Raw genomic sequence first — 143065 nt, 5'->3', positions numbered from 1 at the left:
ACTGGCCTCCTTTCACATTGAAAGCAATGCCAGTCCCTGCTGCCAGCAATCCGGCAAGAAGGAACTCTGCCCCTGTCCCACCCCCTCGCGGCTGTCCCCGGGAAAGATCCCTGTATGCTGCCCCTCTCCCGCCTCCACCGCGTGGCTGCAAACCAGCGGTTACAGTTCTGTAAAGGAACGGGCAAGCAGTCCCAACACTAACATTCCCCTACCTAATTCAAAGCAGGTCACCATGAGCGACATCACCCTCATGAGGATCTCAGACAGTGAGAAAGAAAGAATGCTTCGGGAAAGCCTCCAAAGACCAGGGCCGTATGCCGCCCTGCTCTGCAGGGTAATGATCCCTGAGTACTTGATTGTCTCGTGGCGCAGAAACGTGTCATACTACGGAGGACCCAATAAGGCCGCTCTCCCCAGGAACCTGATGCAACAGCTTTCCAATTACCTCCAGGAGAGCTTCCTCGAGATGTCCCAGGAGGATTTCTGCTCTATCCCCGGACATATAGACCGCATTTTACTGTAGCTGCACTGGCAGGGACTAAACAGTAGAGCGGCTTGGGCAGAACAATCATGCTAAACCGGACATTGTTAGATTTTTTTTCAATAGTTGCACTGCCCAGGACTGAAACGTTAAGCGCCTAGGGCAAACTAATCATGAGAAACCCATTGTTGTTATTCTTAATATTCCTGTTCTGTTAAAAATAAATGTTTAGATGTTTAAAACACTTACTGGCTGATCCTTCCCCAGATTCTGTGTCCGTGTTAACGGCTGGGGACGGTTGGTAGGGGATCTCTGTAAGGGTGATGAAGAGATCCTGGCTGTCGGGGAAATCAGCGTGGTAAGCGTTGTCGACTGCCTCGTCCTCCTCATCTCCTTCCTCATCTTCCCCATCCGCTAACATGTCCGAGGAACCGGCCGTGGACAATATCCCATCCTCAGAGTCCACGGTCAGTGGTGGGGTAGTGGTGGCGGCCGCACCTAGGATGGAATGCAGTGCCTCGTAGAAACGGGATGTCTGGGGATGGGATCCGGAGCGTCCATTTGCCTCTTTGGTCTTCTGGTAGCCTTGTCTCAGCTCCTTGATTTTCACGCGGCACTGCGTTGCATCCCGGCTGTATCCTCTCTCTGACATGTCTTTAGAGATCTTCTTGTAGATCTTTGCATTCCATCTTTTGGATCGCAGCTCGGAAAGCACGGCCTCATCGCCCCACACAGCGATCAGATCCAAGACTTCCCGATCAGTCCATGCTGGGGCCCTCTTTCTGTTCTGAGATTGCACGGCCATCACTGCTGGAGAGCTCTGCATCGTTGCCAGTGCTGCTGAGCTCGCCACGATGTCCAGACAGGAAATGAGATTCAAACTGCCCAGACAGGAAAAGGAATTCAAATTTTCCCGGGGCTTTTCCTGTGTGGCTGGTCAGAGCATCCGAGCTCGGACTGCTGTCCAGAGCGTCAACAGAGTGGTGCACTGTGGGATAGCTCCCGGAGCTATTAGCTTCGATTTCCATCCACACCTAGCCTAATTCGACATGGCCATGTCGAATTTAGCGCTACTCCCCTCGTCGGGGAGGATTACAGAAGTCGAATTTAAGAGACCTCTATATCGAACTAAATAGCTTCGCGGTGTGGACGGGTGCAGGGTTAATTCGATGTAACGGCGCTAACTTCGACATAAACGCCTAGTGTAGACCAGGCCTTAGAAAAGGTCTCCAAGGCCATGAAGGACAGAGGCCATAACAGGGATGCACAGCAGTGCCGCGTGAAAATTAAGAAGCTATGGCAAGCCTACCACAAAGCCAGAGAAGCAAATGGAAGGTCCGGGGCAGAGCCACAAACTTGCCGCTTCTACGCGGAGCTGCATGCCATTCTAGGGGGTGCAGCCACCTCTACCCCAACCATGTGCTATGACTCCCTCACTGGAGAAACACACAGGGAAGAGGGTTCGGGGAACGAGGAAGATGAGGATGGAGGTAATGTAGGTAGCTCACAGCAGCAAGGAAGTGGAGAAACCGGTTTCCCCAACAGCCAGGATATGTTTGTCACCCTGAACCTGGAACCAGTAACCCCCGAACTCACCCAAGACCCTGAGGGCACACAGGGGACCTCTGGTGAGTGTACCTTTGTAAATATTACACATGGTTTAAAAGCAAGCGTGTTTAATGATTAATGATTAATTTGCCCTGGGAATCGTGGCCAGTACAACTACTGGAAAAGTCTGTTAACGTGTCTGGGGATGGAGCGGAAATCCTCCAGGGACATCTCTAGAAAGCTCTCCTTCATGTACTCCCAAAGCCTTTGCAAAAGGTTTCTGTGGAGGGCTGCCTTATCCCGTCCGCCATGGTAGGACACTTTACCACGCCAGACCAGTAGCATGTAGTCTGGAATCATTGCATAACAAAGCATTGTAGCGTATGGTCCCGGTGTTTGCTGGCATGCAGACAACATCCATTCCTTATCGCTCTTTGTTATCCTCAGGAGAGTGATATCATTCACGGTCACCTGGTTGAAATGGGGTGATTTTATTAAGGGGACATTCAGAGGTGCCCATTCCTGCTCTGCTGAACAGAAATGTTCCCTGCTGTTAGCCATGCGGTGGGGGGAGGGGTGAAGTGATCATCCCAAAGAATTGGGTGTGGGGGGAAAGGGGGGTTAGTTGGGTTTGTGCTGCATGTTAACCTGGAAACCGCAGCCCCTCCTTTTACATTGCAAACCCATTTTAAATGGCCAACCCAATTCATCCTTGATATGGGAAATGAGGGTGCTGCTGTTTGAAACCATTCCCACATGTTAAGAAGGTTAAAAAAGCCAAAAGACTGTGGCTTACCATGGCTGCCTGCAAGCCGAAATCTGTTGCCTGGCACTGCGTGAGTGATCTCTCACACGAAACCGGCAGGCTCTCACTATAAGAGGAAAAATGCGACCTTGTAACGAAAGAGTGTACCCATTGTTCTCTAAAATGTGTCTTTTTTAACCACCTCTCCCTTCTCCTCCACCAGCTGCAAATGTTTCTCCTTCACAGAGGCTAGTGAACATTAGAAAGAGAAAACGGAGGACGCGGGACGATATGTTCACAGAGCTACAGATGTCCTCCCACACTGAAAGAGCACAGCATAATGCGTGGAGGCAGTCAATGTCAGACATCAGAAAAGCACAATATGAACGAGAGGAGAGGTGGCGGGCTGAATCGCGGGATGAACAGAGCAAGTTGCGGGCTGAAGATGACAGGTGGCGTCAGCTTGCAGACAGAAGGCAAGAGTCGATGCTCCGGCTGCTGGAGCATCAAACTGATATGCTCCAGCGTATGGTTGAGCTGCAGGAAAGGCATCAGGAGCAGAGACTGCCGCTACAGCCCCTGTGTAACCAACAGCCCTCCTCCCCAAGTTCCATAGCCTCCTCACCCAGACGCCCAAGAACGCGGTGGGGGGGCCTCCGGCCACCCAGTCATTCCACCCCAGATGATTGCCAGAACATCAGAAGGCTGGCCTTCAATAAGAGTTAAAGTTTTAAAATGCAGTGTGTCCTTTTCCTTCCCTCCTCCCACACCCATCCCAGGCTACCTTGGCAATTATCCCCCTAGTTGTGTGATGAATTAATAAAGAATGCATGAATGTGAAATAACAATGACTTTATTGCCTCTGCAAGCGGTGCTCGACGGGGGGAGGGAAGGGTGGGGTGGTTGGTTTACAGGGAAGTAGAGTGAACCGGGTGGGAGGGGGCGGAGGGTTTATCAAGGAGAAACAAACAGAAGTTTCATACCGTAGCCTGGCCAGTCACAAAACTCATTTTCAAAGCTTCTCTGATGAGCACCGCTCCCTGCTGTGCTCCTCTAACCACCCTGGTGTCTGGCTACACGTAATCAGCGGCCAGGCGATTTGCCTCAACCTCCCACCCCGCCATAAATGTCTCCCCCTTACTCTCACAGATATTGTGGAGCACACAGCAAGCAGCAATAACAATGGGGATATTCTTTTCGCTGAGGTCTGAGCGAGTCAGTAAGCTGCGCCAGCGCGCATTTAAACATCCAAATGCACATTCCACCACCATTCGGCACTTGCTCAGCCTGTAGTTGAACAGGTCCTGACTCCTGTCCAGGCTGCCTGTGTACGGCTTCATGAGCCATGGCATTAAGGGGTAGGCTGGGTCCCCAAGGATCACGATAAGCATTTCAACATCCCCAATGGTTACTTTCTGGTCCGGGAAGAAAGTCCCTTCCTCCAGCTTTCGAAACAGAGCAGAGTTCCTGAAGACGCAAGCATCATGTACCTTTCCCGGCCATCCCACGTTGATGTTGGTGAAACGTCCCTTGTGATCCACCAGGGCTTGCAGCAGCACTGAAAAGTACCCCTTGCGGTTTATGTACTCGGTGGCTTGGTGCTCCGGTACCAAGATAGGGATATGGGTTCCGTCTATCGCCCCACCACAGTTTGGGAATCCCATTTCAGCAAAACCATCCACTATGGCCTGCACGTTGCCCAGAGTCACTACCCTTGATATCACCAGGAGTTTCATTGCCATGGCAACTTGGATCACAGCAGCCCCCACAGTAGATTTGCTCACTCCACATAGATTCCCGACTGACCGGTAGCTGTCTGGCGTTGCAAGCTTCCACAGGGCTATCGCCACTCGCTTCTCAACTGTGAGGGCTGCTCTCATCTTGGTATTCTGGCGCTTCAGGGCAGGGGAAAGCAAGTCACAAAGTTCCATGAAAGTGCCCTTACGCATGCGAAAGTTTCGCAGCCACTGGGAATCGTCCCACACCTGCAGCACGATGCGGTCCCACCAGTCTGTGCTTGTTTCCCGTGCCCAGAATCGGCGTTCCACGGCATGAACCTGCCCGAGTAACACCATGATTTCCACATTGCTGGGGCCTGTGCCTTGTGAGAGGTCTATGTCCATGTCAATTTCCTCATCACTCTCATCATCGTGCTGCAATCGCCTCCTCGGCTGGTCCGGGTTTCGCTTTGGCATGTCCTAGCTCTGCATATACTCCAGGACAATGCACATGGTGTTCATAGTGCTCATAATTGCCGCGGTGATCTGAGCGGGCTCCATGATCTAAGTGCTAGCTATGGCGCCTGGTCTGAAAAAAGGCGCGAAACTAGTATCTGACGGACCAGGGGAAGGAGGGAGGGAGGGAAGGAGGGAAGGCCGAGTGACAACATGGCGTACAGGTACAGGGAATTAAAATCAAGAAAGGTGGCTGTGCATCAGGGAGAAACACAAACAACTGTCACACAGAATGGTCCCCACCAAAGATTAAACTCAAAACCCTGGGTTTAGCAGGCCATTGATTTCACGGAGGGAGGGGAAGCAAATGAATACAGAACAAATCTATTTTTTACATCTTAAGCTGGCAGCCGACGGTGCAGCATGACTGATAGCCACTGCAGTACAACGACAATGGATATCAATCGTAATATGCCATCTTCTACCAAAAGGCAAGGGGCTGCTGCTGTGTAGCAATGCAGCCCCACATCTGCCAGCCCCACGTCTGCCAGCACCCAGACCGCCCTCGGCCTCTTCTGGGTGCTTAGCAGACAATACTGGGCAACTGGCAGAAAATAGCATACTACGACTGATAGCCATCATCATCAAGACAGTTGCATGTCTGCCCAGCTGCCCATGATTGACAGCCACTGCAGTACGATGACGACGGATACCAGTCGTAATATACCATCTTCTACCAAAAGGCAAGGGGCTGGTGCAATGCAGCCCTACGGCTGCCAGGCCCACGGTTACCAGTCATGCTGCACCGTCTACCGCCAAAAGGCAGTTAGCTGCTACTGCTGTGTAGCAATGCAGTACCACATCTGCCGGCACCCAGATGACATATGGTGACGGTGAGCTGATCTGAGCGGGCTCCATGCTTGCCGTGGTATGTTGTCTGCACAGGTAACCCAGGTAAAAAGGCGCGAATCTATTGTCTGCCAGTGCTCTGATGGAGGGGAAGGGGCCTGACGACATGTACCCAGAACCCCCCGTGACACTGTTCTGCATCATTCAGGCATTGGGATCTCAACCCAGAATTCCAATGGGCGGCAGAGACTGCGGGAACTGTGGGATAGCTACCCATAGTGCAATGTTCTGGAAGTCGACGCTAGCCTCGGTACTGTGGACGCGGTCCGCTGACTAGAGCACTTAGAGCATTTTATGTGGGGACACACACAATCGGCTGTATACAACCAATTTCTATAAAACCGGCTTCTATAAATTCGACCTAATTTCGTAGTGTAGACATACCCTTAGGGTACAAAAACAAAATTTGGGTATAGTAGGTTGGGCCTCATTTCCATAGGTCAGAATCCTATAAAATACCTTATTAGAGAGTACTCAGAAGGCTTTTTAAGTCTTAGGGTCTGCTATGTTCTATACTCTAACCTATCTTTTCATTTATCTATCTAGTCTATCTTCTATCATGCTATCAGCTCAGTTTGTGTAGTATAGTATAACTACTCAACATTCCTAACCATTGGGAAAGCCAGCACCATCGTGTAATCGGGCGTGCCAGGAGTAAGGCTGGTCTTTCACCTCCTATTACCGGATCCTCAAGAAAGGGTGTAAGTATGTTAGGTTAAGGTACTTATAATAAAAATGTTACCACCAGGAGTTTTGAAATTCTTTTACTGTTTTGCAGTTATAAGTTTCATTGCATTCCTTATTTTTATGTTAATGGCAATAAAATTTTTATCAATTTGGTATTATCCTCAGTGTATGCATTCTTTCCAAGCACCCCAAAACTTCTCTCCCAGTACAGAACTCTCTGAGTTCTTGAACTCTGTAGTCTAAATTAAATAAAAACCTATAAATCTTCTGGTTGAATGCAATTAGTGGCGAGCCATAAAACTAACCCATCAAATTCAGGTCAACACAACACAGCTAGTGATATCTTGAGGAATACTAATGGGTCACTACTATCTGTAGACCACATCAAGGAGAATAGTGGAATAGGAATTTATTAAAAATTAGTAACTCTTCCACATAAGCATTTCTTCATGAAGACACTGCCCATTGTCATAAGGTGGAATCCATCCCTGTGCAGAGGCCTGCAACACCGCTTAAGTCCTCGCAAGGACTATTAAGCCTTGTGTGAGATTTGTAGCGAGGGATGACTTTCACCTATAAAATGAATGGCCACGATGAATGAAGTTTAAACAAATTAAAGAAACAGAAGAAATCTACTAAGTTTACATGAAGACTTACTACTTACTACTTCCCAAACTTTTCTCTATGGTAAGGATGATCATTAATTAGCTATGAAAACACTCACATATCCAAGCTCTAATACAAAAAACCACAGACAAATTAGACTTACTTTTAGTCCTTCTTTTCACAGGAAAGCTAAGGTGATCATAAGGAAATAAATGGGCGATGGGAGAGGAACATATCATGAACAAAAGCAAAATAAATAAAATATATTAATTGTTTCCTTACGTAAACTCTCCTGGGATATACAATCACTCACAAAACTGTCGCTCATTTCACCAAAAACCAGTGACATCAGAGGAAGTCAAACTCCATTCAGTACTGCTGCTATTGTTCCAAATACCATAAGAGTTATATCCAGCCCATCTGCATATCGAAACTGATGGGAATCAGTAAAAGAAGTAAATATCAGATTATTTTAATCAGTGGAAACCAGTATGGCTTCCTGGTTGTTTGAATGTTAATAAAATAAACTATTTACAATAAAATGTTAGGAAGTTAATGCTCTGATTCATTTAATATTAGAATAGTATTTTGGATTATATGTCACATCATCATCAATGGAAATATAAAAGAGGTATAGAAAAGTTTAAGTGGCATCTCTCCTATGTTACCCTGTGTGGTGAAATGACTACAGATGGCATTGGGAGTGCTTCATGTGGATGGAGAGCAGCATTTGTAGTTAGTTGTTACAGAGTTAACTACAATTCTAAAGCAGCTGATGGATAAAAAATAAATGCAACAAACCTGGAATAATATGGTTTTGGAAGACATGAAAACTCACATTTCACTGCATGTGTACTAGACTAACATGTAGTTACTATCATTACAAGTGTATTCTTGCTTACAATTGTGATTGGACCAACGATTTCAGATGGTTTGCTTGTTTTCTTCGTTTTCTTTGTGTCTCCTGAAAGATAGAAATTAAACATGGGACATTTCCACTTTCACAAGATTGGCACAAATATGTACATCATTTTACTTCCTAGCTATCTTATGTACTTATATAGCCCCGATTGCCACAGGATCTGAGTGCATCACAGTATTTTAAGAGTACTTACAATCACAACACCCTTGTGCGGTAAGGAAGTACTATAATCCCTGTTTTGTAGATGGGGGATGAAAGACAGGGAGATTAATGACAAAACTCTCAGGATTCCACCATTGACTTCAATACGATCAGGGGTTCACATTAGGTGACTTGCTCATGGTCATACAGGAAGCCTAGAGCAATGCAGGAAACTGAACCTATGTCTCCTGAGTCACAAAGTAGTGCTGTAACCACTAGACCATTTGTGTTGGCTCTAATCCATTTGAACTCGGGCTGTTCTAGCAGACATGGTAATACTATTAAACCATTGTACCTTAATGGGATCTTAAAGTAAAATATAAAAAACAAAACTTGCAAAAGAAAAAAAGTATGTAGTAAGTAGGCAACACAGATTAATGTCATGATCCTGCATGTGGCTGGATCCCTAGATCCCTATGGAGGCGGTGTCAGTATCAGGACCATAGACTTGATGATCCTAAAAGCTCTTATCCACAGCAGAAGTTTTTATTTGTGTGATGTTTGCTGTGTTGGTGTAGCTGAGTTGGTCCCAGGATATGTGAGACACACTGTAGATAGGATAATATCTTTTAGTGACCCAACCTCTGTTGGTGGATAGCTCAATCTTGTCCTTTCCACCAATAGAAGCTGGTCCACTAAAAGAGGATATCTCACCTACCTTGTCTCTCTTTATTCATGTGGAGTAATTCTATTGATTCCAGTGGGAATATTTATGAGACTAGAGGGGAAGGGTGGGGGGGAAGACCCACCTGTAGATCTCCTCACCTAAATTAATTCCAACCACCAGCAATTATGTATGATCTTTGGGAGACACACAGTTTTGTGTTTTGGGGAAGAAGGGATGCAAATCTACGTAAAGAAGGAAATTATACAACTAGGATAGTAAAAACATTACTATTGTTTTATTTCTTTTTTTTTTTGCACAGGTAACATAAGATGTTCGTTTCTTCGCCAAAGCTGGGTTAGTAATATGAAATACAAATGTAACTTGATTTGCTGGGAATCATATTAAAAGACAAGAAATTAAGGCCCAAACTTTAGTAGCTGTTTCTTTTAAAGCAACAGTCCTCCCAGTCTCTCTGGTGGGAGGGAAAGAGAGGGGACAGAAATCCCAGCAAGTCTCTCTCACCCAGAGCAGGTCCTTGTAGAAGGGGAAGAAACAGCTATTGAAGCGGTCAGTGACCAGCATGACTGGAGCAGGGATGGGGGGGGCCCTCCTGGGACACTGGCCTCTGGGACCCCTGGACCCAGCTCCCTGCTTTCCAAAACCTCAAGATGCCATCTCCTCACTCTACTTCCTCCACCCCTTCCACTTCTAGGCCCACTCCAGAAGGAGAGATGGTGGTTTGGGGAAGATACACATATGCTGCATGACAATTCAAAGTGTGGGGGTGTCAAGGCTGTATCCCCACTTTGAACTTTAGGGTACAAATGTAGGGGCCTGCATGAAAACTTCTAAGCTTAACTACCAGCTTAGCTCTGGTCCGCTGCCACCATTTCCCAATTGGATTCCCTCCCTGGGAAGCCTTGAGAAACCTTTCACCAATTCCCTGGTGAATACAGATCCAAACCCCTTGGATCTTAAAACAAGGAGAAATTAACCATCCCCCCTCCTTCCTCCCACCAACTCCGGGTGAATACAGATCCAACCCCCTTGGATCTAAAACAAGGAGAGATTAACCATTCCCTCTCCTTCCTTTCACCAACTCCTGGTGAATACAGATCCAACCCTCTTGGATCTAAAAACAAGGAAAAATCAATCAGGTTCCTAAAAAGAAGGCTTTTAATTAAAGAAAAAGGTAAAAATCATCTCTGTAAAATCAGTAGGGAAATTAACCTTACAGGGTAATCAAACTTAAAGAGCTCAGAGGACTCCCCTCTAGTCTTAGGTTCAAAGTATAGCAAACAAAGATAAACACTCTAGTAAAAGGTACATTTGCAAGTTGAGAAAACAAAGGAAAACTAACACGCCTTGCCTGGCTATTTACTTACAAGTTTGAAATAGGAGAGACTTGTTTAGAAAGATGTGGAGAACCTGGATTGATGTCTGGTCCCTCTCAGTCCCAAGAGCGAACACACTCCCAAACAAAGAACACCAACAAAACCCTTCCCCCTCCCCCAAGATTTGAAAGTATCTTGTCCCCTTATTGGTCCTTTAGGTCAGATGCCAGCCAGGTTACCTGAGCTTCTTAACCCTTTACAGGGAAAAGGATTTTGGAGTCTCTGGCCAGGAGGGATTTTATAGTACTGTACACAGGACAGCTGTTACCCTTCCCTTTATAGTTATGACAGGGGGGGAACCCCATATACACACATGCCTCTCGGAATGCAATGCATGTGTAAAGTGGGATCCTGGCGATGAGGAAATTGGGAATGCAGCATATGCGCAGAGCTGTGCAGCTCTTGATTAGCTAGTCCCAGAGGTCAGTGTGGAGCAAACGTGGCATGTGTAGACTTTATCTCTACATGTATTATACAGAGTATTATAGAATTTTAGCCCCATACATTTTTTGTAGTGACCCTGCCACTTGACCCCCTCCTTAGAAAAAGGCTAGCTGGGCCCCTAGCTGGCAGTGAGAAGGGCATGTCAGGGGTGGGGCTGCAGTCTACAGTGCGGTGGGCCATAGGGCAGCCTGGGGAGACTATTGTAATTTAGACAGACCTTCAGGGCTGAGTTACTCCTGGGGCCTTTCCACCTCACACAGCAGCCTAGAATTGAAAGGGTACAAAAGGTGACTGAATTCTGTGCTGCTTCTCTTAAATTGTTATCATCAGTGACCTTTTATTTTTCAAAGTTTTTTAATTTTTTTAACTACATAGAGGAAAGATGTAAGTTACAGTCAAAAGAACCACCGTTTATGGCCCAGCTTCAACCCAGTGGCTGGCATAGACAGTGACCCTACCAATCTTTGTTAGAAATGATGTAGCGTTCATCCAAAAACTGCAAAGAGGCTACAGGTACCATCACAACCCACAAGTTGGTGGTATTAGTTGGGGATGGTGCAAAGCCATGGGTTGCCACGATGCGCTGATTCAACCTCAATGGGGCTTTTATGCCATTTAAAGCTGACTACCCTCAACAAACCCTACAGAAGCATAGGTGGCGGCAACACCTTCCTTCAGGGTGAACATCCCCTTCGGGACTAGGGAGCTACAGGGGGACAGGGATAGAAACATCTCTCTGAGCCATCTTGTGATACTTGCCCTTTTTAGATGTGCTGCCAGACTGGAGTGCATGCCAAATGCAGAGCAGCATTTTAGATATCTTTTTATACATTGTTAAGAAATCAATAGAAAGCCTGCACAGTTCCTCTGAGATGAGAAATTAGAGAAAATGGCTGTGTAGGGGGAACACTTGGAAAATCATTCCAACAGCAGCAGTCCCCAGGAGCTCAGATTAGCACAAGTTTACTTAAAATAGAAACAAACACTTTTGTAAAGAACAAGAAATTCAACCCATTGCTGGGCACATGACACAAAATGTTGAGAATTAAAGATGAAATCCACTCTGAAGCCAGTGGGCCTGAACCCAGTCTCACTTAAACTGATGTAAATCAGGAGTAATTCCATTGAAGTCAATGGAATTACACCAGTAGAAAACCTTTGTGAGAAGACAATAAGGCTCATTAGCTGGTGTCTATATGTGCGTTACCCTTCTTGACTCGAAAGCTTAGCCAAATTCAGGGTGTTACAAGTTGTTCCAATTAGGAGGGAAAATTGATGGTAGATTCAGATGTTTTCTGAAGCAAGTTTGTTTATTTACAAGGAATGTAATATTTTCCCTGAATACCAGAGGAATCAGACAATAGGAGTTAGTTCTTTGCTTACAGCCCCAAGCCTCTTTAGCCAGCTTCTCCAGACCCAGAAGGCCCTGCTCTTGGCTTCTCCCTGGGTCATACTCTGGACACCTTGTGCTTGTCCAAGCTTTCTCTGTCTCTCCCGGTCTCTGTCTGCTCATCTCTGAGTACATCTACACTTAAAATGCTACAGCAGTACCGCTTCAGCACTGTAGCACTTCAGTGTAGACATCACTACGGGGATGGGAGGAGTTCTCCCGGCACTCAAGTTAATCCACCTCCTCCACGGGAGGCAATAGCTATGTCAATGGAAGAATTCTTCTGTTGACCTAGCACTGGGGGTTAGGTTGGTCTTTCAGGAGTGTAGGTTTTCACCCCCCACCCCCGAGAGACATAGCTATGCTGACGTAAATTTTCAGTGTAGACCAGCCCTCTATCTCCTGCTTCTCTCTCATTAACACACCCCCTTAGCCAAAGGATGCCCAGCCTAGCATTCTGCCTATATAGCTCATATTCCTGAGTGGCATTGGGCGAGCATGAGCCCATCTTTTTGGAGCACTATTGTTTCTTACCCTGAATGAAGGGTGGCTGCTGCACTCATCAATGTAAGGGGCTTTAAGCCAGCTATGACACTTGCTTCACTCTGAAATCTATACTAAGGTTGTTTGAGACACTTTGTCCCACTGAGCTATTGGAAAAAAAAATCAACTCAAACAAGATACAAAGCCAAACTCAGACAAGAGGTGAGACCCAAACACTTACCTGTCATCTACATCCACATTAGTAGAATACTTTGGTGCCCGTCCAGAGATTTCTATGTCAATGTCTTCCATAATTATGTGGATAGGTTATTTATTCTAAAATAAAACGCCGTGCTTTAATATCGTTACTCATCACAAAATTCAATATAGGAAACACTTTGTTTAGGTGACACCAGTGAAAAATCTCAAACATAACAACTTTATATTAAATATATTATTAACTTGTCCATTAAATCTTGTTTAAAATGTATTAAAACCAGGATTAACATGTTGTGACGTTATCTGATTAAAATATGACCATATAGATCATTGCTGAAACCACTGTTATATATTTGCAACAAATCTTGTACAAAATGTGGCATGTAAGATGTCTGTGGAAATGATTTGCTGAATATGATTATGCTATTTGTATGCATGTATCATTTTTGTATTTGAAGTTATGAGTATTGGCTTTATACCTGTATTTCAAATGTTTGCTCCTGGGGTAGCGCCCACAAGGTATTTAGCCTGCACATCTTGAAGGAACTATTCAAGTAGAATGGCCCATTGAAGTACACTTAATTTACAATGGAAGATGCCTATCTACGCTTAATGGACTTTACTTCTGTGACTAGGCGAAATCATGCATGGACATGTGACTCGAAACTCCATCTTGCTACTGTGAATTTCTACACTAAGAACAATGGCACATGGCAGAAGCTATAAGGGGCCTGGAAACACCTCAATTTTGCCTCTTTCCTGCTATGGGCTCAGGGCTGGGGCAGGAGCGTGGGGCTGGGGTTCAGGCTTACTTCAGGCGGCTTCCGGTCAGCAGCACAGGGGGGCTAATCAGGCTGCCTGCCTGTTCTGGCTCTGTGCTGCACCCCGGAAGTGGCCAGCAGGTCTGGTTCGTAGGCGGGGTGGGGGGAGGGGGAAAGAAGCTACGTGCCCCAGGGCAGGTAGGGACAAGCCTGCATTAGTGCCACACGGGGCGGCTCCAGGCACCAGCACAGCAAGCACATGCCTGGGGCGGCAAGCTGTGGGGGGCGGCCTGCCAGTCGCTGTGAGGGCAGCAGTCAGGCAGCCTTCGGCGGCATGCCTGCGGGAGGTCCGTCAGTCCTGCGGCTTTGGCAGCAATTCGGCGACGGGGACCCTGAAGGCGCGGGACCGGCAGATCACTCACAGAAATGCCGCCAAATCCGCGTGATCACGGACCGCCCGCAGGCATGCTGCCAAAGGCCACCTGACTGCCGTGCTTGGGGCAGCAAAAAACATAGAGCTGCCCCTGGTGCCACAGCACCGCTGACTGGACTTTTAACGGCCCCGTTGGTGGTGTTGACCAGAGCAGCCACAGTCCCTTTTTAATCAGGTGTTCCAGTCAAAAACTGGACACCTGGTCACCCTAACCAAGAACTTTGCATTTATTGTATGTATTTGACTCCTTTAACCAATTTTAACTCTCACCTTTCTTTCTTTTTATAAATAAACCTTTAGATTTTCAATACTAAAGGATTGGCATCAGCATGATTTTGGGGTAAGATCTGAGTTGTATATTGACCTGGGTGTGTGGCTGGTCCTTTGGGATCAGAAGAACCATTTATTTGAGGAGACTGGTTTTAAAGAACCACTCATCTCTAAGTTTAGTGTTTTCGGTGGTGATACAAGGACTGGTATGCCTAAGGAAACTGCTTTTATTACTTCTTGTTAGCCAGTGTGGTGAAACAGAAGTTTACTTTTGATGCTGGTTTAGTATATCTCGTTGGAGAATAACCTCCAGTTTTGGGGTGTATCTGCCCCGTTTCTCAGTAGTTTGTCCTCAATTTGATTTTCTCAGTTGTGACCCACAGAGGCATGGTTACATGTGTTTTCTCCAGTATTGCCACTTTGTTTCTAGTTTCCCTATTGAATGAGTTGTCTTGCTCCTTTCGATTAAATAAGCAGCTATGAGAGTCAAAGGAAGCAGAAGACATAATAACTTCAGAAATGTCAAATATTACAGACACAAGTACAGTGCAAGGAGTACACTTGCTCTATGACAGGGGTTCTCAAACTGGGGGGTCGGGACTCCTCAGGGGGTCGTGAGGTTATTATGTGGGTGGGTCGTGAGCTGTCAGCTTCCATCCCAAACCCCGCTTTGCCTCCAGCTTTTATAATGGTGTTAAATACATAAAAAAGTGTTTTTAATTCATAAGGGGGGTCGCACTCAGAGGCTTGCTATGTGAATGGGGTCCCCAGTACAAAAGTTTGAGAATCACTGCTCTATGACATTATTCCAAGTTCACACTGAGAAAGATGACAAATTATGAGGAAAAAGCTTACCTATGAAGAGAGATTGAAAAGATTGGTATTCTTTCCCTTAAAAAGGAGATAAATAAGAGAGGCCATGATAGAAGTATTAGAATAATGAATGGTATAGAGAAGATGGATTAGGAAAACAGAAGTTCTCAATCTCATAATACAAAAACAAAGGCCCATCAATCTGGCACCTATTAGGAGCATAACAATTTACTTCAAAGTTGTTTTAGGGACCATGTCCGGTATAGCTGCCTGTACAGTATGTCAGTTGTGACAATTTGAGACCCATTTCTTTTTATAAAGTCCCATGCAGAGGAAATTAGAAGCATGGTACCAGGTGCCCTGTTTTAGAGATGCCTCTTGCTTTAGTCTTCACTCAGCAAGGAAAAATATTAAACAAGTTATCCAATCCCACATACTTAAAAAAAAATCACAGCATGTTTTATAAACAGAAACAATTCTTTTGCACTGATATGCTAAAAGAATAAGAAATCCCACTCTCAGCTCATATACTGCAGTGGAGCATGTAGCTTCAGAGGGTTTTACTGGGCAGCATCCGAAATAGCTCCAGGGTGTGCAGAAGATGAACAGTGAATAGCAAATGCAACTCATTTCAACAGAAATATTAGTTCAGCTGGAACCAATTTCCTGTCTTTTATCATGGACTGGTTTAAAGTATGATCCTATTTTTTCCTGGTTATTATTTCTCTGCTCTGATACAATACTTCCAAGAATATTATTTTCAGTTAATATTTTACATATATCCTTTTATTTTATTTATTTACTATTTTTCAGTGCATCCATCAAAAACTTAGTATAACAAATGTGAATTACGGAAAAATGGACTCACCATCAAAGCAGGAATAATACACTTTAGGCAAAACCATAAGTAAGCAGATGGGCATGGTGCCGTGCCCTGGTTTAACAAACTCAGGCTCTTTTGGACCAATGGAGAAAGTAAGTTTCAGAGCTGAGCTCATCTTCCTGATGACAGCTCCTGAGCATTCAAACATAGGGCCTCTCAGAGCCTAAGGGTACAGCTACACTGCAAAGACAACCCCGCAGCAGGAAGTCTCGGGGTTCGGGCCATCTGACTCAGGCTCTCACAATGGGGCTACAAATAACAGGGTAGACTTTCCCGCTTGGGCTGGAGCCTGGGCGCTGAAACCCAGTGAAGGGGGCATCTCTCAGAGCCACAGACACCTTCCCCCTCTCACTAGGTTTCAGAGCCCGGGCTCCTGCTGGAGCGGGGAAGTCTACACTGTTATTTGTAGCCCCTTTGCACAATCCTGAATTAATTGAGACTCACTGCCACAGGGTTGTTTTCTGAAGTGTAAATTGACCCTAGTAGCAATAGGAATTCAGTGCTATCTATACAATGCTAGTACAATATGGTGCATGAAATCCCTGCTAAACAATTGGGCTCCTTATTCTCTCCCATCTGAAGGGGCTTTACATGTAGCCAAAAATCTACAAAACGGACATACTAGAAATATTGACAGGTTTCAGAATAGCAGCCGTGTTAGTCTGTATCCGCAAAAAGAAGAACAGGAGTACTTGTGGCACCTTAGAGACTAACAAATTTATTAGAGCATAAGCTTTCGTGGACTACAGCCCACTTCTTCGGATGCATATAGAATGGAACATATATTGAGGACATATGTGTGTATATATATACACACATACAGAGAGCATAAACAGGTGGGAGTTGTTTTACCAACTGGGAGAGGCCAATTAATTAAGAGAAAAAAAACTTTTGAAGTGATAGCCCAGTACAGACAGTTTGATAAGAAGTGTGAGCATACTTACAAGGGGAGATAGATTCAATGTTTGTAATGGCTCAGCCATTCCCAGTCCTTATTCAAACCGGAGTTGATTGTGTCTAGTTTGCATATCAATTCCAGCTCAGCAGTCTCTCGTTGGAGTCTGTTTTTGAAGTTTTTCTGTTGTAATATAGCCACCCGCAGGTCTGTCACTGAATGACCAGACAGGTTAAAGTGTTCTCCCACTGGTTTTTGAGTATTTTGATTCTAGAAATAGAAATAGATGGGGTTCAGAGACAGGTAATGAGATCAGTCAGAGGGGACGTGATAGAGACATACAAAATAATGAATGTTTACCGAAAAGTTAAATCTGATACTCCTGTTTACCTTCTTTCATAAAATGTGAACAGGGGACATTCAATTAAGTTGTAAGGCAGCAAATTTAAAAACTGAAATATTTCATTTCAATTCAACATAATTCATCTGTGGAATTCATTGTTAGTAAACATCACTTTGGCCAAGACCTTAGTCTTGAAAAAAATGATTAGACCTTTATATGGATAGTGAGACCATCAACAGTTACATTCGATGGGATTTTTTTTAAAGTTAGACCACACATAAGTCCCAATCTAATGCCTATTGATATCAGTGGGACTCATTCCATTGACTTCAATGCACATTCGATCAGGCTGAAATTCTCTTATGTCAGGACACAAGCCAGCCTCTGAATGATAAGGTTTAGAAAGAATCTTCCAATATGGGGTTTCTTACATCTTCCTCGAATCTGACACTGGACACTGTCAGAGCCAGGATATTGGATTAGCTGGACCATATTTAGTATGGCAATTCCCATACTCCTAAATCTATTAATATAAACAATGGTGTGTTGTGGTCAACAAGCAAATACTGAATTTGTTTATTTTTTTTTTCATTTAGAGCCCAATCCTGCTCTCATTGACATGAACAAACACAACTCCCACTGACTTGAGGTTTCTAAAAAACTTTCAGTAAAATTGTGCCCTTTCCAAAATAGCCAGCATAAATTGTAGAAACATAGAAATGTAAGGCTGAAAAGGACCATGAGAGTAGCCATAGAAACTTAGGCCCAGATCCTCAAAAAATATTTAGGCTCCTAACTTCCATTGAAATCAGTAGAAGCTGAGTGTTTAAATGCCTTGGAGGATTTGGGCCTTACTGCAGTTGGCAACTTTGGCAGCTTTCCTTGCCTTCAGCTTTCCCCTACTGTGAGGGCACATGTACCGTTTCTTTGAAATTGCAGCAGGAAGCAAGGCAGGAAAGGGCTGGGGAAGGTTCTAATCACAGTGGGAGACAGAACGACTTCAAGGACAGTGTTGTTTGTATTTCTAATATAGTTCCTCGCTCATTGTAAGAAGAAAGTGACTCTTCCTGCAATTCTTAATCATGTTCACATGATGCTGCCCTCACCCATTTGCAGGCCAATCAGAAACAAGGTAGGGGGCAGGTCTTGGAGCTCTGTTTTTGATCCTACTTCCCCTCAGCAACTGAAGTAGCTCCCATGGAATTGTGGACCCTAAACACAGTTGGGGAAGGATTTCTGCCCTTGTGATATTCCATCAGGGATGTTAGCAGACTTGGCAATCTCAGGGCTTCTTTCTGCCAGAACCCAGCTTGCAAATAAGCTTAGATTGTCTCAGAAGACATGAGGTTTGAAGACAGCAAACAGCAGTGAAACTATCACACCCACAGATTCCAACAAGGATTTAAATAGGAATCGGGGGAAAGAAGGAGGAAGTTATTTTCTATTAAGCCATTGGGAAGTCAGCTTCAGACTTGCTGCTACCCACCAATCCCCCAGGCCCTTGGCAATCTGTTATTACTGAAATGCCAAAGCACAGGCAGGATGCAGCTTTATTATGGTGACAATTCAATGCAGTCAGTAAAGTTCCAGAGTAATAAGGCTGGCAAAAGGGAAGAGATGGACAATTTTATTTGTGAATATTTCTCTGAGGAGAAAATAAAACAAAGATTAGGAAGTGGTGATGGATATGACTCAAAGCCTCAAGTCCACTCCCCCAATACTTCAAGCCATTAGCTAGACAATATTATTTTCTTCCTAATGCTTGAGGCAGAAAAGTCATGATTCACGGGTAGCTCTCACAGAGCTTGCTAGAAATTAGCTACCTTTTGGAGTACGTTGGTATTAGAAGCCCCCAGCACTTCATGTAGGCATGAAGGTCAGTGGCACTGAGCTTAGCCAGTGGGATTCACTGAGGCTCAGACAGTTCTCATAGGTATTGAATCATACATTGGCACTTCCCTCAGCCCAGAGCTGGGCAAAGCAGAGTATTGAGACAATCTTTTGGTGTTAATAACATCTCTGCAGATAGATGTGGATGTTTTTTAATAGAAGTTATTCTTTCCTCATAGTTGTTTGACTAACACTTTATGTTAATATATAGGTTGTTCAAAACTGATCCACTTCGACTCTGTCTTCAGCTCTTTGCTATTCGTTATTTGAGATATGTGATTGGTCACTTAAGCCGCATAGTATTGTATCTGGTCTCTGGCCAGATGACAAACTTTACAGCCAGGCACTATTCTGGTTTGAATAGTGAAGACCCTTGTTTGCATGTGCACAAGAACAGTCACCATTGTTACAGATACAAATAATATTTGAAAATTAAAAATAGTAAAAAACCAAAGTGAAGCTTTGTGAAAATGTCTTCCAACCAGCTACACACTAACACTGAGGAATGACTGAACAGCCACTCATTTTCACCAATGTTCACAGAAAAGTGAGCAAAAAGGGATGTGGCTAATTCCTAAAGCTATTAATATTTAGTGAAAGTTCTCAGAAAACATTTACTCCCCATTCTCTAATTGACACTGTGGTTCTTTAACATGCAGCTTAAAGATTTGCTAACCTGCTGCAGATTTTGCCTCTGCATGAGAAAGCGACAGAGAGTGTGAATAATTTACCTTCTTTGGTCATGCTGAGCAATCTCTATCTTCTTCTCGTCCTCCCCCAGAGAAGAGCTGATGACTCAAGGGCAGGATTTTCTTTATTTCCGAGGAATGAGATCACCCTCCTCTTCTAGAGTACTGCATCCAGATGGGGTTCTGCTTCTTAGCCACAGCTGACAAGTGCATTTAGCCTCTCCTCTTCCCTAGGCAGCAGCTAATAGAAGAGGGGGATGTGGTCACATCTAAGGTTCAGTCCCACAGGCAATCTCCCCCCCACCCCATGGAAGAGCACCTCACACAGACATTTCCCGGTAGTCTGTATTGATAGGTTTTCAAAATATTTCTGGTGTGTGATTTCATTTTCTAACTTACATGATTTTCTGTAGTCTTGTTTAAAGAAATACAGTCATGCTGAAAATATATATTAATGGAGGTGATAGGAGATCTGTTTTTTAATAGAAACAGCTAAGATGATTGAAAGTGAAAGTTTTTTAAAAGTCTAATTTACTTTTTTACCATTTATGTCTTCTGCTTACTTTCCCTTCATCCCATATTGGGACAATGAAAGCAAACCAGTAGCTGTTGGTTTCAATTTCTAATCGTTTTAACTTTTTACTTGTTCTCATATAGTTACAGGACGCTGCAATATTTGGATTGTAAACTCTGGAGAGGATTATTATTGCTGAGAACAACCTACTGCCATTCTGCTAAAATTAGACTTTATATATTAAAAAAAGAACCTCAAAAGCCAAGTTCTGGGGCTTAACTTGAGCTGAGATTTCCCTGAAATACTCAGTTACAGATTGGATACTCCATGTGCCTAAAGTTGATCCTATGAATTTGCCAATATGTTAGTTGAAATCCAAACAAACTAGATTGGCCAATTTGGTAAGTGTTCTAGCCAATATTGGAATGGAATCTAGTTAGGTTAACTCCTTTTTTATTGAGTTCAGGGAGTGTTATCTTAATAATTTTAACATTAGGTCAGGTCAACTTTTACCTTGGACAGTAAAGAAATGTCTTAAATCTGGACACTTAGTGCTCTTAACCAATTAACAGTTGATTGATCAATTGATACAACTAATCTTCTAGGCACGTACTGAACACAAAAATAAAGTTTTGCAAGCAATTGTCAGGACTGATGTGCAGCAATTATAACATAACACACTACAAGTCATCAAATGTATTACATTACATGTATGATCGATCCTCAGTTCCTTAGTACATCTAATACATTTGCAATACTTTTCTAAGGAGTAAGGAGAACTGACCTACGGCGGTCCTATCTTAAAGGCTATTGTAAGCGTGTGGTCCCTGCCATTTGAATGGTTTTGTTTGAAAGGGACAAGTTTAGAAAATATCAAAAGCAAATTGCTTAAAGTGATTGTTTTAAGTCTCTTGGGTAAATTTGCCTGGGCTTACAAAGGGGAGCATGCTCCTAGCATTAGTTAAAGTCCAAAATGTGGCTACTTGAGGCCTCACTAAAGAGTGTAGGCTCTGTAAGATATCCTACAGTAAGTGATATTCAAGTACAGAAAGCAATACAATCTCCAAAATGAAATCTCACTCCTTCTTCTTAGTCTTGCAACACTAGAGGAAGGAGAGCTGCTCAGTCTGGTCTGAGCATCTGATTGCTAGAGCCCTGTGAAGTTATTTTTTGTAATTTTTCATTTTATCTGTTGGGAATTTCTTTTCTATTTTGCATTTTCCCTCACAGCTGGAGGTCCTGTTGGGTGCCAGGAGGGTAGGGGTGGGGGTGGGGTGTCAGGGTTTACAGAGCAAGCCCTTCCCATACTCACCCCACAGCTGTGGCTTCTGCAGTTCCTGTCCTGTGAGTCTGGGCCCAGCTCTGGACATTGCAACTCAGTGCATGGAGGTGTAAGGGTGACTGGGCCAAACCTGAGTGATGAGGCCAAGCAGACAGGGTTATAGCAACACCCCGAGTGGTGAGCCAGGTCCCCACCCCACAGGACAGGACCTGCAAGAGCCACAGCTGCAGGGATTTTTGTTTTATGTCCTTTGTTTTATTTGTGTTATGTTGTATTTTTGAACAACATGGGGCTCTAAAATAGCATTTCTGGATTCAACAGCCTACTCATAGATTCTGTCAACTCATCTAGTCCTGTAAGTCTGGATGAGGGGCAAGGCCATCCAAGGGGATCCAGCAAAATTCTGAAGTCTACATGGTGGCCACAAGTTTATATAGCCTGTTTCAGGGCCTGAGGGAAGGCCTCCTCTTATTTTCTATTGGGCTCTGTTCAATTAGTGTTCAGATTTCAGCAATTTTAGCTTTTCTGATGCTTCTGTCAATAGCCAGTAGATGGCATCAGTGTACAAGTTTCTTTGAGGCTTCTCAGAGTTTTTTTTATGGTGGGTTCATTTCAGTATTAGCCCAGACTATTTGGAATTTCCCCCTTTTAAAGCAATTTCTTTTACTATTCCAAAGTTCTGCCACATTTAAGTGCTTTCAGCTTTCTGCATTCTTTTTCCTTCTCGTGCTATATAATTCCTATCCCTTCTAGAGTGCAACCATCACTTACAAAGAAGTCAGAAATCCCTTCTGGTTCCTCTAAATCTAACTGGATGCAATAGAGAAGCTAAAACTCTCTACCTTCCTGAGTGGGATCACTTAGTTGTCTAACACAGATAATGTTTAGTTACATGGTAACACTTTTGTCAGATGTTTGAAAGCCTGCTTTAAAGAAATAAATCTTTCCAGAGAAGTGATCTGAGGGTATGTCTACACTACGGGATTAATCCGAATTTATATAATTCGAATTTGGGAAACAGATTGTATAAAGTCGAATGTATGCGGCCACACTAAGCACATTAATTCGGTGGTGTACGTCCATGTTCCGGGGCTAGCGTCGATTTCTGGAGCGTTGCACTGTGGGTAGCTATCCCATAGCTATCCCATAGTTCCCGCAGTCCCCCCCGCCCATTGGAATTCTGGGTTGAGATCCCAGTGCCTGATGGAACAAAAAACATTGTCACAGGTGGTTCTGGGTACAGCCTCACCCCTCCCTGCCTTCCTGTATGAAAGCAACAGAAGGCAGACAACCATTTCGTGCCTTTTTTCCTTGGTGAACACTGCAGACTCCATACCACGGCAGGCATGGAGCCCGCTCAGCTCAAGACAGTAGTCATGAACATTATAAACACCGCGCACGTTCTCGTGGAGTTTATGCTGAGCCAGGACCAGAAAAACGAGGTGAGGAAGCAGCGGAGGCGGCAGCGCAGCGACAAGCGTGATGAGGACATGGACATGGACATGGACACGGACACAGAATTCTGTCAAACTGCGGGCCCCGGTGCTTTGGAGATCATGTTGTTAATGGGGCAGGTTCTATCCATGGAACACCGATTCTAGGCAAGGGAAACAAGCACAGACTGGTGGGACTGCATAGTGTTGCAGGTGTGGGATGATTCCCAGTGGCTGCGGAACTTTCACATGCATAAGGGCACTTTCATGGAACTTTGTGACTTGCTGTCCCCTGCCCTGAAATGCCAGAATACCAAGATGAGAGCAGCCCTCACAGTTGAGAAGCGAATGGCAATAGCCCTGTGGAAGCTTGCAACGCCAGACAGCTACCAGTCAGTCGGGAATCAATTTGGAGTGGGCAAATCTATAGTGGGGGCTGCTGTGATGCAAGTAGCCAAAGCAATCACTGAGGTGCTGCTACGAAAGGTAGTGACTCTGGGAAATGTGTAGGTCATAGTGGATGGCTTTGCTGCAATGGGATTCCCTAATTGTGGTGGGGAGATACATGGAACCCATATCCCTATCTTGGCACCGGAGCACCAGGGTACCCAGTACATAAACCGCAAGGGGTACTTTTCAATGGTGCTGCAAGCACTTGTGGATCACAAGGGACGTTTCACCAACATCAACGTGGGCTGGCCGGGAAGGGTTCATGACGCTCACGTCTTCAGGAACACTACTCTGTTTAAAGGGCTGCAGCAAGGGACTTACTTTCCAGACCAGAAAATAACCGTTGGGGATGTTGAAATGCCAATAGTTATTCTTGGGGACCCAGCCTACCCCTTAATGCCATGGCTCATGAAGCCATACACAGGCAGCCTGGACAGTAGTCAGGAGCTGTTCAACAACAGGCTGAGCAAGTGCAGAATGGTGGTAGAATGTGCATTTGGCCATTTAAAAAGTCGCTGGCGATCGTTACTGACTTGCTCAGACCTCAGCCAAACCAATCTCCCCATTGTTATTTCTGCTTGCTGTGTGCTCCACAATCTCTGTGAAAGTAAGGGGGAGACCTTTATGGCGGGGTGAGAGGCTGAGGCAAATCACCTGGCTGCTGATTATGCGCAGCCAGACACCAGGGCGATTAGAAGGGCACACCAGAGAAGCTTTGAAAACCAGTTTCATGACTGGCCAGGCTACAGTGTGAAATATCTGTTTGTTTCTCCTTCATGAAAACCCTCCCCCTTTATTGACTCATTCTCTGTAAGGAACCCACCCTCCCCCTTCCCCCAGCTTGCTTTCAAACCAAATAAAGTCACTATCATTTAAAAATCATTTATTCTTTATTAATAGATTATAAAAAGAGGGAGGGAACCCGGGTGGGGTTTGGGAGGAGGATCGGTGGGAAGGAAAAGGCCACTAAAAAAGGGTAAAAAAAATAACAGCCTTTTGCTTGGGCTGTCCACTGGGGTGGAATGGGAAGGTGTACGGAGCCTCCCCCCCCCCCCCCCGCGTTCTTACACGTCTGGGTGAGGAGGCTATGGAACATGGTGAGGGAGAAGGGGGGGTTATACAGGGGCTGTAGCGGCACTCTGTTATCCTGCTGCCGTTCCTGAAGCTCCACCAGACGCCGGAGCATGTCTGTTTGCTCACGCAGCAGCCCCAGCGTTGCATCCTGCCTCCTCTGATCTTCCTGCCGCCACCTCTCATCTCGAGCGTCTCTCCTGTCCTCACGTTGGTCCCTCCTGTCCTCACGTTCACTGGCTTCTTTCCTATACTTTGAAACCGTGTCCTTCCACTCATTCAGATGAGCTCTGTCACTGCGGGTGGATTCCATGATTTCTGCGAACATCTCGTCTCGCGTCTTCTTTTTCCGACGCCTTATCTGTGATAGCCTTCGGGACGGAGGAGGGAGGCTTGAAGAATTTGCAGCTGCTGGAGGGAGGGAAAAAAGGAGAGAATTTTTTAAAAAGATACATTTTGCAGAACAATGCTTATACTCTTTCACGGTGACCAACACTATTCACACTACATAGCACATGTGATTTCTGTGCAAGGTCGCATTTTGCCTCTTAATATTGAGTGCCTGTGGCTTTGCTGCTAGAGATCACAGACGCAGGTCCTGGCAACAGAATTCGGCTTGCATGCGGCCATGGTAAGCCATTGTCTTTTGGCTTCTGCGCCCTCCTTTCCCACATACCAAGCAAAGTCCATTGAGTGCTGCGGTTTTCCTGTTAACATTCAGCAGCAGAAAAGAAACTAACCACGCCCCCCATCCAATTCTCTGGAGGATCTCTTTATCCCTCCCCCCACCGCGTGGCTGGTATCAGGGAAGATCCCTGCAGGAACCAGACTAACACCTCCCACCACATCCAATTCTCTGGAATGATCGCTTTACCCCTCCCCGCATCGTGTGGCTGGTATCAGGGAAGATCCCTGCTAGCCAAACGCGAACAGCTCAGCGCCAATGCCCTCTCCGCCCACTGCTTGGCTAACTGCAGGGAAGGATTTCTTTTCAGCCACAGGCAAACAGCCCACTAGGAATAGCCACCTCTGTCCCCTTAATTAAATTCCCATATTTCAACCAGGTTACCATGAACGATATCACTCTCCTGAAGATAACACAGCGAGATAAAGAACGGATTGTTGCTTGAATGCCAGCAAACACTGGGACCATACGCTCCCAGGCTTTGTCATGCAATGATACCAGATTACGTGCTACTAGCATGGCTTGCCAAAGTGTCCTACCATGGAGGACGGAATAAAGCTGCCCTCCCCAGAAACCTTCTGCAAAGGCTTTTGGAGTACCTCCAGGATAGTTTCATGGAGATGTCCCTGGAGGATTTCCGCTCCATCCCCAGACACGTTAACAGACTTTTCCAGTAGCTGTACTGGCCGCGAATGCATCCCAAGTTCTCAGGGCAAATTAATCATTAAAAAAAGGTTGCTTTTAAACCATGTTTTATATTTAGAAAGGTACACTCACCAGAGGTCCCTTCCATGGCTTCAGGGTCTGGGATAATGCCTTGGGAGGTTGGGAGGCTACTTCAGTCAGGCTGAGAAAAAGATCCTGGCTGTTGGGGAGGATGGTGTGCTGTGTGTTCTCCGCAAGCTCGTCTTCCTCCTCTTCCTCATCTTCCCTGTCCGCAAAATCCTCAGGCATGGATGAGAGTAACCCCTCATCAGAATCCACGGTCAGGGGTGGGGTAGTGGTGACGGCCCCCCCTAGAATTGCATGCAGCTCAGACTAGAAGCGACATGTCTGTGGCTCTGCCCCAGACCTTCCCTTTGCTTCAAAGGTTTTCTGGTACGCTTGTCTGAGCTCCTTAACTTTCACGTGGCACTGTAGTGAGTCCGTATTGTGGCCTCTCTCCATCATGCCCTTGGAGATTTTTTCAAATGTTTTGCTTTTTCGTCTTTTGGAATGTAGTTCTGCTAGCACAGAATAGTCTCCCCATACAGCGATTAGACCCAGTACCTCCTGTATGGTCCATGCTGGAGCTCTTTTTCGATTCTCAGACTGCATGGTTACCTGTGCTGATGAGCTCTGCATGGTCACCTGTGCTCTCCACGCTGGGCAAACAGGAAATGAAATTCAAAAGTTCGCGAGGCTTTTCCTGTCTACCTGGCTAGTGCATCCGAGTTCAGATTGCTATCCAGAGCAGTCACAATGGTGCACTGTGGGATAGCTTCCGGAGGCCAATACCATAGAATTGTGTCCACACTAATCCTAATTAGAACTGGCAATGTCGATGTCAGCGCTTCTCCCCTCATCAGGGAGGAGTACAGAAATCGATTTTAAGAGCCCTTTATGTCGAAGTAAATGGCTTCGTTGTGTGTACAGGTGCAGGGTTAATTTGATTTAACACTGCTAAATTCGACCTAAACTCGTAGTGTAGACCAGGCTTTAGAGTAGGGAAAGCTGAGGATCAGTTGAGAGAGTCTTTGGAATTAGTTCTGCATGGTAGTGTGCCCTTTTTGGGTGGTGCCTCACCACAGTCACTCCTGCTCTAGGACCCACATCTCTCCAAGGACTACAGCATCCTCTTCAGCGACACAGCCCTCCAGCCTTGCCACACACTGGTTCTGGGGAAACTGCAGTCCTCTCTTCAGCCACTTCCCTTAGTGGCAACTGCAGCGAATTGTCTGGCCACTTTACTCGTGGCCCCAGCATCCTCTTTGCCCTTGCCTCAGGGTCTCAGCCTGTAAAATCCAGCAGCCAGCCAGGAGCTGTCTCTCACTCCCCAGGTCTCTGTTTGCAGCACTGCTCTGTCCAGGGTGCTGGCAGTTCTCTCAGCTGTCCAGAGACACAGTCTTTCCTCCCTGGGCTCCCAGCAGAGAACTGCCCTCCTCTGCCCTGCAGCTCCCTTTTTATATGGGCCTTCTTGGCCCTGCTTGGCTTCTCCCTTCAGCCCTTGTCTGATTGGCTGCCTTCTGCACAGCGTTCCTTGAGCTTTATTAACCCCTTAGATCCCAGTGTGGGGCAGGCACCCCACCACAGTGGGTAAGAGAACCAACCTGCCTGTCTGACTCTTGGTCTCAGGACCTAACAGAGTCAGGGAGGAAAGGAAAGGCTGGAAGCAGGCAGCCTCACTTATAGAGCACTTCTTGAATTAAACCCTGTGCTTTCTTGGCTACTCTGCCATGCCTGTAAGGGCAGAGGAGCCGGCAGGGAGATAGTGCAGCAGAGCTCAGAGATGGTTAATCCCCTAGCAGTTAACTGACCCAGGGAGGAGAGGAATCTTGGAGCGGAAGAACGCTGCTCCCCACTGCCCAAAAGCTGGGCAGAAACAGCTCAAATTGCAAAGTACAGGCAGGAGCAACAGAAACTGCCCCAGTCTGGTGCAGTGGAGGCAGAGACTCTGGCAGCAAGCAGGAGCAGAGGAGGTATGGCCAGAGTGTGTGGAGCTGATCAGCCGCCACGAAGCTGCAGAGAGAGGAGAGCAGCCTGGATGCCCAGAATTGTGGGAGACACTGGGCTGCAGAAAGTACTTGATACGAGCCCCTTAACCACTGACCTGTACAGTGTGTGTGTTAGTAGTGAAAGGACTATTTCTACCATTAGGGTTACTATGGCAATGAGTTCCACATACATTGGCATTTAAGTGGCAGGGGCTGGCACAGTGGCAATCATGCAACAGTTAACTTTGCTTGAAATAAGTCTAATTGAAATGGTAACTGTAGTGCCTGTGCCCCGTGGGTGAACATGAAATATGTTACAGGTGTGCGAGACTACAGGGCGAGTAGCTGATAAATTTCTCTAGTGTAAGCAAAGCCTGTCCTCAAATGGAGACTCTTCCTTTTGAAAAAATTTTTCTCTGTCATTGTGTCCCTTTTTTCTCCAGTTGTAGGAGACTGAAGCAAGATACTGCCAGATCTTCGTATGTGTCATTTGAACCCCTTTCTCCTTTAGGACCAGAAAAATTAGTATCTATATGATAGTAACTGGCAATAACAATGCAGCGGCATTCGTGGTTGCAACAATGTTGTAAGCGCTAGTGTAGATGCGTTTGGGCATTTTGATCACAATGCCATGAAAACCTTCTCTGAACAGGTGGTAAAAAAAATTCCCAATCCCAGGCTACAGTAGCAGCTTAGCACTGGTGCAGCAGCACTGTTATTGTAACACATTTACTAAAGTATTGAGTGTAGATACACTAGGGTATTTTGTAGCTGTTTTTCAGCTCCATTGCATCTATTATCCACGGCGCAAGTTCTAATGTAGATCAAGAACAGGCATTTTTCTGTCACAAGGGTAGCTATTTTCCTAGTGTAGACAAGGCTTTGAGAGAGACAAGATGAGGGAGATAATCGCTCTTATTGGACCATTTTCTGGTGGTGAAAGGGACAAGCTTTCGAGGTTACACAGAGATCTTCTTCCTCCTAAAGAAGAGCTCTGTCAAAGCTTGAAAGCTTGTCTCTCTCTCACCAAGAGAAGTTGGTCCAATAAGAGAGATTTTCTCGTCCCCCTTGTGTCTCTAACACTATGTCTCCACAGCAACTAGACACCCTCGGCTGACCCACGCCAGCCAACTCAGGCTTGCAGGACACGGGCTTCGGGGCTGTTTCATTGCTGTGTGCACTGTGCTGAAGCCTGAGCTCTGGGACCTGCCCATCTCACAGGGTCCTAGAGCCCGAGCTCCAGCCCAAGCCCAGAAGTCTACACAGCAATGAAACATCTCCGCAGCCTGAGCCCTGCGATCCTGAGTCAGCTGACATGGGCCAGCTGAGGGTGTCTAGTTGCTGTGTAGACATATCCTAATAGCCTGGGACCAGCAGTGTTACAACAACACGGTGTACAAGATCTTTGAGAGCACTTTCACTTCAAACCCTCCAGCAACGTCAGGTGAATAGACCTTAACGATTCTGCAGAGTATTTTCATGGTTCCCCTAATTGGGAAAAGCCATCCCATTAACATTTAAACAGGCCAGCTGTTGAGTGACAGGAATTTTCCTAACTGCTGGTATGACATAAGACCAAAACGCTCTCCATTAGCTAGACATATTCACAATTATAAACACATAAGTAAAAAAGTCATTGGTACAATATATGTCAATTACAACCAAGAATAACAGATTATTTATTGCCTGTCATGGATTGTGTCACAGAATTTCATAAACTCGCTCAGAATTTAAATTGGACTCATAAAGCTAATCCCTGGAAAATAAAGACACACTGATTTAGCATTTCAGCTGAATTGAATAAACTCTTATTATTTTTTCATTTCCCTAAATTATAGCAAATCTGTTTTTAACAGGGAGAAAGTTTCTAAGGCTCTGAGGGTTGCAAATGGTGATTCCAATGAAATTCTTCCTTATCCCCATAAGGCCATCATGAAGTAGCTTCTTTATGAAGTTATACAATCCTCTGCAGCTTTGAGATTGGGGTGAATAGGAGTTTTATAGATTTTAGAGGAGGTGAAACATTTGGGAAGGAAACGATGCTAAATGTTAAACTCAGCTACCACTGTGGAAATTGTTTGGCTGACAACCTGGTGACAGGTGATCCAAAAGTACGGATATCAAGGGAATGGGGAACTTCAGAACCCTTTCAGATTGTACTACACTAATGCAAATAAGAATACAAGGACATTTAACTCCTTAACACCAGCAGAATTGGCATCTCCTACTATCAGTTTGTCTAAGTATTTATACTATGCTCCTCACCATGGCTGCAGTTTGAATTCACATGTATCAGTGTAAATTTGATTCCTGACCCCAAAGAGTTCATCAAATTTGACAGCAATTTATGCTGAATTTACAGGTGAGTTGAATGGTTAATTATGTTTTGGCTGCTCTCCAAAATCTTGGTGCACTTTTTCTCTCTCAGGACTTCATACATTAGCAATAACCTAGCAGGCTTAGAAAAGCACTAACTAGGGTGACCAGATGTCCCAATTTTATAGGGACAGTCCCGATTTTTGGGTCTTTTTCTATTACCCCTCACCCCCGTCCCGATTTTTCACATTTGCTGTCTGGTCATCCTAGCACTAACGTAACATACGTTGTGACATACATGTTTTATGCCCCCTCCCGCTTCTTCAATGGGTTTGAGATGCCATTAGAGTCAGTGAGTAGATGTGGGCTGATGCTTTTTCCAGAATGCTGGTGACAACCAGCATTGTGGGCCAGGCTCATGGCCACACTGGTGCAAACTGGCCACATTGGGCACGGGAGGAATCCTCTTAAGTAGGGGAACCCTCTGGCCGTGCAGCCTAGACAGCCTGCAAACTGGCCAAGATACTATCTTTGCAGAGTGGCAAAGATGCTGCCCAGTGTAGCAACTGTGGCCAGGCAGAAGCGGGTGGGGTTAAAATGCCATTTTAGCCTACAGGTCCTCTGGCGTGGCTCCTATGTCTTGTACCAGGTTGTTGCCTGTCGGTTCCAGAATTTGGCAGCTGCAAAGGTGGCTCAATACCACATTTGCCTCTTCACTGCTGGCCAGTATCTCGACCAGTTTGCAGGCTGTCTGGGGCTGTCTCTCCAGCTGATCTGGACTGGAAAATGCAAGTGGGTATCCTTCAGTGGTGGTATAAGACTGGGGTAAAAATGTGAGCAGGCTGGTGGGGGGTGATTATGGTGGATTGTGAGAAGCTACCAGAGAATATGGCTGATTATGGGACCCCTCACATGAGTGGGAGTGTTTGGCCATCATTTGTTACCAAAGCTTGCACCACAGAGATCTGGTTAGATTGATGCAGCACAGTCCACATACTTGAACAGGCATTTGACTGTATGGGGTTTCTGTTGGAAATCTGAAGAAGTGAAGAGTTTGTTCTGTTTTCTTGGTCACTGGCTGTTTTATGTCGTCTGGGATTTGCTTTTGTTGTGTTGTGTTTTATTGCTCTGAATTGTGATTATAATGGGAGACTGATATTGGTGTGCTTTATTATATTCACACTGAAAATAAATAAATATTGGTTCTTTTAAGTAGTGGGGGTGTACAATTGTGGAAGACGAAGTGAACCGACCCATATTACCTTCATCGTATTTGCCATTTTCCTGTTAAATTTCCTCTTCGAAATACAAGTGAAGAGGCCAGATGTATACAGTGGGAGGTTTTCCAGATTCATGTTTTAAGAAGTGAGGTGCAGCCACAGAGCCATGTCCTTTCTCCACACAGAAGATCAGCATCATCATTGAACGCACACTCCAAGCATAGACTAAAATACACTAACTAGCAAGAGCTGGTTGTTCTGGCCCTAGCAACTTCTAATCCCACAATATTTTAAAGAATGATCTGATACTTGACACCTCCAGGCCTTTTATTTCAAAATGATTTTTCCAGCAATACAGACTTGATTGAATTTGGCTGGCTAATGCTACAGAAGAATGCACTGATGAACAACGTTGACAACATGTCAAGAATGATGTACGTACAATCATTTTCCTGTACGTCGTATGTAATGCTGACACCTTTCTCTGAGATGGCAAAATGATAGGACCATATGTCTAATGGATGTGGCAGCTCATATGTACTGTCCGTTGACCGAAGCAGAGCCCTTTTCTAAACCTTTAATATCCAATTGTGCATGTCTCCTCAAATGTTTTGCCCAACTCTATTAAAACAAGTTCAAAGTTATCACATTGGAAACAGATTGAGCAGTGAAGCTTTTTGGCCTCTACTCTACATTATCTGTGTTGATGTGACTATGAGATCCCATTAACTAGCTACAGATGTTCTATAGTTCATACATTACGTGGCCTTAAAATAAACTAAGTTTGGCCATCCTCTCTGTGTAATCTTTGAATGATTTTCTACATTCTTTATTATAGGCTTCACCTTTACAGTAAACAGACAACAATTGGTTCCAGTGTAAAAACAAAACCAGATAAAGGGACACATTTGATTCCAGTTTGGATAATGGGGAAATACTGTGAGAACAGCCATTGATTTCTCTATAACCAGAAGTGAAAACTCACTTTCCTGCACACGTCACGGTGGTGCTAGCAGAAACTGACCAGCCCTTCCCAATGTGTCTACAGAGGATCAGTGGCCCATAGTGGGAGTAGCCCTTCCTGGTAGCTGCTGAGAAAAGCTGATTGGGGATGAGGATGAATGGGGAAGAGTATTTTGGCAAGGTTGAGAGCAAAGTTTATATGTTTTTTATATTTTGTTTCCCTCATAGACCTAGAAGCAGGGAAACAAAAGGGGCAAAAGATATTATAATTATTTTTAATTTTTGTCTGTCACAAGTAAGCAGAGGCATCTGAAAGTGTGAAATATTCCAAGCTCCTATAGGGTGTAAATACTAAACAAAAATCAAAGGTGGTTTTGATTTTGTCCTTGGCAAACCAAAAGGTGAGTTTGCCAGAAGCAAACCCAAAACAGGGCTGCCCGAGTCTGTCTGTCTGTCTGTCTCTCTCTAATAAGTAGATGACATAGGTTCCTCAACTGTTGTTTAAGCATGATGGTTGACTATATTAAGGGAAAAACACTCTGATAATAAAATATTATAACAGAGCTGTGTAAACCACTATGACTATACATGGATCGATCAACATTTCTAAAACTCCATTTAAAAAGCTCAAAAAAATGTTTAAATCTAACTTCATATGGTAACCCCCCCCACACACAGTTTTTTGTTAAATAGCTATTTACATGGTTGACATTAATCAGCTCCAAAAGGAGCCATCATGGTCATTGGGTGAATAATAATTATTTTTAAGTCTTTTTGAAATAGCCTTAATGGTTTCAAAAGAACCAGTAAGTTCTGTGAGGGCAATAATACACGTTTTAACAATAATTTATAAACAAACAGTTTGTGATCTATTTTGTCAATACACCTCTACCCTCATATAACGCTGTCCTCGGCAGCCAAAAAAATCTTACTGCATTATAGGTGAAACCGTGTTATATCGAACTTGCTTTGATTCGCTGGAGTGCGCAGCCCCACCCCCCCAGAGCACTGCTTTACCCCATTATATTCGAATTCGTGTTATATCGGGTCACATTATATCGGGGTAGAAGTGTATATATTTCCATGAAAGGCTTGTAATCATTAATATAAAGGCAGATTAAAATTAACCAACACGCTCCAAAGGATTTTACCAATAGGATTAAGTAACACTAAAGCTGTGACACAAGGAAAAAATAAATGTCTTGTCTCTGTTTTTTACTACATGCCTGTGTTTTGAACCTGCAGACATCTCAGGAATGAGGTGCATCCTTAATATTACTTAGCTGTGGGTTGTGTGTGTATTTATATAAATAGATTAGTTTGTAACATTAATGTTAATGAGAAACTTGTGCATTTACAAGTGCATAGTAATGTCCTTCCTTTGCCAGCAGCTCGCTGTGAGTCCCTTGTTCCACTACTTTTCCATTATGAATCACTGCTATGACATCAGCGTTCTGGACGGTCGTCAAGCGGTGAGCAATAATAATGCAGGTTCGACCCTTCCTGGCATCGTCCAAGGCTTTCTGGACAATCTGCAGACAGATGCAGTGAAAAACTTATTAGTTGGAGAATCTTCCCTTTCCTAAGTAACACCTTTGCCTTTATATTTCACATTATCACTTGGGTGTTCCTCACTGGGGTTTAAGAGTCAGTACTTCACATGCATGAAGGAGGCCTCAAACACAGGGGCCTGATATTACAACCTTTATTTGTGTGAATAATTCCACTGAAGTCATTGAGACTACTCTCATGAACACAGGCTAGCAGAACGAGGTCCATAAGGATCTAGTTGGACCAATATAAAACTTAGATTAACATGCAACACAACTAATCTGCAGAGGTGTAATGAACTGTCTGTTATATTGGCTGCTTACCAAATGTGTGTGTTATATTTGACATTGCATCCTGTCTGTATCCAACTACATGCCAAATTTAGAGAAACTAAAACTTGCACATTCATTGATAGTACCAGCAATGCCAGACACTTCTTGTTGTCCATAAAAATCCAAAGTTCAGGATCCTGACATCCGGCTCACAACTGGATGGCGGTTTGCACGGTGGCATTTTTCACTTCTACTGCGTCCCCACCCAAATGAACAGTTTATTCGTCCCTATGGAGTCTCCCCCTCTCCTGGAGATGGGGGATGCGGTGAGGAAGCTCAGCCAGCTGAGCAGCAGGGGACAGCTTAATTACTCTCTCTTCACTGCACAACATCTCCGGACAGGTGGCAGGTGTTGCTGAAGCCTTTTTTCCAAGCCAGCTGCTCCTGCCTGTCCCCTCTAACCCTCTGAACGCAGGTGGATCAAAGGACTGGGAAGCGGACAGAGGCAGGACAACATTAAACTTCTTCATTGTTCCATTCTATCCTGACAGCCAGCAGTTCTACTGGCAGAGTGGATCCCTCTGGGTCTCTGTAGCAACACCTGCTCACCCAGACAGAGCAGGAAATAGTGCAGAAAGAGACCCACTTTGCTGCTAGTGCTGCTGGCTGAAGGGAAGAGGACGGAGCTGGTGACTTGCCTTACAAGGCCTCCTCTAGTAGATCACAGTCTTCTGTTTGAAGACACCTGTCTCAAACTCAAAGTTGTTAATTATTAATGGGATTTTCCAAAGTGCTCAGCACTGGCCTAACTGTGAACCCATTAAAAGTCCCATTGACTTCATAACTGACTTTGAAGGAACTGAGGCAGGCCCAAACTGAGGAGTTCTGAAAATCCCACTTTGTTTCCAGCCCCTAGTGTTGCTGACTACCATCAGCTCCCAATTTAGACACCAGGAGTTGAAGGCACTCTACACCTTGCAAAAGCAGGTCATAGAGAGAGAGTGAGCTAAGGATTGTTTTGTGGAACTTTCAGAATAGTATTGTAGATGAAGTGCCTGTGCTTTTGCAGTGAAGCGTGGGAACCCCGTAATTTTCTGTGTATTACAAATGGTAGAATGTACATTACTAACCTTTTCACTTTCCGTGTCAAGAGCAGATGTGGCTTCATCCAGAAGCAGAACTGCTGGCTTACGAACTAGAGCACGAGCAATTGCAATTCTTTGTTTCTGACCTCCAGAAAGTTGTGCTCCTTTGTCACCCACTCGGGTATTATACTTCTGTATAAGTAAATATTCATTGTGAAGGAAAGTTAGAAACAGAAAGTTATATTTTTAATAGCAGATAATGTACTGTCTTAAGCATTTCCACCGTGAAAGAAAAAAGAATAATGTAATGGTTTTCAATAAAAAATAAAATGTTATAAGATTTTATTAACTGTTTGAATCAAAATGCATATCTACAACTACACGTATTGATAACTGCTCTGTAATGAAAATTCATTTCAGCATTAGAAAAAGACTAACTCCCAAGTGGTGCAACCACTGATGTGTCTAGTCAAAGACACTTGTACTTAAACATATAGCGCTCAAGTGACTTTTATAATTTCCAGGCCCTAGAGACCCACACTCAGGAGGTGATGGTTTATTTCTTACACATCCAAAACATTTTTCTAAGTACATTTTCAAAAACTAGGTGGTAATGAAAAAGAAATACCGGGTAAGTTTTTTTCAACTTTCAATTGTCATTTTCAATTCTATGCAACTCTACAGGAAGCCCGATTTCTTTGCGCTTTTCTAACGTCTTTCTCCACTTTGAGAACTAAGTCCATGGCAAACATGAAGGTTAAGATGTACTTGAAACATTTTACCTTTCAGATAAGACTAAAACTATGAAAAATTTCTGCCAAAAAAGGAAAAAGAATTGGCAAAGTTTATGAGGAAATGAAAATAAAGGTTTAGAATCAAATATCTCTTTTATAGTTGTTATAGAACATCACTGTGGTAGAGGAAAACAAGAAAACTGGAGCTCAGATTTTGCATTTGATTTAGCTAATTATGACTGCGTCTGTGTTAATACATATTGCAAGTTACATTTTTAAACATCAGCTTCTTATTTTCCTCTTTGAGAATTGTATACACAAGAAAATAAGCTTTTTTAAAAAAAAACAAAAAAGCATATTGTTTTGCATTAATGGGAGCTGCTTAGATAAGTCACAGTGAGTATTTACCCCACACTGAGACTGGAAAGACATTTTCATTTACCTCTGGGAGATTTTCTATGAAGGTGTGAATATTTGCTGCTTTAGCTGCCTCTTCAACTTCTTCCTGGCTGACAACCCTACTGTTGTCTCCGTACTGGATATTTTCAGCAATGCTGCAGTCAAACAAAATAGGCTCCTGTGACACAATACCCAATTTGGACCTTAACCATTGCAAATGCAAAGACTTGGTATCGAACCCGTCTGCAAACTAGAAACAGAAAAAGGGAAAAATCATTCCCTGCAGAATGCAATACTCCTCCTCAGGCGTACAATGTAAATGTGAAACACCAATCTGTAAAAAACTCTGACCTGTGTTAGAGTTACAGTAAAAGTAATGTGGTCAGTGAACCACTTCTGATCAAATAATAGATGATCGGCTCTTTCATCCAAAATTGAACTGAACCAAAACTCTGAAAATTCTAAAGAAGCTCAGATAACCTTTTCCTCTCAGAAGTATTTTTTTTTTTTGTGCACGTCTGCTCTGCTAGCTCCATAGTAGATGTGGAATTGCCAATCTATAACGAGATCTGCATACAGAATTTCCATCTTTACTGATGATGGCAGGTACCAGAGATCTCATGAGAAAGTCTGTTCATGAGCTTCTTAGACCTAGACGGTTGAAGAGCTCCAATAAGAATCCACATCTTTGGGCATTTATTCAAACATCTTTTGACTCACCATCTCTAGGCTATTCGTCTTGGATCTCCCATCATCATTAATAGGACTTGCATAAAAGTCCCATCAAGTGATGAATTAGACCTCAAATTGCATCATGTTAACATGACTACAGGACTAGGGACAAGGGTTACATTATGGGAAGTATATTCTTATGCCCCCTCCAATATATTAAGTAAATCAACAAAGAGATGCAATCTAGTGATCTAAAGCCAGGATGGTAGTCAGAAGACCCAAAGTTCTACTCCTGACTCTACCTTAAGCAAGTCCCAAGTCTTCTCTACCTACCCGGACCCATAAAAACACTTACCCACCTCAAAGGGGTGTTGTGCAGATGATTTAATGTTTGTAAAATACTTTGAAGAACTGTTCTATAAGCTCTAAGCATTAACAGCTTCACAAATCTCTTCTTACCACTTGTCCGGCCATAGGGTCATAAAATCTCTCCAGCAGCTGAATGGATGTGCTTTTGCCACAACCACTGCTCCCCACCAAGGCTAGCGTCTGTCCTTTATTAACCTTCACGCTGAGTCCTTGCAAAACTTGAGCTTCTGGTCTTGTAGGGTATACAAAATGGATGTCCCTGAATTCAATGTTGCCATCAAAGTGACTCTAGAAACATTAGAAAACACAAGTGTATGACAGAAGACCTCTCTATCTTGTACTGAAGCATCAAACACAACTCAGTATGGTCATTTAAATGAAGGCATTGACAAGTCAATTAGAAATGGTATGGCATTGTCAAACCCAGAGCATTTCTGTCTGTTTATTATTGCTTAAATATGCAGTGTGATTGGATTGATATCTTCTGTGTACAGGACCTCCTTCTTGAGTGGTATTTTTCTGCATCTCTCTCTCATTTATATCATTCCTTTTCAGCCTGGTTCGCAAGGACTATCATTACTTTAGGTAAGTAAACAACCCTAATACCTCTCTTTTATGTCATCAATACATATAATCCAGACACTATCATTGTGTGAGAAAAACATAGTTCCTGCCCCTGGGAGTTCACTCTCTAAATAGTGTAATTTAAACACATAGTACAGAGGATGAACATAGTACAAGGTGAACATCAGATCTCAGATTAGGTTAAACATTTTTACTTTGGTGGATTAGTCATAGTTTTCAAGGACAACTATGTTTTAAGTGTAGGTTTGAATAAGAAAAGGGTAGCTGATTGGCTCTTTTATGTAGGAAGGGAGCTCTGAGTATAAGAGGTAGCAAGGAAGAAGACTTGAAGACAAGGGTGAGTGAAGGAGATGTTAGGAGAGACTGTGGGAGCCTTCTCTGATGCCTGGGGGATGGGACAGCTCCAGGACCACAATACCAGCACTGCGAGTACAATGGGCTCTTACAGCACCTAGAGAACTGGACTTTTCAAGGTTCAAACTCTTTGGGCCAAATCTTAGCTTCACTGAAGTCAAAGGCAGCTGCTTCACTGGCATCAGGATTTGGCCCAGAGTGGTTTCACTTTCAATTAACGTCTTTATCCGCAAGAAGATATTTCCCCTGGAGCATTAGTAGTCTGGGCATGTGGAGCTGATTCAGAAAAGTAGTCGAGCACTTGTGTGATTTAAAGTTGTGCACATGAGTTACCGGCATGCTTACAGTATGTGCCTGAGTCCTTTTCTGAATCGAGGCCACTATCCAAAAGCTAGAATTCTAAAGCAATTTCAAGTTTCTGAAAGGCTGGTTCTGCTTGTAAAAGCATTTATGGAAAGCACTGAGAGACAATATGAAATGTGTTCAGTTAACAAATACAAAGATGAGTTTCTAACAGTCAACACTGGACTATGAGAGACAATCTGGGTTCTTTCCATCTCACGTATAATCACCAGGAACAAAAGGTTCTGCAGGCCAAGTTACATCCTCATTAATACTTGTGCAACCCCTTTGACTTGAATGAGGTTACTCAAATGTTGTATGCAGTGTTCTTATAGCCGTGTCGGTCCCAGGATATTAGAGAGTCAAGGTGGGTGAAGTAATATCTTTTATTGGACCAACTTCTGTTGGTGAGAGAGACAAGCTTTCGAGTTTTTATACAGAACTGAAGAAGAGCTCTGTGTAAGCTCGACAGCTTGTCTCTCTCACCAACAGAATTTAGTCCAATGAAAGATATTAACTCACCCACCTTGACTCTCTGTTACACAGATGTAGCTGACTGGAACTTAGCAAACCAGTCTGTTGCTGATGCACAAGAAGGAATAGAATCTAACTCACTCTCCCACACAGCTGCATAATTTACAGGAGTAAAAAGCTGTGAAAACATACTTGTATTGCTAAAGAAAGCAGTTATAACTCTGGGCTTCTCTTCACTTCCAGAGAGATCGATACTACTGCAATTAATTTGCAGGTGTCGATAGCAGAGTGCTCTCTGATTGACTCTGGTACTCCACCGGAACGAGAAGAGTAAGGTAAGTCAAAGGGAGAGCATCTTCCGTCCACGCAGCACAGTGAAGACACCGCGGTAAGTCGACCTAAGCTACATCGAATCCAGTTACATTATTCACGTAGCTGGAGTAGCGTAACTTAGGTCGACATATCCCGGTAGTGTAGACAAGGCCTCAGAATACATCCAACGGACAGAACAGGTGAATGAAATGTCATTCTTCCAGTCATTTTTCAGAACAGAACCATGCTTAAAAGTATTCTATTAATTTCTGAAGCAAAAAAGTATTAAATGGCACTGGGCAAATATAAATATTTTTAGTTATTGCTGTTAAATTTTACCCTACCTGTCTGGTCCTGTCTTCTGTGACATTGCAAAAGGCAATTTAACAAGATTAATACAATTAAGGACAATACAGAACCACCAGGTTTGTTAGTTTCAAGAGCTTTCTGAATGGCCTTACCAGTTTTGTACCCTCTTCACTATAGCTGTCAACTAAGGGTTTCCGATCCAAAAGCTGAAAGATTCGTTGGGCAGAAACTTTAGCTTTGCCAAAATCTGGTGCCAAAGAAGTGGACAGCCCAACACTTATAACACCATATAGAACTGAAAAAAAGGCTCTGAAAACCAAACACAAAACATCTTTCAGTTCATCTAAAGAGAGACTTTTTTATTATTGTTCATAAATTACAAATATTGTTTTCCTTTTTTAAAATAAACAGACTTAACACTATCTATAAATCTGAGAATTGGGATATTTTTAGAATTTTATGGCTTAGAAAAATTACATACAAAGGATTAGAAACAGAGGTTTACAGCTACAAATATTTTTATGGGCGACTAATAGTATGTAATTTCTCCACGCAGAAGCATTTCACAAAGCCTGTTGTCTGCAATGAAGTGTCAGCAGTAAAAGTTTCTCCATAGTAAATAAACTGAGCCAGGCTCTATACATGCCAACACAACTGTTTCAAGATTCCTCTCCCAGAAATAACCCTTCTGCCTGAATTGAACTCCTGACCAGATTCTAAACTGTTGGACCTCTTGCACTGTTGCCTCAGTAACTAGACTGATACACAATTACTATGTGTTGAAATCACTGCCTTTGAACTGATGTATACTCACATAAATATATTTTCAAGGTTTGTATAACAATTAGCAATGAGCCATGCCCCGAATCTGAAGATTGCTGCACTGAGAAAGTAGCTTGCACATTTGGCTATTCCATAGATAAGTCCATATAGTGGGGCTTTTGTTAGAGAGTCCCTGATAAAAGAAAAGATTTATGTTAAAGGAAAAAATTGTCATGAAATGCCAAGAGCAGAGACTGGCTGGAAGAAGATCAGACCTTTGGACTGGGGTGGCAAACCCTATACCTCACTCACTCAAATAATAAATAATAATAATTAATAAAGCTGCACACTAGGGGCTCCATGAAGGTGCCTCTGGAGAGAACTTATGGCAAATGAGATCCCTTCATCCCAACTAGCTGTTTGCTGTATTGGACTTTACGATAAAATTACCTTTAATAGTCAAAATATTTTAACACTGGAATGCTGGTTTCTAGAATAAATGTTTATGGATGGCCAAAGCAATCGGACACAAAGCAAATTGATAATTTCCATAAGTCCCTTATGATTTTTGAATGCTTGAATTTTTGGACAATTTGGATAAATGTAGTGGTCATCATAGAACAGTCCATGTCTACAACACAGCATAACTGAAGCACTGCAGATATTGCCTGTTCTGAGTACAGGAGGGAAAAACTAGCAACTCAGACCCCACTGTACAGTGGTGACTTTTAAATGGTGACCAATGTTGTTGTGTGGGATGGTAAAACTGGATCACCTTAATTATGTGCAGACCTTGCTGTGACAAAGAAACTGGTTCTAGTTCTGACAAAATTATTTTTCAACAGAAAACGCAATTTCTGCCTATTTGAAAATTTCCATTGGGAAAAAAGTAACAAAATATTTTATTCTGGGTTGGTTTGACCTGAATTGAAATATTTCTGCTTTGCACCCATAGCCATGTGACTCCGATAATGCATTATGCCACTCATTTCAGAGGGGAGACCACACTGCATCATGGGAGACGTAGTCCAACAAGGGAGCCCGGCCCATAAGAGAGGCAATGTTCCAAAACAGGGAAATGCAGTTTGATGTTGAACTAGATAGAAACAAAAACTTTCAAATCAGTTAAACAAAAGAAAAATTTAATATTTCAATTATTTAGGAATATAAAAATATTTTGTTTGGAGAAAAAAAAGCAAAAATGGAATGATTTGCCATTTCTAAATTGAAATTTTTCTAAAAAAACACCTTTTCTTTCCGTGAAAAAAATTGATATATTTTCACATTTTGTCCCACTTCAGAGCAAAAGAGAGGTTGAAATATTAGAATTGACCACAGGATGGAAATTCAGATTTTCACTTATCTCTAGTGATCATATATTTTTTAAATGTTTCCCAAAATAGTTTCTCTATAAATCATAATATTGTGATACAATGATCTGAGAGGACTAGAGACAAGTGCTAAAGCTGAGAATCCCATTTCTCCAATGAAATATAGATTTTTTTTTCTCATACTGATGGTTTATAGAATATTGAATCATAAAACTGTCATTGGCAGAGGACTATCATTTTCAATACCTGCTTTTACTTAAAACATATTTAAGGGGAAAGAAACAAAATGGATGGTAGATCATTTCATTTAAATAAAATGGAGACTAGGAAAATGTCTGACATATTTGGATATTAGAAATTAGCCCCTGGAGTGATTAGCTTGTGGAGTGTGACTGAAAAGGCCAAAGGGGAAAAAGAAATGCACCTTATTTCAAGACCAGCAAGTCCTTACTTGTAGTAGAAGTCATAATACATGGTGATGTTATGTAGTATAAAGTCTTTGCCACTTGACCTATGAAACTCATTCTGCTGCAGTACTTGTGAAGCAAGTAAACATCCCATATTCATGTTAATAAAAACTTTATACCAGGTCATTACATTCTCTCTCACACACAAAATTACATCACATACAATAGCATCTAAGAACATATTTTAAAGAAACTGAATAAACACATTTTACCCTGCCAAAATCTTTTCAAATAATTTATGTGTTTAATATTTTCAGTCTTCAAATGAATGTAATATGAATAAATCTTGAGTAGTTTTAAATTAAGAAAATATGTATTCGTTGCTTTTAAAAAACAGAATTGTTTGAGAGCAAATCCTACCTGTATGGACCATTCAAACTTGCATTATATCTCTCATAGAATGCATCTTCACTAGTTAATGAAGCCACAGTTCTTATATTTTCAACCGCTTCCGTTGAAATCTAAATCGGGAGACAAGACAGATATGAAGTATTCTCTTATGTTTGAGTCTCCTCCTACCACTACGTAGTTAGCACATCTGTAGCACTTTTCATCTTTCGCTCTCCAAGTGTTTTTCTGTTTAAAAAAGGAGATTAAATATCATTCTCAGGAAAACTGAGGCACAACGATTAAATTATTTACCTAAGGTCACACAGTGGTCTTTCTACTAAGCCAACGTGGCTGCTATGTGATTCCTAAGTACTCCTCCCCCACCTGTCCATTTTGTTGTACAGTAGCATTAGCTGGCACTATAGAAGCCATTAAAAGGTAAGAAGTTGCTCCTTGCTCTGAGTACACACATCCCAGGCAGCAGCTCACTGGAGGGCTGCATGCTACCTTGGTTATGCAGCCTGAGCGGCACATTGAGCTGGGTGAGCCCCACACTCCTACTACCCATCCCCAGTGGGGACTCCTGCTCCTGCTTCTGCCAGGCTTCCCCAGCCATGTGCCAGGCCCACCCAGTCCACCCCTCCTCCAAACCAGGCCCTTCCCCCACACCCTTTGGCCAACATTCCCACAGGGGTGACGTGTATCGTAACTTTTCATTTTCTGGATTTCTGATGTTGAAATTTGCATGATCTTAGCCCCCCCCCCGATCCTGGCTTCATTGGGGGGCAAGGTGAGAGGCTCAGAAACTCCAAGAAGAGCAGGGTCCCTAGATCCCAGCTCACATGGAGGAGCAGGGCTCCCCCAGATGCAGGCACATTCACAGAAGAGGAGAATTCAGGGCTGACGGCCCACCCCCAAATCCTCAAATTCCTCTGCCACCCCTCACATTCCCCATCCTCTCCCCTCACATTTCCCCAATCCCCACCTTCCCCTTATCTGAGCCTCTAACCCTTCTTCCCTCCCCCACCACCCATCCTCATTTATCCCCCTCCTCATGTGCCGGCTTCCTCCTTTCCCCTGGGGTGCTCAAGCCCCCGCTCAGCTCCAGGCCCCATCCCCACTCCACCCAGTCCCCCAAAGCCCCACCCCGATCCCGCCTCTTCCCACCCTGCTTATTCCCACCCAGTTCCTCCCCCTCCCTCGAGCGCATCTCATCCCCAGTGCTTCCCCTTTCCCCCCAGCACCTCCTGCACACCGAGGAACAGCAGATTGTGGTGGGCAGGAAGCGCTGGAAGGGAGGGGGAAAGAGTTGATCAGCGGGGCCACCGGTGGGCGGGAGGCGCTGGGGAGGGGGGAAGGGATGGAACTGGCTGCCAGTAGGTGCTAAGCATCCATCAATTTTTTTCCACCCACAGAGTCGGCACCTGTGCCCCCATCCCTTGCGCTAGACCCCAAACAGCCCCTTCTTCCTACTTACTCTTACACGGCAATCACCCCTTGTAATTAATTTTTTTTTCAAACACAGTTTGAGAGCCTTCTTAATTATCAGCTGTGCTCAGATTCCATTTCTCCAAATTAAAACAAAAGTTTACATTTCATTTTCAAATTTCTGCTCAGGGTGGGCTTACAACTTCAAAGTTGCTAAAATCTGTGAACTTAATTTCCCCCCCCTGGAGGCTGTGGGGAACCCCATACTCAAATGACCCATCTTTGGATCACTCACTCTATCCTACGCTTTCATGACACATAGCAAATTTCAAGACAATCTGTGTAAACACACAGATTTTAGCATACTTAGTAGTCATCCTTTAAACAGGAAGGGCTTCCCCACCTTAGCTAGAGCTAAGTGAAAGTGAACACCCAGCCTGAATTCAGCCAGAATCTAGCTCTGAGTAGGGTGATCAGACAGCAAGTGTGAAAAATCGGGACGGGGTGGGGAGTAATAGGAACCTATATAAGACAAAGCCCCGAATATCAGGACAGTCCCTCTAAAATTGAGACACCTGGTCACCTAGCTCTGAGACATATGAACTGCTCCATTCATGCCAGTGGATTTTTCCATTCCCCCTCCCCAAGCCTGTAGAGTTTCTGACATGCCCATTCTCAGCTCCTCACCCCTCTCTCAGCAGTGTGTTCTTGGGGCATGCTCTGAGCATGCCTGTTCTAAGCTTCCCACTCAAAGCACCCGGATTCCCCTGATCCAAGCTCACATGGGGAGAGGTAGAGAGAGGGGGCCAGACTCCCTTAGAGGGACAAAGCACCCCAGATTCCAATTCATGTGAGGAGGTAGGGAGGGGGGCTTAGATGTCTCCAGAAAGCAATGCCTACTGCAGACCCTGGCTCACATGAGAGGGGGCATGGAAGGCAGATAGATCTCCACGGCTGGGCAAGGCAGCTTCAGAGCCTGGCAAACAGAGGTGGGTCAGATGCAGGGCTCAGACACCCCCAAAGAGGCAAGCCCCCCCCCAATTTCCACCTCACATGCAGAGGGTGGACAGAGAAGCTAAGACTCCCCTAGAGAGCTAGTGGGTCCTCGAGATTCAAGCACACACACAAAAGGGACAGACGGGGAAAATGTGGAGCTGCCCCTATTTCCCCCAGACCCTCTGCAACAAACCCTCATGTCTGCTTCCCAGTATCCATTCCCCAAACCCAACCTCCTCTACCACCTGTTCCCATTTATCTCCCTCCCCATAATCCCCCCTCTTCTCCGTGCAGCCCGAAACCCCTCTCACCCTGTTTCCCTAACTCCTCTATCCCCTAAAATGCTCCTCTCTTGCCAGCAAGCATTTGCACGCCGATATTTTAAAACAAAAATAATTTGATGACATTACACCCCCCTCCAAAATAAAAGCCTGATAGTAACAGATTTTAGCAACGTGCCAGCCAAGCTTTCCCAGGTTTTCAGCAAAGGGGGGCCGTGAACTGTCACTAGCTGGGGGAGTTCAGGAACAAACACTTACTGTGCATCTCTTCAGTCTATCTAGCTGCTTTGACCATATTCTATCTGCAAATCCTTTGGGGTTCGCTTTACATACGTGCTCAGTGTAACTTGTGGAGTGCTTGACCTTTACTCAAGAGCCTACGTGGATGGCCAAACTCTTTTGCTGATAATGTTCTGAATCTTGCTTCCCCCAAAGGGCTAGTGGATGCCATGCATTCTCTGGGGTCACCCTCAAGTGAGTGAGACCCTTGTGCCAGGATCAGACCCGTGGTCTGATCTCTAGATGTGGGCAAAAAACATTTCTAGAACGAACCTTTAGAAAAGCTGATTATTGGACGGGAAACAACATCTCGTGAACCCCTTGGTCAAATGACCCCAAGTTTGGATCACTACAGGTATCTTGCACCCCCATAAGGTTCACCAGTTTATAGTGGTGCACCTCAGGCGATGGCAGGGTAGGGTTAGTGACCTAAACTTGACATCCGTTGAGCCAGACGTTCTGGAGATAGAAGCCCTAAAAACAGCCATTTTTAAAAAAAAGTTTCTAGGTGGTGGGTGTTAAAAAAACCCCAAAATTTAGAGCTAGAACTCTAGATCTAGAATTCATAGGTAGATACTAAGGACTGGAAGATGAATCATAGACCACTGGATGGCTGTGAACTCACCCTTCAATTAACACTACTAAAGATAAGTTAATTACAACACCCACCTAAGACAAAAGGAATTTTGAAATGAGTGGCTGGAGTTTGCTACAATGTGAGAGTCATAGGAGGTAATTTCATTTTGGGAGAAATGCAATCAAAGCATTTGGGTGGAAAATTGGATGTATAAACTTTCTTGGAATGAGGGTTGCCAAACCTCCAGGATTGTCCTGGAGTTTCCCGGAATTAAAGTATCAGAGGAGTAGCCGTGTTAGTCTGTATTCACAAAGCCACCAGACTCCTCGTTGTTTTTCAGGAATTAAAGATTAATCTTTAAAGATTGTGTCATGTGACGAAACCTCCAGGAATAGGTTCAACCAGAATTGGCAACCCTGCTGGGAGGGTGGATTGGGGTAACTAGGAATAGGTGGTAGGGGAGATAAGCGGTTCAGGTGATGGAGGCATGTGACCCCCCAGCTCTGCCAGTGCACCCCTCAGCCATGCACTGCAACCCATGTGCCCCCTTTGCCAATAAACTCAAGCCATCCTGCACCTCAACCTTCCTGCACCCCAACCCCCAGCTTGGTCTTGGCATCCTAACCCCCTGCATCCCACAGCTGTCTTTGCACCCCAACCCCCCATGTACCCCAACTTTCCTGCAGCCCCAGCCCTTCCAGTGTACCCCAACCTTCCTATACCCCACCTCTACCAGTGCACCTGACCCGCTGCACCTCCCAGCTCTGTCAGTGCACCCCAACACTACAGGAAACCTACTGGACGCACATTAATTGGAGAGTTCATGGCCTACCAGAAACCATTACAAGCTCTGACACCGCACTGTTCTTGGAGATGGGGTATATCTTGGAAAGGGGTAAGAGGATTTTTCTCTCAAACATAAAATTGTCGGTGTTTTGGAACACAAACCCTATCTGTGATTTCTCCCACCAGCCTGCTACAAACTCCACCCTCTAGCCATTCTGAAACATGACCAGGAACACTATGCCACTGCAACACAGCTGTCCTTCACCCCACTGCATGTGAGTCAGATTAGAGGAGGGAGGAAGTGACAGTAATAGACAAGTTAGTACACAGGGAGTGAAAACTTCAGGGAGAGGTGGTCCCTGCTTGCAATAGGGAGGCCTCTGTATGGTAGTGGGGACGGGGGAATGCAGTGACTGGGTCAGAGGTATGGCGGGGGAGGTGTGCTGAAGCAGGGCTGGTGAGGCACAGCTGATGAATGTGTGTGTCAGGGGGTGCAGCTGGCTCAGAATGCTAATTGTGGAACACTAGATGTACAACTGCCTATATGGCCACTACCTCCTAACGCCACCAGAGCTTTTCCTGGTCAAAAAAAAAACCTTGGAAATTCCATGGCAAAGAACAATGTTAAATGCAGAATTAAGGTTTCTTGGGGGTATGTCGTACCCCTGCAGAATGCTGTGTGGAACAAAACTCAAACTACTGAAAACCAGGAGATACACAAGTAAGGTTGTCCATGCAGGCTTACCTCTGCCCTCTTTCCGCAGTTCCCAGTTAACACACATAGCTTTGCTCTGCCAACCCTGCAGCTGCCGACATGTACAAGCTCTTCACCTCCTTTTACAGCCCATTCACTGTCACCCACAGGATTCCATCTAACAATATTACAGGACAAGACAAAAAAAAAAAAAAAAGGCTGCCCACCCCATGTTCCATCTGTTCTCTACAGCTGGCAGTAACCAAGGGGAATTGTTTGCATATACTCCAGATGCAATCAGGATGCTACATGTACCTACACTAGACGGTGGAGACAGTAGTTGGGCCTGCTTGGTAAGTGTGTTGGTGATGTGAGGACATGTGGATCACTCTGAGGTGTGTGAGACATCAGAACTTAGGACAGGAGGAACTCTGTGTTTGCCACCCTCTGATGTCTGAAAAAAGGGAGGAGCTAGGTATGTACCTTCAGGATCCTGTGAGCATCAGTACAATGCAGAATTGTGTACCTTATATCATTAGAAGGGCACAGGGGCTATATTAGAAAGGGTATTTTCAGTAGCGAGCTGGCATATGAGCAATCTAAGCATTTATTATCTATGCACACTCCAGGCAAAGTGAGTGTGCTCAGTGGCAGATGGAGCTGAACTGAAGAGCAGAGGAAGTAGTTAGCTCTGCTTGGTAGGTGTGTTAGCGGGATCTATGGATGACTTGGAGATGTGTGACAGAGCTGTGACTGAGATATGAGGAGATCTGTGTGTGTGTGTGTGTGTGTGTGTGTGTGTGGAAAGGCAGGAGGTGCATGTGTACCTTCAGGATGAAGTATGTCTCAGTTCTATGTGGAACTGTGTAGGTTATGTCAGTAACAGGGCACGGGACTTTAATTACAAAGGATATTGCCAGCTGTGAGGTGGAATTTGAAAGGATTCTAATGCTTTCAGGATGGCTAAGTGAAAGTGTAGGTTGAGATGGTATCCTGTATGTAACAGTAGTCCTACACTTTAGCTGGGAGGTGCGAGTCCCAGCTCACATAGATGTACCCACTGTGCATAGCTAGGGTGGCAGGAGCAGTGGCTTGAGCTAGGCGCATGAGTACAAACCCACCCAGATCCCCTGGGCACATACTACTTGTGTTAACAGTATTGGGGAATTACTGAAGGAGGGCAGAGTTAAGGTTGCATGGACAACCTTAACTCTGCAAATCCTGATGTTCAGAAGTTTGAGTTTTGCTCAACTCAAGGTTCTCCAAAGGGAAAACATGCCACCAAGCAACCTTAACTTTGTGTTAACATAATTTTTTTGCCATTGAATTTCAAGGCAATACGAGTAACTGTGTGGATTTTAAAGCAATAAGAAAAGTCATCCTCAACCTAAACTAGAGTGGAGCTAGCATCCCACTATAATAGAGTGTCTCTCTTTATCACTGTTTTATTTAATATATTTTCAGAGAAATTTCTATAGAAGACCATCACTGACAATGTTGTCCTTAGAACGATATAACATTATACCCATTTAGTTTATATTGGAGATCTTACTCTGCCGGCCTCTTCCAAAGCTTTTTGATTTTTTGATGCATGACCAGCCACAGAGCTCAGTTGAATAGCACTTGCAGCAATAAGGAAAGGAATGCAGGCCAGGATAAGCAAAGTTAATCGCCAGTCATATACAAAAGCAATAATGATGGCGGGCAAAAGGGTAGAGGCAGTCTTAGTGAACAAGCCAAGTCGGCTTCCAGTAGCCTATTAAAAGCAAAAGAGTCCAAAGTTAGAGTTAATTCCTGACACACAAAATAGAGATCAAATGTATTAAATCATTGTTCACTCAGGATCAAATATTCAGAGGGAGAAGAATCATAAATGTTGTGCTTTTAAAATGGACAATTGTATATGCAAAAACCCACATGGACAATTACATATGCAAATACCCCTAGCTGTGGGTTAGGTTCAGGAAGCCTGATGAAGATGTGGCCACATGGGCTCAATTCAACAAAAAATATCAGGGCCCTCCTGTGCTGCAACAAGGCACAGAAATCAAGAAGAGCCAACAGCCTCTAATTTGGGGCATTTCAGCTATTGGGTGCCCAGCTTAAGGTATCTAGGGCCTGATTTTCATAGGTGCTGTACATCAGCTGGAGATAATGGAAGCTGCAGGTTCCTTTAATTAGGCACTTTGTTTTCAGCAGTGTTAGCAGCAGGAAATGAGCGTTCACACCAAAGAGCTCTTCTCTCCCTGAGGATCTGCACATCCATGTCATCAAGAAATGTAAAAGTGATAATTGGCACATCGGATCTGTGTAAACTGTGACAATACTCATGGCTCAGCTGAGCAAATAGTGGATTTTCCAGCTGGGGGCCAAACTGGAAAATCGGGGGAAAAATTGATTTGATTAGATCTGAAACAATTTAAAAAAAAACATTTTTTTGTTGAATAACAAATAATAATTTCAAGTTTACCAAAACATTTTGGTTGACTAAAAACTCCGCCCCCTCCTCACCCCCCCACCTCACCCCGCACACACACAATTTTTTTCTATTGATTTGGCCATTTTGTGGTGTTTTTCTCCTCTTTTTTATTTGGTCAAATTTGAAAATGAAATGCCATTTCAAAACAAAAGTAGAAATGGCATATGTTTAAATGGTCAAAATGAAACTTTTAGACTTAAATCAAATCTCCCTTCCTATCTCTTTTGACTATTAGTCAAATTTTACCTGAATTCATGAATAGATTTGGGGCCCCTAAAAATACATATTTCAGCAAAAATACCATTCACTGAAAACATATTGGCCAGTTCTACTCATGCCTGCAGATGAAATGGAAAGTTTTGTGGAAACAATCCATCTTTCAAATATCGTACTGTGGACAAACCAAGAAAACCTTGGGTGGGAAGTATGAGTCTTTCTTTGCTAGCCAGAGGCTTTCCTGCCCTCAAGAGACTTTTGTGTTCAATAAAATTATAAAACCAACCAATGGCAAAATGAATTATTGCCATATACTCTAGGGGCTTATACATAAAGATCACTTTGAGACTTCAGCTAGCACAACATATGGCTACCCACTTACTTAGCAGTAGCCGTGTTGGTTCCAGGCTATTACGGAGACAAGGTAGGTCAGGTAATATCTTTTATTGGACGAACTTCTGTTGGTGAAGAAAACCTAACGAAGAGCTCTGTGTAAACTCGAACGCTTGCCTCTCTCACCAACAGAAGTTGGTCCAATACAAGATATTACCTCACCCACCTTGTCTCTCACTCACTGATATTTCTTTGTTCTCCAGAGCAGGGGTTCTCACCCTTTTTCTTTTTGAGGCCTCCCCAACATGCTATAAAAACATCATGGTCCATCTGAGCCACAATAACTGGTTTTCTGCATATAAAAGCTGCATTATGGGGTAGCAAGCAGGGCAATTACCTGGGGCCCCATGTCACAGGGGCCCCCGCGAAGCTACATTGTTCAGGCTTTGGCTTCATCCCCATGTGGTGGGGCTCAGGGCCCTGGACGTCAGCCCCATGAGGTGGGGCTTTGGCTTTCTGCCCTTGGCCCCAGCGAGTCTAATGCTGGCCCTGCTTGGCAGACCCCCTGAAACCTGCTCGCAGCTGGTTGAGAAACACTGCTCCGGAGAATGCAATGTTTTGATGTTCATTTTGATCTATTAAGTTTTTTTATAGTTTGGATCCCATGCACCACCTTCTTCCTGTTTTACCTTGACAGCTGGGATGATGGACCTTACCCTCAAGAATTAAGTTGCAGTTTTTAAATTTTCAAGTAATTGTACGTTCCATCAAATATTTGATTGATTCCCACTCTGTGCTGGCCAGTAAAGAGGAGATGGGAGGGAGTATGAAATCTAGTGAGTCTGAGGATGTAGTGAGTCCGGGAGTTGAGGAAGGATTTTTTTTTTCCAGACAAGTGAAGTAGAAATTTAATTTTACTTTAAACTATTGAATAAATCAGGAAACTTATTATTCTTTGCTCATGAGTGAATTTATTTTAAAAAGTATGGCTGATTTTTTTCTTCCGATTTTTTTTGATGGGGTCATGTGGTGGGAGAAAAGGGGAGATTGGCAAATTCTGCAGAATTTGCCACTTACCTGCAGGATTTTCAGTGGCTCCTATGCTACCCCACTTCCCAAAGTCACACAGTCCCTCGTGCTTCTGCCATCACTGATACTCTGTATTAATGACAACTCACGTCACCCCATAAAGCCCACATAAACAGGCTTCCTGTGTGAAATGCAGTGGACAGAGCTGGGAAGAAGAAATCTACCCATGTCAACATGAGGCCAGGGCATTGGCTGAAATGCAATTCTCCCACACTACAGCCCCTCCAAGCAACCAAAGTGGGGCTTTAGGGCAACTTGATACACTGAAAACTGCTCCATCATGCAGTTTAAGTGGTGCAGAAGTGCTTACACTGTCCCTTGGACATGACTTATTTTTAAAGTTACTAAGTTGTTTACTTAGCCGCTTACAACAAGGAAATGGAAGGTGTACGAACATCTGCCGAAGCTTTGTTAATCGTCATAATTTGGGACTAGTGAAACTGTTTCCAAGACATTGATAGTGTGCTATTTAAATGTGTCAGCCAGTCGCTAGAGTAGATTTACCAACTCGTTTTCCAAAATAACTCCATCGTGCCTTGCCAACACTGCAATTCATATTTGTAAGCAAAACATACAAAAAAAACAAACATACCCCTTTGACTTGTGAAGCATCTGTAGCTAGTCTGGTTAACAAAACCCCTATGGCATTTTTAGGATCGTCGTACCACCCAATCTCCTGCAAGGGAATAGATGGGTCAGTTATTTTTGCTTTTGCAAATGAAATGTTCTTATCGTAACTCAGACTTGTCAGGGTCATTAGTACAATGTATGAACATTTAAAGCTTGACTAGCATGTGTGTGTGGGGAAGAGAGAGAGCCAACATAAGCACTAAGCTACTCACTCTTCTTTTGTGATGAATAACATTTGTCAGATATACTGAAAACCATCTTACATAAACTTTTCTTACTCTCAGAACATTAAACTGTTAACAATCCAGGTGCTAACAACTGCAAAGATTATAGAATTTAGAGTCAAGTACGTGTCATGCACCATAATGACAGGTTTCAAAGTGGTAGCCGTGTGAGTCTGTATCAGGAAAAAGAACGAGGAGTACTTGTGGCACATGTACTCCTCGTTCTTTTTGCACCATAATGAGAGTGTCTTCCACGCCCATACCAACATCTGATAGGCACAGTGCTCCTCTCCTACACCTTTTATATTACACTGACTTCTGTAGAGCTATTCCTGATCGATATGGGTGCATGTGGGAGGATAATCAGCTTTATTATCCTTAAAGGTAGTGGAAAAGAAGGAGAGGTTTGGATTTTTGTGTAATTTCCCTCTCTTCCCCTATCCCCTTAGAATGCTCCTGGGCATATGCACAACCCCATGATACCAAGTGCTACCAATGGGTGTGCAGGGTGCCTAATCGTTCACCCACAGAGAATCCTCTGCAAGGAACAAATAGAGGTGTGTTCTTTCCCAGGGATCCATCAGCAGGGAGTATCCAAGGAGAATCATGTTGCAATATTATTATTGTAAATCATTCCCGATCCAGCTAGTCATCTTGACTAGAGAAACCACTCTAGTGAGCAAAGATAATGCTTTGAGACCCTATACCTGTTATGATATGGTCCGTTTGCTATGGAGTTTGATGCAAACAGACCTAAACCTATTTATCTAAACATTTATATCATGACCATCAGGGTCAGATAGAGATTTAACTTCTGGTTTTGTTAATCTTTACAAATATATCAATGCACTCAGATACGTGCATGCTTTATACACTCTTCAGTATGGTCGATATTGAAAGAGATGGCATCAAAATTAGACAGCTCTCCTAGCCACACTGAGTTAATTTGTACATGCTTTGGCTTTATTTTGTTTCGTGCATGTGCAGGGCCGGCTCTAACTTTTTTGCCGCCCCAAGCAAAAAAAAAAAAAAAAAAAAGCAGTGCCGCTCCGCTGAAACACCCCCCCTCCGAGCGCTGCCCTGCCCCGCCGAAACAACCCCCTCCCAGCGCTGCCCTGCCCCGCCGAAACACCCCCCTTGAGCGCCACCCTGCCCCGCCGAAACAACCCCCCCCGAGCGCCACCCTGCCCCGCCGAAACAACCCCCCCCGAGCGCTGCCCTGCCCCGCCGAAACAACCCCCTCCCAGCACCGCACCACTGAAACAAGCCTCCCGAGGGCCACCGTGCCCCGCTGAAACAAACAAACAAACAAAAAAACCAAGCGCCGCCCTGTTGAACCAAAAAAACCCCAACAACCCTGAGCACCGCCCCGCCACCCAAAGATTGGCCGCCCCTTACAAGGTGCCGCCCCAACCACGTGCTTGGTCGGCTGGTGCCTGGAGCCGACCCTGCGCATGTGCTCAGAGACTTGCCGCTTGTGCATTGTTAAAGTTTCACTAAAAGGATGGGTTCTCTCGAAGCTGTATTGGAGGGAGGCTCTACACAGGCCGCATGGAACCAGAAACTTTCATGGTGTTATACAAACATCAGCCCACAAAAGCCATCTGGCTCACATAGCAGGAGTGCTGCATATTTGCTGTCTATTGCTCTGACCCAGAAACGTGACCCATACCTGCTGAAGCAATGCCTTGAATGACAAAGATCGCAATCTCTTGGTCAGAACTTCCCCAGACTTTGCAAACGTGAATCCCTGAAAAAGGAGAATGGGAAATAAAACAGTTGAATTGAATGTGCTGGGCTGTGTGGCCATTCAGCCACACAGTTTACAGAACCTACACAGTGTTTTGGGATATGGTTTGACATGTTAATTTCAAGCTGGTGAAAGGTACCACACACATTCCTGGAAACTGAAGTTTCATCGTACTGCCCCACCCACATGCTTCTGCAGCCAGTTGCAGAGGTCAGCAATGGAGTCACCTTTCCTGCTTACTCATTCCTTAGCCTCACTACTGTAGAGGAAAATCTAAAGAGGGCCTTTAAAACTTTGGTCAAGCTAGTTGGCCTTAAGTATTAGCCGAGCTTGTTTCTGTGTGTAAGGGGCATAAGGAGGCAAAGCGGAATGGAAAGTCCCCAGAACAGAACAATGGCTTTCTGTGTATAGGGGGCATGAGAAGGCGAAATGGAAAGTCCCCAAACACAATAAATTTGCAATAGCCAAGTTTATGAAATATATAACCGCAATGAAAGCATTAGAAAAGTCACACCGCAGAAGAACTAGATTGGGAATAACAATAACACAAAAGGCCAAATAAGGGAGATGATTGTTCTTTTTGATTTTTGACCTGTATAAATTTTGCAATGTAGCCCAAATAAGGTAATTAACATGAAAAGTATGTGTAATTTCTTTGTGGTTTTAAGCTTTAAAAGCTTGTGTGTTTCTCAAATCGGGGGGACAGTTCCAATACCAGTCACCCCCTGCACACTTGTAATTAATAAAAGAAGCCTCAGGCTGTGTTCTGATCCAAACACAACGTGTGGTCGTTTTTCCACAACACTACTCACTCTGCTATCTAACAGTGCCGACTGGGCCGGTGGTTTTTGTAATGTACACACCAATGTAGTGGAACTGGGCTGTGCCCAAACGCATTCCCCCTAGGACACAGAACGGTCAGCAGCACCTTTCAGGCATTGAGGCCCTGGGCTGCTTTGTAACTGGCAATCGGGAAGGGTAAGGCTCTGTATTCCATACCAGCCACTTGAGTCATTCAGTGTGGCTTGGCTCTGGAATAGTTTCTCAGAAACACAGTGAATACAAAGTTGCATTATGTCCCCAACATACCTCTCAACGAGATCTGAAAATCTTGACCATAATGTATGTGACCAAATACTCAGCTTTGACTTTTCAATGTAGTGAAGTTTACCTGGATTATGTGTGTTACTAAGCTGATCACTGCCAGTACAAGAAACATTAAAGAAAGCAATGTGGTGTTTTTGCTCCTTTTTTCAGCATCTGTTTCTTGAAAAGCCTATGTAAGAAAAGCACAAAGTGATCACCAGTTACAATAGCTCCGGAAACACTGTACAAACTATTGAACTTCACCTCCTCTCAGCTCTTCCCCGGCACCTGAACTCTACCACCTCTCAGCTTTCTGCTGCTGGCTGGAGGTCACTCCACCTCTCCCGGCTGACCTGCCTCTCATCAGCTGCTCCTTCTCCAGCCCTCCACCAGACCCTCTCCTCATTTGCCTGGGAGCTGCAGTCCCATTAAACCCTGCATCCAAGCTGCCACTTCACCAGCTTTTATCTGCCTTTCACTGAATGCTGTCACTCCGACAGACCATCCACCTCCCTTCCAGCTGACTACCCCTCTTCTCTTGCCTGAAGATAAAAGATTCCCTAAACATCTTGCTCCAACCATTCTCCCTGGCTGCTGCTCCAACTCCCAGCAGCTTCCAACAATCATATACTGGAATCCAAAGGAAGACTCCATTTCTTTCCTGCAATGATTCAGGAATTAAGGGGTTAATTATTCAGACCATCCCATGGATGTCCCTGGTACTTACAACCATGTTGGAATGCAAGGTACCTTGAGGGAGCTTACTGTCTGAAGAGAATGGGTACAATGCAAAGAGCAGGGTCAGGTACAAGGCAGGGAGTCTGCACAACAGTGGAGAGTGGTAAATGAAAACTGTGAGTTTGATAAGGGAAGGTGATTTGCTTCACTGGAAAGGTGAAGTCATTCCAAATACAGGGCTGGAAAATAGGCAAGAAGTCTCAAGTGGGGAGATGAGATCAAGGGCTTGATCAAGTTCCTACTAAAGTCAATGGAAAGACTTGTAGAGTTCAGTGACAGTGGAAGTAGAAGGAGGCTCTAAGGCATCACTAGAGATGGAGGGTCAGGCAGGATTTAAAGTTCTGCATTTGTGCCTGGCTCAAGTTAGTTTACCATACAGTTCTGAACTTACCCCAATGATTTTTCCATATAGAACAGAAAATGCAGGGTGGATGCCACCAGAGAAGGCAGCAGCAATCACGCCAAAGAATATATGCAGCCACTCAGGTTTGTTCAGAGCCAGAATTCTGGAATAAGGCACAGCCGGGAGATTTTCCTCCTACGTAAGAGAGAAAATTCAACTGTTCACTGAAAGTTGTGGAACATGACAATTTCCTCAGCTAGGGGGTAAACCAATAAACTGTCCTAGCAACTGTTCACAGATAATTCGCCCCGGCCTCCAATGTGCACACTGAGTGAGCAAACATATTGAAGATTTGCCGCTCTGTAATTTAAGGTCTTAAAACTGCAATCGCAAGACAAAAAAATCTGCAGGCATAAATTTAACAAAAGGCTAACTGGGGGGTGGATGGGATGGGGTCTATATAGTTCAGTGAAATGTCAAATAGGGTCAGTGACCGTGGATTGCAACTTTAACACATGAATCATTATAACGACTGTGACAGACCCAGACCAGTGGGGTACAGGAGTCTGGTAGAGGGCAAATATACTGGTCACTGGATGAGTAGTTTTCTGATCCCTGAGTGACCAGAGCAGGGGCTGCACTAGAGTAATCAGGAACCTGCTAGAACCAGTTAAGGCAGGCAGGATAATTAGGACACGTGGAGCCAATTAAGAAGAAGCTGCTAGAATCAATTAAGGCAGGCTAATCAGGGCACCTGGGTTTTAAAAGGCGCTCACTTCAGTTTGTGGTGCGAGAGTGAGGAGCTGGGAGCAAGAGGCGCAAGGAGCTGAGAGGGTGTGCTGCTGGAGGACTGAGGAGCACAAGCATTATCAGACGCCAGGAGGAAGGTCCTGTGGTGAGAATAAGGAAGGTGTTTGGAGGAGGCCATGGGGAAGTAGCCCAGGGAGTTGTAGCTGTCATGCAGCTGTTACAGGAGGCACTATAGACAGCTGCAGTCCACAGGGCCCTGGGCTGGAACCCAGAGTAGAGGGCGGGCCCGGGTTCCTCCCAAACCTCCCAATTGACCTGGACTGTGGGTTCTTCCAGAGGGGAAGGTCTCTGGGCTGTTCCCCAACCCACATGGTGAATCTCTGAGGCAAGAAAATCTGCCAATAAGCACAGGACCCACCAAGATAGAGGAGGAACTTTGTCACACTAGTGTGAGAAGTGGGATCTTGGGGTGCACAGCGCAGCGGAAGAAGAAGGGTGATGTAAAAAAAAAAAAAAAGGGAGAGGGTTTATTTTTTTCACCACAATGGATGATGTAGTGCGGGCACTGATACAAGCTATGGAGGCCCAGCAGGAGGCTACCCATATCCAGGCAGCCACCCAACAGGAGACAGTGCGGCTGCAGCAAGAGACTAATCGCCTGTTGATGGACCAGGCTGCTCAAAATCGAGCTATGTTGCGGGAACAGGTAAACCAGGTAAAGTCCCTTACAGAGCTGAATCTCGGCCATGATGGGACGCGGCTCATACAGGCCAGCCATTGGCTGCAGAAAATGACATGGGAGGATGATATAGAGGCATACCTTCTGGCCTTTGAGGGGACAGCCCTATGGGAGGCCTGGCCTCAAGATCAGTGGTCTGGCATCCTTGCCCCATTCCTGTGTGGGGAGGCCCAGAAGGCCTACCATGATCTGCCTGAAGAGGCTGCGGCAGATTACCCCCAGCTGAAAGCAGAGATCCTGGCCAGATCTGGGGTAACGACAGCAGTGCGGGCCCAGCAGTATCATGGTTGGAGGTACCAGGAAGACAAAACCCCGCGGTCCCAATTGTATGACCTCATCCATCTTGCACAAAAGTGGTTGCAAACAGAGTCCCCGAGTCCGGAAAAGATACTAGCAGTTCTGGTCATCGCCCGATACATAAGGGGACTACCACCAGACCTTCGTGCCTGGGTAAGCCAGAACGAACCCTCCACCTATGACGAGGTTGTCACCCTGGTAGAGAGGCGAAGGACAGCGAGGGAGCTGACCCGACCAGTTAAGGAAGAGGCACCCCGGGTTAAACTAGCAGCACCGAGCCCTAAAGTTCGGATGACTGGTCCACCAGGAGGGCCGTGGAAAAAGAGAGAGGCTGAAGGCCCATCAAAGGCCACAAGGAATCGGAGCATTGAGGGAGAAGAGGATCGTGATGTTAGACTACCCAAACCAAGAGACCGGGGAACGCCTAGGGCTCCATACAGATGTTATGCCTGCGGGGAGTGGGGACACATAGCTGCACAGTGTCCCAATGCTGAGGAGCCTATGCAGTGTAACCTGGGGAGCTGGGCAGATCCATGCTCCCTAATCCACCTTGTGGGGGTCTCACTAACCCCACATATGTATACCAGACCAGTGAAACTAAATGGGGTAGGGACCATGGCACTGGTTGATTCGGGGAGTGCTATCACGCTTATCTCAGGGAAGCTCGTGAAGTGTAGTAAGCTGCTACAGGCTAAACGTACGGGGATAACATGTGTCCATGGGACAGTTAGTTACTACCCCACCATCCCAGTAAAACTAGAGATCCAAGGGAACACTACTGAGGTAGCAGCAGGGGTAGTCCCTAAACTCCCATACCCAGTGCTCATAGAGAGGGACTTACCAGGGTTTGGAAACTTACTCCCGGTAGAGGGATTGGAGAAAGATGGGAACCCTAAAATTGGTGAGGCATCCACAGCAGACTGTCAATCCCCAATCTTCTCTAAAATATCCCCAGATTTGTTCTCCACTCCCAGACAGTGTAGAAAGACAAAAAGGGAAAGAAGGGCAGCTAAGGCCTTGGGAACCCGAATACTGACCCAAAGCCAGAGGGTCGCTCTTGTAGGTAGGCGGACCCGCGCAGCTGAAAAGGAGGCCATGCAGGAGGGAGAAGAACCTGAGTCTGACCCCCACCCTAATGCCTCTGAACCAGTAGAGGCAACAGAGACTGGGGCCCTAGATCTTGGGCAGATTAGCCCCAGGAGAGGAAATTTTGGACGGGACCAGGCAGAAAACCCAAGGTATGACAACATTAGGAAGGAGGTGACTGAAATAGATGGGGTCCCCATGGAAGGGAAAACCCAGGGACCAGGACCCTACTTCATAATGAAGAAGGATCTCTTATACCGGGTTGCACCAGTACAGGGGCAGAAGGTACAGCAGATGCTAGTACCTCAAAAACACCAGAACGCTGTATTAAGTCTTGCTCATAGTCATCTTTTTGGGAGGCATTTGGGGGTAGAGAAGACCCTGGCACGAGTTTTATGACGGTTCTTCTGGCCCAGAGTACATGAAGAAGTGCGGAGGTACTGTGCCTCCTGCCTGGAGTGTCAGCTGCACAGTCCCCATCCCCACTTGAGGGCACCTTTACTACCCCTTCCCATCATAGAGGTCCCCTTCGAGCGAATAGCCAGGGACTTAGTAGGACCGCTGGAGAAGACAGCTCGGGGCCACCAATATATACTTGTTGTTTTGGACTATGCTACTCGCTACCCAGAAGCCAACCCCCTGCGGAACACGACCTCTAAAACTATAGTCAAAGAGCTGGTGGGGATCTTTGCCCGAATGGGGCTACCGAAGGAGATATTAACCGACCAAGGAACCCCATTTATGTCAAAGCTAATGAAGGACCTCTGTACGCGGCTCCTTATACATACCCTGAGAACTTCGGTCTACCATCCGCAGACTGACGGGTTGGTAGAAAGGTTTAACCGAACCCTCAAGGCTATGATAAGGAAGGTGGTAAGTCGGGACGGGAAGGATTCGGACACCCTACTACCCTACCTTATGTTCGCTACCCGGGAGGTACCTCTGGCCTCAACTGGGTTTTCCCCCTTCGAGTTATTATACGGACATCATCCCCATGGCATACTAGATATCGCCAAAGAGATCTGGGAAGAGGAACCCAATAAGGGGAGAAATATAACAGAGCACGTAATGCAGATGCGAGACCGGATAGCCCGGGTTACCCCTATTGTATGGGAGCATTTGGAGAAGGCACAGGAGGCCCAGCGAACCTATTACAATCGCCAGGCAAAAGTGCGACAGTTCCAACCAGGGGATCAGGTTATGGTGTTGGTACCCATGGCAGAAAGCAAGCTTCTGGCCCAATGGCAGAGGCCCTATGAGGTGGTTGAACCCCTGGGGGAAGTAACCTACAAGGTGCGGCAGCCAGGACTCAGAAAACAAGAACAGATTTATCACCTTAACCTTCTGAAACCCTGGCATGCACAAGAGGCATGCACAACGGTCCAAAAAGACCTAACCCAGGAAAACAAGCCTTCCAAACAGGTGAGAGTGTCTCCCGATTTAACACCAGACCAGAAGAATGAGGTGTCTGAGATGATCTTCCAGAACCAAGATGTGTACTCAACAAAACCAGGTCGAACAACCGAGACATATCACCACATCGTCACGAACCCTGGGGCCAGAGTAACAATGAGGCCCTATCGGGTGCCAGCAGCAAAAAGGGAGGAAATAAAAGCAGAAGTAAAAAAATTGCTGGAGTTGGGGATCATCGAAGAATCCCACAGTCAGTGGTCCAGCCCAATCGTGCTGATGCCCAAACCTGATGGCACCACAAGATTTTGCAACGACTTCCAGCGAGTAAACGAAGTATCCCAGTTCGACGCGTACCCCATACCTCACATAGATGAGCTAGTGGACCGTCTGGGTAATGCCCGATACTTGACAACCCTAGACTTGACAAAGGGGTACTGGCAGATTCCCCTTGCAGAAGACGCAAAGGAAAAGACTGCATTCTCTACACCAGAGGGTCTTTTTCAATATACTGTCCTCCCTTTTGGACTACATGGGGCCCCAGCTACCTTCCAGTGCCTCATGGACAAGCTATTACGCCCGCATAACAGTTATGCTGCTGCCTACTTGGACGATGTGGTCATTCATACCCCAGACTGGGAAATCCACCTGGAGAAGGTGGAGGCAGTCCTCGATACCTTCAGGTGAGCTGGCCTTACAGCAAACCCTGCCAAGTGCGCTGTAGGGTTTACAGAGGCCAAATATCTTGGCTACATTGTGGGAAAAGGTCTGGTAAAAGCCCAAGTGAACAAGTTAGAGGCCAACCAAAATTGGCCCTGACCAAGTCGCAAGAAACAAGTCCGGGCGTTCCTAGGTGTGGTGGGATATTACCGACGATTTATCCCCCACTTTGCCACAAGGGCAAGCCCCCTGACAGACCTAGTGAAAGCCCGTGGACCTGATCTGGTGAGATGGTCTGACGCAGCAGAGGAAGCATTCACAGACCTACGGACTGCCCTCTGCAGTAACCCCGTACTGATAGCCCCTGATTTCATCAAGGAGTTTATCCTGCAGATGGATGCATCGGAAGTAGGGTTGGGGGCCGTTCTATCACAGATGGTCAGGGAGGAGGAACACCCAATTCTATACCTCAGTCGGAAACTCCTTCCAAGGGAACAAAAATATGCAGTGGTGGAGAGAAAATGCCTCGCTGTAAAATGGGCCATGGAAACATTGCGCTACTACCTGCTCGGGCGCAGATTTGTCCTCATGACCGACCATGCCCCTCTTCAATGGATGCAGCGGAACAAGGAGAAGAACACAAGGGTGACCAGATAGTTCTTATCCCTCCAACCTTTCCAGTTCCGTGTGCAACACAGAGCAGGGAGCCGTCATGGCAATGCCGATGGCTTGTCACGTGTGCACTGTCTGGCGTCCCAAGCTGCCCAACCCCTTGGCGTTGAGCAGGGGGGAGGGATATGTGACAGACCCAGACCAGTGGGGTGCAGGAGTCTGGTAGAGGGCAAATATACTGGTCACTGGATGAGTAGTTTTCTGTTCCCTGAGTGACCAGAGAAGGGGCTGCACTAGAGTAATCAGGAACCTGCTAGAACCAGTTAAGGCAGGCAGGATAATTAGGACACATGGAGCCAATTAAGAAGCTGCTAGAATCAATTAAGGCAGGCTAATCAGGGCACCTGGGCTTTAAAAAGGAGCTCACTTCAATTTGTGGTGCGAGTGTGAGCAGCTGGGAGCAAGAGGCGCAAGGAGCTGAGAGTGAGAGGGTGTGCTGCTGGAGGATGAAGGAGCACAAGCGTTATCAGACACCAGGAGGAAGGTCCTGTGGTGAGAATAAGGAAGGTGTTTGGAGGAGGCCATGGGGAAGTAGCCCAGGGAGTTGTAGCTGTCATGCAGCTGTTACAGGAGGCACTATAGACAGCTGCAGTCCACTGGGCCCTGGGCTGGAACCCGGAGTAGAGGGCGGGCCCGGGTTCCCCCCAAACCTCCCAATTGACCTGGACTGTGGGTTCTTCCAGAGGGGAAGGTCTCTGGGCTGTTCCCCAACCCACATGGTGAATCTCTGAGGCAAGAAAATCCGCCAATAAGCGCAGGACCCGCCAGTATAGAGGAGGAACTTTGTCACACGACCTAGAAGTCTCTCCGTTCTGAGCACAAAAAAATCTGTCTAGCATTTAGCAGTAATACAATTGGCAATTAGTATGTTAGTCTGTTTTGTCTTTTACAGAATACAGACTATGAATCATTACCAAATGCATGGAAAAGGCATATCAAACAGTGATTTAGGCTTCATCTCCCTTGAAAAATACATGGCAGCTCAATTCAGCTTCACTGAACTATTCAAAATGTCCATACATTTGTTGAGGAAGTTGTGGAAAATGAAATGAAAACATAGGAACTGGTACAAATTATTAGATGAGGTTTTGAGCCAGTTGCGATGACCTCGCCTGGTTATCTTTGCCTGTGTTTCAGAGACTGGAAAGCCTGCCCACACTTCAACCATACAAGCATGCTGAACTTTGTGACATAAATAATTTCATGTCTTCCCATCTGATTTCTTCACTTTACTGCAAACAGTATGAATTCTGAAGTCATGTATCTTGCCATCTATTTCCTTTGACAGGGCCCAAATGCAACGGTTATGAATAGATAAAAAGTGTGTTCTGGACTTCTGGGTGATACATTGTAAGAATGCATCCAGTTGCTGCTTATTGTTTGCATCGTGTTCTACCAGTAGATTGTACTATAATAAAAAAGAGCTCCTAAAACAGGGTTTCTTCACTGGTGGGTTGTGACCCAAAATTGGGTCATCTGAATGTGTTTAAGGATCACTGGGTGGGCTGGGCTCAACTACGCCCCCCCGGGCTTTGTGACCTGGTGCACACGGTCGGAACACCATTCTTACAAATTTGGCCTGGTTGACCCCCTCATCAAGGGGGCCGGGCCAAACCTGAGCAGCGCTGCAACCTCTGAGGTTGCAACTCCCGGAGGAGGCAGCCAAGCCCAGCTAGCCCTGCGGGACAGGAGCTAGGGTCTGTCTCAAGAGGTGAGACTGATTTGTTTACATCTTTGTTTTCCCTGAAGATTCCCAATTCAAGTATTCACCCAGGTCAATGCTTCATATGGCAGGATCATAGCAAATGTGACATGGCTTAAGACCTTTTTAAAAAAGAAAATAGAATGACCTTTGTTCCTATTCTTTAGCTATCACTAAACTTTAGGATTAAACTGAATTTTAACATTAACCTCTTTCTCCTTTGTTTTCTTCTTTTCAGATGACTTTTTCTTAGACGAGGTCTTTCTGCTTTTATGTCTTCTGGATCTCTTGGGAATGCTTCCCATCTCAATGATTCCTGGTTCTTCAAAACCACCAAGATCAGTCAGATTCTCCATCCTGAGATCATCTAGATCCTCTTCCTCATAGTCTTCATCTTCTGTCTCTTCATCACTTTCTGACATTTCATTTCGAGTGTTTCCACCATGACCCTAGTGACAAGCAAAGAACAGTGATACACAGTCACAAGACAGTTTGCAGCAAGGGGAAGGAACAGTATACTTGGTATGGAAACAAACAAAAATAACAACACTTTGGTTACATGGTCACTTTCACATTGTAATTTGTATAGGCCAAATTCTCTGCCCGTATAAGTTGGTGCAATTGCAACTTACTCCAGCAGAGAATTTGGCTCTGTATATCCCCCACCCCATCTATATAGTTCTGTGATGATGTCATCCACCTCTTTTGCTCAGTTATGTTTTTGACTCATTACATTAGGTAAATGTGAAGCACTGCTACCGATGAAAAACAACCACTTCCAACTCATAAACAAGATTGACTGATCAACTTTCACTCAACTAGAAAACATGCAGAAACTGCAAAGCGAAAATGGCCCAGCCATTTGAGTGCAGAACCTGCATGTGTCAGCAACAGTATCAGTGAGATCATAGGCGCCGACACTGTGGGTGCTCTGTGGCTCAAGCAGACACCAAAAAAAAAAAGGGGTGTTCAGCACTCGCAGGGCTGGATAATCTTTTGTGGGCCCCAGCACCTGGACTGTGGCCCCACCCCAATGTCCCTCCCACGATTGGCCTCTTCCTCCCCAAGGCCCCACCCGCATTCGACCCAGAGGCCCCGCTCTTGCTCAGCCTCTTCCTCCTGAGGCTCGCCTGTGCTCTGCCCAGAGGTCCCACCCGTGCTCAGCCTCCCTGCCACCCCCGAGGCCCTGTCCACAGGTCGAGGGGGAGGGGGACGGAGGAGCACCCACCAGCAAATACAAAAATCAGCACCTGTGAGTGAGTTATACAGATAATTTTCTGGAGTAGAGAAATGGCCAATAAATCTGAAGCATTTAGTCAGGAGTGCTCTATCACATCTCATTACCTGCTGCATCACAAGAGAATAGTAGACACCCTTCTGTGTCATGAGTTCATTGTGTGTTCCCTGTTCAACAACAACACCGTTGTGAAATCCAGCAATAATGTCAGCTGTCTGGATTGTGGAGAGCCGGTGAGCTATCACAATGGTGGTACATCCAGCCCTAACCTTACAGGGGGGGAAAAAATGAGAGATTTTCTTTAAAATGTGGTGAAAACCCCCCAGAAAATCCCTATCTAACGGAACAGCGATAGTGTGGAAAATACAAGTGTAAAAGCCCTGCTGGCCCTTTATAGCTGATCATTATTTCCATGCATGCTGTCTGATTTAACAACCAAAGGACACTTCTGATTACAAAATCCACGTTTATAATAATGACAGGGAAACATGGATTAATTGTATAGGCTGAGCAGGTACCAATGCCTATAGCTAAGGTTGCCTGACGCTTCCATTTGTAAGACCTGTTGTCAGATGCTTATAACTTTGCCAAGATTTAATTCTTTGGGCTGAAACTTTCCATGCTGGTATCTGCCTCAGACTGGTTTGTTTGTTTATTTTGATTTGTTTTTATTAAATTTCAGCAAAAATGGTTCAATGATTTCTCAGAATGAGGTTAGAGAAAAATAATGTTGTTTTGCCTATTTTAAAAAATTCTTATAACTGTTTAATTGAGAAGCTTTATCAACTAAATGCTTGAGAGCAGGGACTTGAAATTTGGAGGAGATGGGCATGTCTCACTGTTACCAGGGACGTGCCTTTTACCATTCCCATGAAAATCTGCCCAAATGTGGCCGAGTTATGAGGCTCTGAAAATTTCAATTTGCATGTGCTCAGTAGAGACTTATTAGAGTTCAGCAGTTAAATTCCCCAAAGAAACAGCCTGAGCTCGCTGCATTGTATGACAGGAGTGCACATGCACCATCCCCACAGAGTGACTAAACATGTTCCAGCCCAGGATTGTGGGGGCTGAGCAGGACTTTGCCTGCAATTTCTCCTTGCCATAGTCAGGGGGAGTTGTGGCCCCAGGCACAGGAAACAAGAGTAGGGAGAGCAGAATGAACAGTGATTATGGAAGGAATCAAAGTTATGCAGTAAAGGATGATCTTGTCTGCAGGAAACCTGCCTTATTTGTTGCAGAAGTTGTAAGATGTGTAGTAAATGAGGCAGGAGATTGCAGGAAAAGAAAGGATGGTCTCATTATTGCTGTAGCAGCTGAATACTGCCCAGGGCTGGCTCCAGGGTTTTGGCCGCCCCAAGCAGCCAAAAAAAAAAAAAAAAAGCCGTGATCACGATCTGCAGCGGCACTTCGGCAGGAGGTCCTTCGCTCCGAGTGGGAGTGAGGTACCGTCCACCGAATTCCCGCAGAATTGGTGGACCTGCCGCCCCTCTCTGAGGTGGCCGCCCCAAGCACCTGCTTGCCAAGCTGGTGCCTGGAGCTGGCCCTGTTACTGTCCTAGAGAATTGGATTCTAACCCTGTATCTGTGCTGAGCATTCACGGCTGCAACTGAAGTCAATGGGAGATGTGCTTTTAACGTACATAGCGCAGTATAATGCAAAATTCTCTGAAATACTGAGTCCTGGGCATCACGGATCATGCACCCCAAAGTAGTATGCACTTTCAACATTAACATATCCATGTCTCATTTCCCCTTCTGTAATATGGGAGTAATACTACCACCTTACCTGTCGGGGGTGTTGTGAAGATAAATTCATTAGTGTTCATGAAGCACTCCGATACTAGAGTGATGAGAGGTATAGAAAAGCCCATGAGGAAGTTAATAATTTTGCTTTCAGAGCAGGGTTTGAATGGCATGGGGGCATACATTGAATGCGGAGGATAAAAAGAAATATTGACTAGCACTGAATGTTGAATAGCACCATCCTGTGCACTAAATGAAGCAGGGGCGTGGAAAAAATAGTATGTGATCATGTAACTGAAGACTGTCCCCTAATGCAGACACACAAGGGGACCAAATTAATGTTGACCAGGCAACTTTAATTCTGTCATTCCCTACATTTTCAGTGCTTGACTTTGGAACCTTAATGTTCTTTTCATGTAGTGTGTGTGTGTAATTCAGTATAAATCATATTATCTATGCAGAATATAAGGGCTCAGCAACCAAATACTACCCTCAATTACACCGTGCGCTACCGCTGATATTAGAGTTGCCAACTCTGACTGAAGCTATTCCAGGAGATTTTTTTTTCCCCAACATGACAATGTCATTTTCTAAAAATATCCTATTAAAATCTCCTGGATTGCTTTCAATGGTCACTGGGAGATCGATGCGATTCTGGGAGACTCCAAGCCAATCCTGGAGGGTTGGCAACCCTAACTGATATCGTGTGGTCAGATGGGTACAAGTGAAGGCAGAATTTAGGCCCACAGACTTAACATTTATTGCAGATAAATGCTGTGGGCCATATAGTGTCCTTGAGCCACGCATAGAACTTATGCTATTCTGTGTTTATTATTACTGAGTACTAATGGGAGGCTGGCTTTTTCATACAGCTTATTTTTTATGATACACCACTGGTTATATACAAATACACGTCAGAAACTTAAAGCAGTGCTGCAGCCCAGTCCTGTAGGCCTCACTCAGGCGAAGCTCCAGATTCTGTCGCCGACTCACCGTGTGTCCACTTAACCTGTCCGTGCCTCAGTTTCCTCATTTGCAAAATGGAGAGAATGATCCCTAAGTCCCAGCAGTGTTATGAAGATTATTAAAACACCTGTTTAGTGACTGGAGAAGATACAATGCTGGATAAGCACAATGTGAGACAGGATGTAGTGGAGGCCAGCATTAAAGAAGACGACTTCTGTCTACATGCAAATATCCTGGCAATCAGGAATGATGCTAACAGAAACAGAGCCTGTGATTGCTTTAGGGTTGCCACCTGTTGGGGTTTTATCCGGACAGTCTGGTTTTTGGCTTCTGTGTCCTGGTGCCATTTATGGTTTCCAGATGCCCAGTTTTTGGCGACCTGGCAACCCTCTCGCACCTGAACAAAAAGCTCAGTTACTGCAGGCTGGGGAGAAGTGCCGGGTCATTAACGCGCACCAGCCTCTGCTCAGCCGGGCCACCTCCTACCTGCAGGCAAGCTCTTTGAGATGGTCCAGCGAGCAATGGTGGGGCGTGGGGAGAGGAGCGACTGATGGAGGCAGGGCCTCAGGGGAAGAGGTGAAAGTGGGGAGGGGCCTCAGGGGTGGCAACCCGAGATTGCTTAATGGAGTTTTGATTAAATATTACAGGGTCATATCATGACACCAGAATTTGAGTATGCATCCCTATTGATTTCAATGCCCTCCTTGAAACCAGCGGAGAGCTGTGCTTAAAAACGGATGGCATGCTATAGCCTTTAATGTCAAGCTTGGCATATGGTTGTTGTGCTTCTTAATACTGATTGATAACTCTAGCAATAGGATTCCTACCTTATCAAGAGCTGCTTGCACAATAGATTCACTCTCATTGTCCAGAGCAGACGTGGCTTCATCCAGCAGCAGAATCCTGGGATTCCTTGCCAGGGCACGGGCAATAGCAATTCGCTGTTTCTGCCCTCCGCTCAGCTGAGCTCCCCTTTCCCCCACCATGGTGTTAAATTTCTGAGAAAACCAGAGGAGCATAGAGATTGCAGAAGGGGTCAGTTGAAATCCTTTTACACCCCCACTCCCATTTTATTGTTACTATCACAAACAGAAATTCCCCCTTTTAAAAGTTTTATGATGGATGCTCCAATAAACACTTTAAGAATAATTACTTCTAAAAGAACTGTCTTGGCCAATTACATTCAGTATTTTTTCCCCTTGAGGCAGAGGACAGTTTAAAATTCCTAACCATCGGTTTACATTTTTGGCTCTGTCTCACCTTCTAGTTGGACAGGCATTAGTATGTGGTGTGATGGTTTTCTATTAGTTTAAAGAATGTACTCTAAAATTAGATTTTTCAATTATTATAAAATAGAAGCAATTGAAGCGAAAAAAAACAGACAAACTAGAACTGGCTGAAGGAATCCAGCCTTGATTGGCTAACAATACTAACCAGTGACTACTCACGACACATCAAAGCAATTTTGTTTGCCAATCTCAACCCAGTTTAAAAAACAAATACAAAAGATGGGAATATTGGAAGTGGGAACAGATAGATAATACCTAGCAGAAGAAAACAGAATAAAAACAATCTGGTAAATTGAAAAAATCTCACATTGTCCATAGAAATTCCTTATCCACCCTATTAAAAAATGTTGACACATGACATACAGCTAGTATTGTAAATTAAGAACATTGTGGGCCAATTTGTCAACTGGAATAAATTCCAAAACATCAGTGAAAAGCTAGTGAAGCACCATCTATTTGCACTAGCAGAGAATTTGGGCCACAGAAATTCAGTAGAACCGAGAGAGAGAGAGATAAACCGAAGAATTTGTCATAATTATAAGGTGCTCAAAAGTACATCAACTCACATCAGGCAGTCTGGATATAAAATCAAAAGCATTGGCTTCTTTAGCTGCTTTCTCAATTTCAGAATCAGTAATACCCTCTCTGCCACAGCGAATGTTCTCAGCTATTGTTGTAGCAAACAAAATAGGCTCCTGGCTTACAAGGCCAATACGTTCTCTTAGCCACTTTATATTAAGTGTCCGAATATCTCGTCCATCTAAGGTAATCTGAGTGGAAAGGCATAAATGAAGAGTTTGAGGAAATGTATTATGTTTAAAATAATTAGTTCTTATAATGGTAGAATAATAATGATATAATAATTGACTTAAGTATTTGTTTAGCAGCTTCTCACATGGAATAAAGCAATAACATTTAAACAAAATGACCAGGAAAAATTAAAAATATATCTTCACAATCACCTCAGACTAGAAGAATGGAAGGAGTAGGATAAACAAAAAGAATATCCCCAAATATTTAAATCCAAATTTTGACTTCCCTTAATATCAGTAAAGTCCTATCTAGGTTTTTACAATATTCTCATCATCATGGCATACAAGTAATGAAAAATCGGTTTCAGAATTTCGTTGGATGCTATGTATCTTTTGTTCTTTCAAGAATCCAATTTTTTGTAATGTCATTTTAAAGTATAGGTGTAATCTAGTCAGGAAACTAATCTTCATCCTAGTAACCAGGAATATCGACAGTTCACCCAAACTAACCTCTCCTTGGACTGGATCATAGAATCTCTGTAGCAGCTGAATAGCAGTACTTTTGCCACAGCCACTGGAGCCAACCAGAGCGATGGTCTTCCCCGATTGAACTTTCAGGTTCAGGCCCTTGAGAATCTGGAAATATAATCTTTATATGTTAGTCCAGTAAGTATAGAGCTACTTAAATAAATGGTTTGTTTAGGAAAAGGTCCATTAAGATGCTTAGCATCATGATCAAGCCAATAATGAGAGGTCTGGTCTAACAGTGTACTGAACTCCCAGGCCTGCTTTTAGTCCTTTGTTCCAATCCTGGTTGGAAAGCACTTTGAAGATGACAAGAAAAAGTTTTTATTACTAATAACAATCTTGCTTTGTTCTATTCTTATTCTATAAAGACTGCCCTAAGAAAAAAACCTTTGGCTCTGAAAACAAAGTGGGTGTTTTAATATCCCCAATGGAAGGAAGAGTCAGGGTTTGACGATCTCTAGAATTTACTAGGGAGTGATTAGTTATGGAGTAATGACACTTTTGTTGCTATGTTCACATTTAGGAACATTTTACATCAGTCCGTTTATCCCATCTTATAAATGTCTAATATTATTAGTGGCCAAAATATTTGTCTCCTATGGGAACTCTTATGTATATTTATATTTAGGCTGATTTATGACTACACTTTTTTTTTGCAATAAAAGATCAAAACAACAGTAATATTGTTCTCGGCTCCTTATACTATACCAGAAGAATTCCAGTTTTCCAGTAAGCTAATAGCAGATAAGCTTTGGTGTTTGCTTGACCAAGCAAGAGCATCATTCGCCACCCCTTTAACATCATGACAGGTTTCAGAGTAGCAGCCGTGTTAGTCTGTATCCGCAAAAAGAACTCCTGTTCCCTTTAACATCATTTCTCATCACGACCATCCCATCTCTAACCTCCCTTTTTAGGTAAGGCAGGAAAGGGTATGTCAAGATAACACTGACAATAACTAGAATCTTCAGCTCTCTGTGACTCAGTTCATTCCAAATCTAGATACTAAATGGAGATTGCCTTGATCTTGTATGTTGATCATCTTTGGCTGGTGATTGATGAGAACCAGGTATCCAGAACGATTCTTTTAGCTTTGCCAGCTACCTCTGATACCATTGATAATGACCCACTGCTGACACAGGGTGAAATCTGGAAGGGATGGATGGAATCATTCTTGAATGGCTCATTCCAGCCACAGGCCCAAAGTGTGGCTCATCTGGCCCAGGATTTCTCTTGTGTAGGGTGATGTGGGATTCTGTCTTGTCACCCTCCTGCTCAATCTGTATGCAAGATCATTAGGGGAAGACAGTGAGACAGTACAGACTACATTGTCTTCAATATTCAGATAACATAGTCTAGGTCTCTGTTTCATCAGACCCAGCTGGGAGAAGTAGACTGGCTTAGCCAGCAAGTTACAGGGTGGGTTAGATGCAGGCAAGTCAGCTGTGACTCACCTCAGAGATGAGTGAGTTTATGCTTGTAGGTTGGAGGAACCCATCAGAAGAAATGGCAGCGCTAACAGCAGCACACTCAACTGAGATTGTAACCTGTTGGATCCAGAGCTGCTTTTGCACGCAGGAAGCAGTAGTGGCGAATAGCATTTTGTTTGTCTTTTACACTTGGCCAGAAGGTTCTGAACTTTCAATTCTAGTACAGATGTCAATCCAGAAAGAAGTATTGGGATTACTGCAAAGTACCATACATGGGACTCTACAACAAGATGACTCGCCTCACAAACTTCAGCTGGTGGAGAGTATGGCAGTCTGTTTCTTAGAGGGCATTTTCTGTAGGGAGAATCTTACCTCCATGCTCTGTGATCTGCACTGGCTTCCATTTCATTGTCAGGAGTGATATAGAATAATGGCTTTAACCAAGAGGCCTTAAAATAGGTTGAGTCCTGGCTATCTCTAAGATTACCTCTCCCCACATGGGATATCACAGCAGCTGAGGTCTTCTGAAGCACTGACACAAACAGCTTTCTGGGTTTAACCACATAAGGGCTGGTGGTGAGGCATTCTTGGTGAGGAGCTTGAAAGAAGAATTTGCTTCTGATTCAATTCACCAGAGGCGAAATTTACTCACCTTCAGGTTATGCTGTAAGCCCCATTTGTTCTCCCTTGCTTTCTCCAGCAGGTGAAAATGAAGAAAAGGTGGATGATGGTGGTGAAGACAAAAATTTAGTTTTGGAAGGACATTCATCCTGCATTGTTGTTGTATTTTTATAACTGTTATAATAACAACATTTAGCTTTTACATTTAGCTCTTACATAGTACATTTCATCCATATATCTCAAAGGACTTTAAAGAGGAGGTCAGTATTACTATCCCCATTTTACAGATGGGAAAACTGAGGAAGAAGAGGTGAAGTGACTTGCCAAGTGTTACTTTGCAGGCCAGTGGTAGAGCTGAAAATAGAATCCTGGTCTCCTGAATCCTCACCCAATGTTCTTTCAACTAGACCACACTGTGGTGCATAAATACCCAGAGTACAGGATGGACACTTTAAAAAAACTGAATTAAAATAAACACATTAAGTTGATAAAATATCAGTTTTCTTTTTAGTCACACAGATCATGGCAGCAGCTTTTCCCTGCAAAGATGAATTTAATAAGATCACTTACTTTAACATCAGGTCTAGATGGGTAACTGAAATGGATGTTTTTGAATTCAATCTCTCCTTTGAGCTTGTCAGGTCTGTATCCTTCCTTGGCACTGCTATCTAGAAGACGGTGCTGAAGAGAGATTTTGAAAAGGTATTACACATTTCTGTGATTTTACAGTTGTGGCTTTAGATGGATAAGTTCTTTAGAACGGTAAAAGAAACACTGCAACACTACATAGCAGTTTAACTGATCAGTGGTTGCTGAATTTCACCCCAGAGGATTCTGCATATCAGTGAAATGCAATCCTTGTGTATACCTTGCAAAGCATTTTGGGATAGGGGACAAGGAAAGAACAGGAGTAACTAGAATAATAAATCAACTATACCTTAAAACATCCATCTCCCAACATTTACAATGGGCCCAAATCCCTTAGCTCCCTCCCAGCATCTGCCTAGGCAGAATGTGGGTTGAGAATCAGTTCTTGGAGGAATGATGCAGCTTGTAATTGTTGGTAGGCTTAAAATGCATGAGCAAAATAAACAAACTGGGGATTTATTACAAAGTCTTCACCCCTAAAAAGATACCATCATCCTGAGGCTTCCTGCTCTGAAGTCCAATGGAAAATTAGCCGAGCGCTAAATAGCCTGGCCTGAATTGCTCCTCCACTTGCTGATATCTGTTGGACTGACACTTTTCAATGACCCAGTAAGCACCAGCAGAGTTCAAATCTTCTCTTTGAGTAGGAATGGGAAATTTAATGGGGACCTCCTAGGCTCTCTATGCTCCACTCCAAGACCAGCAAAACCAAAAATAAAACCAAACCCTTTGTCTCGGAGTTTTGGTTTCCGATTGGTTCTGGTAGTAGCTTCCAGCTTGTTCTATCTCCATCCAAGACTCTAGGCAATATGGGAAACAGAGTCCTGAGCCTCTGTAGCCATTGTTGCTGTAGTCCAGGGCGAGTCCCCTAAAGACTTGCTTAGTGTAATAGGTCAGGAACAACCAACTCCAGAGGTGGTTACACAGAGTTTGATCACCCTTAATTTAGTTTCTCTAGGCAAAATTCCACCTTTTGTTATATCCACACAACCTCACTGAAACCAATAGGCATTTATGGCCATAACAGAGGACAAAACGCAGCCCTTTGTTCTAACCTAATATGAACCTGAGACTGCAGCTATATAACAGACTGCTGTACAAAATTCTAAGAATTAGTTACTGAAAGTGTGGCATCCCTCTTCCCCAGCAACAGTATTACCATAGCTTTCAACAGCACTGTTAATCTCCAAATCAAAAGCAGTTGAACTGAAATCATGTCTACTCCATATACTTGTGTTTTAAAGAGCAATGTCATTTCACTGAGCTCTTCACCACTTCCTCTAAAAAATAAATAAAACAGGAAAGAGGGCCCCAATCTGTAAAATTGAATTATAGATCTGAATTTCCCCCAAGTTTGCAATAAACACATTTAGGACTTTGGTTAAGGCTCATTAATATGAATAGAAATGTCTTCTTATTTTTGTTTTCAGTGGTATGAGTCTATGGAGTTCATAGACTTTTTGAATTTTTTGAGAAATAAATCAGAAATTTCAGACTGCTAGAAAAGCGACTTTAAGTACCTTATTGATAACCTTGTACACTTCATAGGCAGCACCTCGAGCATTAGCAACACTTTCCAAGTATGGGTAGCCCTGGCCGAGAAAGAATGTGCCACGGAGCAAAGAGAATAATACCTACAGGGAACAAAAACAGGAGCTATAGTACAGTAGTTCCAGACCTGCAGTTTCCTTAGTGCTAAATGTGACGGTAATCCTGGTAGTTCTGTAAGAGCTTTTCCAGAAAAAATATAAAAAAAGAAAATCAAAACTAAGATTTCAAGCTGCATTTTTCCAGCTCCCCCAGTTTTTATTCTTTCACTGGATTTGACACAGGAAGTGGTGAATGTAGCTATTGGGTGCAGCCACAGGCCTTTTAACAGTTGGATCAGCTTTTTTTGTTGCTGCTGCTTTCACTAACTCCCATTAAGAGAATAAATAGTGAAATTAGACATCTCCATCTCTTTGCAATATTAAAAACCTCAGTGTCCTCAAAGAGAGTTAATCCAGTTTCCTGAGGCCCCAATCCTTCAAAGCGCACACTTAGCATTATACACTGTAACTAGTTCCATTGAAGTCAAGTTCTCATCAGAAGTCAATGGGGCTACTCACAGTGCATAAAGCACGTACCTAAGTCTTTGCAGGATCAGGGCCTTATTCCTTTCCAAAGGAAAAATAATCTAAACGTATTGGTAAAGTACAATAATCCCTTGCAGGGATTTAAAAAAAAGAAAGATGGTCACATGGCTGTGACACTGGCAGACCAGGTGCCAGCTCATGCCAAAGCCCCAGACCTCCCTGAATGCTTACAGATCGCATAGCTGGAAGCCAGGTCAATTCACTTGTGTATTAGTATAGAGCAAAGTGATTGTTAAATGTATAGGAATATATCTGGTGTTTAAACTTCATGAAAACTAATGGGATGTTAATGCATTGTTTTAAGTACTGCATTGTTTTCACTTATCTGGATCCCGTTATAATACTGTAGCAAATATTCACATAGTGTATGCCCCTGTTGGTAAATAACCCATCAAATGAGAAAGAAGTCTTGTGGAATGCAAATGAAGAACTTTAACAGAAAAGTGTTAATTTCAAAGCAAGTGGTCATTGTGTGTGATGATCGAAGGTCAAAGACTCCAAATGTATTTCTCACTCTCTGCCATCAAAGGAAAAGCCCACAGGGGTATTGACCCTGTCAGTTTGTTTTCTGTGGGAAGAAAACTATGAGTATGGATTCAGGGAAAAATCCTTCATCTCCGCGCTCTTTGGATACTAACAGGGCAGAATGAATGAACATGGAGATTGAGATTCCCTTAGTTATTCTGGGTACCCAGGAGATACTTTTGGGAAACCGGCAGATCACTACATCTCTGCTACTATTTGGAATTACAGGCTGAATCAACTGTACATATATTTTATCTGCTTTAAACTCTCAATAACTCTTATTACCTTTTCTTAGCTAATAAACCTTTAGTTAGTTTACTATAGAATTGTCTACCAGCATTTTCTTTGGTATAAAATCTAGGATACCAATTGATCTGGGGTAAGTGATTACTCTCTGGGACTGGAAGCAACCTGAATGTGGTGTGATTTTTGGTGTAAATGACCCTTTATCATGAAGTCAAGTTTGTCTGGGTGGCAAGATATACTAGAGAGTCTGTCTGTGACTCCATGGTAAGACTGGTATAGTGATCCCGGAATTCACATTTGTTACTGGCTTGGTAAAATCTAATTATAGAACACACCACCAGTTTGGGGTGTCTGCCCTGTTTTCTGACAGCCTGCCCTGAGATAGGCATTCATGGTCGTGAACCACTCCAGACAGCATGACAGTGACCAAATGAGATATTTGTTTAGGAATTTTGAGGTCTTAAATATGTAGATTCAACATCTCTGTTGATTTATATTAAACATATTTTAACATTTAGTCTGATGGGTACTTTGTGCCTGAGTAGAAATTATAGATCTTTTTACGCGGTACTTAAACAACAAAGCATTTTCTCTAATTTATAGACCATTTTTAAAAAGTTTGCCTCAGCTAATCAGACTATACTGTGCTGTACTTACAATTAACACACATCCGAGGTCATAATTCTCTTTCTCCTCCACTGTGAGTTTGGTTCCGTACCAAAATGCAAGAGCATAGGCTCCAAATAAAATAAACTCTGTGAAACCCATAGATGTGTAGGTGGTAATGGATTTTTTGACTCCAACTTTCCTAGCATTCTCTAGGTTAACATCATATCTGAAAACAGATGATAAAATGTTAAATTTGGTATTTACCCAGATGACATTCATTTCTCTAGCTTCCTTTCATGCTTCTAGGGTTTTCTGCCATAAAAATAAATTATCTAGATTCTTAGATCATGTGAATCAACACAGCTTCATTGATTTTACATCAACAGAGGATCTGGCCCAATAATTGTCAACAGTAGGTCTGCCTTCTGGTGTTATTTCATTGAACGTAGCTGCTCTGAGTGAATTATCAGGCACACAGATAAATATGATATGTTAGGGAACACTCAACACGGCTTTTGTAAATGGAAATTGTGCCTCACCGATCTATTAAAATTCTTTGAGAGTTTCAGCAAGCGTGTGGACAAGGGTGATCCAGTTGATATAGCGTACTTGGACTTTCAGAAAGCCTTTGACAAGGTCCCACACCAAAGGCTCTTAAGCAAAGACATGGGCCGACCAAAAGTGGGAAGGCCCATAATGATGTGCAATTAATTTCTTCCACATAAACCGCTCAGATATCATTGGTGCTGTTCAGATTAGATCAAGAAGAGGATTATTTGCAAAGCACTAAGCACGCACAAACTTTAAGTATGTGGGTAGCTCCCTTGAAGTCAATGACATAGGAAAGTGATAGGCAATCCTACCTAAGGTCATGATCCAGTAAAGCATGAGCTTAACTGTAAACACTTTAATCAATGATTTCAGTGAGAGTATGCATGTGCTTAAAGTATTTGCAAAAGTGCTTTGTTGGACTGGAGCCTTAGAGAAGACTCTATTTTCTATAGCTTCAGCTCCAAATTCAACTTCAGGTAAGTGTCAGAGGGAAATTGGGCCTTACAATGCCCCTCCATAATGTAGGTCAATTGAGTGATTGCAAATGTTCATGAGTGACAGAAAACATCTCCTTCCATATGTTCATATTTATCTTCATCTGAACTTCTCAACTATCTGGGGGATAAACTGACAGATCATCTTTGATTTTTTTTAAATAACCACATCACTTTCCCAAATATTATATACAATCAATAATTAGTTAAAAAAACCTCACTTTGCTAATGCCTTCATCTGTCCATTGAAAGTAACAACTGTTCTGAAAGCAGTCAAAATTTCTTCCGCCACAGCTCCTGCTCTAGCATAAGCAGTCAGCTCTTTTGTAGTGAATGATGCCAGGAACTGGAAAATTCAGAGGGTGGGGAAAAGGGAAAAGTATTTTATGGAAATCTGTTTAAGTGGTGTAAATTATGTACTGATACAAAGGGTGATCAAACAGTTAGGGAAAGAGCCTAGAATTTAGGAGACCTGGGTTCAAGTCCCCACTCCAACAAAGTTTTCCTGGGCAACTTCGGGTAAAGTAACTTCTCTCCATGTTTCATTTCTCCATGTGTAAAATGGGAATCCCTGATCTTGCATGGTGTTGTGAGGCTAAATACAATGAAGATTGTGAGGCACTCAGAAACTATAGTAATGGAGCCCATGTAAATAACTTAGCTATCTTAATTATAGGTCACAATCCTGTTCTTCCTCCACCATTTTCAGTGCTTGGGTGGGGGACAGGAGGAGAGAAAACAAAATACACCCAATGAATAGAAACACTTGGTAAATTTTTCTGTGCATTACAAGCAATAGCTATTAATGTGGTCACAGTTGATGACTGCTGATCATCCTCTTCCCATGTGGTGAGTGGTGGTGGTGACTGGAAGCAGTCCAGGCCTCCATGGCATGCCAATGCCTGCCTGCTGATGCTCAGTGTAGACAGAGCTCTGCAAATTTTGGGGCAGGAGCCAGTGGAGTAGGAGAAGGGCTGCTCTCCATGCTCTCCAAACTTTGGGGTCATGTTGCTTTGGGGTTCACTCCCTCTCAATCTGATTTTAGAGATAGAATTCTTATTTGTTTTTCCCCAGCACTTACGATTGATCCAACTGCTGCTGCTGCAGCAAGGAGAGGGCTAACTGACAAAATCACCAAAGTCAGTTTCCACCCGTAGACGAATCCTATAACAATCCCTGTCAGAAACGTAGCAAAGAATTGTACAAATATACAGAACTTGTCTCCGATGCCTTCCTGGATGGTGTTAATGTCACTGTTAATTAAAAAAGAGATTTGTTAACTTTGATGAATGCCTCCTCCTCACACATTTTTCTGTTTTGCTGGAGAGAAGCTTGTCAGAAGTTTAACTGTTCAAATCATTGGGTAGTAAGAATTTTGGACATGGGTACTGAACAGCAGTAATGGCTCTTTGTGGGGCTAGGAACTAGCAGATCACAACTCATTTTCTGTGATGTAACCTCTAGATAGACTTCTGCCATTGCTACCCCTGCTCCTTCACACGTGACCCAATTCATTTATGCAATATCCAAAAGGAATAATCCATACAAAAACAAAAATTCACCCCCAAAACCTTTACATTACATTTTCCTACAACTTCCCCTATGTATTCTATCTTCAATTTTGTTATTAGATTTTAAGTTCTTTTAGGCAAGGAATATCTCCATTTTGCGTCCAATACAGTGACAAGCACTGTGTTAGTAAATTATTATTTGGAAAACCACTGTGCGTCACACTAATTTTCTCTTGCTATTTACATACGTGGGAGCTAGGATTGGTGAAATTCAAGCCTCTCTCATTCCCTTCAGGATTCACATCTTCCAAAAACTGGGCATATCCCTCCCTGCAAAAATTAAATCTGGAGAAACTCTTCATACCCTGATCAGACCTTCCTCTGAATCCCTGCACAAGAGACCTGATCCAAAGATTCCTAATGATTTTAATTGGTTTGGGATCAGGTTCAAAATGATAACATAGTGGCCATAACTATGAGTGCAGTTTCATTTCATACAGTGTCAGGGGTTTCAGTGTTTGTAAACTAGCTGGAGACAGAAGAGCTGTTTATCTACAGTAGTTTGCAAAACAGCTCATAGACACTACAAAGCTAATGTCAGAGGAGTAAGATATTGCATTTCAAAGCATAGGCCCTCGCAATGGAAATGTCACTGAAATTCTGAAAATGAAGTGAAAAATGATAACGAATTCCTCCCTCAGACAGCAGTAATATTTTGGGTCTTAGTTAAAAACGTTTCCTGGAAATTCCCTGTAGCTAATTCTATAAAGGTAAACATCAGTCTTCTTTTTGGCTCAAGTTCCTGATGCATAGATAAATAGAGCCTTCTCACTCCGTCAGTTGGGTGTTCAACGTTCCATTCTGGCTGGTATCAAACCAAGCCATCTCCTGGTGAAGTATTGCGAAAAAAAACTTTTGTCGGATTCTTGCTGTCTGTCTTGCAGCTGAGGTCAAAAATGTCCCGACTTGGATGGTGCTCAGTATCACTACAGCAAAGCCAATACCCGCATAGTAGTAGGCAAACCTGTAGTAAAACAGTAAAAGTCCATAAGGTCAATTGCATCTTGCAAGAGAAGTTAGACACATCAGGTCACATTCAACCCTGCTGAAGCCAATGAGATGTAATTGAGGGCCAAATTTGGCTTACAGTCTAATGGACAAAAAAAAATATAGAAACTACAATGTACTATTCTTATGAAAATAATTGCAGAGGTTCTTACCTGCTCATTTCAGCTTCTATATCCAAACCTGGAATTGCTGGACAAGTAGAGTTACTATTCATCACAGCTGAAAGATTAACTGTAACATAGAAAAATATTCAGTTTTATTAGAACAGGCATAAAAAAAAGCATGGTGGTTTTAGGCCATAATCTTATGGGTGTTTTGTATGACATTACACTCCCTGCAACCGCTCTGTAGATTTATAATTTTCATGGTGGCCATCATCCTTCCAGTGGAGGATCAAACAGGGCCAACTTCTGAGTCAGCTCAGAGGGTTACTGTAGAGTGATGTCATGGATTTAGCTCACTATGTCAATGGGCACTGGTCATATCATAGCTTCATCTGATCTGACCTTCGGATTCCAACAAAGGGCAATATCTGATTTTTCAGAAGTTGATAACTCCCCCTTCTACCTGACACAAGGCAAAATTCATCCAGGCCGACACCATAACTCTGACTTTTATGCACCACTGAGGTTCCACCCAAGCCTCAAAACTGGGCCCAACTGTGGTCCAAGTGGTGGTTCAGCCTTTTGCTGACTGTCCGCAAAAAGGAAAATTTCACTAATAATGCACCAAACCAATAGTGCAAAACTGTTCAGACCTGGGAGAAATAGGAGACCCCTTCCAGGTGTCAGCACATATATTTTAGGGTAAGTTATGATTGCCTTTATCATAAGCTTAGCTCATATAGAGGCAAAATAGTATTAATGGTTCTATTTTGTTGTTTTAAAAATCCAATCACAGAACTTGATTTGGTGACCTCCTGGGACAGTGAATTCCATGGATTAACTAAAAGCTATAGAAAGTAGTAAATCATTTTATAGTTACCAAATGTACTACTCTGTAATTTATCAAGTGTCTAGTTTGCTACTGTACTATACAGCAGGGTAAAAAGGAAGGACTCCTCAGAATTCACCATGGCTTTTAACACCACAGCAGCACTCCATCCTGAAACTCTGCCAATCCAATAAATAAGAGACCCTAACGAATATTTTCAGAAGTTGAATAAACTTTATTTACCTGAAGACATATTTACTGCTTGGCCAATCGTCACAAATCTGTTTGTCATCTCTCCAGTGACAACGATAATAAGTGGCAGCCCTGTTCCATTTGCAACAGCTGCAATCAAGCCTATTATCATCAAAATGATATCCAGCCAATCGGCATACCCAAACTACATGAATATCAAGAAAAAGGTATTAATTGAAGGTTGACAAATTCACATAATTGTGACAATACCCTCCTAAGACACATAGAATAGGATTTGTTTTTACATAGCACCATTTGCCATTTGGGTATCCCAAAACACTTTATGAAGCAATGAATTAGATACTGTGAAGGCAAACACAGCATTTGGGATACATTTTGAAAAAGCTTACACACAGTTTTAGGCCGTTTTTTATTGAGGGACTTAGGACATGTTGGCAGGATGAATCCCCTAATCTGCAGAAAAAAGAATATATCTTACATTTTTCACAAAGTGATAACATCACCTGTGCAACTCACTGCCTCCCTGTGTACATTCTACTACATCCCATATTTACTCAGTGCATTTAAAATGTAAACAAGAACAGGTAGTTGACAAACATTTGGCTGCTGCCTACCAATAGAAACGGGTATGTAGCAGTTATCACATTTAAGGAAAACACAGCACTTGTTTCCCTGGATAATTCATGAGATATTATAAAATTATCTCCAGTTGAGAGAGCCAGGGCAAGGCCCTACTTACCGCACATGCTTCACTTCAGTCCTTAATATGGGTGAATTTCACTCCGTCATGATGCTAGTGCTGAAACATCGTCAAGCACTGGCACTTAGCTGTGCCATATTTTTAAAGAGGGAAGCCTGAGATCAACGCACAAAAATGGCTGTGCGGCAATACTAAGTTTTGCACAGACCTCTTTCTTCTCTTTCGAAATGCAGTATTGTGGTTGCACATTAGTCTGTTACCATAACGTACAACAGGCAAAGAAAAGGAACAATGAGAAATAAAATCAAACCAATAAAATATGCACTAACCAATTTCAAAATGCCAACCATCTTTTCCTTTGACTTCTCATTTTTCTTTCTAAATAGATTAATACAAAATTAATCCAGGCCCTTTCTTGAAAGGCAGGGCAAGAAATTTAACAGCATATTAAGATCAAGGAAACACTACTTTTTCTTGTTCTTTTTTAACTCGTCATTTTGCTCAGGTTTTTCATCATGTTGGAAAGTAGGATTGCCATAGCCATTCCTTGCAGATCCTGTGGAGGGGAAAGTAGGTTTTGCTTTCACAAATAGTAAGGTCTTTTAAGTCAGCTTCTTATGAAGCACACTAAATCCCTTTCTGAATTATCGGAGCACCAAAACAGTTGATTTTTTTAAAGCAGGAAAACCACGTTTTTCTCATGCGCTTGAAACAACTCAATCACTTTCAATTTTTTCCTCCCCAAAAATCACATCCAAGCTGAGAACAAACATCATTTTCAGCCCAAAAAACTAATTTTAAGGGAAGTCATTAAAGACTAACTTGGGTCTCAGTCTTGCAAAAACTGAGGGTATCCCTAAGTGTATGTCTACACTAGAAGTCCTACAGTGGCACAGCTGCAGCTATGCTCTCTGTAGCATATACACTTATACAATGATGGAAGGGATTAGTGAATCCACCTGCTCGGTTGATGGAAGAGTTCTTCTGACAACCTAATGGTGTCTACATTGGGGCTTAGGTTGGCTTATCTGTGTCTCACAAGGGCATGAATTTTTCACACCTCTGAGAAATGTAGCTAGGAGGACCTAACTTTTAGGTGTAGACCAGGCCTTTATCTTTGCAGGATTGGGGCCTTAGAGTGGAACAGGCATACTTGGTATTTCAGTAGTACCTAAAGGCCTCAACCCTACTGTGCTATGGCTATACAAAAAGAAGCAAAAAACGAGGATCTCCACTCAAAAGAGTTTATAATCAAGGAATAAGATGAGAAATAACAAGTGGATGAAAGAAACAGACAGAGGAATCACAACGGAATAGTGAGGTGACTGTGAACTATAGGATAAAAGATGGTCACAAGACACCAACTGTCTGTCCTATCTCAACCTGAACTATAACTACTGTGTTTTCCATCACTAGTTTTTAGAACACCTTTGTAGAGACTTACAGGACACTATTATGTTTGCTTTGATTATATAACAATTCAAATTCAGTTAACTAGTTTCTGACTCACATACTGGAGCATGTATCAGGGAGTAGGCATGTTCGTCTGTATTCACAAAAACAACAAGGAGCCCGGTGGCACCTTAAAGACGAGCAGATTTATTTGGGCATAAGCTTTCGTTGGTAAAAAACCTCATTTCTTCAGATGCATAGTGGAGCATTTTCACGCTTAGGCCCCATTGCTGATGCATGTAAATAACTTTAGGCATGTGAGCGGCCACATTGAAACTCCATGGGACTACTCATGTGCATAAATGCTCACCGGATGGGAGCCTTAGTTATTTTTAAGCTAGAGTGCCTCACTAGACACACCAGGGTCACTTAAGTTGGTAGAAAGGCCACACAGAGCTACGCCCAGCCAGTGCTGTGACTAAGTTAAAAGAGAATACATGTATTCAGTGCTAGCTAAGAATATTTTCCGAATGCTGTTTCCTCCACAGAGATCCCCAAGAAGGGTCCGGGTAAAGACACCACAGAAGAAAGCTTAATAGCCAGAGTAGCATTATTTGTGGAGGACGATGGGAGGGCTGATCTGTTTTTCCATTGAAATCCCTCATGGCTACCAGACAAGATTCAAAATGTGGCTTAGTTTCGTGGCAATGGAGTACATCCTTCCAACAGCTAGCCTAACATTCAAAAGAAGAAACAACGAACCGAAAAACTTACTAAGATCAAGTGGTTCCTTTTCTCTGTAATTTATGAAATCATCCTTCATTCTGTTATTCTGTTGTATGGTTATTAGACTTGCAGAAGTAAATCACTTTAGGTAAAATCTGCATACACAAGAAAACAGCACAACCTTTCAGAGACAATAGCCATTCAAAGAGTTCACATTAAGATATGTTTCTGTTTCTTTATTAATTGTTTGTTTCCTTTCAACAACTTTTCCTAGGGAATAAAAAATATTTATCATTACATACTACTTTTACATCAGGGTAAATTACTTTTCTAAAGAACCATGTTCATTTTTAAAAATTAGGACAATAATGCGGCCTGCTTCCTGGGGGTACTCAGGGCTGTGGCCACCTACCCTTAGCACGAGAAAGCCTTGTCTGTGCCTGATGGGGGTCAGCTCCCCAACTCCAGTGGCCACAGGCAATACAATCACTCCCCTCTAGGCCTAGGCAGGCCCTGCTGTCTCTTTATAGGTTAGCGATAGGCACATTCCAAACCCCTGAGCTTCAGGTATTGTTGCTCTCTGTTCATGCGAGAAGGACCAGGGAAGTGAGAGGGTGAAGGAATAAGCCTCCTAACATCTTGGTGCCGTTGACTCGGATGCATCGCATCGGATAGTTGTGGAAGCAGAGAAAGAGCTGACAGGAAGGGGCTGCAATGCATGACAGTTCGTTAGCAAGAGTTAGGCTAACTGTAACCCTAATAATGTGAGATTGTAGAAGCGAAGAATGTGTGAGGCGAGTGGGAAAGAACTGTGTGAGAAGTTGCTGCGACCTTGTGTAGATAATATGGAATGTAGACTAAGAGTCTACATTAGTGAGCAAAACAAGATATCAGAATGACTTATGTATAAACAAAATGCAGCTGTTGCTTATTATTGTCTGTAACAAAAGGTATAAATGCTTGCTGTAATTGTTTACCTGTTGAGAGACCTGCTTAGCTCTCTCCCTCTGTGCAGTTGTGAGAGTTAATAAAGCATCTGACTTGCTGTACCCAAACAAATAGTGAGAACTCTGTTTTTCTCCGACATAGGTGAGTAGCAGCCTGTAAGTCCCCCTCCCCAACAGTCCACGCAGCTGCTTGGAGGGGATATAGCGAACTCTCGTGATGGTAATTAAATTATATCAGGGGGTCAGGTAGAGTGGCTACTACCACCACGATGCTTCTGTCCCCAGAAGCTTTTACAGCTATTCTGAGGGAAAATGGGCCCTTTTCCCACAGAAATGGTTTATAAGGGACAGCTGCAGGCAGCAGGCGGAGGAATAATCTGATCAAAATTATTTGACTATTGGGTAATGTAATCAAAATCACTAAAGGAATGTCAGGGGTTTCTATTGGAACTGAACTTGACTGCCACTGGCTGTCTCTGGTTGTACAAGATGGAAGTGTAATCGGGGTACAGTTGTGTAAAAAAATAGTCACAGTGCAAGGGATGTTAGGCAAAAGATAATTTTGTGTGTGTGCATAGGAAAAGGAAAAGGGGAGCAATGATGGCAACACTGAGCCTTGGGGTGGCTCTGGGGGGATCAGACTGTCACTTTGGGGGTGCATAAAAACTCTGTGGGCACGGGGGAGGCAGTTACACGTTGTGTAAAATTAATATGGCTAATATAATGTTATGGAGGTTAAACTATTTCCCAGGACATGTGCAGTGTATATTGGAAAAGCGGTAAAAGAAATGCAAACAAAACATGGTACTTAATTAAAATCCTATTAGGGCTCCAAAAGGAGCCACAAGAGATTGTGCTTTATTTTTCAGATCTCTTTATGTTTTGGAGCAGGAGATGAAAGTGAAAAGTAATCAGAATTCTGGTGGAAGTGAAATGTGTTCCTTTTAAGACACTCTCTGAGCTGCTGATAGCTTTGCCAAGCCAAGAAAGCCTCTGTGTGGATGCAAATTACTTAGCTGATGGGGGAAGGAGGAAACTGCCCATAAGTAGCAGCACAAAGAACCTGAAAATAATGAATACATCTGGTCAGCAAACAAGCTACTAGAAGACTCAGATTATGGCCCTCCAGAATAAAGAGGTGAAAAAACAAGTCAAGCCTGAAAATAAGGGGGACAAGTTAACCCTAAGGGGTGTGTGTGTGTGTGTGTGTGTGTGTGTGTGTGTGTGTGTGTGTGTGTGTGTGTGTGTACAGAGCAGAAATCTGAAGCTGTCTCTCAGCTATTACCTGAGAATAAACGTAAAGCTTGGTACAGCGGAGAAACTATTGCAAACCTGCTCTGTTGTACAAGAGGGGAAACTGAGGCACATCACCTCATAAATTTCATAAATGACCAGTGAGTGGGATAATTCACTAGCCTGACTATAGAACAAAATAAGGACAGCCTGGAGGTAATTCTTCTGTTTTTCCTGCAATTAGCAAGGAAATTTGTAAAAGGAATTGGTATTATTATTAAGCAATAATCTGTCCCCACCAGAGGGGGTGGAAATTATTTCTTTTATTTTTCAGACACTCTACAAGCATGCTGGCGCCAGCAGAAGAATAACCTAAAATACCATGGATCTATGTTTTGTGTTGTTTGTCTGTGGTGTTTGTCTTGTTTCTAGCATGACGTGGGTGGGGGATGGCTTCAAAAGGCTGACCTGGAGGGGAGATGTGTATGGGAATGCAAAATGTTCAACTAGGAGGCCAGCACCTGTGTAATAACTACCATGGTGCCTGGAAATAGAACAGCAACTAAGGTGGGCCCCACAAGCCCTATGGGAATAATGAGAAGGGGAGGAGCTCACTGGGAATCAGTGGAGGGGTGTGTAAAATGGTGTAAATCCAAAGAAGATGTTTGGATCTGCCCCTCTCCTATGACTATGGAGGAGCAGAATCAATGGCCTATGGCAAGGGGTGGACAATTGGGCGTATTGTGTATAAGGTGTTTTGCTGAAAATGTACATATTACTAGGGGCACAATTATACCAGCCCCTAACCAAACTACACACATCTACATGCTGCTATCTGGACTTTGGAGCACAAATGGATCTGTAAATCTTATTGCTGTGAATAATCAAACCAGGGCACACTGCCTGATTCCATACCAAGTGGTTAAGTTGGTTTGGACAATAACCCATTTCTCTGTGGACGTTCAATGGACTTATGATGTGGACAAAAGCATGCAAAACCTGCAGGGGCAGCTTGTTGCAGCTTGTTGCAACTGCCATCAACTGGACACATTAAGATCTTAACCCTGTCAAAGGAGGAGAGGCAGTGTTTTGGTGGTGGCTCGGATATTGGACCATACTGCAGTGGTCAGGACTCGGTGTTGCTGTGGATTGTGGATTGTTAACTGTACTTTTGTTACGTTGCATATGGAGATAATCTATAAGTAATGCAATGAGCCCTCCCCACCCCGCAATGGGCAAGACAACCCGGACCCGACCTTCTCGGGCCCACTCTAATGGGAAGTCTGGAACACTAATTGGAATAGGTGTGGTATGCCCGTACGAGAGAAGGTGCAGGGCACTGTACTACACAAGGAGCAGTGGCACAAATGGAATATCGACACCTTGATGTCTAGCCCTATCAGGAAATGTGTCGCCATATGTCCTATGCTTTTCCAGGGATACCTGGGCAGAAGGATCCCAAAAGAAAAAAGTAAAAAAAAAAAAAAAAGGGGGTGGAGTTTTAGGATATAGATATTCAAGCCTGTCTGTAAAGGCCTATACTTTAAGAATTTACGTGTATTCTTATCTAGGGTTACCGTATTTCAGCAAGCAAAAAAGAGGACGGGAGGAGCCCCGCCCTAGCCCCGCCCCTGTCTTGCCCTAGCCCCGCCCCTGCCCCTTCCACTCCCTCCCACTTCCTGCCCCCCTCAGAACTCTCAACCCTCCCCCCGCTCCTTGTCCCCTGACTTCCCCCTCCTGGGACCCCTGCCCCTAACTGCCTCCCAGGACTCCACCCCCTACCTAAGCCTCCCTGCCTCTTGTCCCCTGACTGCCCCCTCCTGAGACCCTCCCCCCATCCTAACTGGCCCCCTAGGACCCTACCCCCTACCTGTACCCTGACTGCCCCAACCCTTATCCACACCCCCACCCCCAGACAGACCCCTGGACTCCCACGCCCCATCCAACCACTCCCACCCCCCTGATAGCCCCCCCCCCAGAACTCCAACCCATCTAAACCCCTCTGTTCCCTGTCCCCTGACTGCTCTGATCCCTCTCCCCACCCCTGCCACCTGACAGCCCCCCACAGAACTCCCAAACACCCCCCCACCCCCCCTCCTAGGACCCCTGCTCCTAACTGCCCTCCAGAATCCCACCCCCTATTTATGTACAGGCGTGACTACCTGCCCTTTCCTGGTTACTATACGCGGCCAGTCCGCATCCACATCCAGTAGTTAAAAAAAAAATAAAGTAATAATTTAAATTGGAATTTCATCCATTAATAAGTATTTATTATATAGTTAAAACCATTCTATTGAAGGACAGATATTAAATAACACTAAATATGTTAATGTTCAAAACAATATTAAAAATTTGAAAATTTAGAGCATGGAAACCAAAATAGCTAAATTTTAGTTTTGGCAAGATACACGGAATGGAAACTCCGGGATCTTTACCTGTCACTGAATATAGCCATCATACCAATAGTGGAATATAAAACAAGTCTACATATACTCTCCTTAAAATTTTTACTTCTGTCCATTCCCAATAATTGTAACAAATCATTATTACCTTCACTCCACTTGCCACGCGCCCCAAGCACAAAACCAAAGAAGTGGATATTTTTACCTCCCGTTAAGTTTTTAATTTCTTCCTCTAACTCAAGATAATAAGCCACCTTCTCACTGTGGGCTTGTTCCAAACTTCCGGCATTATCCTCCCATCGCACTGTAACATCAACCACCACTGCTGTATCTCCTTTTATAAATATAATATCCGGCTTTCTTAACTCACCCTTACTATTTCTCAAATGGGGCTCTATCATTGCCTTCCACCCTAATTTACCAACCTTATCAACAACTGCAGACACTACTCTATTATGCCTTTTTATCCTAGCATTCTTAGTCTTATAACATTGTCCTGAGATATGGGGAACAGTCTCCCGCACTTTACCGCACCATCTACAAAGAGCATTCACACCTCCTCTTCCTCTTGCTAATGTCTCCCTAGTAGGATAAATATTTGCCCTAAGCTGCAATGCTGCGATATACGCTGACGATTTAACTTTACTAGAGTTTCTAAAAATCGAATTACTAATTAAATCATTTTTAAAATATTTTATCCCTATTCCCTGACATCTCAGTTCCGACCATCTTAAAAATTCCTCTTCCCTCCATTTCTTGGGATGAGATGTTACTGCACTAAATGACAATATTTTATCCACAAGATTTTCTCCTGCATATAGATAAGATAGGTCCATCCAATCATCTCTCGAGACAATATGTCTCCTCCATTTACAAATTAACATATTTGGGATTTGCACACTAAACTTAGTGAGAGCTAAACCACCATCCCTATCTCTAGAATAAAATATCCCATCTGTGGTACACTGAGGTAAATGTAAAATCTCTTTAACTATTTTTCTAACTAACACATCAAGATCGTCTAAAAGATTAAAAGGGGGTTCTATTAAAAGAAGATTATAAAATAGCTTCGGTAAGATGTATGTCTGTAAAATTAATATTTTTTGGGCCGGTTTTAATGGGGCCTTAATTAAATTCTCACTCCAATCTTTCAATTTTTCTTTAAGTACCGGTCCCCCTACACCTATCCAGGGATCTATTCTAGCCCCTAAATATTTTTCAAAATCCCCTGGTTGAACATATTCAATCTTCTCTGACCCTATCTGCCAATTATCCTTAGGATTAACTACATAGGTTTTATGTTTAGTTAAAATATGAAAGCCTTTCGTTTTCTTCACATTAACAGAGAGATTAGTATTTTTACAAAACTCCTCTAAGATACCCAAATTTTTGATCATTCCTTTATATGAGCTACTTAAAATTGCCACATCATCGGCAAAAGCCAATGACGTGACACTATTACCCTTAACATAAAAACCACTTCCTTCTACTTCTAATCTAGTTAAAAGGGGATCCATAGCAATATTAAACAAAATTGGGGACAACGGGTCACCCTGCTTGACCCCCCTCCTAATTAAAATAGACTCAGTAGCTTCATCACCCACCCATACCCTAGTTGTGCAATTATCATAAAGGTCCCTAATAATATCTATACAATGTTCATCTATACCAAATCTTCTCAACCCGGCTATTATATGTCCGTGTCCCACAGAATCAAATGCTTTAGCCAGATCTACGAACACTATTGCAATTTCATTCCCATTTCGTTTAGCCCCTTTAATCAAATTATCTAATATAGCAATATTTTCCTCACACCCAGGGGCGGATATAAACCCTTTTTGTCTACTACATATCTTAACTGTTTCCACCAGTCTTTTTGCTAATATTTTGGTATAGATTCTAATCCAAACTGACCCAATTGTCAATGGTCTCCAAGATGTTAACTTCTTCATTTCCTCCTCATCTTGTGTCTTTGGTATTAAAATCGTTCTATTTTTCTTAAATTCATCTGGTACCTGTCTATTTAGAAACCATATATTAAAATTTTTTGTAATTATTAAGGAGTCTAAATTAAAAATATCCCACAAATTGCTCACTTTTACTTTATCTGGGCCAGGAGCACTATCTTTTCTTATTTCTCTTAAAGCTATTCTAATCTCATCCACAGAGATCGGACTCATTAATATATCATTATCCGCATTCTCTGTGGATGATGGCCACCCTATCATATTACCATGTCCATTTGTTCCCAAAATATTTACATAGTATTCCTCAATTTCTTTCATAGGGATAGCACACATAACCTTATCTGGCTCTCCCATTATAATGCGAGTCAATCTTCTTCTATCCTTATCAAATAATTGTTGATAGAACTTATACTTAGCTTTCTTTGTAGCATATCTCCTAATTGCATTAAATTGCTTCCTTCTCCCCTCCTTTCTCATCTTCCCTTTTCCTTTATTCCTCAACTCTATTTGACTTTCATTTCTAGGGTCCTTTCCCTCTACTAATGAATAACATAATTTTTCCAACATTGCCCATCCGAGAGCTTTTGTTAAATCCTCCTTTAATAATCCTTCAATTTCCCCTAAACTATTTATTATTTCTCTTCCCTCCCTACTTTGTTTTCCCCGTTTACATATTTTCTCCACTAAATCCACTTCTGGATGTCCTTTTAGTGGGAAAATCCTCTCTTGGGGGCGGAATTTCTAATATATTTACTCTAATGTCCTCTACCTCAGTCACTTCCTCCCTATCTCCTGTTACCACTAACTTCTTCTTTGCTAATTCTCGTCTTTTATCTGATATTTGTTTATTCGTTTTGGTCCTCATCTCGCTCTCAATACATTTATTTATATTCCTTTTCCCAATATATTTCCTTTCCAACTGTATAAGCTGCGCAACCTCATCTTTGGTCCATATACGAGATCTAGTCGATCCCTCTTTGATCTTACTTTTAGCAGCCATATCTTCTTTTCTTTGCTCATTCCTCACAGCAGGGTGTCTATGTCTACAGTGTTGGCTCAATCCAGATCTAGTATGAAAACCAAGCCCACAGACCGAGCACGTATGGCTCTTCATTGGGGTATCCGCCTTCTTGGGTATGCACTTGGGGTAGTGGCAAGCTATATTATGATATTGAGAAGATTTTCCACATTTACTACATACAACTCGTATGGCTTTACTTTTATGAACCACATTAATGTGTTTGGCCCATTTACCAAATGTTGGTAATATCTGGGGACATATTGGACAATTAAAACTATCAACGGGATACTCTAAATAAAAAACCCCATCCTTCCACGAACTACTTTCTAATATATTTATATTACTACCAGTACTGTTAAGACCCTTATACGATCCCTATTAAAATCAGTACTTGGTCTAAAACTATTTAATAAACTAGACCCATTAACTAAATGAGCATTAAGATATCCCGATTCCCTAACATATGGATCATCAAATGTACTTAAATACTTAAAATCTGGATTAAAACTGTCCATAGTTAAATCATTAAAAGTGTCCCTTGTAAAAACCATCGGTAAGATAGATAAAATCTCCTCACCATGATCATCACAAACATTCTCCTCTACCTCCTCTCCATACTCCACTGGGAGGACTTGATTCTCACTCTCATTCTCATGAGACTTCATTATAGTCCACACCATTTTATCCATTGGTCCAGCGACCCTGATCACACCCCTAATATATTTAACACTGTCAGCCGGGGCATCAAAGCCAACAGCGGGGGCGTTATTAACCCGGTCCAGCGCCAATCCGGTATAAAAATATAAATTACTTTTTTCCATAGCTAAAAGATTTACCCTTCTCAGGGGGAAACTAACCCTTTCCAGGGGGAAACTTACCCTTTCCAGGGGGGCATCCATGTGGCACCATATGGGGCTGCCCAACCCCGTCCCACACCCCACTGAATGTGGGATGTGGGTTAGTCCTCCGCAATCCGCCTGGCTATCCAAGCCAGTTACCGACTCTCACCACGAGGAGGTAGCGGTTGGACTTGCAATCCAGAGGCTTTCCTCAAAGAGGGATCCCAAACAGCATAATGTCGAGCTCTAACGGGCGTGTGAGAAAAGGCTCAGATCTTGGTAGGGGTTGCCCCTATTGACCGGGCTCACGCCCACCCCCACCTCACCGATAACCCATTCTCTCACTACCCTCAGGCAATGTTTCCGTCCAAGCCCGACAGCTGAGAGGGTCCAGAGACGCATGAGAGCCATTAAGCCTCCCTGTTCCTTGTCCCCTAACTGCCCCCTCCTAAGATCCTCCCACCCTAACTGCCCCCCCAGGACCCTACCCCCTACCTGTACCCTGACTGCCCAAAACCTTATCCACACTCCCCCCCAAAAAGCCCCCCCCAAACTCCCGACCCCCCCCCATCTTTTGACTGCCGCCTCCAGAACCTCCCTGCCCCTTCTCCAACCCCCTGGGCCCCTTACCCTGCCGCTCGTTCCGGCACGCTGGGCAGCAGGGGAGGAGGAGCGGGGGAGGAGCTCCAGACTGCCGGAGGCCGATCTGTGAATGCAGGGAGGGAAGGAGGGAGGGAGGGAGGGAGTGATCTCTGCTGCAGGGGAAGCGGAGGAGGGGCTCTCTCTGGCTGTCGGAGCCCCATGTAAGTGGCACGATCCAGCTGGCTGCCCTATTAGCCACGCGTGCTCTGCATGGGGGGTGGGGGGGAAAGTCCGGACATTTACAAATTCCCCCCGGACGCTATTTTTAGCTCAAAAAAGCCGGACATGTCCGGGGGAATCCGGACGAATGGTAACCCTATTCTTATCACTTAACTAGTTATAGAGGTATAAAAGAAAGAATCAAAATCACTGTCTGTCTGTGTAAGGGCCTTCTCGTACTGTGACAGTCTGAGGCTCTGTTCTTAGGCTAAGTAGGCCTTTGGCTAAGCAGCAGAGGCAGCCATACGCTGAGAAGTGAACGGTCACATCTTCACATTCCAAAATAGTCACATGGAAAGAAGGTGCTATTGGGCTGTTAGGAATACAATCCTGTCCTGCTATTCCTATCACCTCCAGAGAAAGGGAAGAGCCTAGAAGATGTAAAAGGAAACTTAGTTTGATAGCATCCTGTCTGGCAAGAACTCACTTATCAATAGCTGGGATGTGAAATCCTCATTTCTGTATTGTTCTATCACTGTAGTCTCCACTTTCCCTATTGTTTGTCTGTATAATCTCTGTCTGATTCTGTGATTGTTTCTGTCTGTTGTATAATTAATTTTGTTGTGTGTAAACCAATTAAGGTGTTGGGATATAATTGGTTAAATAACCATGTTACAATGTGTTAGGATTGGTTAGTTAAATTTCAGTAAAATAATTGGTTAAGGTATAGCTAAGCAGAACTCAAGTTTTACTATATAGTCTGCAGTCAATCAGGAAGTGGGGGGGGGGATGGGAACAGGGACTGGGGGTGGGGGAACTGGAATCACGTTTTGCTAAGGGGGGGGGGAAATGGGAACAGGGAATGGAAACAGGGAGACAGGCAAGGCTCTGTGGTGTCAGACCTGGGAAGGGGGACACTGAGGAAGGAAACTGGAATCATGCTTGCTGGAAGTTCACGCCAATAAACATTGAATTGTTTGTGCCTTTGGACTTCGGGTATTGTTGCTATCTGTTCATACGAGAAGGACCAGGGAAGTGAGAGGGTGAAGGAATAAGCCTCCTAACAAAGGGGAAAGGAGGTCTGGTGCTGTCTGAACTTACAAGACAGCATGCCCCCAAAACCCACTCTCTCTCTGCCCCCACATACATACAACACACTCCCTGTCACACTCCACCCCCACCCCCATTTGAAAAGCATGTTGCAGTCACTTGCATGCTGGGATAGCTGCCCATAATGCATCACTCCCAATGCTGCTGCAAGTGCCGCAAATGTGGCCATGCCAGTGCGCTTGAAGTGGTCAGTGTGGACAAACTGTAGTGCTTTCCCTACTGCGCTCTCCGAAGGCTGGTTTAACTGAAAGTGCTCTACATCTGCAAGTGTAGCCATGTCCTAATACAGGATACCCCCTCCGGTTCCATTTCTGGCTGAATGGTCAGGAGACTGATTCAGACAAGCAGGTCCTGCCTAGGGATCACTGGATATGGATTAACCACCCACTCCCTTCTGACAGTGCTGACAGTCTTTAAAGCTTGGAACCCATGGGTTCTAAAATCCCAGGTTTGGTGTGGGCTGGCTGCAGGACAGGCAGGCTGGAAGCAGTGAATGGCAGAAGAGACAGGCTATCTCCTCTGGTTGCTGGCAGGCGGTGACAGGAGTATTGTCTGCTCCTAGGCCTTTTCTGCAGGCTGGGGTTACAAGTTAGGCCAGTTGCTGGGCCTGGAAATGCTGTGGTGGCAGACTGCAGGCAGACCTGCTCTCCCCTCTGCTTCCCAATTGGTCTCTCCCACATGGAGGGAAAGCCGAGCTATTCATAGCCTTCCTCCTCCTTTCCCAGGGCTCCCAGGACTCCAGGGGTGATTTAAAGGGCCAGGGGCTCCCAGTCGCCCCCCGCTACCACCCCAGACCCTTTAAATCTCCGCCTGAGCCATGCTGCTGGAGCCCCGGGGGTAACGGCGGTGGCCCAGGGCTCCAGCAGTGATTTAAAGGGCCCGAGGCTCCAGGCCGCAGCGGAGCCCTGGGCCCTTTACATCACCGACAGAGCCCCGGCGTCTCCTGGCTGCTGCTGCCCTGGGGCTCGGGGCTCTGGCAGAGATTTAAACGGCCCGGGGCTCCGCTGCGGTAGCGGCAGCAGATGTAGTGTATTAAAGTGCTCTCCGTAGTAATGTGCTACTTATTGTGTACTGAGTCCAGAGAAGAGAAAAAAAAAAAGTAAGGTCTAGAAAACATGACCTATGAGGGAAGTAGCATCTTTTTACAAAAGCTGTTTCTTACAATTTGTACTATAAATAACTGCTACAGATAGCACATTTCTACAGGTAGCAGTTTCACATATACTATAGTGCAAGAAACTGCTACCTGTAGGCATTTGCTACACCAGGCAGCAGTTTACGACAGTAACACATTCCTACCCTGAGCAGCTTAATACACTACACCTGTCTGGTCCCGACAGGATCGGACCCTCTTACTTTCACCCACCCCCATTCCCCCGCAGTGGTCACGATCCCTTTGCTTTCAGTCCCAGCGGCCAGGGCTCCCTTGGTGCGTGTCCCTCCGAGCTGCCATTGGCCATGGAGCGCGCAGCCCCCAGAGACGCGGCCCCGGTCCTGCCGGGGAAGGTGCCCCGCTGCCCGCGTGCGGCGGCCGGGGAGCGCCGCTGAGCCCCCGTGGGAGGAGAGCGAGGAGCGCGGAGCGGCTGGGCGGGGGCTTTGCTCGGACACGCCGCTGGCGCCAGAGCGGCTGGAGCTTCCCCATCGCTCAGCCCTGGGCCGACCCCAGGCGGCTCCTGCCCGGGGCGGGGGGGTGTGACTGTGGAGGCAGCTCGGTAAAGCCTGTCTCGGGGGATGGGAGAGATTCCGCAGCAGGAGACTGGCCCCGTCCCAGCGGTTCTGAGCCTCACCTGCCCGCTGCTCCCAGAGCGGCTGTGACTGCGGAGTGCCCACACCTGCCTTCACTCCCTAACCAAGGCAGAGTCCCCGGTGTGGTGTGTCCCAGACGCTGCTCTTCCGAAACCTCAGTGCCCGCGTTACTCTGCCCCTTATAAACAGCAGGCTGCTTCCCGCCGCCCAGTTTTCAGCTACCTTGTTTCCCTTCCTCCACGTACCGCAGGATCAGGTTTCAAGGTAATGCTCTGGGGCCCCCTTTCCACATCTCCTATCAGTGATTCCTTCCCCACAGTTACCCCCCCGTCCAAAAGAAGAAAACCATTTCTGGTGAAAGGTTTCAGAGTAGCAGCCGTGTTAGTCTGTATCCGCAAAAAGAAGAACAGGAGGACTTGTGGCACCTTAGAGACTAACAAATTTATTAGAGCATAAGCTTTCGTGGACTATAGCCCACTTCTTCGGATGCATATAGAATGGAACATATATTGAGGAGATATATATACACACATACAGAGAGCATAAACAGGTGGGAGTTGTCTTACCACCTCTGAGAGGCCAATTAATTAAGAGAAAAAAACTTTTGAAGTGATAATCAAGCTAGCCCAGCACAGACAGACAGTTAGATAACAAGTGTGAGAATACTTACAAGGGGAGATAGATTTCAATGTTTGTAATGGCCCAACCATTCCCAGTCCTTATTTAAACCGGAGTTGATTGTGTCTAGTTTGCATATCAATTCTAGCTCAGCAGTTTCTCGTTGGAGTCTGTTTTTGAAGTTTTTCTGTTGTAATATAGCCACCCGCAGGTCTGTCACTGAATGACCAGACAGGTTAAAGTGTTCTCCCACTGGTTTTTGAGTATTTTGATTCCTGATGTCAGATTTGTGTCCATTAATTCTTTTGCGTAGAGACTGTCCGGTTTGGCCAATGTACATGGCAGAGGGGCATTGCTGGCACATGATGGCATATATCACATTGGTAGATGTGCAGGTGAACGAGCCCCTGATGGTATGGCTGATGTGATTAGGTCCTATGATGATGTCACTGGAATAGATATGTGGACAGAGTTGACATCGGGGTTTGTTACAAGGATAGGTTCCTGGGTTAGTGGTTTTGTTCAGTGATGTGTGGTTGCTGGTGAGTATTTGCTTTAGGTTGGGGGGTTGTCTGTAAGCGAGTACCCAGAAGTCACCTCCTACAAGACAGGCCCAACAAAGAAAATAACAGAACACCACTAGCTGTCACCTTCAGCCCCCAACTAAAACCTCTCCAGCGCATCATCAGAGATCTACAACCTATCCTGAAAGATGATCCTTTACTCTCACAGATCTTGGGAGACAGACCTGTCCTCGCTTACAGACAACCCCCCAACCTAAAGCAAATACTCACCAGCAACCACACATCACTGAACAAAACCACTAACCCAGGAACCTATCCTTGTAACAAACCCCGATGTCAACTCTGTCCACATATCTATTCCAGTGACATCATCATAGGACCTAATCACATCAGCCATACCATCAGGGGCTCGTTCACCTGCACATCTACCAATGTGATATATGCCATCATGTGCCAGCAATGCCCCTCTGCCATGTACATTGGCCAAACCGGACAGTCTCTACGCAAAAGAATTAATGGACACAAATCTGACATCAGGAATCAAAATACTCAAAAACCAGTGGGAGAACACTTTAACCTGTCTGGTCATTCAGTGACAGACCTGCGGGTGGCTATATTACAACAGAAAAACTTCAAAAACAGACTCCAACGAGAAACTGCTGAGCTAGAATTGATATGCAAACTAGACACAATCAACTCCGGTTTAAATAAGGACTGGGAATGGTTGGGCCATTACAAACATTGAAATCTATCTCCCCTTGTAAGTATTCTCACACTTGTTATCTAACTGTCTGTCTGTGCTGGGCTAGCTTGATTATCACTTCAAAAGTTTTTTTCTCTTAATTAATTGGCCTCTCAGAGGTGGTAAGACAACTCCCACCTGTTTATGCTCTCTGTATGTGTGTATATATATCTCCTCAATATATGTTCCATTCTATATGCATCCGAAGAAGTGGGCTATAGTCCACGAAAGCTTATGCTCTAATAAATTTGTTAGTCTCTAAGGTGCCACAAGTCCTCCTGTTCTTATTTCTGGTGAAGACATGCCGCTGCGTGGACCAGAAATGGGTAAAAGGACTAAAGCCTCCAATTGTGGTTCTTTCCTGCTTAAATGAGTTTAAATGTCTCCTAAAAAGTTCAGAGAGTTGATTCAGAAAAAACACCCCAAAACTCAGATTCTGCAGCACACTTGTAGGGACGTCTATCAGTTACTATGGGAAAACTTATGCAGACTTTACAGTACCCTGTGGCTCCCCACCCCTTTCCACTGTGCAAAAACAAAATCCCATAATTATCTTCCCATCCATCTGGGTGCTGATATCATCCTCATCATGCTGGAATCTGAGTGCCCAAGGTTTTTGGAAAGTCAGGGAAACCAGTGGTAGTTTTGCCTGATTAAGGTGTTCAGGCCTGGGCCCTGAGTGATGATTCCTCTTTTCATGCCCCCCCTCCCCCCCCCCCCCAAGGTTCAGGGTAAAATGATATAATTCCCTTTGAAAGAAAAGGCAACGTTTCCCATCACTTTCTTCACCACACCATCACCACCTTTTACTTTACAGCTGGACTTTCATATTGCTCAAAACCCTGCACCGCAAGTCTGTTTATTTCTAGGGCCCCATGCTCTCATTTCAGTGGGAACAGGAACAACTCCTGCATCCACACTAGGAGCGTTTTGCCGGTGTAGTATACTGGTATAGCTTTACTGGCAAAGACTTTTCAAGAGTAGACCTGGCCATAGGTTTAGTTGTGCTCATGGTTGAACTCAGATACCATAGCAATGAATGCCATATAAGAATATAAGCAGAATTAAATAGGAAAGTCTTGACCAGAAGTTTGAAGATGCTAAGCACCCACAACTCTTATTTGAAATCTCGAGGAGCTGGGTGCTTGGCACATCAGAAAATCAGGCCATTTTACTATTACAGTAGAAACTTGATTTTATGACCACCAATCTGACAAACAACCAGGTTGCAAGCAATAAAATTAGAGACAGCTTTATTTAGGACATGCAATTGTAAGGGAAGAACATAGCTGAAAGAGAGCATTTTTATTTTACTTTTTTAAAGTACAAGCAATATTACACAAGCATTTATATATTTTAGTGGCATGTATTAATTAAAAACATTTGTAGTTTGTTTATGTTATGTTTTGCTTATTTTTGTATTTTTTATTTTTGTTTTTAAATATTGCTATTTTAAGGCTGGGTTACATTGACTATTTTGCTGTTTTTATTTGCTTTTGATGAGAGCTTTGCTTTTATAGGTTCTGTGATATTAGGCTAAGACTTAGCTTTGTGCTTTATTTTGATACTTAAATGGCCACTTAAACTTTTTTTTTTCTTTTACACTCCCCCTTTTGTGCTTTTTTTTAGCATAACTAACATTTTTAAATTTTTAATTGCATTAAGCTTTGTATTTTTGTTTTTAGCTTAGGAGGATTAGAATTAGCCTTATAAGCTTTAACTGTAGGGTTACCATATTTTGAGCCTCCAAAAGGAGGACACTCCACGGGGCCCCGGCCCCGCCCCCAGCCCTGGCCCCTCCCCAACTCCGCCCCCTCCCCTGCTTCCCGCGAACATTTGATTCGCGGGAAGCCTGAAGCAGGTAAGGGGGGTGTGGGGGGAGGAGGCGCGGCCCAGTCTGGCCCCCCCGGCGTCTCCAGTCTCGGTCGGCTCGGGCCCTGGGGTGCCGGCCCCGGCCCCCAGCCAAGCACCTCCAGCCCGCCCAGCACTGCCGGTCCCCGGGCCCCCGGCCCGCCCAGCACTGCCGGTCCCCGGCCCAGCCCCCGGCCCGCCCAGCAATGCCCGTCCCCGGCCCGGCCCCCGGGCCCCCGGCCGAGCACCCCCGTCCCGCTCAGCACCCGCCGGCCCGGCCCCCGGCATCACACCGCCGGCCCGGTTCCCAGCACCGCACCGCCGGCCCAGTCCCCGGCCCGGCACCGCCGGCCCGGCCCCGCCGGCCCCCGGCCCCTGGCTTGGCATCGCCGGCCGCCGGCCCCACATGTCCCGATTTTCCCGGACATGTCCGGCTTTTTGGGATTTCCCCCTGGACGGGGATTTGGAGCCCAAAAAGCCGGACATGTCCGGGAAAATCCAGACGTATGGTAACCCTATTTAACTGGATATAACTATAATGCGTGATTAGTATGAACATGAAAGGCATTTTTGTTATTACATTTATTACAACAACAAGAACATATTTTGGACTAAATAAAAGCAATTCAAGCATTAATGTTATATTGTAATAATATGCTGGGGTTGTTTTACTGCCTTAGTTATATAGCACATTGCAATATAATTAGTACATAAAGTAGACACTTTATAGGTTGTATGAAAAGCTTGTTTTTCAATTTAATATATATTTTGAAGCATATGGATTTGACCCTGTAAGTTAGAAATTTTTTGAACCTTTGGTAGGAGTAAGCGCAAATTTTGAAATTGGTTAGGCATTAAAGTGGCTCAATTAAAAGAATTTGATACCTATGGGTTGATTGTAGGGCTTGTTTGCAGGCCAATAAATAATGTGATTTCTTGTGGTTATGGTTAAATTAAAATGCATATTTAGCAAAGAGGTTTTTAATATTATTTTTCTTAACAGCTTTTGGGTTATTAAACTAAGGGCAGAAATAACATGTAATTTACCAACTGTAGCTTGCACTTGGGTTCGCTGTCCTTTAGTAATAAGACCAGTGGCTTTTTTTAGTTGCTTTAATATTTTATTATGTCGTCGGCCCTTAAGAATATTTCAAATTGCTGCTGCACTATTTGCACCATTTTATACGTGGTTAGCTAAGCCTTTTTTTTTTTTTTAGAGGAGACCTGGGCTTTTTGCTGTGCTAGCCAAATAGCAGCCCCTTTGAGCAATTTTGATACATGAAAGTGATTTGAAAGCAGGATGGGGCAGGGTAAAATTAACAGTTTTTAATGTGGCATTAATTATCGTTATTTGATATTTTAGTATATTTTCTGGGGGGTAGCATAATATAATATTTATTGTTTAAATATGTTTAGGTACTTTTGAGAGGTATTAACATTAATAGCATAGGAAGGGGTATATTGTAATATGGTACAGTTAAATTATTAGTTACTGGGATTATTTTAGTACAAGTAAAAATTTTAGTAGCAGAACATACTCTCTGAGTATGAGTTTGATTATTTATTAATTGGGTAACCAAAACAATAAGGACTTTTTTTTGATATACTATAGACTTTTGATTTGGCCATTGTATTAACCCCATTATAAAACTTTAATTTAAAATTTTTGAAGCTTATTTGTAGTGATGTTATATATTTTTATTTTTATTAGTTTTTTTTATTTAATTGTTTGCTTACATGGGATATTTTGAACTTTAAACATTTTTTTAAACAATATTTAAATAAATTATAAAGTGTGAAGGCTTTGGCCATTGGGTTTTATTAGATATATGGCATTGTCTATATTTATATGTTTTACAGGGGTAATTGTGTAATGGAGAAGATGGTGGGGGCAGTGGCAACAAGATGCCTTTGGTATTTGTTATTTAAAATTTAATTAGGGAGAGCAATACATGCTGAAGGTACTTATTTAAAAACACAGGTTGCAGCCTATAGAATAAACCCCAAAATGTAATTAATACCACATTCCCAAGCATGGGTTTTAAAAATTTTTTTTTTTGCAAGTGTATATTTTTTTGTTTTTTTATTAGGGTTAGTTAATAATATTTTTTGTAGTTAGGAATTTTTGGACTTTGGCAATTTTAGCGGAGCAATTTTTTTTTTTTTTTTGAAGCAATTGTGGCTTAGCATTATAAAGGGGAGAGGTCACCAGCACATTAACCTGTAGTGCTTTGGTTTTTGTAGCAAATACTGAATTCAGGTTAGCTTTGTCAGTGGACAAGGGAGAGGTTACTAGCACATTACCTTGTTTTTTTCTTTTGCTGTTTAGAAGGAATAAAAGAAATACTAGAAGGAGAAACAGGCTGATTAATAGTAGGAGTGGAATTATTTTGAGGCAGAGGGTTTTTTTTGCAGCGAGAAGCATGGGTCCAGGCAGTTAGTTTTTGGCACTTTATAGCAGTGTTGGTAGTTAGCAGGACTTGGTAAGGGCCTTTTTAGCATGGAGCCAAAGCAGTTTCTTGTTGGTGGACCTTTACATAGATGCAATTTTTTTGGTTTTAAGGAGTGGCAGGGCTGCTAGGGTTTTTGGGTAGCGCTTTTTTTATTTGTGAGAAAAGAAACCTAACACGTTTTATTAATGCTTGGCAGTGTTTTGCAGATTTTACAGCTGCTTGGGCATATTTAAGTCCCTTTTTTTTTGGTTGTTAGCCAAGCTTTAGCTGTGAGCAGCGTCTTTGAACAGGGCCAGCGTTTTATTTTTGGACTGAGCTTGCTAGCTATGTTTTTTTTTTAGTTTGTTTTGTTTTTGGGGTTTTTTGGGGGGGAAGCTTGTTTTTTTTGGGGGGGAGGGGAGCTTTTTTAATTTATAAAGGAAATTTTTACCGAGATCCATCGGCTTTTTTTTTTTTAACCTTTTTTTTTTAATCTGAGGGTGTCACCACAACCCCTTTGTCCGGACTGAACACACCCTTGTGTTCTTTTTTGAGGGCGTTACTACAACCCCTCAACTCAATAGGTCTGACCTAAGCCACACATTGGTTTACCCTGGGGCACCAACACATTTCCCAGCCCTGCGTACGCATATTACTGACCTTATATGGGGCAACCAATTCCCCAACACTGTTCTGCGTCTGATCTTGTTGCATAAGCAAAAGGTCGCATGGCGTGAGCCCAAAGGGACAGACGGCCCCAGAGTCAGTCCTCCTCCGACACACCAGCAGAGATTTCAAAAGGTCTCTTACCTCTGGCTTGGAGCCTGGGGTTCGAAGGGGAACGGTCCATAGTAGCAGTCACTGCCTCAGCCGGATGTAGCCATCTGAGTCAGACAGCACCAAATATTGTGGAAGAAACAAACTTTACTTTTAGGTTGGAAGCAACAAAATTAGAGACAGCTTTATTTAGGACATGCAATTGCAAGGGAAGAACACAGCTGACAGAGAGCATCTTTGCCTTAGTTTTTTTAAAGGACAAGCAATATTACACAAGCATTTATACATTTTAGTGGCATGCATTAATTTAAAACATTTGCAGTTTGTTTATGTTATGTTTTGCTTTTTTTAATTTTTGTTTTTAATTATTACTATTTTAAGGCTGGGTCACACTGACTATTTTGCTGTTTTTATTTGCTTTTGATGTGAGCCCTGCTTTTACAGGATCCACAATATTAGGCTGAGACTTAGTTTAACAGATGCTTTGTTTTTGATACTTAAATGGCAACTTAAACCTTTTTTTTTTTTTTTTTTTTTTTTGCTTTTACACTGTCATGATCCACAACACTATAGTTTACAATAGTGTCTCCGCAGTATTTTGGGCCATTACTGTAGAATACTGTAGACTGTTTTTTTTTAGGAGTATAAAACATGAACCAGAAGGGATGCTCAGGACTGTAAAGCCAGCTCCCCTAAGCAACCACATCATACAATCCCACTCATAAATTTGACCAGCTCGCTCTTAAAATTAAGTTGCTTGTCCCAGCAACTCCTATTGTGAGGCTGTTCAAGAACTTCACTGTATTTGATTGCCCTTCTGAGAGGCAGCTGCTAATGGGAAGAGCCTAATCACTACAGTGCAGCATCAGTCAAGTTGAGTTAACTAGCATCAGCTCTATCTGGCTAGACTGGAGGGTGATATGTGCTTAAAGGAAATACTGGTTACAGCTGGAATATACCCACTATAGCATTCATAACAAACAAGCTACACTTTGTTTTCCTGAAGTGATTGAGTTGAAAATACCCCAATGTGTGGCAACTTTCAGATTAATATATCTGCATGTGGCAATGGCAAAATAATAGATACCGTTTTCAGCTTAACACCCCCACCCCTGATATAGTAGGCAAATAACAGGAAGATAGAATTCCTTTCTTGGGTGCCTCTCACATAGGGTGACCAGATGACAGAAGTATCGGGACGCGGGGGGGCGGGGGGACGGAGAGAAAAAAAAAACCCACAAGCGGGCAGCGGAGCAAAACAAAAACAAAAACAAAAAAACTGCCGGAGCACAGGAAAAACTGAGAACCCACCGGCAGCTCCACCCCCCCGCCCCCCACCAGCTTGCCTCTGCTCCGTCTCCACCTCCCCCCTTGGGGAGGGAGGGGGGCAGCACGCAGAGCCCCTCCCCCCCACCAGAGGGACCTGCCAGGGGGCCAGGTGAGTCCCAGGCAGTGCTAGCCTTACCTGGAGCGGCTCCCAGGGAGCATCCAGCAGGCAGGTCCTGTCCCTCTGGCTCCTAAGGTCGCTCGGGTCGGGTCGGGGACAAGGGCGGGGGGCTCGCTGCCGGCGCCTACAAGCCCCCCCGCCCCTGCAGCACACAGTAAAGACCTCCTCTGTGCATGCCTGGGGAGTGGGGCTGCAGCACTCTGCAGGCTCCTGCCGGCCGGCGGGCAGGCAGGCGCTGGGAGTTCATCTGAGCTGCCTCAGGGCCCAGGAAGAAGAGGTGAGCGGCACCGGCAGTGCTGGCTTGCATCCTCCACCAGACGGTCCCCCGATATCGAGACAAAGTGCGTCCCGACCAATGTAAGGTCGGGACGCAGGACAAGTCCCCTAAAATCGGGACTGTCCCGATAAAATCGGGACGTCTGGTCACCCTACTCTCACAGCAGTACCCAGACTTGGTTGATGTTGGACAACTGTTACAGAGTTAAGAGTTTGGTGGCTAAATTCTACCTTCAGTTACAACCATGCAACCCGTGTGGGGTTAGAGTTGTGTAACTGAGGGCAGAATTTAGCCCATTGTACCAATTCTAGTTGATAGTGTAAGCTACTACATTTTAAATAGAGACATAATTAGTACTCCATCACCACCACAACCAACAAAAAATCCTTCTGCTCCAATATTTGTTAAAAATCAGGAGCTGGGGTGGAAAATGATGGCACAACACTCTGAAGTTTCCTAGGTCACCCCCACAATCCCAGCATTCCCCACTGTCACACGCACCTTCCCTAGTTCTAGGGCATTATTGTGAAACATAAAACACAACATTTATTATGACATTTACAGTTTGAAGGTAGCACCTCAAGGCCCCAACCAGAGAACATATCCTCATTGCACTAAATACTGTGCACAGATATAATTAAAGATGGTCCTTTCCAAACAGCTTATCATCACAAGCTTTTAATCAAAAATTTTGATCAATACATACTGATAGGCATGTAGACCTGGATACATGACTGATTTTTCACTGATAATTTTTTATATATACTTTATTAATTTTCTGGCAATTTAGATTAAAGATGGATACTGTAGCTAAGGCAATTCTGCCTGCCGTTAATTTACTTTAAAAAACTGTTTCCCAGTTATTGGCCATCTCCTCAGGTTTGTGCTATATAAGCAGCAATGGTAGGGGTCCATGGCGTATTGCAGGGCCTAAACTTCAGTCTGGGAACAGCTCTGGGTTGATGTCCCAGTAATGGTATAATATTCTTCCCCTCTTAGCCCAACCCCTGCCTCCGTCACTTGTGTTAAACCAGTTCACTCAGGCTCTGTACACATGAGGATGATCTCGCCCATTAATTCCTTCTTCACCTTGATCACTTACAGGTATTTGGCTAATTCAGAGACTTTCAGGAGTTCCTAGTTCACATTTGCTTTAGTTCACATTGAAGTTCACATCTGCATAAGGAAGAAAAACAAAGAAATGACATTCTAATTGCCTCCTGAAAAGTTTGTACATCTGCTGTAGGCCCTAGGAGAAATTTAGTTAAGTGCAAAGAATCTGGCAGATCTCTCAGATCACCTCATACTCAAAAGGGGCAGGATGTAGTTTTGTGGCCTTTTTACGTCAATGTAGTTTATCTGTTACTATAAAAGGGGAGAAGAGGAAACACCCAGTGTATGGTGAGAAAATAAGGTCTTTACCTGAATGTACAGCATGCCTGAAATGGAGCAATAGGTAGGTGCAGCACCATACACTGGGGAGATCATATGTTTTATATTACATCTAAAGACAACCTGCCAAATTCACACAGGGTCTGTGCCAGTTTTGCTGGCATCAGTCTTGGCATGGACTCCTGTGGGTGAAAGTGGGGAGGTTGCAGCAATAGAAAACAGCACTTGTAAAGGTGCCAAAAAAGAGAGTTCCTATTGGGCAGAGTGTGTGACCACCAGCGCTGGCTGTGATGAACATCCCTTCTGCAGCCTCCACCATCATGACTCCAGTGGAACTTCTGGCAAACTTAAAGTTGCCCTTTGGTAGCATAAGTTATAACCCTGGAGTGGGTGAGACATGGTCCCCAGAGTGACTCCCTCCTGGGGCAACAGCAAGGCTGAATTTGGACCCACATCAAGAAGTAAGCAGAAAGTTAACTCTTCAGCAGTATTAGAACAGGTTAGCTGATCATTTTGGTATGACAAGTGTGCATTGCCAAAAGAAGCACACACCTAGGCCTTTGTTTTTTGCCACTTTAACTGTGTGAGCATAGTTAAAGCAGCAAAAGCGCCCTAGTACTGACATAGTTATAGTGTTCATATGCCAGTATAGCTCATTCTGATTTGGGGAACCAAAATAAGCTATGCCAGGATTAAATGCCTTATAGTGGTACAAGTGCAATGCTTTTTCCTTACATACTTGAAAAATGTCTTTCAAGTTATCTTTTGATTTTGGCTATATAAGGTACGTATATGGTCCCCAATAGTGTAATAATTGATCACCTCAGCAACATCTTTAATGTATTTATCCCCACAATATTTTTGTGAGGTAAAGAAAGACTATTACCCTCATTTTACAAATGGGGAATTGAGACAGACTAAAGATCCAGGAAGCCTTTGACAGAGCAGGGAATTGAATGTGGGTTTCTCATATTCTAAACCAGCACACTAACCAGTAGTCTACCCTTCCTCTCTAGCCATATTGTCTCAAGTTATTGCTTCAAACAATGTCTTCCCAAGTGACTGAGGCTCCTCTGAAACTTGTATGGACCATCTCTCAGCACGACTCTGGTAGACAGAAGGGGAACCCCCCCCCCCCCATGTTTGACTGCATAATGAAATGTGAAGAAAATATTTGACATCTGTGCATAAAACTGTATTATTGACCAAATCCCTTAGTCTGTATTCTGTGCCATCGTCTACCTTATGGTGGCTACTTTTGCATCAGGTGCAGGAAACACAGTGGATTTCAGCTCATTAAGTATCCTGCCCCACATTCCATCACAGGTGTGGCAAGTGGCAACTGCTTTTCTTTAATTTACTCCTTTCATTTACATCATCGTGAAGTCTTCAGGGCAGGATCTTTCTTTTTATCTGAAGAAAGAGCCAATCGAGCATATTGTTGGTGATATCCAAATAATAAATAGGAATTGTGACTGTCTGCATCACTCAAGAAAGATATTAAGACAGCTAGTGCAGGCTGGTTATTGCTTGACTGAGATTTCGCCACTCTCCAGGATCTTACATTTGGAGGGGAGTTGAATGACATATGTATATGCTCTCAGGAATCAGAGCTTCAAGTTGGGTGACCAGATGTCCTGATATTATTGGGGCTTTGTCTTATATAGGCAACTATGACCAGGATCCTAGTGGGGAGCCAGCTGTGTTCACTCAATTAGGGATGGGCAGAGAATGGGGCAAAGAATGGGGCAGACAACCTCCCAAAAGCTGGTGGATATTCCAATACTTAGATCAGGGATGGGCAAACTTTTTGGCCCGAGGGCCGCATCTGGGTATGGAAATTGTATGGCGGGCCATGAACACTCACGAAATTAACAATTCAGAGATATTCAAATAAACTTTATTTAATAAAGATAAATTTTAGTGGAAATAAATATAAAACCTTACTTATTATTATAAATATACCATCTTAACAACGTATTACAATAATTAAACGAAACTTAACCCCTTTCCACGCCCTCTTTGATTAATGTGAACAATGCAGCTGGTCACCCTTTTTTACAATGGCATCAAAGTCCGGAGTCATTGTCGTTGTGGAAATCCACAATACTGAGCTGAGATGCTGATCAGTTAACTGGGATCTTTAGCGAGATTTGTTGTAATTCAGCAGGGAAAATGTTTGTTCACACACATAGATGGAACCAAACAAAATTGGATTTTCTGTGCCACCTTGCCGATATTTGGGAACTTTGTTTCACTCAAGGAGACATAAAACTCATCCAGTTTTTCTGAATTGTACTTTTCATTCAAGGTGGAATTGCACTGGAGATCAATGAGCTCCAGTTGTAATTCTTGTGGGGCTCTCTTGTAGTCAAATGACAGTGGGCATCATAGGCATCAATTTTCCCCAGCACCGGTGGGGGCTCATGCCCCCGGCCACGCCCTGACTCCACCCTTTCCCCACCCTGCCCCGCCCCATTTCAACCCCTTTCCCAAAGACTCTGCCCCAACTCCGCCCACTCTCTGCCCCTATTGGACCCACCCTGGCCCCGCCTCTTCCTCGACTGCGCCACGTTCCCCCACCTCCCCACTCCCTCCCAGCCGCGCAAAACAGCTGTTTCACGGTGCAAGCGCTGGGAGCTAGGGGGAAAATCGGGCCCGTGGCACGCTCAGGGGAGGAGGTGGAGATGGAGGTGAGCTGGGCGGGGAGCTGCTGGTGGGTGCTGAGCACCCACCAATTTTTCCCCGTGGGTGCTCCAGCCCTGGAGCACCCACGGAGTTGGCACCTATGCTGGGCATGACACCAGCTCCAGAGTCTTCTCTATCTTCTCAAAGTCAGAGAATCAACGAGAAAATTCTCCATCAAGTCACTCAAATTTTTGCTGTACTTTTCTCTCTGCTCTGGTGACACTTCCAAGTATTTCAGTGTTGGAAAGTGAGCGAACACTTTGTCCTTAATTTGTTTTGAAAACAAGACTAACTTGGCTTTGAAAGCTGTCACACTGGAATACAGTTTGTGTACAAACACATACTTTCCTTGCAGGTTTACATTAAGTTCATTTAAATGTGCCAAGATATCCACACCAAAAGTAAGGTCACACACCCAGTTTGAATTCTTTGAATTCAGGGAAATCATTTTCTTTCCCCTGCATCTCCAGAACAGTGCGAATTTCATCTCTGAGCTCCCACACTCTCTGCAATACCTTTCCTAGGCTGAGCCAGTGGACATTTGAATGATAAAAGTAAGCCTTGGTGTTCGATGTCAGTGTCTTCAAGAAGGGAAATGAATTGCCAATGATTAAGTCCCCTCGGTCTTATGTAGTTCACTATTTTCACTACTGTGCAAACAATATGATCAATGTTCAGGACATTTTTGCAGAGGGCCTCCTGATGTATAATACAATGCAGAAACATCACCTCTTTATCAGGGTCGTCTTCTTTTACTCTGTCCTGAATTCTTTTTGACTCTGTCCTACGTTTTTCCCTGTTAAATTTGGTGACCCATCTGTGGTTACGTTTGCAGTTTACTCCAGGGGAGCTTCAGATGTTCAAGGCACCCAGACACCCTATCGTATAAATCCGATCCCTTAGTTCTGCCTTTCATTGATAAAAATTCCTCTGTGATTTCAAATTTGTCGTCAATTCCCCTGACAAAAATCAGTAACTGTGCTGTGTCTTTAATGTAAGTACTGTCATCGAGAGCTAATGAAAACAATGTAAAGTCCTGTGCTTTCTTGTTCAACTCAGAAGCCAAATGTTCATCAATACTTCTATACGGCGAGTAACAGTTCTTTGTGACAAACTAATGTTCTCAAATTTGTTTTGGTATTCTGGGCACAGCATGCCAGAAACATCAACCATGCAGTCTTTCAAAAACTCCCCTTCAGCAAAGGGCTTATTTTGTTTAGCTATTTTAAACGCCAGAATGTAACTTGTCTTTGTGGTGGCTTCCTGAATTGCAGCTTGTCGCACATAAATATTTTGCTAAGTTTTTAAGTTTGTGGCAAGTTTCTCAGCTTTTCCTGCCCTTTCCTCAGTTGTTAAATTGTTGCCATAATGAGGATGTTTAGTTGAAAAATGGCGATTAACTCACACGTACATAAGAAAACCAAAGGAAATGTAAAAATAAGTTTGCTAACTTGTTAATCCTTATGGTTACTTACTGGCTGTGTTATTCTCTTTGAAGGACAAATGCCTTAGTACTGAAGACAGTTGCAATGATTTCATGCCCAAAATGCATTTTCATCCTTGGGCTGCAGTTTTTATAATAGCTCATCCTCACTTCAGAGTCCATAGAACTCAATTCTGATTCAGATCCTGAAGCCTTAATGGGCAGATGGATGTAGTAGAAGAGGAAGAGAGATCTATCTGATTAGTACATAGCAAGAGGTACTATGGGTATCAAGATATTAAGAACTCCCTGCTCAGGTGATAGCCTATCTGCATTTTCCATAAGCATCCTGGGCCAGTACCAAGGCTGAACAACTGACAGTTGCGGGCACTGTATTTTCCATTACCCTCCTCCTGGTAAGTCAAAAACTGTGTGTGTCGTTGGCAATTTATTTTACTCTGGCAATGCTTTGGTGACAAAGTTGGTCACAGAAGTTTAGCTAATTTCTTAATAAGTGCTTCACAGACAGTATCTCAAAGTTTGTTATCAGTGTTTGTGTTTGGTTAGGATTCCTATTGTACCACATTGAATAAAAAGTTTGCCTTTGATTTTTGATCAGTCACAGACAGGAAATAAAATTGACTTAGTTGCTCAGCAGGGGAAACAAGTGAGGGTCTCTTCATTCACCCAGCATTTCCATGTCACAGAGTCCCCTAATTAAAACAATGTAGCCAACTGTATTTTTATTGTGTATATTCATAATGTGATAAGAGAGTTAATAAAGTATTATTTGCTTCTAAAGTTTAAATTGCCAGTTAATATTTCAGTATAAGGAAACATTCAGTGCATTCAAATTAAAGTACCACATATGCCAGAAGGATGTGTTGTCATGGTAAAAGATAGTGTGGTTAGGCTTAGGCAAATGGCAGGTTCTGGTGGGATGAGGAGATTGACTGAAGGTGAGATGTTGGATAGAGAATGGTGTCTCATAGACTCCTAGACTTTAAGGCCAGAAGGGACCATCATGTTCATCTAGTCTGACCTCCTGCATATTACAGGTCACAGAACCTCACCCACACACTCCTGTAATAGACCCAGAACCTCTGGCTGAGTTACTGAAATCCTCAAATCATCATTTAAAGATTTCAAGTTACAGAGAATCCACCAATCCTCCTAACCCCGCAGCTCCAGCCGGGCCAGACTAGGTCAAAGCAGCAGGGTCGTGAGTTGCTGGAGGCACTGTTGCTATTGCTCTCGGTGCTGGGCCCCCAGCTCTGGGAGTGACTGCTGCTGCTGCGCACCCTGGCATGGGGAATCAGCGGGACGATGGGAGACGTGAGCACGGGTCTGTGATCAGGACTGAACGACAAACACAGTTACAGAGCTCAGCCCCTGGTCAGGGCAGGTCAGCAAAGAGTCTCTGGCTCAGGCCTGCACTCAGACTGCTCAGCAAAACTGTCGGCCCAGGGGCTCGAGGACAGCAACAGTGGGGTTCGTTGCCCAGAGTGCTTCGCGCCAATAAACATACCGGGGTGGAGAAACAATCAAAGTTTATTTGAGATCTCAAAGTGGTGCAAGGAGACAGGCAAGTCTCAAATCAAGCACACCAGCAAATACAGTTTCTCTCTTCTTTATACATTTTACAACTATGCACCCCCTCTCTCCCCCTCCCTACTACTCCCCCTCTACTCCCCCTTCCCTCTCTACCGAAGGCATGTTTATACATTTAAGCAATTAAATCATTTTAGGGCTATAAATCTAGCTTGTTAGTAACTTCTCCCTAAACTGTTATTTGGTTCTGTTTACCCTTAGTTTATTACCCCTTCCCCAGCTAGAAACATGCAAACCTCATCATTATTGTTTGATACCTGGTATGAACAAGGTCGTAATTGCTAACTGGCTATTTACACATTCCAATTCCTGTCCTTGGTTGTTGAGGTCGATTAGAGTTAAACATGGAAGGACAGAGTTTAAACATGGAAGAACTGTTGCTCAGGCAGGCCTAGTAACCCCAACAGGGGTTCAGGCCCATCCACTTTGTCCCAGTGTTACACGCCAATGGCCCCCTCCCTCAGGGTGGCAGCCATTACAGAGGGTAAAGGGGGAAAAGGTTGTATGTACGGCACCCCCCCCCCCCAGGCTACAAGGAAAGCACCCCGTGGGGTAATCACAAAAAAAAAGGGACCAGGAGGGATGGGGGTAGTTAAGGAGCCTACCCTCCATGCTAAATTGGTAGCGAAACAAAGCCTGTGTCCATAAAAAGGGGCAGGCAACAAATTAAAAAAAAAAAACAGTTAAAAACCTTAAAAGCATAGTGGCAAAAGTAAAAAACGTAATAAGTGCAAACATAAAAAATTTAAATCCCTAAAATAGTACTTAAAATGGTAAAATCTAAGTAAATTAAGGTGTCATTTTGTAAAAAAAGCAAGTAATTAAAAAAAAAGTAAAAAGTTAACTCTGCAAAGGATAAAAAAAAATCAATTAAACGTTGTAACAGTGTTAAAAAAACACCCTTGGTTTGTTTGCAGCTATTCTGAAGGAAAATGGGCCCTTTTCCAAAAAAAAGTCTGTAAACAATCCAGGTTAAAAAAAAAAAAAAAAAGACTCTTCAATTAAAATCATTTAACTATAAACAAGTTAGTTAATTTGCTAAAAAAACAAAACAAAAAAAACACTCCTGGTGTTTTTTAGGTTTCAAATAAACTGGTGTTGTTTTAAATAATACCACTAAAATCCATTTAAATCTTCCATTCAAAGTTGCAAAACCAAAAAACACTTTTGCCAAACACAGGTAACTAGTGTTGTTTAATTTTGGCATTTAGCATTTAACCCTTAAGGTAATTTAATGCTTTACAAAATTTAAAATGTTTTTAAATAAAAACCAAAGTCGTGGCTGCATCAGGGCAGTCAAAGCCAAAAAAAATAAAATAAAAATTTAAATTTGTTTTTTAAAATAAAATAGCAAAAACAAAGCTGTAATAAAATAATAATAATAATAAAAAAAAAAACATGCCCCACACTGAGCCTTCAGATGGCTCTGTGTAATCAAACTGTCACTTTGCCAAGAAAAAAGCCCCAATAGGTTGTGTTTTCCTTTTTAAATCACTGTATGTTTTAAAAGCAAAAGTTAAAAGTAATCAAAACTCGGATAAAAGTTAATTGTGTCCCTTGTAAAACAGAGTCTTTAAGCTGCTAATGGCTTTAAATCCAAATGCAAGCTAAAAAGCATCTATGTTAATGCCACATACTATAACCTAATAAAGGTAAAAGCCATTAAAATCTGGCCTGGTAATTCCTCTGTTTTGCCTGCAATCAGTCAGGGTATTTGTAAAAAAATAATAATAATAAAAAAAAATAAGCAATAATCTGCCACCCCCCAGGGGGTAAAAACATGTTCTTTTTGTCCTTCAAAAAAAAAACAAAAAAAAGCTAATACCAGCTAAAAAGCAACCCAAAAAATACCATAAATCTACTGTCACAATAAAAATTGTGTTTCGCGTTCTGTGTTTTGTCTTGGTTATTTGTTTTGTTGCTAGCACTGTTGTGTACCAAATGCTGCAAAAAACCCTCCTAAGGCAGCAAACAACATATTAAAAAAAGTAAAGCAAAAATTATACATACTGTAAACCTAAAGATAATTAAAAATAAATTAAGCTTTCTGTCCCAGCTACAGAACAGCCTAATACAAAAATAAATAAAAATAAAAAAAACATACTGCTATAGCTATAAAATGTACTAAAATGCAAATACTTGCTTTGTCCACCTTGAAACACACAAAATGTTTTGGGTAATATAAAAAAACCCTAAGGTTTTAAAACACTTGCTAAAGCAAAACAAAAGATCACTGTTTAATACATATCAATATATATACATGCAATATGTTTCTAGCATAGTAAGGCCAGACCTTTTAATTAAAAAAAATGTTAAAATCGCACACCTACAGGGTCTAAAAGCAAAAATATAAAAAGTTAGCCCACTCCCCATATTGCACATGGAATCCTTCTGGCTACCCTGGACCTCAAGCCAGTGGGCTAAAAAAAAAGCAATTAAACACCAAAGGTTGTACCAAGTAAACTCCTCAAAAGTGGGTGTGCTTGTCCTTGCCTGTTGCTCCAAAGCCCTGTAGTAAAAACTTTTTATTAAAATTCTGTATATAAAGTAAATTAAATAATAAAACCAAAGTACTGTATAATGAGCAATGGGTATGTGTTAGTTCCTGGGAAGAAGTATTTTGGGAGAATAAAAGTGTTAGCAAATATAATGTAAGTATTGTGTTTACCAATAATCACATTTACTGTTTGCCACAACCAAAAAGGCTCAGTTTTGCTCAGTTAAAAAAAAAGCTATTGAAAACCTGTGAAGCCGTAAAAACGGCTTTAAATAAGATAAAGGGCAAGCATACAAAAATTGTCAGTAAAAACGCCTACAAATAGCAAATTAAAAACAAGGTAATGTGACAAAAGCTGGGGAAGGCGACTCACACTCTAAACGCCAAGTGGGTGGGTCCGTACTCCATTGTACATCGCATCTCTCCTATAGTGTACCAGCTTCAGCTACCAGGTACATTAAAGTGGGCACATGCCAATCAGCTCAAAACATATGTTTCTCCTTAAATTTCTGGTCATGGCATCATGGGCCTCGGTTGTGGTCCAGCCACCTGCAGGACCATCCGGGTTTCTAGCTATTCATAAAATTATCTAAATAATTATAATTAAAAAAAAAACCCTCCAAAGGCTCTCACTGGCTCAAGCTGCTAATGGAGCCCAAGCCACAGTGTGGCGCAAGGCTAAAAAAAAAAAAAAAGCCTTAAAAACAGTGAATAGTCCAAATAAACACAGCAGGGCCACAGCAAAAAACCTGGTGAGTGGCCCCAAGCCTCTCTTAAATCCATTAAAACAAACCCTGTTCCTCCTGTGGCAGCCTAAAGTAAAAGTAAAATAAAAAGCCCTTTGGCAAGGAATAGCAATTACTAATCTTGGGGTGTAATATTGTTGTTGTAACCTCCTAAACCAGACAAACAACATCAATAACAAAAGTCAAAAAGGGCTGTAACAAAACAACTAATAATTTAAAACGTTTTCATCCGTGCCTCAGTTTCCCCAATAGGCACATTTGTGTTGTTCTTTTTTCTTTCCCTCTTGCTTTGTTAACAGAACAAAGCAGTAATAGTAAAAGCCCCAAAACAACCTAAACAAAAGTGGGAAAACCGCTCTTGCTGCTTCAGGCCTGCAAAATCATTCATTGCAATGCAATGCATATATAAAGGCAAATTTTACCAGTCACCCAACATTTGCCTTTGGAGCACTTCCAAGTCCCAACCTTCCTCCCCAATTGTACCAGCGGAAGGGGGGGCACTCTCCAACTTGCCCTCCTTACCCAAATGTGGTCCCCCCCTGAAAAGGCAGACCCTAGTGGGCTCCTTGTAAAACAGGGCCAATGCTGCAGCTAGTATTTAAAATATTCAGCAAGCGGCCATAAAAACCAAATGGTTAAAATATTTTTTTAAAAAGCCATGGGGCTGGTCACAAGTGCAAACCTTACTCGTCTTAAAGTGGCTACAGCCGCCCTAAAACATACTGTCGAATTGGCCCTCCACATGCAAAATACCTTACAAAAACTAATTAAAATCATAATTAAGGCTAAAAATCAATGAGCATAAATTCGGTATGCTCCCAGCTCCAGCAATATTTAACCCAATAAGTCCATAGCATCCAAAAAAATGTGCTCCATGAAGTTGGCCCAGGGAAATCCATGCCCACACAAAAATTCCCACAAAACAATGGCCTTTTCGCCACTTCTAAAGGCTCACTAAGTAAAAGTGCACAGGCATAGCTTGTTCCTTCACAGCTTTTGGCCCCATAAAAAAAGTATGGGCCCCTGCCATAAAAATCTTCTAAAAAGGCTGCCTTTAAAACTGGGTGGTGCATTTCAACGTGTAAAAGGTGGCTTCCTCCAATGACATGGCTAAGCGGTTTGTGCTGACTACATCTTCAATCAGCACATATAAATTGCAGGTGGCAACACTTGGCAGCTGTGGCCTATAAAGCCCCCTCAAATAATGTATAAAAAAAAGGCAGTGCCAGGCCGCTTTTATAAGGTGGGTCAACACCACTGTTAAAAAGGAAAGGCATTAAAATACGCCCCCACTGCAGCACATGTGTTTACCAATACCTCTGCGGGTGTTTAGAAAACCACCAACCCCAAAGTGCCTTTCAATGTGCTGTTAAAATCACAAACACAAAATTTTTCAGTGCATTGGCCCGTCGTTATGCAACAAACTGTTAATGTTTCTAACTATGTTGTGTTTGATTTTTAATAAATAACACCCAATGTGTTTCTGCTGTTGGCGCACGTCCAAAAGCAGCTTTCAGTATTCCAAACAAATGCCTCTGCCTTCACCGTGTTACAACACACGTTTAAGCAAAAAAAGCTGTGTTTGCCACCGCCATTCAAGTGGGGCATCTATGCCAACAAAAAGATATGTTACGCTATGTTACTAATAAAGCCAAAAGTCATTATTGACTGGTGTTTGCAATTGTTGCTGTCCTAACAATTTGGTGCATGCTGTATTGCTCTTTAGGTAAAAAACCATCAGTAACCCTTGCCACCTTAGCGGGGGGAGGATGGGGAAGGGTAAAAACCTAAGTGGTGACCCCTCCCAACAAAATGTTGATTCGGGGTCAAGGGGGGGAATGTCACACCCCAATGGCCCCCTCCCTCAGGGAGTCCCCAGTGAAGACAGATCAGCATTGTATGTGGCTAATGCTGTAGCAAGCATCGCTAAGCATTTTGGGGAAGGTCAAAGGTGTGTGAGTCGGGAGTGGAAGTTTTCTCAGAAGGTACAAAAGGCTGAGATGGGAGGGAGAAAGAAGAGAGCAGACAACGAATCAATTCAACACTCTAGCTAGCTGAATCCGAAGATAAGAACTGGCTCCAGCCAGACAAGGACACAGCTCACAGCCAAGGCTTGGCTGCGAGTCAAGAAAGACGGGGGCTTGAACAGTTTCCAAGCAGCTGTGAGAAAGAAGAATCCTACTGCCCAGACCTGCAAATCGGCAAGGCCAACTAAAGAAAATAACCAGCAAAGTGTAAAAACACAGACAAGACGACAAGAGGGGGGCACCAAACTGGGCATCCTTGGAGCTGGGGCATTTTGGGAAAGTTAAAGAGACCACCAAAAGCCGGTTTGGACTGCCACGAAGAGCACCAGAAACAGAGGTCGCGAAATGGAACACCCCCAAAGGAGCCCAGGAATTAAAACCCTCCTGAGAGCTGGAGCAATTAGGAGAACACAGCGGATTCTTGGATGACCTGGACCCAGGACAGCACTCCCCATCCACCCCTCACCCCACCTTCTTCTGACGTTACACCTAGACTTGGCCAGGCTGGGTAGTGCGTGTGTGAGTATAAAAGTGGGTTCGGGCTTGAGGCTCTAATGCTTTCTTTCTTCCCCTGAGTGATGTGGAAGCATTCCCAGCACTCTCTGTTGTAATTTTATTTTTTTATCAATAAAGCTTTAAAATCTAGACACTTGATGTGTTTCGTCTTCTCCTACCCAAATGATCCTGCGGCGTCAGCCTGATCACCTGACGCTCCAGGCAGATTGGTAACGAAAATCTGTCACACCATCCCAGGGCCCTAGCAGTGCCAGAGCGGTCTGCCACTGGGTCAGCGGGGATCCTGACCGCACCACACTGACTCACTTGCTGACAGTGTTGCAGTCAGACAGCGGTCGGCTACCTCTGGGCCACTTCTTAACTCTCCCTCAGGGCGTACCTGGCTCTATAAAGGGTTGTCCTGGTTGTCGGGGAAGAGGGCCTCTGTCAGGGCTTGCAGGTCCTCCATGTTCGGGTTTCTAAATGGCCCGGCCAGTCCTCAGGACTCCTCAGGGTCTGTAGCAGCCTCCCAGCTTGGGAGCTTGCAGGAAGCATCTGGTGCCTCCGGCAGCTGAACCCCAACTGAGTTTTCCGGCCTGACTTTTGTACTTCCTGTCCCGCCCACTGACTTCTGGCAGGAAGGTTGAGTGTGGCGTAGCTCAGCCCACCAGGGTTCAGTGAGAGGCCCCTTCCCCTCCAGGTTTGTGGGTGGCCAATCTGCCACACTACAGTCAGTCAGTTGAAAGTGATATGTTTTTGTTTTTGTTTTAGGATATAAATGGTGCAAGACTTCCACTTCAGAATTTTTTTTGTAAATCTAATAATTGTATTTGCACTGCCAAGGACCTCCTGGAGAGACTGAATAATTTTTGAAAAATTAAGAACCTCAGCAAAAAGGAATAGATCTTCACATTTTGAACAGTGCTTCAGAAGAACTGCAAAATTAAAGCCGAAATGTATCTAGTTCCTTGGAATTAGTAGCAAGCAATACTCCTGCTTCTGAAGAAATGAGATCATCTGAAAGCAAATGGAAGGAGTTATGTGAGGAAGCTGAACACATAGCCAAGGAACCTGAAATTGCCTTTTCCCCTCAGGCAGTAGCAAAAGTTGACCTCAGCACTGCAAACCAGCAAGGCCACAAAGAACAAACAAAATATACTCCAAGCTGGCACAGCTCTTTGTTTCTTGCACACAGGATCAGTCGTTTGCATATGATGTTCTGAAGAGCAGTCAACAATATATAAAAACTAATTTCTACTATCCTGTGCTGGATGAATTCTTGCTGAGCTTGGCAGATGATTCACCTTTAACTCTAGTTAGTTGTCTGATTTTTTTACATTTTATCCTTCAAAAATATCCAAGAGTTTATAGAGGCCTAAATGGCTCCTGGGCCCTTGCTCAAAGTTGGGCTCCCCCCGCCCCCACTGAAATCTGAAATGTCTCCCCTACAGCAGATTGCCACTTCAGTAAAGATTGCTTAGAATGGAGTTAATAATGCTGACACTGCCACGGTCTGTAAAGCTGTATTCTAGTCTAAAATCCGGAATATTGATAAAATACATGTTCTGAAAAAGAACTAATTTGACAACAGTTAACCACATATGAACAAAAAGACTATACTTCCACTACAGTCAATTCAATTTTTAATCTTTTCGGAATAAAAATCAGTTTTATTCCAGAATATTGCTGCACTTCCAAAATGGAGTAACTATTCCAGAATAAGGTGATTTTTATTCTGGAATGCAGTGTTCACGCAGGGAACTGTTTCAGAATAGCTATCGCAGAACAGCTTCTTCCCATCAATTACTCCACGCTGACAAACAAGCCCTAAGGCAAACTGAGTAAGGGTTGCACAACCAGGTGCTTAATGATCATCCTTGAAGTAATAACACATGATGCACTTGCACTTCCCTCTATGGTGTATGTTTCATATAATATCAATATTTTTATTGTAAATGATGGTGAATGAGCCCATTGACTGTGGTATTTAAAAAAGAAATAGAAGTGGGTAGAGAGCTTAGAAGTCATTCTTGAACGTTTGGCTTTTTCTTTGAATGAATCAGCCCCAAAATAATACAGTGTGTTGAAAGTCCAAAGTAGAAAGAATAAGAGGAGCATTCACAAAATCTCATTGAAAAATGGCTCAGGACTGAATTATTCTTAGTTATTTTGGATTCTACCTTACACCCAATAAGAGACCAATTGGGACCAAAATACTTATGTCCTTCATTGTTACATATCCAGGTCCATTTCTACTGCAGTGCCCCAGAATTCAACATTCAGAGGCATCACAGCTACCCGTACTTCTAAGGCTGCGAAAGAATGGAGCTAAGGTAAGATGAAGATTTTTAAAAATATTTTTTTAAAACCTATTATTTGCATCTGGATATTGTTCTTCATATGTCAAAACATGTTTTAAAAATCTGACACTGGTGTACAGCAGAGAGTAGCAGCTCTAAAAGTGTGGTGACTGTGTATTTGGTGAATGTTATACATTACAATTTGCAAGGTGAATTTACATTCGGAGAAGTCACTTGGGGTAATATCTACACTAGGAAATTAGGTTGAATTTTTAGAAATCGATCTTTAGAAAGCGATTTTATACAGTCGATCGTGTATGTCCCCACTAAGCGCAGTAGGTCGGCGGAGTGCGTCCCCAACCGTGGCTAGCATTGACTTACAGAGTGATGCACTGTGGGTAGCTATCCCACAGTCCCCGCAGTCTCCGCTGCCCATTGGAATTCTGGGTTAAGCTCCCAATGCCTGATGGGGCAAAAACATTGTTGCGAGTGGTTTGGGGTACATGTCGTCAGTCGCCCCTCCCTCCATGAAAGCAATGGCAGACAATTGTTTCGCGCCTTTTTTCCATGCAGATGACATACCACGGCAAGCATCGAGCCTGCTCAGCTCACCGTCACTGCTGCTGTTGTGTCCTGGGTGCTGCTGGCTGCAGATGGTGCAGTAGGTCTGCAAACCATCGTCATCCACCGCTTCCACTGCAACTCTACTCTCCTGGTGCCATGAATCCACCTTGCACATCCTCTCGTCGTTCAGTATAAATATTTATTCTCGTGACATCCGTCGTCATCCATCACTTCTGCTGCAACTATGCTCTCCTGCAGATGCCATACCACGGCAAGCATGGAGCCTGCTCAGCTCACCGCTGCTGTTGTGAGCATTGTAAACACCTCGCACATTATCCTGCAGTATGTGCAGAATCTGCAAAAGCAGGAGAGGAGGTGACGACAGCACAATCACGATAGTGATGAGGACAGGGACACAGACTTCTCTCAAAGCATGGTCCCTAGCAATCTGGACATCATGGTGGTAATGGGGCAGGTTCATGCCGTGGAATGTCGATTCTGGGCCTGGGAAACAAGCAGACTGGTGAGACTGCATAGCGTTGCAGGTCTGGGATGATTCCCAGTGGTTGTGAAACTTTCGCATGCCTAAGGGCACTTTCATGGAACTTTGTGACTTGCTTTCCCCTGCCCTGAAGCACAAGAATACCAAGATGAGATCAGCCCTCACAGTTGAGAAGTGAGTGGCAATAGCCCTCTGGAAGCTTGCAATGCCAGACAGCTACCGGTCAGTCAGGAATCAATTTGGAGTGGGTAAATCTACTCTGCTGGCTGCTGTGATCCAAGTAGCCAATGCAATCACTGAGCTGTTGCTATCAAGGGTAGTGACTCTGGGAAATGTGCAGGTCATAGTGGATGGCTTTGCTGCAATGGGATTCCCTCACTGTGGTGGGGCAATAGACGGAATGCATATCCCTATCTTGAGACTGGACCACCTTGGCAGCCAGTACATAAAACCGCAAGGGGTACTTTTCAATGGTGCTGCAAGCACTGGTGGATCACAAGGGATGTTTCACCAACATCAACGTAGGATGGCCGGGAAAGGTACATGACGCTCGTATCTTCAGGAACTCTGGTCTCTTTGAACAGCTGTAGGAAGGACTTACTTCCCAGACCAGAAAATAACTGCTGGGGATATTGAAATGCCTATAGTTATCCTAGGAGACCCAGCCTACCCCTTAATGCCATGGCTTATGAAGCGATACACAGGCACCCTGGACAGTAGTAAGGAGCTGTTCAACTGTAGGCTGAGCAAGTGCAGAATAGTGGTAGAATGTGCATTTGGACATTTAAAAGCACGCTGGCACAGTTTACTGACTCAGTTAGACCTCAACAAAACCAATATTCCAATTGTTATTGCTGCTTGATGAGTGCTCCACATTATCTATGAGAGTAAGGGGGAGATGTTTATGGCAGGGTGGGAGGTTGAGGCAAATTGCCTGGCCACTGAATACACACAGCTAGACACCAGGGTGATTAGAAGAGCACAGCAGGGTGAAATGCGCATCAGAGAAACTTTGAAAACCAGTTTCATCACTGGCCAGGCTACGATGTGACAGTTCTGTTTGTTGCTTCTTCATGAAAACCCACCCCCTTGGTTCACTATACTTCCCTGTAAAACAACCGCCCTCCCCTTCCCACTTCGATCACCGTTTGCAGAGGCAATAAAGTCATTATTGTTTAAAAATCATGCATTCTTTATTACTTCATCATGCAAATAGGGAGATAACTGCCAAGGTAGCCTGGGAGGGGTGGGGAAGGAAGGAAGCACCGGGTGGGGTGGTGGATGAGGGGAGAAGGGATGGACAAGGCCACACTGCACTTCAAAACTTATTGAATGCCAGCCTTCTGTTGCTTGGGCAGTCCCCTGGGGTGGAGTGGTTGGGTGCCCAGAGCCCCGCCCCGCGTTCTTGGACGTCTGGGTTTGGAGGCTATGGAACTTGGGGAGGAGGGTGGGCGTTTACACAGGGACTGCAGCGGCGGTCTGTGCTCCTGCTGCCTTTCCTGCAGCTCCACCAGACACCAGAACATATCCATTTGATCCCCCAGTAGCCTCAGCATTGCATCCTGCAACCTCCCATCGCGCTGCCGCCACCTCTCATCTTGTTCCTGCCACCTCTCATCTCGCTCGTCCCTTCCTGTCCTCGCATTCATTTTCTGTTTTCCTGGACTCTGACATTGTTTGCCTCCACACATTCTGCTGAGCTCTTTCAGTGCGGGAGGACTGCATGAGCTCAGAGAACATTTCATCCTGAGTGCATTTTTTTGCCTTCTTATCTGCGCTAGCCTCTGGGACGGAGATGATAGGGGAAGCGTTGAAACATTTGCAGCTGCGGGAGGAAAAAAAGGGAGAGTAATATTTAAAAAGACACATTTTAGAGAACAATGGGTAGATTCTTTCACGGTGAACCAAACTGTTAACATTACATAGCACATGTGCTTTTGGTACAAGGTCACATTTTGCCTCTTATATTGAGGGCCTGCTGGTTTGGTGTGAGAGATCACACACACAGGGCCGGGCAACAGAATTCGGCTTGCAGGCAGCCATGGTAAGCCACAGTCTTTTGACTTCTTCAACTCCCTAGAAATGCATACAGCTCATCATAGAAGCTGCATGTCTTGGGCTCTGACCCGGAGCAGTCGTTTGTCTCTTTGTTTTTTTTGGTAGGCTTGTCTGAGCTCCTTAATTTTCACGTGGCACTGCTGCGGGTCCCTGTTGTAGCCTCTGTACATCATGCCCTTGGAGATTTTTTCAAATATTTTGGCATTTTGTCTTTTGGAACGGAGTTCTGATAGTATGGATTCGTCTCCACAAATAGCAATCAGATCCAGTACCTCCTGTTCGGTCCATGCTGGAGCTCTTTTGCAATTCTGGGACTGCATGGTCACCTGTGCTGATGAGCTCGCCACGCTGGCCAAACAGGAAATGAAATTTAAAAGTTCCCGGGGCTTTTGCTGTGTATCTGGCTAGTGCATCTGAATTGAAAGTGCTGTCCAGAGCGGTCACAATGGAGCACTCTGGGATAGCTCCCGGAGGCCAATACCGTCGAATTGCGTCCACACTACCCCAAATTTGATCCGGCGATGTCGATTTCAGCGCTAATCCCCTTGTCAGGGAGGGGTACAGAAATTGATTTTAAGCACCCATTAAGTTGACAAAAATGGCTTCGTCGTGTGGACGGGTGCAGGGTTAAATCGATCTAACACTGCGAAATTTGACCTAAACTCATAGTGTAGACCAGGGCTTGCTTTATTCAGTCAGTGCTCCCACGCATTCAAAGAGATTATTAAAAATTCCCAAACCTGTTAAACATTTGTTAATTTTATTGTTTTGTTGGTTTGTTATAAACTTAATTTTAAGAACAAGGAATTTAACTATAACAGGTCCGACTCAGCTCCCATTGAAATCTATGTTCAAACTCCGTTGCTGAAAGATCAGTCATAGAATCATAGAATATCAGGGTTGGAAGGGACCTCAAGAGGTCATCTAGTCCAACCCCCTGCTCAAAGCAGGACTAATTCTCAGCTAAATCATCCCAGCCAGGGCTTTGTCAAGCCTGACCTTAAAAACCTCTAAGGAAGGAGATTCCACCACCTCCCTAGGTAACCCATTCCAGTGCTTCACCACCCTCCTAGTGAAAAAGTTTTTCCTAATATCCAACCCAAACATCCCCCACTGCAATTTGAGACCATTGCGCCTTGTTCTGTCCTTTAGGCTTGGCCTATAAAGCCACTTATGTCGACCTAACTAGGTTAGTGTCTACACTACAGCCTTGCTGCTGATGATGTAAGTTCCCTACTACACCAACACAATAACTCCACCTCCGGGAGAGGCATAGGTATTATGTTGTTGTAGTTAGGGCAAGGCAGTGTTTGTGTAGACACTGCTCCTTATGTCAACTGTTGGCTGTCAGTCTTGTCCATAGTCCAGAGGAGCTATGAAATTGACAAGAAAGTCAGCTCCTGGCTCCCCAGCTGGGCTGCCGCCCAGGCTCCCCACTGGAGACCTGCTGCCCCCTGAGGTCCTGGCTGCCAGTTCCCCGCTGGGAGCATGGTAAGCAAACTCTGGGTGTGGATCTCCCTGCCAGAGGTGAGAAGCCCGGGCTCTCAGCCCCCCACAATGCCCCTCTTCAGTAGGTGGAAGCACTCCTGGTGAGGACATGCACCTTTGACAGAAGGAAGGTAGTGTGGACATCAGCCAACACAGTAATTACTGCAGTGGCTGTAAGTCAACGTAACATAGGTATGCTTATGATTGTAATGTAGACAGGCCTTTAGTTTCCTGGGTAAAGCTTAACTTATCCTGCTATGACCATTTATTGCTGGAGTCTACAAACAACAGATGTTTAATGTATTGTGCCTATGATGCCCCGTAATAACTAACCACAAAAGGATGTAGGTGGAGAAGAGAGAGCCTTAACTCTGAATTTCCCTGAATTTTTTGTTGGTTTGGATCACAGTGTTAAAGGGAATCACCAGTGTTTTTCTATCAAATCCCATATAGATATTTAGAAAGAAAGCCATAAAAATAAAAAATAACGTTCAAAATTGTTCTCTGCTTCAACATTAATTTCAATGGGAAAATCACTCTACTTTGAACATTGTTTTCAGGTAAGTTTCAAAATGTATTAAAAAGTGGTGGGTTTTTTTGGTTGGTAAATTATTTTTTCTTTATATTTGAAATGACACTTCCTTTTCATAGCGAATGATTCAAAAATATTTTAACCAGGTGTAATCCAATATGCACCATAATCCACAAATTCATTCAATAATAATTAGAATTTATTTTTTAACTGCAAAACTTACCCCAAAAATTGCAATATATTTGTTATAAAAGTAGCTTCCTAGCATGAAATATTTAAACCCCTTAATACAGATTTGAATAGAACACGGTCTTACAGACTACATGGTGATATAACATTAATATCAACCAGACATGTGTCCATACATTCAACTAAACTAAACTGAGTCCTCCCTACAGAAACCAGGACTGATCATGTGAGAGACAAGTCAAATTTGAACAATGTTAATATTTAATATGTCTTTAGTATTCTATAAATACATTAGGAGTAAGAGGAACACAAAGGAAAGTGTAGATCCACTGCTTAGCATGGAAGGAGAGTTAATAAGAGATGACATCAAGAAGCCTTGAGGAGTTTAATGCCTGTTTTGCTGCAGTCTTCACTAAAAAGGATAACTGTGACCAGAGGCTTAACACAATTAATAGTAATAGCCGGGTGAAGGAAGACAAGCCAGAATAGTGAAAAAACAGATTAAAGAATATTTAGAGAGGTTAGATGTATTCAAGTCAGCAGGGCCTGATGAAATTCACCCTAGGATATACTTAAGGGACTAATTGAAGCAATCGAGGAATCTTGAGCGATGTCTTCAAGAACTCATGGACGATGGGTGAGTTCCCAGAGGGCTGGAGAGGGCAAACCTAGTACCTATCTCTAAAAGGGGAATAAGGAGGACCTGGAGAATTACAGATCAGTGACCTTAACTTTGATATCTAGAAAGATACTGAAACAAAGTATTTAACAATCACTTTGTAAGCACCTGGAAGATAATAGGGTGATAAGTAATAGTCTGCATGGATTTGCTAAGAGAACAATCATATCAGGCCAACCTAATTTTCTTTTTTGACAAGATTACTGGCCTACTGAACAGGGATGAAGCAATAAATATAATTTATCTTGATTATAATAAGGATTTTGACACTGTCCCATATGACAGTCTCATAAGCAAACTAGGGAAATGTGGGCTATATGACATTACTATATGGCAGGTGCAGAATTGATTGAAAAACCAAACTCAACAAGTAATTATCAATTGTTCACAGTCAAACGGAGAGGATTTATCTGTACTGGGGTCAGTACAATTCAACATTTTAGATAACTACATGGATAATGGAATGGAGAATATGCTTGTAACATTTGTGAATGACGCCAAGCTGAGAAGGGTTGCAAGCATTTTGAAGGACAAGATAAGAATTCAAAACGTCCTTGACAAATTTGAGAACAGGTCTGAAATCAACAAGATGAAATTCAATAAAGACAAGTGGAAAGTCACTTATGAAGGAATAATCAAATACACAACTCCACAATGTAAAGGTAGCCATTCTACGGAAAAGGATCTAAGAGTTATAGTGGATCACAAATTGAATATGAGCCAACAATGTCTTGCAGTTAGGAAAAAGGCTGTCATAACTATAAAGGGAAGGGTAACAGCTGTCCTGTGTACAGTACTATAAAATCCCTCCTGGCCAGAGACTCCAAAATCCTTTTCCCTGTAAAGGGTTAAGAAGCTCAGGTAACCTGGCTGGTATCTGACCTAAAGGACCAATAAGGGGACAAGATACTTTCAAATCTTGAGGGGGGAAGGCTTTTTGTTTGTGTTCTTTGTTTGAGAGCATTCGTTCTCGGGACTGAGAGGGACCAGACATCAATCCAGGTTCTCCACATCTTTCTAAACAAGTCTCTCCTATTTCAAACTTGTAAGTAAATAGCCAGGCAAGGCGTGTTAGTTTTCCTTTGTTTTCTCAACTTGTAAATGTACCTTTTACTAGAGTGTTTATCTTTGTTTGCTGTACTTTGAACCTGAGACTAGAGGGGAGTCCTCTGAGCTCTTTAAGTTTGATTACCCTGTAAGGTTAATTTCCATACTGATTTTACAGAGATGATTTTTACTTTTTTTTCTTTAATTAAAAGCCTTCTTTTTAAGAACCTGATTGATTTTTCCTTGTTTTAAGATCCAAGGGGTTTGGATCTTGATTCACCAGGAGTTGGTGGGAGGAAGGAGGGGGGATGGTTAATTTCTCCTTGTTTTAGATCCCAGGGGAGTTGGAACTGTATTCACCAGGGAACTGGTGAAGGTTTTTCAAGGCTTCCCAGGGAGGGAATGCATTGAAATGGTGGCAGCGGACTAGAGCTAAGCTGGTACTTAAGCTTAGAAGTTTTCAAGCAGGCCCCTACATTTGTACCCTAAAGTTCAAAGTGGGGATACAGCCTTGACAAAGGCTAACCCCATTCTAGGGTGCATTAGCAAGAGTGTCATATGTAAGACATACTTCCACTCTACGTAACTTTGGTGAGGCCTCAGCTGGAGTACAGTGTCCAGGCATGAATGCTACACTGTACGAAATATGTGCACAAATCAGAGAGAGTTTTGTTGCCAGAGGAGGGCAACAAAAATAATAAAAGGTTTAGGAAGTTTTTTTAGAAAACTGAGGTGGGACCTGGTAACAGTTTTCAGAAGTATTAAAAACTGTTATAAAGAGGATGGTGATCAGTTGTTCTCCATGTCCACTGAAGGTAGGACAAGAAGTAACGGGTTTAATTTGCAGCAAGGGAGATTTAGGTTAGATATTAGGACAAACTTTCTAACTATAAGGATAGTTAAGTATTGAAGTAGTTACCAAGGGAGGTTGTCGAATCCCTGCCATTGGAGGTTTTTAAGAACAGGTTGGATTAACACCTGTCAGGGATGGTCTAGGTATACTTGGCCATGTCTTTGCACAGGAGATCAGCCTAGATGACCTCCCAAAGTCCTTTCCAGCCCTACATTTCTATGATCCTATATGACACAAATCTGACAATGGGAAAATGTAGACAGGAAGTTTTTGTGGTACTCCTTTTTTTTTTTTTTTTTGCTCTGCCAACAGCTCCCCCCCCTCTTTTTTTTTCTCCGCCGTCAGCAGTCCGCATTTTTTTATTTTTATTTTTTTGCTCCGCCAGTGACCCTCCCCCCACGCCATGTGTCCTGATATTTTCTTCCTCTCATCTGGTCACCCTATATGAAACTTTACGTGTGCCATTTGCTACTGTAGCCTCTACGCTTCAATTTACATCTACTGGAGCTTGACTCTGAATCTTTAAAGTAATATTGGTCTGCCTTCAGAAAATAATTTGTTAAGAGAGATTAAATGGTAGAGAGAGAAATGGTCTGTTTGTGTTTGCTGTGTCCACATTTGCCCACTGGAAGATCGCTGTATGGCTTTCAGGAACTCCGAAGTCAAACAGAATTTATTTTAATTTGAAAGACTAATTATTTAAAAAATAATACAATGATGAGAGGGTAAAAAAGCAAAACTGTACACTGTATAGAGGGGTATATTTCTATACCTCAGTAAAAATAATGCTATACCCCAGAAGACTCTTTCAACTCATCTCCATTGATTTCCAATTGAGGACCAATAGCTCCAGGGATTTGGAGATATCAATAGACCTGTTCAAATCTTAGGAGACAACTGGAAGCAGTAGTTGGTGATCAGCTGCACAGGCGCCAACTTTCTTTGGTGCTGGAGGGTGCTTGCGCCCCCGGTCCCTCCCCCAGCCCTGCCCTGACTCCTCCCCCTCCCTGCCCTTATTGGAACCCTCCCCAAATCCCTGCTCCAGCCCCGCCTCTTCCCTGAGCGCGCCGCGTTGCTCCTCTTCCCCCCGCGCGGCAAGTGTTGGGAGGGAGGTGGGAGAAGCAGGCTGCGGCGGCGAACTCAGGGGAGGAGGCGGAGCAGAGGCGGAGGTGAGTTGGTGGGGGGGGCACGGATCAGGGAGATGCTGGTGGGTACAAAGCACCCACCAAGTTTTCCCTGTGGGTGCTCCAGCCCCGGAGCACCCATGGAGTCGGCGCCTATGATTGGCTGAGACTATGGATGGTTTAGTGACTAGGAACTCTACCTGGAACTTAGAAGATCTGGCTTCAAGTCCCTGCTCTGTTACAGACTTCCTGTGTGATCTTGGGCAAGGCACTTCGCCTCTCTGTGTCGCAGGTCCCCATTTATAAAATGCAGATAATAACACTTCCCTACCTCACAGAGGTTGTGACGCTAAGCACTGCTGTATTTACACACTGATGTAATAATCTTTGAACAAAGTATGTCTTGTGAGATATCATTTGAAAACTAATTAATCCTGATCATTAACATTCTTGTGTGGGGTATGTATGCAATGTGTATTAAGAGTTATGAATATATGCTGGAATTATGATTAAAGTGTGTGTAAACCAGGTATGTCAGGGGAGTTTACAGCAAGACAGCAGAGGGAGGAGATGGCAGTAAACAGAACAATTTGCATTTCAGCAAACACAATGGAGGGAAGAAAGAGCATGTACCTCCAGTTGCCTTACTCACAACTTGAACAAACTTCACTTTGGGGAGTAACCTTCAGAAGAATCCATTTTAAAGGTTTACTGGTGTATAAACATAGGCGGTTGAACCTCAAGTAATAAGCAATTGAATCAATGGCTTGTATACAATATTACTGTATTATAAGAGTGTAGAGACTAAGGTCTTTTCTGAAAGCTAATGACACACTAGTGATAATATCATTATGAAATGTATGTATTACCATGATCTGAGATCATATGGATACTTAATGATATTATGTTTTAAATTCTGGAGGCAAACAGTTTCCCTCCCATACAGGAGAGGACGCAACTATTTACCTCGTTATCTCCACACTGATTTATACCTGCCTCTGGAGATTTCCATTACTTGCATCTGAAGAAGTGAGGTTCTTACCCACGAAAGCTTATGCTCCCAATACTTCTGTTAGTCTCAAAGGTGCCACAGGACCCTCTGTTGCTTTTTACAGATTCAGACTAACATGGCTACCACTCTGATACTTAACTATTTACCTGTATCCTGTATAAATTAAGCATGCTGGAATCAAAACAATGGAAACTCCAGTTACATACAGGGGGCTGGGAAGCCCATAGGAAGCAAAGAACAACATGAGGTCATCCTGCCTCTTGAAACAAAGTCATTGAACTTTGGAAGATATGAGCATAGACAGAAGCCATCTTTGGCATCCATCACTAGACACCAAGGGAACTGAGCTCTTGCAAGCTAAGAAAGAAGGGGAAACTGAAACACACAAGTTAGTGGCTCGCCAAGGAAGTCAGTGGCAGAAAATGAAATTGAACGCAGATCTCCTGTTTATCAGTCCTGCAGTCACAAGGCTATCTGTCCTTCCTGCCATGCAGATGAGTAAGAATTTGGTATATTATGCCTGGAATAGACAGTGAGAGATTGGGGTGTGAGGCTCTTCCCATTATAAGGTCCTGCCCTGTACATGTTCCTATTAAAGTCAATGGCAATTTGAGGTATGCAGGGAATGCATATTTGGGATGATAAAGATGCACAGTTTGACCACTGTATGATATGAGCTTTGCTATTAAATCTCGCAAGATCTCTGGGCAGTGTTACACTTCCCAAAAAAAGTTACAGTTAAAATTCAGATGTTGAAACTGTTCATAACACAGGCACAGTGGAACGGAACTGAAAGGAGGCAACACATCATGTTTTCCACCCAATCAAATGCCATGTATAGACTCCAGTAGTTCAATGACCTACTAGACTGAGATGGAGACGATTGGAGCTGCTAAGATAAGAGAAACTTCCTTATTGTTCTTAGCGTTTGGATTTTGTGAGCATTACACAACATAGCAGTAGTCCCTTCCTCACCTTCACTCAGCTATTTTTTTTAAATGTTTCCCTAACATTGACTTTATATGACATGCAGCACAGTTTTACAGTGTCCTTTTGGTGTGTCAGATACACTGTCCTCGGCTTTTTCAAAACTACCTTATCTTACCAACCACTTCCAGAAATCAAAAGCACTATCTGAATTTCTCTCAAATGTTTCCTTGAATATTTATAGATTCTTGTTAAATACTTTCAGCAGGTAAAAAACCTATACCTATAGGTAACGCAGGAGGACAGAGATTGCATGGGGAAGTGGCTGGCCTCTGTACTCAGAATAAACATCCACAGAACAGAGGTTTGGCTTTATGAATAAGATATAATAGTGCAGAAGGTGATATAGCAAACCAGGAGCACAAGATCATTAACACCTAGTGAATAAGGTAGAGGTTAATCCTCATTGCTGAGTAAAGTAACAAAGTTGGAGAATCTGTACATTCTATTACATCTTTTGTGTGTGGACATGTACTAATAGAAAGTATAACATGAGCCCTCTTTACACCATCTTGAACTTCTTTTTATTGCTTAGTTTACAAATCAGGATATTTCTCTTCCCCACTGGCAGCATCCTAACGTTTTTACTAACTGATGTAATTTCATCCAAGCAATTTCTATAATTTCATGGTAAGGGCATTGAAATAATATTCCATGCCAACACCATGTGCCAGGCATTTTAGAAATTAGCCTGAGAAACTGATCTGGGCAATTTCCAGTGGAGGAATGTGGAAACCTTAAGGGGTGAGGGAATCAAGATTTTTTATTTCAAATTTTGGAAAATGGTCGGATTTCTTAAACAAAAACCCTCCAAAATAACCTGAATTCTGGCTTTTCCACCTAATCAAAACCAGAATCTATTTTTTAAGCAAAACATGAACAATTCTAGACATGCAAAATTTATTTCAGACTGTAAAATCATTTGGCATGGAAACTGGAACATTTGTAACCTCTCAGATTTCCCTGTTAAAATATCTATTTGGTGGAAGTTTTGTGAAAAAAAAATTAAGTTACTGTCTCACAAAATGACCTAGAACAAAACAATATGAAATTTTACACAAGAACCCTCGTATCTTTTTTTAGTATCTAGTTGCTAGAAGGACAAGGTTTACTCTTTTTAAATCTGCTTTATCAAAGTCTGTTTCTATTCCTCTCCCTGAAGCACTGATGCCCAGAAATGCTGGATCCAGGATACCTTCACTGAACCTTTGTCTCCCACCTCTTTTAATTTGCTGTTTCCTATTGTCACTCCAGTCTATCTGCCAAAGTATCCATCTGCTTTGGAAGTACAGCACTTGGAATTTTTTCCCATTGATGTGATATTTCGGTGAGACTTTTCCAAGTGACATTAAGTTCCTTTCCCAAAATGTCTAAGGGCAGGTCTTTAGTTCCCGCTGGATCGGCGGATCTATTGGGGGTCGATTTATTGCATCTAAATTGTATTTCCCTAGTTTGTTTATGAGAAGGTCAAAATCCTTACTAAAGTCAAGATAAACCACATCTACTGCTTACCCCCTATCCACAAGGCTTGTTACCCTGTCAAAGAAATCTATTCGGTTGGTTTGACACAATTTGTCCTTGACAAATCCATGCTGACTGGTACATATCACCCTTTATCTTCTAGGTGTTTACAAATTGATTGCTTAATTATTTGCTCTATTATCTTTCTGAAGTTAAGTGGACTGGTCTGTAATTCCCTGGGCTGTCCTTATTTCTTTTTTTATAGATTGGCACTATATTTGCCCTTTTCCAGTCCTCCAGAATCTCTCTCGTCTTCCATAACTTTTCAAAGATAATCGCGAATGTCTCTGATATCACCTCAGTCAGCTCCTTGAGTATTCTAGGGTGAATTTCATCAGGGCCTTGTGACTTGAAGACATCTAACTTGTCTCAGTAATTTTTAATTTGTTCTTTCTCTATTCTAGCTTCTGATCCTACCTTATTTTCACTGGCATTCACTATGTTAGATGTCCCATCATTACTAACCTTTTGGTGAAAACTGAAACAAAAAGAGTCATTTAACACTTCTGCCATTTTCACATTTTCCCCTCCTCACTATCCTATCCTTGGTCTTCCTCTTGCTTCTAATATGTAATAATGTATAGTAATATATCCTTTTCAATTTTAGGTGACTCAGGAATGTGAAAATAATTAACTATTGGCCTTCTACCCCATGCAATCAATTTTAGATTCCTACAGCATGGATTAATGAAGGGCCAATTCTCAACAAGGTATTGCCCATGTTAGGTCCATTATTATTGGTAGGGGACATTCTTGGAGCAAAGGGAGCTATACAGCTGATACACTCATTGCTTAAGTGCTGTCATCTGAATTTTGTGACTATGCTTCAACTTTCACCTGGAGTGAGAAGAGACATTATGATTAATTTAGGAATGTGAGAGAGTTTTCTCAGTTATAATCTTACCATAAAAGGAAACCAAACTAAACTCCATCTTTAAAATGTATGCAGATTCTGCAAAACCTTTGTATTCAACTCCTATTGTACTCAATGGTAATTCCTTATGCAGAAGATTTGCAGGATAGGGTCTATAAAAGGGTATTTCTTATTTGTTTTATCATGTAGAGAATATTTAAATACTGACAGCATGTACCATTTGGGGCTTTTGAAGACACAGAGGTGCACAATGAGTCTGCTTGATGTTAAAAGAAAACTCACAATGAACACTAGACCTGTTTATGAACATGACTAGAAAAAGTAGCAAAATGCAGGTAGAGAGAGAATCATGTTCCCAACTGATTTTAGATACAGAACAGGCCCCACTTCAGATCTACCATCAGAGCATCCACACAGGGCCGTCCTTAGGCATACACAAAATACGCAGCTGCATAGGGCACCTGAAAATTTGGGGCACCACTGGGTCTGAGTGTCCACCCCTCCCCCCCGCACCCCTCCAGCTTTCCTATCCCTATTCTGACCCTTCCTGCAGGCTCCCACAGCTGGCTGCTGCAGCCTGGTCACTCTTACTCTGGAGGGATCTAGTAAGTTAAAAGTGAAAAAGCCTCCAGCCTGCCAGACCTATTAGCACAACATTGAAACATTCAAGGTGTATTGAAGCCATTTAACAGGCATTTGCCAACCACCAGGTATACACTGCAGGTTCTGAATTTACTGAGGAAAACAGTTGTGCATTACTGTGATATTTACTCATAACATACCAGTCTACAGGACCTTAGTTTAAAATTTGATTTAAAAATATTTCATTGGTGAGTTGGTGAAAATTATAAAATCACATCTCTAAAAAATCCTTGCATAGATTTTTAGATGCACAGTCATCTTTAGCCTTAAATGTTTGGATCTTCAGACATACAGTTTTTTTAAATAAATCCTTCAAAAGACAACCCTTATCTAAAATACAACTTTTAATTTTAATTACTATATTAAAAAATACTTGCTTCCAAAGTCCTCTCTGTCCATCCCTTTTTCCCTTCACTTCCGTCCCCCCCTCCCCAGTTGAAGAGAGCCCTTAAAGGAACAACACCCCTTTCCTTCCAAATAGCTGGACAAAGAGTTTCGCTTTCTTTACTTCTGACTATCTGATGAACTAGTTTTAAGAGAACGCTCCAGCAAAATCAGTACCTTAGTAAGATATAAAATCCTTTGTTATGCCTAAAATCTTTGGAAACATACTTTTTAAAGTTGGTGAAATTTCATAAACATGTCTGTTGTTAGGGAGATCACACAGAGTAAATTAGTGTTCCCTTTTTCTAAAAGCAATGAACAATGTTATGAACACACTGTCGGGGACTCGAACCCAGACGGCACGGTTCGTTGTCTGACCGCAGAGAGACAGGCAACACCAGCAAGGTCCAAACACAAGCTCTTTATTGAAGAGTGCACACAACAATAGAGAGCGGCCCGTCTCCAGAGAGAACCAGCCACGATTACAATAATTAGTGAGATTATATAGACAGTTCCGTCGCATCATAGTTAAAGCAACCCAATCCCCCCCTTTACTAGTTAAAAGCTTCTAATATTCATGCATATCTATGTTCTTTGACAGTACATACAGTTCATGATGCCTCAGCAGCTTCTTATCAGCTTTTTCGTCATGCACCAGAAACTAGGAGAAAGGAGGGAGTTAAGAACAGAAACAGGGAGTGGAGACTGCAAGTCTCCATATGTCTAAACAAACCGTTTCTAGTACATTTGGTACAAGAATACGCACCCCCCTTTATCTCATTCTTTGAAGCCCAAGCAAGCTTGTCCTCATGTTTCACAGAGAGACAGGAATGGCCCAGCAACTACAGTTAGCCTAACTTTGGCTAAGCTGGCCAAACAACCTGTTCTATACTCCATTTTCCTTGGACCTAACAACACTAAACTTCTGTGACTGATTCATTTAAAACAATGTCTTTGTTTCAGGGAGTTGGATATATAATGATCTGGAATGATTACTTTATGAAGGCTTAAGACTACATTTAAAATATAAAATCAGCTTAGAAATACTGATTAAGAAAATGTAATGCAGAGAAGGGCTGCGTCATCTATTCCATGATATTTAATGTTGTATTCAGGAAGACAACTGACTCGCCCTTACTACAAAGTTTTTGCAAATAAATGTCTGACAAACTTCAGGGCATATCAAAAAACCTGTGACTGACATTTTTTTATTCCCAAGTTTAGTGCTTTTAATTAGGTACCTTCTGCACGTCCATTCTGTGTGAGGGAGAGGGTACAGCGGTCTCTGCGGGGAACTGTGACTCCCCGCCACCGTGAGGTGGGCTGCGCTTCTCGCTATCCTTTGGTGCCTCGTCCACCCCTGCACAGGGCTATGAGCCCGGGCTGCTGTCAGGCATAGGGGCATCGGTTTAATAATACTGCGTAGGGCCCCATAAATCCTAAGGACGGCCCTGCATCCACAACACACAAAAATGAGAGGGAAGAAATCTCAGCGCTTGTCTACATGGCACCACAGTCTGGTCTATGGGAGTGTAAATTGTAGAGAACGCTAAAGTGTTCCCCATATTGTGACAGATTTATGTTACCAATCTGTCTGAGGCGTCAGGTGATTAGGCTGAGGCCATAGGATTGTAAGGGGAGGAGATGAAGGAGCACACCAAGTGACTAATTTTAAAGCTTTATTAATTAAATAACAGCCGTGAGTGCTGGGTTTTTCCCACGTCACTCAAAGGAAGGAAGAAAGCGTTAGTGCCCAAGCTCTCACCCGCTTTCATACTCACACAGGCACAACCCAAGGCTCTCCAAGCCTGGGTGTAACGTAAGAAGAAGAGGGGGAAGGGTGGACGAGAGTTCTGTCCTGTGCACAGGCCGTCCAGGGTCCACTATTGATCTCCGACTTGCTTCAGCTCTTGGGAGGGTTTTTAAGCCCTGGGTTTTTCTGGGGGCATTTTCGTCCAGGGATCCTCGTCTCTCGTGCTTTCTGTGCCAGCCGAACCGGCCTTCTGTGGCTCCCTCAGGTTCCCCAAAACACACTGGCTTCAGGTTTACAAGACTTGTTTTTTAACTCACTGGCCTTCACAATTTTTCTTGTTTTACAGGGCTCTTTGTTTCAGTTCTCCTTTCCCACAGGCTTTTGGCTGTTTGGCAGCAGGGAGCTTGTTTGTATGCATTGGTCTTGAGTAGCAGTTTCGCTCCTTATCTTCGAGCATAGCTGAATCATCGAGTTAACCCATTCCTTTCTCCCTTCCTCGCCCTTTGGCCTCTTGCAACCTGCAAAGGAATCTTTCACTCCACACTCACACCTCCAACCCTTCCCAAAATCCTTTCCAATGCATATAAAAGCATTAGCAATATACAATCCTGGTGCTTACCCAGAGGACCCCGTGGGGGGGAGAATTTTATTGTGACATTCCCCCCCTTGAACCCAAATCAACATTCTGTTTTGAGGGGTCACCACTTAGGTTTCCACCCCTCTTCGACACCATAGCCAGTGTTACCGTTGGCCATCTACACAAGCAGGAATATAACCCAAACAAAATTATTAGGGCAGCAACAATTGCATACAGAAGCCAGTAATGGCTTCTGGCTTTATTAGTAACATAGCATAACACATTGCCTTGTTGACATAGATGCCCCATCCAAATGGCAGTGGCAAAGGCAGCTTTCTCCACATTGAAGGTGTGCGGCAACACTATAAAGGAGGAGGCATTTGTCTGGAATACGGCGAGTTGCTCCCGCACATGCATCAGTGGGAGAAAATCTTTCATGGGTGTAATCCATGAAAAATTAAACACAAGATAGTTAGAAATATTGCGGGCCAATGTACCAAAAAATTTTGCACCTGAGAGAGTAACAGCAAATCAAGGGGCACCCTGGGGGTAGGTGGTATAGGCCATAGCTGCCAGGTGTTGCCCTTTGCAATTCATATGTGCTGATAGTCAGAATATGTCATCAGCATATACCGCTTAGCCATGTCATTGGCGGGATGTGTGTGTGGATGAGTGGGTGATATACGTGATATACGAACATTTGCAACTCCAGGGGTTAGCTTGAACCCTACACCATCCAGGGACCAACACTGCAACCACATCCCGATGCCAGCTGTTAATACTGAACTTTTTTGTGACATTGAAAACCTCCCCACGTACCCGCCCATCGGTGGTTTACTTGAGCCATAGCTTTTAGATTTTTTTTTTTTTTAGTGGAACCACTAAGCGCTGGCAGTATGGATAGAGATAAATTTTTTTAAAGGTAGGGGCCATTGTTTCCAGGTGGAAACAAACTTTTTGGGAGCGGGGCTTAAAGGGAGATGGGACTCAATATTGTTTCGGGCGGTGCTGTTTTGCATGGAATGGAGTTTTTTGGGGTTAACTCTGTCTGGGACCCAACTGGGGAGGGAGACACAGGGCCAGGGGAGCTGGGGCTCTCAGCAGGGGGCCGCCTCTGGGAAAACGCCCAGGTAATACGCGGTGCCACACTTCCAGGATGATGCTCCACAACTGCCCCCTTACCAATGGACAATAGACCATTTTTTTTTATACCATGGCCAATTTTGGATATTGGTCAAATTAACAAAGGAGGACAAAATCATCAGAAACCCAAGGAATTTCATAAAAATATGCCACCATCTATACATTGTATTACCAAATGAAGGATTTTGCAGGCTTGAAGCAGCAGGAGCAGTTTTACCACTTTTGTTTGGTTTGTTCCTGGGCTTTCGCTATTACTGCCTGTTCTGTTAACAAAGCAAAAGGGAAAGAAAAGGGACAATGTAAATGCACCTATTGGGGAAACTGAGACACATACAAAAACTTTTTAAGTCATTAGTTGTCCTGTTACAGCCCACCCTGGCTTCCGTTATAGATGTTGTTTGCCTGATTTAGGAGGTTACAATAATGATATTGCATTTAGGGATTAATACTTGCTGTTGCCCATCAAAAGGCCTTTTATTTCGCTTCAGGTCACCACATGAGGAACAGAGTCTGCCCCTTGGGGGTCCATGGGAGGTCCGGGGCCACCCACCAGGTATTTTGCTGTGGCCCTACTGTGTTTATTTGGACTATGCATTGCCTTTATGGCTCCTCCCCTCCACCCTTACACCACACTGTGGCTTTGGCCCCATCAGTTGATTGAACCAGGGAGAGCTTTTGGAGGTACTTTTCCTCCTCATAATTATAATTATCCAGATAATCCCATGATCAGATGGAGACCCAGATAGTCCAGGCAGATGGCAGGTCCACAACTGAGGCCCATGACACCATGACTGAAAACCTAGGGAGAAGCATATGTTTTGAGCTGATTGGCATGTACCCATTTTAGTTGACCTGGGGTAGCTGAAGTTGGTACACTACCGGGATAATGCGATTTACAATGGAGTATGGCCCCACCCACTTGGCGTTCAGCATGTGGGCTGCCTTTTTTAGCTTTTGCAACATTACTTTGTTTTTAATTTGCCATTTTTAGATGTTTTTAACAACAATTTTTTTACACTTGGCCTTTTTTTAATTTAAAGCTGCCTTTACGGCTTTGTGGATTTTACATAGCTTTTTTTTATTAACTGGGCAAAGCTGAGACTTTTTTAGTTGTGGCAAAGAGTAAATGTGATTATTGGTAAACACAGAATTTACATTACATTTACATTTGTTTACTAGTGGGTTGCTAACACTTTTATTTTTTTTTAAATACTTTTTTTTAGGAATTAACACATACACATTGCCCATTATACAGTACTTTGGTTTTATTATTTAATTTACTTTATATACAGGATTTTAGTAAAATGTTTTTACTATGGGGCTTTGGAGCAACAGGCAAGGACAAGCACACCCACTTTGGAGGAGTTTACTTGGTACAACCTGTGGTGTTCAATAGCTTCCCTCCCTCCCTAGCCCACTGGCTCGAGGTTTAGGGTAGCCAGAAGGATTTTATGTGCCATATAAGGAGTGGGCTAACTTTTTATAGTTTTGCTTTTAGAGCTTGTTGGTGTGCATTTTTAATAAAAAAAAAATAATTAAAAGGTTTGGCCTTACTATCCTAGAAACATAGTGCATTTATTTGTATTGATAAGTATTAAACAGTGATTTTTTTTTTTGCTTTAGCAAGTGTATTTAAATCTTAGCATTTTTTGATATTACCCAAAACATTTTGTGTTTTAAGGTGGACAAAGCAAGTATTTGCATTTTAGTACATTTTATAGCTATAACAGTATTTTTTTAATTTTTATTTGTTTTTTTATTAGGCTGTTTTGTAGCTGGGACAGAGAGCTTAATTTATTTTTAATTACCTTTAGGTATACAGTCTTTATAGTTTTTGCTTTAAAACCAATTTCCCCTAATATGATGTTCACTACTTGAGGATTTTTTTTTGCAGTATTTTTTTTTAATACACAATAGTGCTAGCAACAAGACAAACACCACAAGATAAAACACAAAACACAATTTTTATTGTGACCATAGATTTATGGTATTTGGGGTTGCTTTATAGCTGGTATTAGCTTTTTTTGATTTTTTTGAATGACAAAAAGAACATGTTTTTACCCCTTTGATGATGGCAGATTATTTCTTAAAATATTTTCTTTTCTTATAAATACCCTTGCTGATTGCAGGCAAAACAGAGGAATTACCCCCATATTTTTTATGTTTGTTTTATAGGCAGGCCAGGTTTTAATGGTTTTTACCTTTATTAGTTACATAATTTGCATTAACCCAGATGCTTTTTGCCTTGCTTTTGGATTCAAAGCCATTAGCAGCTTAGAGACTTTGTTTTAAAAGGGATACAATTAACTTTTACCAGAGTTTTGATTACTTTTTACTTTTGGTTTTAAAACATACAAAAATTTGAAAAAGAAAACACAACCTATTGTGGCTTTCTTTGGAGCCCTAATAGGATTTTAATTACGTAGCATGGTATGTTTGCAATTTTTTTTAACCCCTTCTACAATATACACTTCACATGTTCTGGGGAAAATGCACATTTTTTTACACTGCTTTGTTTTTATATAGATGTATATAGATTACATTATATATATATATATATATATATATATATATATATATATATATATATATATATTTGGGGCAGTTACGTTTTAATAGAACCCCCTTATACTTTTTTAGCAAATTTGACTAAATTGTTCATTGTTAAATGATTTTAGTTGGATAGCTTTTTTGCCTGGATTATTTACAGATTTTTTTTTTTTGTGTGTGTGTCTGGAAAAAGGGCCCATTTTTCTTCAGAATGGCTGCAAAGAAACCAAGAATTTTTTTATAACACTTTTAAAAACATATTTTTACAAAGTTTAACTGCTTAATCTATTTTAGCCTTTGCAGATTTCACTTTTTACCTTTTTTATAATTACTTGCTTATTTTTTAAAATTATACCTTACCTAACTTAGAAGTTACCATTTGAAGTACTATTTTAGGGATTTGAATTTTCCATGTCTGCACTTACTCCTTTTATTACTCTTGCCACTATGCCCTCAGGGCTTCCAACCTGTTTTTTTTTTTTTTTTTTTTTTAATTATTTGTTGCCTGCCTGCTTGTTTGGGGCCATTTTGTTGTTGTTGAACTGTCCCTTTTCATGGGCACATTGGGTTGCTGCCTCGTTAGTAACTTGCACTTTTAGCAGGGCTGCCCGGGGGGGAGGGAGGGGATAGGGGGAGGAAGTGGAACAATTTGCCCCAGGCCCTGGGCCCCGCAGAGGCCCCCACGAGAATATAAGAACAGGAGTACTTGTGGCACCTTAGAGACTAACAAATTTATTAGAGCATAAGCTAATAAATTTGTTAGTCTCTAAGGTGCCACAAGTACTCCTGTTCTTTTTGCGGATACAGACTAACACGGCTGCTACTCTGAAACACGAGAATATAGTATTCTATAGTATTTCAACTTTTTTTATGAAAGGGGCCCCTGAAATTGCTTTGCCACAGGCCCCCTGAATCCTCTGGGCAGCCCTGACTTTTAGTGGCTTAATTTTTACTAGCTGCCGGGTACACACTTCTGCCCTTTTCTCCAACTTTTTTTTTTTTTGACAACATTTGGTACCACATAGCCACTGCTGTTTATATCAATCCCATTGTTGCCCCTGAGTTTTTACCCTTCTGCATTTCATACTTGGCATACTGGTTTAACAAATTTTGCCAAGTATGCACGCCTTTTTGAAGCTTTGCCATGGAACCCCAGGGATTGTATCCCACCTCGGTGAGATTCTTACCCCCCCCCTTTGAAAGAGACAACAAAATCCCGTCCCTTCTTGTCGCCCCTTCCATGGCATGGGCATCAAGTCCACCAGCCTCCCATGACACCAGCGGGCCATGCAGCGGGACTCCCATGTCCGCGCTCCCTAATGCCTGTCCATCCAGCCTTCAACCCATTGTTGATGCCATCCCCCATGACTGCGGAACTTTCGAGCCCGCAGTTGTACCCTTCTGTTTCCTGAACATGTTGTCAGAATTCATTAGTACAACTTTTAAGGTTTTTTTAAGTACTTGACATTTTACATGGCCCACTCCGGCACTGGGGCTTACAATGTTAACCCAGCCTGTGCCAGAGGGAGAAATGCTAAACCTTCCCCTGTATTACTCGGCCTACTACCACCAAGGGTCCGTACACCAAATACAAAACCCATCTCAGGCAGAGCGAGAAACCCTAAATTCTTCTTTTATGTTTAGTTATGCTACGGCTGAGGGTGTATGCACCGAGGATTTTTGTTTTCGCTTGGAGTGGGGATTTTTAAGGGTTTTTTTTTTATTTCCCGGCACTTTTACAACTGGGGTATACCAACCTGCAACTATTTCCCCCACCGCCTGGAATGGATGAGGGTGGAGAGAGGAATGCTAAACCACTTTTTGTTTTTTAGCCCTGCAACGACTGAGGGTTGGGCATACCTTTAATTATAAAATCCTTAACATGAAATACCAACAGTGCCGGGCAGAGCAAACATGAAATACCAAGGGCAGAACAGTTGGTGCGCTCAATATTTCATTGTATGAAAAGACCTCCAATCCACTTTCTAAAGCATAGGAGGTCTAATATTGTTATCAGAGAAGTGATGCCGGTTGGAAATTTTTATTGTCTCTTTATCATACCAGCAAACCAACAAAAGGTTAAACTTTGTATAGTGTATGAAAGGTTATTTACTTTAAGATTACACATGTTTTTAATGCTCTGTAGTTTGTTTGCTTAGCCTTTCCTCTTTTCTGTCAAACTATATGCTATCAACACAGGAGGAGGAGAATCATCAATCAGTTTTAGAAATATATAGAAATACTGTTATAAAACTTCCTGAAGTAGGTCATCGAGCATGAGATTATGGCTGAGTTATGTCAGGTCAGTTGTGAATAATCTGAACACTTTCCATGACTATCCTTAATGTAAAT

At 43.4% G+C, this 143065-nt stretch overlaps 2 protein-coding genes and 1 long non-coding RNA gene across 5 annotated transcripts in view; all 3 read right to left on the bottom strand.

The window, feature by feature from the left end:
- LOC135981329 (myb/SANT-like DNA-binding domain-containing protein 2) overlaps positions 1-1677 on the bottom strand; it is a 2494-nt gene extending 817 nt beyond the window's left edge. The window contains exon 1 of the mRNA XM_065583325.1: positions 731-1677. Coding sequence (XP_065439397.1) covers positions 731-1307 — 577 coding nt within the window. The 5' untranslated portion in view covers positions 1308-1677. The remainder of the gene's footprint in view (positions 1-730) is intronic.
- Positions 1678-5916: 4239 nt separating this feature from the next.
- On the bottom strand, positions 5917-19990 carry LOC135981331 (uncharacterized). Its single transcript, XR_010598292.1, has 5 exons — positions 19830-19990; positions 16915-17135; positions 12833-12927; positions 8053-8114; positions 5917-7583 (listed from the first exon to the last, which is right to left on the bottom strand). It is a non-coding gene; the product is annotated as an uncharacterized LOC135981331 (long non-coding RNA).
- Positions 19991-31773: 11783 nt separating this feature from the next.
- Positions 31774-96634, bottom strand: LOC112061493 (ATP-dependent translocase ABCB1-like). 3 transcript variants are annotated; one of them, XM_065583288.1, is made up of 29 exons: positions 96429-96634; positions 84370-84476; positions 82672-82759; positions 82533-82581; positions 81534-81687; positions 80510-80588; positions 80122-80313; positions 78860-79031; positions 78000-78124; positions 76781-76958; positions 74738-74851; positions 73140-73250; positions 70504-70629; positions 69808-70011; positions 68780-68950; positions 65352-65513; positions 64217-64456; positions 56740-56886; positions 55696-55800; positions 54447-54524; positions 52513-52596; positions 49356-49559; positions 42793-42893; positions 40687-40827; positions 40025-40181; positions 37587-37784; positions 36499-36705; positions 35368-35514; positions 31774-33946 (listed from the first exon to the last, which is right to left on the bottom strand). In XM_065583288.1, exons 2-29 carry the CDS (start codon positions 84416-84418, stop codon positions 33749-33751), a joined length of 3981 nt encoding a protein of 1326 aa, XP_065439360.1. In that variant the 5' UTR covers positions 84419-84476; positions 96429-96634; the 3' UTR covers positions 31774-33748. The 3 variants fall into 3 exon arrangements, with proteins under 3 accessions (XP_065439360.1, XP_065439361.1, XP_065439362.1); XM_065583289.1 differs by lacking the exon at positions 49356-49559; XM_065583290.1 differs by lacking the exons at positions 31774-33946; positions 35368-35514; positions 36499-36705; ... (9 more) ...; positions 64217-64456; positions 65352-65513 and adding an exon at positions 67405-68090.
- Between the last annotated feature and the right edge of the window lie 46431 nt (positions 96635-143065).

This window comes from Chrysemys picta, chromosome 2, assembly GCF_011386835.1.
Source record: "Chrysemys picta bellii isolate R12L10 chromosome 2, ASM1138683v2, whole genome shotgun sequence".
In the NCBI taxonomy this organism is placed as follows: Eukaryota; Metazoa; Chordata; order Testudines; family Emydidae; genus Chrysemys; species Chrysemys picta.
This window is presented reverse-complemented; position numbering and strand designations above follow the sequence as displayed.

What these genes read in the sequence shown, in the direction of transcription:
- LOC112061493 (XM_065583288.1), bottom strand. Translation starts at nt 84,418, where the DNA reads ATGAAGGATGATTTCATAAATTACAGAGAAAAGGAACCACTTGATCTT. An exon ending in ATGATCCAGTCCAAGGAGAG is followed by an intron (nt 70,012 to 70,503) that starts GTTAGTTTGGGT and finishes CTTTCCACTCAG; the next exon opens with ATTACCTTAGATGGACGAGA. An exon ending in TTATATCCAGACTGCCTGAT is followed by an intron (nt 68,951 to 69,807) that starts GTGAGTTGATGT and finishes TGGTTTTCTCAG; the next exon opens with AAATTTAACACCATGGTGGG.